At 43.5% G+C, this 144,179-nt stretch overlaps 2 protein-coding genes and 1 non-coding gene across 5 annotated transcripts in view; all 3 read left to right on the top strand.

Annotated features, from left to right (window-relative positions):
- The first annotated feature begins 2,713 nt into the window (after positions 1–2,713).
- jakmip2 (janus kinase and microtubule interacting protein 2) lies at positions 2,714–65,258 on the top strand. The gene is made up of 24 exons (XM_072445681.1): positions 2,714–2,787; positions 27,696–27,944; positions 29,128–29,382; positions 31,697–31,939; positions 32,883–33,092; positions 33,862–33,960; positions 35,672–35,818; positions 35,888–36,028; positions 47,486–47,542; positions 47,610–47,732; positions 48,747–48,875; positions 50,550–50,633; positions 51,198–51,260; positions 54,095–54,193; positions 55,232–55,333; positions 56,230–56,283; positions 56,365–56,430; positions 56,514–56,582; positions 58,649–58,726; positions 58,915–58,965; positions 61,690–61,842; positions 61,955–62,020; positions 63,563–63,633; positions 65,088–65,258. The coding sequence occupies exons 2-23, from the start codon at positions 27,813–27,815 to the stop codon at positions 63,611–63,613; spliced, it is 2,472 nt and encodes an 823-aa protein (XP_072301782.1). The 5' UTR covers positions 2,714–2,787; positions 27,696–27,812; the 3' UTR covers positions 63,614–63,633; positions 65,088–65,258.
- On the top strand, positions 55,415–55,523 carry LOC140361293 (U6 spliceosomal RNA). Its single transcript, XR_011926972.1, has one exon. It is a non-coding gene; the product is annotated as a U6 spliceosomal RNA (small nuclear RNA).
- A 19,885-nt stretch (positions 65,259–85,143) lies between the features above and the next one.
- dpysl3 (dihydropyrimidinase like 3) overlaps positions 85,144–144,179 on the top strand; it is an 82,924-nt gene continuing 23,888 nt past the window's right edge. Inside the window, exons 1-11 of one of the 3 annotated variants that reach the window (XM_072445682.1) lie at positions 85,144–85,556; positions 118,469–118,557; positions 122,394–122,578; positions 125,257–125,421; positions 126,960–127,021; positions 131,312–131,392; positions 133,055–133,123; positions 135,910–136,030; positions 139,464–139,620; positions 141,849–141,990; positions 143,173–143,343. In XM_072445682.1, the coding sequence (XP_072301783.1) occupies positions 85,170–85,556; positions 118,469–118,557; positions 122,394–122,578; positions 125,257–125,421; positions 126,960–127,021; positions 131,312–131,392; positions 133,055–133,123; positions 135,910–136,030; positions 139,464–139,620; positions 141,849–141,990; positions 143,173–143,343 (1,629 nt within the window). In that variant the 5' untranslated portion in view covers positions 85,144–85,169. Of the gene's footprint in view, positions 85,557–95,665; positions 95,763–95,987; positions 96,008–118,468; positions 118,558–122,393; positions 122,579–125,256; positions 125,422–126,959; positions 127,022–131,311; positions 131,393–133,054; positions 133,124–135,909; positions 136,031–139,463; positions 139,621–141,848; positions 141,991–143,172; positions 143,344–144,179 lie in introns of those variants that run through there. The other 2 variants (XM_072445683.1, XM_072445684.1) reach the window with 2 other exon arrangements.

Here is a 144,179-nt window from a genome sequence, read left to right on the forward strand (position 1 = left end):
TGGGTCTGATGGTATTGCACATGGGAATGACAGTATTGCACATGAATGTTACAGTAGTGCACATGGGTATGACAGTATTGCACATGGGTATGTCAGTATTGCACATGGGTATAACAGTATTGCACATGGGTATGACAGTATTGCACATGGGTATGACAGTATTGCACATGGGTATGACAGTATTGCACATGGGTCTGACGGTATTGCACATGGGTATGACAGTATTGCACATGAATGTTACAGTAGTGCACATGGGTATGACAGTATTGCACATGGGTATGTCAGTATTCCACATGGGTATAACAGTATTGCACATGGGTATGACAGTATTGCACATTGGTATGACAGTATTGCACATTGGTTTGTCAGTATTGCACATGGGTATGACAGTATTGCACATGGGCATGTCAGTATTGCACATGGGTATGACACTATTGCACATGTGTATGACAGTATTGCACATGGGTATGTCAGTATTGCACATGGGTGTGACAGTATTGTACATGGACATGTCAGTATTGCACATGGGTATGACAGTATTGCAATACTGACATACCCATGTGCAATACGGTCATACCCATGTGCAATACTGACATACCCATGTGTAATATGGTCATACCCATGTGCAATACTGATATGTCCATGTGCAATACTGACTTTAACCATGTGCAATACTGCCATACCCATTACAGTAGTGCACATGGGTATGACCATATTAGTGCACACAGTATTGCACATGGGTATGACCATATTACACATGGGTATGTCAGTATTGCACATGGGTATGACCGTATTGCACATGGGTATGTCAGTATTGCACATGGGTATGACAGTATTGCACATGGGTATGACAGTATTGCGCATGGGTATGACCGTATTGCACATGGGTATGTCAGTATTGCACATGGGTATGACCGTATTGCACATGGGTATGTCAGTATTGCACATGGGTATAACAGTATGGCAGAGTGGTCAGAGAACTTTTGCAGGACACAGCTGTCCGTGTCGTGTCTGTGGTCTGCGTGTAAAGGGAGAAAGGGCGCGAGGACTGTGCCCTGGGGCGCCCCTACACTGGAGGTCCCCACGCTGCAGGTCCCCACACTGCAGGTCCCACACTGCAGGTCCGAGTGTCAGACACACAGTCCCGGGCTCTCACAAACTGGGGTCGGTCTGTGAGGTCGTCCAGGATCCACTCTGCAGGTCGTACTCCACACCAGCCGTCTCCAGCTTGTCCCTCAGGAGCTGATGGTGTTGAAGGCGCTGGAGAGATGAAAGAACAGGATCCTCACAGAGCTGCCAGGCTTCTCCAGGTGAGAGAGAGAGCGGTGCAGCAGGAGATGACGGCGTCCTCCACTCCGATGTCAGGCCGATATGCAAACTGCAGCGGGTCCATGGCTGGGCTCACGGTGGAGCGGAGGTGGTCCAGGACCAGCTCCAGTGTCTTCATCAGGAGGTGAGACCCACCGGCCTGAAGCTGTTGAGGTCTTTGGCGTGCGGTGTCTTGGGCACAGGTACCAGACAAGAGGTCTTCAGACCTGTGGTACCACCCTCAGCTTCAGGCTCATGTTGAAGACATGCTCCATAACTCCACACAGTTCATCTGCAGGACTTAAGGAGCCTGGGGCTGATGCCGTTAGGTCCTGCTGACGGCATCAGCCATCATTTAAATTCAAATGTAAGAGTAACATTACTATCAAATAATATTACTCAAGAATAAGTAAAAAAGTAAATGATTCAAGGAAGACTAAAAGTATTTAAGTAAGAACTAACTTACTGAACTGGACGTAAAATCTGATTTGTCATTTGAAAATAAACAAATTGGAAGGACAAAACTAAATGCAAAAAAATTCACAAAATCTGGCATTTTCAGAGGAAATGGACACAAACATCACAAGCATTGGAAGGAGCAGTGCAAGTGACACAAATGCTCAAATAATTTAACATCGTCAAATGTTGCAGTAGTCAAAGAATGGCATCAGAACGACTCTAAAAGTACAATTTGGTGAAAACGTTACTCAAGTAAATGTACCGCAGAGAATGCAAATAAACACCCATCTTCTCATGTCACAATCAATCAGAAAAAACCCTTTATTGTCATTGTCAGTGAGCAACATTCACAAACATAGGAACTTTCTTTGGTTTTAAGCATCACCACATCTGTAAACTCAACTCTACATTATGTGGACACAGTAAGCCTATTTTTATTTTCATCCTGTAGTAGATTTAAATAGTTTCTCTTTAAAGCATGTCCTTTTTTGACTTTATATAGCTTTATTATGCTGTATATTTTTGCTTTATTATTTGTTCAGTGTTTTATGTTGCACCGAATCTCTAAAGCAAGTTTCTGATTCTGATTCTAACAATGAACAATAACAAAAGCAATTATATCAAATAAAACATGCATTAAAAAACTAAAAACACATTAAATTCACTATTAAGATCAAATTGACTTAAATGTACAGTTAAATCTTCACCAGCAAACAATTTTAACAATGAATTTAACGCATTTATGTGTCTTTATTCTCCCTTTACAGTCGCCGCGTGCGACTCTGGCGGCCGCCGGTACTGCCGCGCGCGGGCCTCAGCCGGTGCGCCTTTAACGGCTCCGCGGCGCGTGAGCTCACACGGGATGCGCGCGGAGTGAGGGCGGGGCCACCAGCCTTCATTGTACCGACCGCCGCTGATGCTGCTGCTGGCACCGCGAAGGAGCGACCCCCCGGCCCCGATCCGCGCGCGCGATGGACCGGACCCCGACCAGAACCGACCGCCGCGTGTGACATTCACGAGGTGAGCGTCGCGCGACAACCAAAAAAAACACAAGGCGTTTGTTTCCCGTGCAAACCGAGGGGGAGGGGGGCGCGGGGGGGATCCGGGGCCTAATGTCGGCGGCGGCGCGTCCGGATGTTGCTACAGCGTGACGCGTGACGGGCTGCAACGCATTGGGGCTAATTTGAGTCCCGGGCGATGATGTCTTCGGAGTCAGATCGCGATCGCTGCGTTTTTATTCTCAGTTTGCGGCATTTTGGATCAAACGTGGACGCGTCAAAGTGTCGCGTCTTGTCGGTGCCCGGCGCGCTTTGCTCATTGGCTGCGCGGGGAGTGATGCTCGGCCTATCTATCGATCCAATACGACGCGGGGGCTTATTATGTTGCGCTGGGATTTTCTCCTGTCTGGCCATTTTTTTTTAACGCGTGGATGCTCGTGTCGCGCGTGGCCACGGCCGTTGCCGCGTCCCGCGTGCGTCTGTCATTCGTTTCGTGTTGTTTTAACGGTACGATCGTGCGCTCCCGGGGACGTCACGCACTGAGCGATACGTTGTGAGGTTTTTTATTCGTCTTTGAGGAGGAGGAGGAGGAGGAGGAGGTGGAGGAGGAGGAGGAGGAGGAGGAGGAGGAGGATGCTGCGGCGGTGATGTAGCAGGAAGAAGGATGCGGGGAATAACCACGGATGATGGGGGTAGAGGCCTGTCTCTGAGGGCTGCACCATTGGGAAGTAAATCTTGGGTAATCGCGATTCTTTTGACCGGTATCACGATTTATATTGGATTTGCGGTTGGAGTTTAGGGATGTCACGGTTACAATTATTGCGAGACATCGTGATTTAACCGTTATTCACAATTATACTTCACATTTTTTACATTGTTTTGCCTTTTTTTTTTTTACTTGAATGGGAATCGGTTCGTTTTGCTTCTAGATTGATCAAAATGATTGCGTTCATATTGTGGTGATCGGTGATCATCTTGACCCTGTTTATGTTTTGATCCAAGGATTCGGTTCAAAGTTCACATTTGAAAGGGCATATGAACCTGATACAAACTAATACAGACTCAGAACTAAACTAGGGCTACAGCAATGAATCGACTAATTGTAAATTTAACAATATAATGGTATGTTTTTATTATTGCAATTGTTATTGGGACTCTACAGACTTTGAAACACGTGCGCAAAGGCCTTTTTATTACAAAGACAAGTGCATTTTTTAATCAAGAACACATATTCAACAATACACTTTTTGTTGGTTGCAAATATTTTGTATCTAGAAGCCTTCAGTTGCCATAGTTCAACATTTAACACGAAACACTGCTAGCCCTGAACATGTGCAATACCGACTTAACCATGTGCAATACCGTCATATTCATGTGCAATTACTGTCGTACTCACAAGCAATAAGGCCATATTCATGTGCATATGTGTAAATAAGAGTGTTTTATTTTGTTTACTATTATTTAGTCTTATGCTCGCTATTTTTACTTTACTTTATTTTATTATTATCTTTATTTTTATCTTTTTATTTTATTTATCTATTTAATGTTATTTCCCCCTCCATTCCGTATTAAGATATGAGAAGAGTTTTGTTAATAAGAGTTTTTTTATTTGTTTATACGAGTTCTTCTATTAAGAGTGTTTTTTGAAACTTCCTATAATAATAATCCTTTTCCCCCTGTATCTACTGCGTTGCAACAATGAAATTTCCCCTTGTGTGGACATTAAAGGATTATCTTATCTTATCTTATTTGGTTAAAAATGTATTACTCAGTCTCAATTTACAATAGAAATGATCGTTTGACTTGAATGGACAAGTCAACTACAGCAATAGTAACCATGACTACGCTAAACTACAGGTTAACACTTTTTACGCAGAATCAGCCACATATTTGTTGTCGTCGTGGAGGAACTTACAAGGTGCTTTGAACATCGCATCCTTCGTGATTGGCCACTTGCAGCCTCTCGAATTGTGCCGTCGATCCGAGTGCAATCGTCGGTCTCGTCCGGTGGCCCGAGGGCGGTGACGCCGGCCCGGTTTTCCCACAACGCACTGCTTCCCGGCCGGCGTTTGTCACGGCACAGCCCTTTATAACGGGGTCAGTGCAGATGTGTGTTAGTGGTGGCACTGGCTGTGGAGAATTGAGTGTGGATTTAACGGCGAGTGCGTTCACATCAGATGACTAAAACAGGCAGAGAAACGAGTACCGTAGTTTCCGGACTATAAGTCGCACTCGAGTATAAGTCGCACCAGCCAAAAAATGCGTAATAGAGAAGAAAAAAACATATGTAAGTGGCACTGGAGTATGAAATGCGGCTGTAAGTGGGAAAATAACAAATAATATCACATATAAGTTGCTCCCGAGTGTAAGTATAAGAATATAAGTATAAATATAAGTATAAGTTGCACCCCGGCCAAAACTATCAGAAAAGATGCGACTTATAGTCCAGAAAATACGGTAATTACATCTGATTTCCGGGGAGTGACTGAAAAAGAGTCGGTTGAAATTGACAATGAAATTGTTCATTTTCCTCAGTTCCCATTGTCTAACGTTACTATTCCTCAAGTTTGTGACCAGCGTCATGGAAACGAAGGACAAAATATAGTTAAGTTGACTAAACAGACTTTGCAAATTGCATTAAAAGTACTTCATTATGCTCCTGAAAGTGTCACGATGATTATCTTTAGTCCTTGCGATCCTGTTGTGACCTGAATAATCACAACTATCAACTCACTTCATGATCTTCCCTTTTCTCTGTTGTCGTGCGGCTCGAGTTGTTATTCGCTCCGGACGAGTCCCCGAAGAGTCTTGATCATAGGAAGAGGAGAAGTTGGCTTTACAAACACAGATACGATTCATCGGCCGACCGTGTATTTTTAGAAATGTAATTGTACGATCCACAAAACCTTCGATATATCACATTCTATTCATCTGCACTGGCCAAACGTTACGTGAAGGTGTCGATTGTGCCATAAAAAGCTTGATTTTAATAACGATAATGCACTTTACGTTTTAAATTGTGACGCTAACATTTGACATGGATAAAAAAACAGAAGAGTTTGCAGAGTTATTGCATGAATGAAAAGACGACATTTATCATATTTTACACAAATTATTATTGCGTGAATCATGTTTTCATGGATAGAGGCTCCAAAGTGCAACATTCGGCCGTTGTTATTTCACAAAATGGAGCTTAGTAGACCAGCCATTCTATCAGTCCTATGTGTCTTATTGTACACATTTAAATCTAGAAATCTAAAGAGATAATTTTGACCAAAGGCAGGGATGTCACGGTTATTCGGTTAATCGGGAAAAAATACTAATCGTGACCATTATAGAAGCAAAATTAAAGGTGGAATGGACGATTTTTTTCAGCAATTTTTTTTATCATATTTCCTCGTGGCGTGGATATGTTTCCGCGTGCCTAAGCGCACGGATCTATCATAATATAGTTCCCTCAGTGTACGGGGCAAAATGAAGACGGAGAAAGACAGTTCGAGCTGACGCAGAAGTGGACAGAAATCTACGGGAGACGAGAGATGTGATGCGCTCCGTTGCGTTAATAAACAAACGCACGTGTGTGTTGTATCGGTCCACACGGGGGAGTGGCATGCGCACGGGGGAGTGGCTTGTGCACGGGGGAGTGGCATGCGCACGGGGGAGTGGCATGCGCCCAAGGGAGTGGCATGCGCACGGGGGAGTGGCATGCGCACTTCCGCCTGCGTTCTCAAATCGCCGAAAAATCGTCCATTGCGCCTTTAAGTCTTTTTAGTTAAATCTATCGTCCAAAAAACAGACCTAAATGTAAATAACTTTTTTTACCTTGCCGTTTTTGTCACATTTAACTTCATTTTGTCTTTCAGAAAGTTCAGTTTAATAAAGCCAATCACAAACTGGAGGAAAAGTACCGTATTTTCCGCATTATAAGGCGCACTGTCAATGAATGGTCTATTTTTGATCATTTTTCATATATAAGGCGCACTGGACTACAAAGCGTTTTTAAAGTCCAGTTTATAGTATTGCTCCTTATAGTGCGGAGAATACGGGAAAAGTAAAAATGTCACTGTTGTTTGGTCACAGGCTCAATTATCGCGAATAAATCGTTTTTTCCTCACAATTATCCAAATTCTAAAATGTGTTATTGTGACATCCTTAAGCACAACGTCATTCAAAGTGATTGACAGAGCGAGAAAAGTGCCTCGAAAGCGCAAAAAAGTGAGAAAGTCAATGAAAACATGAATAAGACTTAAATGAAAAGAGTGCAAATTTAAACTTATCCAAACCAGAACTAATCCACGAAGTGACAAAACAAGTCCACAATGAAGACAGTGTATTAGACAAAAACTATAATCCAATAATTGTCGGCGTAAGTAAAGTATTGCACCCATTATTGTCCGTTTCATGACTCTTAAAACCAGAGCTCAGATGCTCTTTTCTTGTCCTTCGATATTTCTCCCTTTCTCTTCCCTCCTGTTCCGTTCATTTTGCCTTATTTGCCAGACGGATTTGAAATGATTTTGCCTCCAAACTGAAAAAAAAAGAAAGAAAAGAGAGCGCCATGTGTAATGATGTAATGATGTAATGACCGTAATCCAAGCGGCAGTGCGCGCCGATGCCGACACGGCGCGTGACCTTTAGACAAGAGTTGGCATCGCTCTGACTAACTTCATCGACTTTCTTATGCAACGAGGATTAACCGGATAAAAGAGATGCCACTGAAGAGTAATTGAAAGGAGCATCTCGAGAAAAAAATGAGGATCATCAGATTACGGAATAAATATCTCTGCGCTGGAGAGTTCGGGATCAAAGGCAGAGCAAATGTCCAAAAACAATATTAGAAAGTAACAGTAACAAACAGATGCATCATTATCGAGCTGGAGGACGAGTGTGAACAGCATGATATAATAATAATGATAATGATGATGATAATGATAATTATGATGATGATAATAATGATAATGATAATACTAATGATAATAATGACAATGATGATGATAATGAAGATAATAATGATAATAATGATAATGATGATAATAACGATAATGATGATGATGATAATAATAATAATGATAACGATGATAATAATGATTATGATGATAATAATGCTAACGATGATAATAATGATAATGATGATAATAATGATAATGATAATAATAATGATGATAATAATGATATGATAATGATGATAATGATGATAATAATGATAATAATAATGATAATGATGATAATAATGATAATGATGATAATAATGATATGATAATGATAACGATGATAATAATGATAATGATGATAATAATGATAATGATGATAATAATAATGATATGATAATGATGATAATAATGATAATAATAATGATAATGATGATAATAATGATAATGATGATAATAATAATGATATGATAATGATGATAATGATGATAATAATGATAATAATAATGATAATGATGATAATAATGATAATAATAATGATAATGATGATAATAATGATAATGATGATAATAATGATATGATAATGATAACGATGATAATAATGATAATGATGATAATAATGATAATGATGATAATAATAATGATGATAATGATGATAATAATGATAATAATAATGATAATGATGATAATAATGATAATGATGATAATAATGATATGATAATGATAACGATGATAATAATGATAATGACGATAATAATGATAAGGATGATAATAATGATATGATAATGATGATAATGGCAGAAACAGCAGTTGTAGTAGTAACGACTTATTGTATTTTTGTATTTATTTTTGCTATTTTTTTTTTATTCGAACATAGTACAACAACAAAAAACAACAGAGCAACAACACAACAATAACAACAACAGAAACAAATATAAAAACACAAAAAATACAAATAGTGAGCTGGCCCAGGGAGAACATAACGTTTTTAGATGGGATCTGAAAACACCCCGCCCAAATAGTTCTGTCCGGGGGTCCGGGGGCCGACGAGGCCAAAAAAACGAGTAGCTTCGGCATTCTCCGGACCACGGCTCGGCAGCCAATCAGAGCCAATCACACACATTTGCGCGGAGCATGCAAATTTTCACTTGTAAACAGTAAACTGTAATGGCGGACTATTGTCAAACGCTTACCGGCCCGATTTTATGATAATAATCCCCTTTTTTTCTAAGATTTATGAATAAAATGGCCGTCTCTGCACTCGAAAATGCCCGTCCATATTTTAAAATACCCCGTTCAAAATCCGGGAAGACGGGTCTCTATCTAAAAGCCTGACATAAGGTAAGTAAAGGAATAAAAATAGTAAATTAAGTTCAGAATAATTGTCAGTTATTTATTTTTTTTGTGTCTTCTTTCAGGTTGAGGTTATTTAGAACAGCATATTTTCAGTTTTGTCAGCATTATCTTGAAGGAACCATGATCTTTTCTTGGGGATTTGGTCAAGTCAGGTTCAAAAAAGGTTTGATTGGCTTCTCAATAGAATCATTTTGTTATTAGAGGTTCATTAATGTGAGAAACCTGTCTGAATGACATGTTTCAGCGGAAGAACAAATACTAAATTGTGGTGTATTGCTGTTTAGATGGTCATTTTTCAAGTATTGTAATTGCGATTGTTTTTGTGTGTCTTGTGATAATCCGTTTAAAAAGTGGGATTCTGTTCAAACAAGTCCAGGAGTATTAACATCCGAGAGAAGACTGAAGAAAGATGAACGGGTCAACTTGAAGAATAATATGTTTGTAGAGGTTTAAAACTGAAGTTGTTGCCGTTTTCCCATAAAAAGAGTACATTTTGTCATCATTTACGGTGGAGATTCAACGTAATTTCAGTCTTTTTGATCATTCCGCCGACTCAAATTGTGATTTTTGCTTGGATTGCGAAATACTGTGCCGCCGTGGTGTGGTCTGCATCTGTGTGACAAGGCGGATGAATGTTTAAGCTCCCATTTATATATCTAAATCCAAACCGCCCCTGCCCGTGACAAGTCTCTGGTCTCGGAAGCTTAAGTCTGTCTTCACTCGGAAGATTCGCTGGAGCGGGAACGCCGTGGAAACTGTAATGTTTGGCTTTAGACCGGCATGTCGCTTTGACTCTGAACTGAATCAATATTATTCTCCTCTTCTCCTTGGTAAGCAGTGTGCACGGTGCCCACTCATGTCTCATTTTAGCTGTTTCCTTTCCAAAATCAATACAAAATGGCCACTTAACGCACATATGGGCTGTCTGAGGCGACTGGTCAGAGAAAAGGCCTTTACCCATGTAATTTAGAGCAAAACGAACTGAATATGTACCGTACTTTTTGGGCTATATAGCGCTCCTGAATAAAGATAAGATAAGCCTTTATTTGTCCCACAAAGGGAACATTTCAGGGTTGCAACAGAGAGTAGGTATAGAAGTATAATATAATAAAAAACTGATAACTTATAAAAAACACTCTTGTAGAAAAACTCTTATAAAAAAACCTCTTATACTCTTTATAAAAATAACAATAACAACACTCTTATTTAAAAGCAGCGCACGCGAAATTTACGAAAAATGTGTTTATTGCATATCCGTGCACCGTGTGTTTTTGCGTTCAGCTGCGTCTAGATTCACTTCCTCATTAGACTTTCTGTTTCTCCGTGAATATGAGTCTGATTGTAATAAAACACAGCGTTTTGAAGCTTAATATATAGAAAACACGATGTGTCCACTGATGTCTTCTTCTACAGTGTGTCGCTTGTACTTCCTGCTTGAGTGCCCCCCGGTGGCCGTTAGCCAGTCAAATCTATGAATTAGACGCACCTTTGTAATGACCGCAGGGTTCAAAGCGTGGGAAAAAAGTAGCGGCTTAAAGTCCGAAATGTGCAGTATGTACATTTCAAATCTGTGTATTTTCTTAAATGAGACAAAATATGGACTGAATCAAGACTTATCTGTCTTAACCAATGCCACAGCCAAAACCAGGACCCGTTTGATGGTCTAAATGAGGACTATTTACTATTTTTGTCTATCATACAGTTGTTGCTTTATTTCATTAATCAATTTTCTCAGTTTTAACTCTTATTAAAACAAGGGAGTGTCTGCAGTGCCGCGGACGAAAAAGCCATGTTATTTTTGTGCCGGCCGCGCGCCGCGGCTCCTGAAACTGTGCCGCTATTTGACAGCGTTTTAGTGCCGTTTTAGACCGCGCCGGGTTATGGTTAGGGTTAGGGTTAGGGTTAGGGTTAGGGTTAGGGTTAGGGTTAGGGTTAGGGTTAGGGTTAGGGTTAAGGTTAGGGTTAAGGTTAGGGTTAGGGTTAGGGTTAGGGTTAGCCATGAGGCTATAACGGGCTATAAGGGAAATGCCGCGGTCCCTGAAACTGCGCGTCAATTTGACCGTGCTGCGGCTCTCCAGCCACGGCCTTAAAACAAAATGCTATCATGATTAATAGAGGTAGCATTTTATTTCCATGTAGTCACAAATTATGCATCAAAGAGAGGAATCCTTTTTGTGCCAAATTTCTCTCTCTGTTCTGAAAATGCAACTCTTATCTGAAGTCTGGAGTCAGAAGTAGGTCATGGTGCCAGTGGGCTCCAGTGGGCTCCAGTGTTGTGCCAATATTATGCACATAAGCTGCACATAGCAAGAAAACAGGCCGTTCACTTGACTCCACAGTCTCCGGATAGCTTCCCCAGTATTAGCTTCAAACCAAAACCGAGGCCAAAGATGTTCTTGCTTTATTGCGTGGCATTTGTCTGCCGTTTATTACATTTGTTTTTTATTGCCCAGAAATCCCTTGAAATACACACATTCTTGCCTGTCACCCAAGCTTCAACGCTGCCAGCAACAATCTGTCAGGAGGAAAAAACATGTTAAAGTTCACTTTATTTGATTTAGCTGAAACCCCAGTCAACCCCGTCCCACTGTTTTTGTTTTTTACTGTGAAACCTTTGAGGGTAAAATAATTATAGTTGTATTTTTGTTGATGGTCGTTATCATTGTCTTGACTAAACAGACACTAAAACACTTATGAATAGACTTTTTAATCACAAAGACAGTGGCATTATTAAATACAAATCTCCAAAAAGTATAAACAATTTCTCATTTTCATCAGTAATACACTTTATTTGTAAATAACATCTTTAGTGCACATATTTCAACTATATTTCAACTGTTATTTGGTTGATAGTGCATTTAAAAAGTGTTGAGGTCTGTTCAGATCGCGGCATCAAAGCGTCCAGTTTATGTTCGAATTCCATGTTAACTCGGGTCTTGGGCATCCAGCGTTTTTGTGGCGCATTTTGAGCGTTTTTGCTGAGCGAATCCTGCGTTTTGAGTATTGGACACGGCGCGTCGGGGGCATTTGAGCGTCAGACGCTTTGTGGGCGCGGCCAGAGCGGCCGATGCAGAAAAGTTGGATATATATATATATATATATATATATATATATATACATACATACATACATACATACATACATACATACACATATAGATATATATATATATATACACACATATAGATATATATTTATATATACAGCTAAACTGTACATTTTGTATTTGTGTGTGATGTGTGTGATGTGTGTGATGTGTGTGATGTGTGTGATGGAGAGCGTGAGGTGAGGAGAGAGCGTGAGGTGAGGAGAGCGTGAGGTGAGCGTGAGGAGAGCGTGAGGTGAGGAGAGCGTGAGGTGAGGAAAGCGTGAGGTGAGGAGAGAGCGTGAGGTGAGGAGAGCGTGAGGTGAGGAGAGCGTGAGGTGAGGAGAGAGCGTGAGGTGAGGAGAGCGTGAGGTGAGGAGAGCGTGAGGTGAAGAGAGCGTGAGGTGAAGAGAGCGTGAGGTGAAGAGAGCGCGTGAGGTGAGGAGAGCGTGAGGTGAGGAGAGCGTGAGGTGAGGAGAGAGCGTGAGGTGAGGAGAGCGTGAGGTGAGGAGAGCGTGAGGTGAAGAGAGCGTGAGGTGAAGAGAGCGTGAGGTGAGGAGAGCGTGAGGTGAGGAGAGAGCGTGAGGTGAAGAGAGCGTGAGGTGAGGAGAGCGTGAGGTGAGGAGAGCGTGAGGTGAGGAGAGAGCGTGAGGTGAAGAGAGCGTGAGGTGAGGAGAGCGTGAGGTGAGGAGAGAGCGTGAGGTGAAGAGAGCGTGAGGTGAGGAGAGCGTGAGGTGAGGAGAGAGAGTGAGGTGAGGAGGAGTGAGGTGAAGAGAGCGTGAGGTGAGGAGAGAGCGTGAGGTGAGGAGAGCGTGAGGTGAGGAGAGAGCGTGAGGTGAGGAGAGAGCGTGAGGTGAGGAGAGCGTGAGGTGAGGAGAGCGTGGCGTGAGGTGAGGAGAGCGTGAGGTGAGGAGAGCGTGAGGTGAGGAGAGAGCGTGAGGTGAGGAGAGAGCGTGAGGTGAGGAGAGCGTGAGGTGAGGAGAGAGCGTGAGGTGAGGAGAGCGTGAGGTGAGGAGAGAGCGTGAGGTGAGGAGAGCGTGAGGTGAGCGTGAGGAGAGCGTGAGGTGAAGAGAGAGCGTGAGGTGAGGAGAGAGCGTGAGGTGAGGAGAGCGTGAGGTGAGGAGAGAGCGTGAGGTGAGGAGAGCGTGAGGTGAGGAGAGCGTGAGGTGAGGAGAGCGTGAGGTGAGGAGAGCGTGAGGTGAGGAGAGAGATTGAGGTGAGGAGAGCGTGAGGTGAAGAGAGCGTGAGGTGAGGAGAGAGCGTGAGGTGAGGAGAGAGCGTGAGGTGAGGAGAGAGCGTGAGGTGAGGAGAGAGCGTGAGGTGAAGAGAGCGTGAGGTGAGGAGAGCGTGAGGTGAGGAGAGAGCGTGAGGTGAGGAGAGAGCGTGAGGTGAGGAGAGAGCGTGAGGTGAGGAGAGAGCGTGAGGTGAGGAGAGCGTGAGGTGAGGAGAGAGCGTGAGGTGAAGAGAGCGTGAGGTGAGGAGAGAGCGTGAGGTGAAGAGAGCGTGAGGTGAGGAGAGCGTGAGGTGAGGAGAGCGTGAGGTGAAGAGAGCGTGAGGTGAGGAGAGAGCGTGAGGAGAGGAGAGCGTGAGGTGAAGAGAGCGTGAGGTGAAGAGAGCGTGAGGTGAGGAGAGCGTGAGGTGAAGAGAGCGTGAGGTGAGGAGAGAGCGTGAGGTGAGGAGAGAGCGTGAGGTGAGAGCGTGAGGTGAGGAGAGCGTGAGGTGAAGAGAGCGTGAGGTGAGGAGAGCGTGAGGTGAGGAGAGCGTGAGGTGAGGAGAGAGCGTGAGGTGAAGAGAGCGTGAGGTGAGGAGAGCGTGAGGTGAGGAGAGCGTGAGGTGAGGAGAGCGTGAGGTGAGGAGAGCGTGAGGTGAGGAGAGAGCGTGAGGTGAGGAGAGCGTGAGGTGAAGAGAGAGCGTGAGGTGAGGAGAGAGCGTGAGGTGAGGAGAGCGTGAGGTGAGGAGAGAGCGTGAGGTGAGGAGAGCGTGAGGTGAGGAGAGCGTGAGGTGAGGAGAGCGTGAGGTGAGGAGAGCGTGAGGTGAGGAGAGAGATTGAGGTGAGGAGAGCGTGAGGTGAAGAGAGCGTGAGGTGAGGAGAGAGCGTGAGGTGAGGAGAGAGCGTGAGGTGAGGAGAGAGCGTGAGGTGAGGAGAGAGCGTGAGGTGAAGAGAGCGTGAGGTGAGGAGAGCGTGAGGTGAGGAGAGAGCGTGAGGTGAGGAGAGAGCGTGAGGTGAGGAGAGAGCGTGAGGTGAGGAGAGAGCGTGAGGTGAGGAGAGCGTGAGGTGAGGAGAGAGCGTGAGGTGAAGAGAGCGTGAGGTGAGGAGAGAGCGTGAGGTGAAGAGAGCGTGAGGTGAGGAGAGCGTGAGGTGAGGAGAGCGTGAGGTGAGGAGAGAGCGTGAGGAGAGGAGAGCGTGAGGTGAAGAGAGCGTGAGGTGAAGAGAGCGTGAGGTGAGGAGAGCGTGAGGTGAAGAGAGCGTGAGGTGAGGAGAGAGCGTGAGGTGAGGAGAGAGCGTGAGGTGAGAGCGTGAGGTGAGGAGAGCGTGAGGTGAAGAGAGCGTGAGGTGAGGAGAGCGTGAGGTGAGGAGAGCGTGAGGTGAGGAGAGAGCGTGAGGTGAAGAGAGCGTGAGGTGAGGAGAGCGTGAGGTGAGGAGAGCGTGAGGTGAAGAGAGCGTGAGGTGAGGAGAGCGTGAGGTGAGGAGAGCGTGAGGTGAGGAGAGCGTGAGGTGAAGAGAGCGTGAGGTGAGGAGAGCGTGAGGTGAGGAGAGAGAGTGAGGTGAGATACATAAAGCCGGTTTCACTCATGGATTTATTAAAATATGAGCTTCACCTTAAAGTTCGGCTCATGATCTGAAGCTGTTTTGCTGCTTCTTCATTTTTACATCAGAACATTGGCTCATTAATACAATTTTGTTTTTATACATCAATTTCATTTCATATATATATATATATATACATATAAATATATATTTATATATACAGCTAAACTGTACATTTTGTATTTGTGTGTGTGATGTGTGTGTGTGTGATGTGTGTGTGTGATGTGTGTGTGTGATGTGTGTGTGTGATGTGTGTGATGTGTGTGTGTGTGTGTGTGTGTGTGTGTGTGTGTGTGTGTGTGATGTGTGTGTGATGTGTGTGTGTGTGATGTGTGTGTGTGATGTGTGTGTGATGTGTGTGATGTGTGTGTGTGTGTATGTGTGTGATGTGTGTGTGTGTGTGATGTGTGTGTGTGTGATGTGTGTGTGATGTGTGTGTGTATGTGTGTGTGTGTGATGTGTGTGTGATGTGTGTGTGTGTGTGTGTGTGTGTGTGTGTGTGTGTGTGATGTGTGTGTGATGTGTGTGTGTGTGATGTGTGTGTGTGATGTGTGTGTGATGTGTGTGATGTGTGTGTGTGTGTATGTGTGTGATGTGTGTGTGTGTGTGTGTGATGTGTGTGTGTGATGTGTGTGTGTGATGTGTGTGTGATGTGTGTGATGTGTGTGTGTGATGTGTGTGTGTGTGATGTGTGTGTGTGATATGTGTGATGTGTGTGTGATGTGTGTGTGTGTGTGTATGTGTGTGATGTGTGTGTGTGATGTGTGTGTGTGATGTGTGTGTGATGTGTGTGATGTGTGTGTGTGATGTGTGTGTGTGTGATGTGTGTGTGATGTGTGTGTGTGATGTGTGTGTGTGATGTGTGTGATGTGTGTGTGTGTGTGATGTGTGTGATGTGTGTGTGTGTGATGTGTGTGTCTGTGATGTGTGTGTGATGTGTGTGATGTGTGTGTGTGATGTGTGTGTGTGTGATGTGTGTGTGTGATGTGTGTGATGTGTGTGATGTGTGTGTGTGTGTGTGTGTGATGTGTGTGTGTGATGTGTGTGTGTGTGATGTGTGTGTGATGTGTGTGTGATGTGTGTGTGTGTGATGTGTGTGTGTGATGTGTGTGATGTGTGTGTGATGTGTGTGATGTGTGTGATGTGTGTGTGATGTGTGTGTGTGTGTATGTGTGTGATGTGTGTGTGTGTGTGTGTGATGTGTGTGTGATGTGTGTGTGTGTGATGTGTGTGTGTGTGATGTGTGTGATGTGTGTGTGATGTGTGTGATGTGTGTGATGTGTGTGTGATGTGTGTGTGTGTGTATGTGTGTGATGTGTGTGTGTGTGTGATGTGTGTGTGATGTGTGTGTGTGATGTGTGTGATGTGTGTGATGTGTGTGATGTGTGTGTGATGTGTGTGTGTGTGTATGTGTGTGATGTGTGTGTGTGTGTGTGTGTGATGTGTGTGTGTGATGTGTGTGATGTGTGTGATGTGTGTGATGTGTGTGTGATGTGTGTGATGTGTGTGTGTGATGTGTGTGATGTGTGTGATGTGTGTGATGTGTGTGTGATGTGTGTGTGTGTATGTGTGTGATGTGTGTGATGTGTGTGTGTGTGATGTGTGTGATGTGTGTGATGTGTGTGTGTGATGTGTGTGATGTGTGTGTGTGTGTGTATGTGTGTGATGTGTGTGTGTGTGTGTGTGTGTGATGTGTGTGTGATGTGTGTGTGTGATGTGTGTGATGTGTGTGTGATGTGTGGGAGTCTGTTGACCCTGTTGTTGAGTCTGTTGTTTGTGTATTTTTGTTGTTGTTTTGGTCTTAAAATCCCGTTTCGTCGGGTCGAGCTCGGCACTAAGCTAAGTAGCGCTAGCGCGGAAGTGGCCGCGGCTAACGCTAAGCTAACAGGCGCTCAGCGGGGCCCTGTTGGATAGTTGTATTGTTTAACCGCTCGGTTTTATTGTTTAACCGTTGGGTTTATGTAGTGTAGAGTAGGGAAGATGTGTGTGATGCTGGTGTCAGGTTTGTGTCCGGTTTTGTGCCTCCGGTTCGGCTGTTGTGGCCTCGGGGTTGTGTTAGCTCCGGGGCTAAAATGGCGGTCTCGGGGCTAAGTTAGCTCCGGGGCTGCGTTGAATTTGTATAAAATAAAGGGGTGAAAGGAATGAAATCAATGAAAAATGAAATCAAATAGAATGGAAAAAGGAGGCGTGTAACAGTAGCAACGTTTGGAGCCAAAAGCTCTTCTTCAGGCCTGTGCACAGCTGCTGCACGGTGTGTGTCTGTACCGCCCTCTACAGGAGGGAGCTTCTAAACGGCCGCCCGAACAATTTGTAATAAATTAACGTTTTTGAAAGTATCGATACGGAGCCCGTGACGATATATCGCCGTATTGATATTTTGAACACAGCCCTAATAGGTTATGTGTTTGGTGCTTTGTGCAGCACAGGGAAAGAGCCCTACAGCGCTGACTGTGAGTGTGAGAAATGAAAATGGTGAATTTGAGGTGGAGTCAGACTGTCAGCCTCGTTAGATTTAATGTGAAAACCCTTAAATCTCTCGCGTGTCGTCGGCCGGTATTGCGCTTAAATAACTTCAAAGAGTTTCTCCCTCTCCCTCTAATGAGCAGTGATTTCAGCGGTGATTCAGCCGTGTCACGCTCAACTGTCCTGTCTAATAACGAATAACGCCTTTGGGCCAAAAAGTCCTTCAAGAAACGTGTATAATTTACCGGTAAGTCAATACCGTCTGGATTCATTTGTGTCTAGTTTTCACTCAGTTTTAGTCATTTTACTACGACACGGACAAAAACGATGAGAAAAACTTTGAGACAACAGCAGTGTAAGTCTCCAGGCGCTGCACTGAGCGGTCAGAGCGCAGAATCAACCTCAGAATCTCATCAGAACCTCACTCCTTCCAACACTAGAATTGGTACTTGCGGGCGTCGGCTGTGACATTCTGTTTCCCCGCCTCAGCGTGACCCCCGCGACCCTTACATCCTGCAGTGGTCGGTGAACAGACGTTGCCAGATCCGAACTTTAAACCTTCCCCCCGGCTTTAGCGGCGATGCAGTTACGTTTGAGGGGCCAGGGATTCGTGACGACGGTATAAAGCACCACTCTGTCACTTTCTGCCACTCGGGCTGGGTTTTTATGCTCCTTTTTATGCTCCTTTTCCACAGCGATAACGAGCTACCGTATTTTCCGGACACTTAAAAGCCTTTAATGTTCTCAAAAAACACCAGCGCGCCTGATAATCCAGGCTGCCTTATGAATGGATTCATTAATATCTCACAGCAGCTGCCAAAAGATTACGAAGAAAAGCTGGTCTGACCGACTTATCTGACCGTTTTGTTTGGCTTAATGCTTGGTCCGGTGCGCTTTATGTATGAAAAATTATCGAAAATAGACCATTCATCGACAGTGCGCCTTATAATCCATTGCGCCCTATAGTGTGGACAATACTGTACTGTTTTACGTGATATAATATGTAAATGTGTTAAGTAAACGTCGTATGTTGTAGTGGCAGAAGTGCAATAGTTTTACAACATCGGCAGATCTAACAAGTCGGTTTATTCTTGCTTTGGTTTTAGAGATCGTAAATATGGAAAAGCGGTTCATTGAATTCCTGTTTCTAAAGCAGGAATATCATTTATTTATTGCTAATGTCTTACTTCTAAATATTTTGTGTTGATGGAACGTATGTCCTCATTTGTTTCAGCAGAAAAGCAGTTCAGTTGCAGATTTTAGCCCAGTTTGTCTTGAACACAGACACATGGGCTGTTCATCCCATCGCAGTGAACACAGTGAAATGAACTTTGACCTAAAACCATTTCAGCTGCTGGGATCATCGCTGCACAAAAGAGGAGGATGTGTTGTGTCCTAAAACATGAATGGAAGTGAGGAGCAACTCAAAATAAATCGAAGGCTAAATAACAATTACAAATATATATATTTATACAAGGAAAGGGGAGAAACTTGAATTGAATTGAGTTCCTGTTTTGTCCCAGTTTTGCTGTGTTTGTGCGAGTGTCTGCGCGCCGTTTCCCAATTCAACCCTAAAAATAAACCGATTTATCTTTACATTATCCGCCGTTCTAACAAGCTGTGAGCAGGTTTACTCTTGCTTTTGTTTTAGAGCTAGTAAATATACAAAATACACATTCATTTTATTCCTGTTTCCAATGTCTGAAAATGTGGAAATGTCTATCGAATTTATGCTCCAAAAATGTAAAGCTAAATGTGAACTGTTAATGTCACGTTAATGTCACGTGTAATAATGTAAATCATCTGTTTGGGTGAAAATGAGACAACGTTGCTCTCTCTGTAGCTAAATATAAATGGTTTTATTCTACAAGAAGCAGGAAGTGCACCGTTAGCATGCTACAGTAGGTTAGCATGCTACTCTATGTTAGCATGCTACTGTATGTTAGCGTTACTCTGGGCTCAAAGACTCGTGAAACGTGCTTATAAACTCATCACGGTGAATATTTAGGATGTTGGGAATGCATTTGTTCAGTGAGCGACACATGTGGAACAGTAAAGAGTTTAAAATCAACTAGTTCTTTTTTTTAATGTATCAAAACAGTAACAAATCAGGTACAGCGCCTTTGAACTCAACACAGTTTCATTTAAAAGGTGTGTTTAGACTTTGATTACGCTGGTCACGTCACAGATCAAAGTATATCAATGGTTTCTCTGTCTCGGTTTCAATTATGGTAAATAATTGTTGTAAAACTGTGACACATTTGATACGGTCACATTGAGATTTTTATCCTCCATTAGTTTTCATCGTTGTTGAATAAAGGATTAAATGAACGAGTCCCCCCTGCCGTTTACCCACAATGCACTTTTCATCGTCTCCGTGTGTTTCCTGACTGTAGCTGGAGGATTATTAAATTGCCCGTAATAAGATTGACTCAGTGGATTCATATCTGACATTTGTAGTTCTCTTAACACTAACGCTGCAAGATAAATCTAAATCAAAAGAATAAAAGCTATTTGAATAGTTGTGCTAAGATTGTTATTGTGTTTAAGTAACTCTAATGAATATCCTGATGTATTCCAGCTGAATCCTGCAAACTAAACATGTTTTGAAGTACATTGTATTATTATTTCATGTTGACGCTCCTGGACAAGGTTTGAAAAGTGCTCTTTGAATAGAATCCTTTAAACATAAATTGGAAATATTATCACTGGCTGATAATTGTGTGTTTGACTGCGTGACTGGCGCTGGTCTTCTGAGGGGCCAAAGTGGGGACAGTGATTGGCAGCCAGGTTCCTGCAGGGCAGCTGTGGCTACAGTGGTTACAGAGTGTGGAGTGAATGAAAAATGCATGAGACTCTAAAGAGACTGAACTCTCTTGCAGTGTCATAGCGTAAGGAGGAAGTACGGCTGCACAATATGATGCAATATCATCGTTTTTTGTCTTTTTTTGTGTGTGTTTAGTCTTTATTTGTCACGGACCTTGTAAACAATCATTAATCTTCAAGAGAAAAGATGATCTGCACCAGATTTAGCCACTGCTACTTTCCATCTGCAGTCCTTTTGCTCACCGAGGAGGATTTCTTAAAGTAAAAGGGCTTATTTAACACAGCTTTGACAGAGCCACCCCACTGTTAGGTCTGTGTCTCCGGGACGAATTCAGCAAGAGGACACGTTTAGCCCTTTGGCCATAGTTTGGACACCCCTGGTTTAACACAATATCTGTATCACAAGAATCTAGATTTGCGTTCACACTTGTCCTGATTTAGTCTTGGTTTGTGCCCAGTGTCGTCCATCTAGACTTGGATTGGTCTAAGTCTAGTCCAAGTTTAGTCCCAGTGTCGTCCATCTAGACTTGGATTGGTCTAAGTCTAGTCCAAGTTTAGTCCCAGTGTTGTCCATCTAGACATGGATTGGTCTGAGTTTAGTCCAAGTTTAGTTCTGTCTCAAACTGAAGGTGCATTCACACCAGTTTAATTCTGATGTAGACTTGATATAATCCTGTTTTAGCTCAGTTTAACTGACATATGCCTTTTGGGAGTCTGTTTTAAACTAATAATTCATTGACAAACATGCCATGTGCATTGCTCTGTTGGTTTGACCCTGTGACTGCGGCAAAGTGCACCTTCACAAAACTCGACGTAATAATTTGCCACCGTAGTTCTCATTGCTGCCATTGTATATATTTTGTTGTACACACAGGTTTTACTTTCAATGTGTAATGGGGACGTGTACAGTTAGGTCATGTCTGGTGCTGTGGCCATTGTGTATCATTAGTGAAAGAAATAGTTAAAGGGACACTGGCCGTCGTCAAGGGTTTCCTCATGCGCGTCTTGAACTGGACCGATGCCTATGAGTGCGTCAAGAACATATGAGCATGCACTTTTCTAATTGTAATTGTTTGTCACGTTTGTGTTTCTTTGTTGCCAGAGAAAGCCTTGCCTGACCAGCCGTTCCCAACACGTTTTGGCAAACTACTTATCAAAACCGTGTGAGGGTCTGGGGCTCGACCGCTGCGTTTCAATTTCTAGGGCGGAGTTTAGAGCAGAGAGAGAACCAATCACATAAACCCAGAAGTGACGCAAAAATGCGACGCGCTTAACCGGATGTTACGTAGCCCATGTCAACAAGGAGTGTTCCGCGTTATCCGTCCCCGAACGCAGAAAATGTCTCCTGAATCGCGATGACGCCCTTCGTGTAACCGCATCTAACGCACGTTCAACACGGCGAGTAGAGCGGATCACTGGTCACGAGCCGGGTCACGAGCCGGGTCCGCCATCTTGAATGTTTTGGAACGGGGGTGGAAAGCGCTACTTCCGTATCTCAGTGTGACGCGTTAAAACCTCCGACTGGGATTGGTCGGTAAATGGATGACCGACGACTTCATTGGCTCTGACTCCGGTTCCAGACCCTTACGCATTCGAACAGAATGTGGGCGGGGCTGGCGGGTCAGGCAAAGAGAAGGCAGTGTATGGGATGTTTTCTGTAACAGTGGTTGGTTGTTAGATCCCAGCTCAAATTGGGAGATTTCTGACTCTGTTATTCAGCCCGAGTGTCCAAAACGTGCAATTTAAGACCAACGCATTGATATTAAAGGACACGTATCATGCTAAATGTACTTTTTTTTTAGCTTTACACTTTGTCCTAACACTGTCCCCTCATCAAAGACACACCTGGAGTTGTATTTAGCTTCATTCAAGCTTGTTTCATTAATCCTGTTAACGTGCGTGTCGCGTTATTAAAACCTGTTGTATACACAAATCCACTGATAAAAAACACATAAAACAAACCGTAACCGAATATCTAGCATAAAATGTCAATACATCAATCACTCAAACAAATATAGAAAAGACACGCACAACATGGAATAAAATAAGCATAACATCATTTAATTGAAAAAGTATTTGCTCTTTGTTTCATTGGCCGGGAGCAAAGTTCATGAAAGCCTTTTTCTCGAGCTTCGTATCGATTCGGGAAACTCTGAAATAAGAATGTCCTGTGATCTTTATGGACCAAGACTTGATGACTGATGTTCAACAAGCGTGTTAAATAATCAGGCAAAATCCTAATGAGTGCTTTATGAATAAAGAAAAGGCAGCGCTGTTCTCTTTTCTCCTTTAGAGTTCCGTACAATTGACAGTTCTGTCTCCTGCTCCTGTAATGAGAGCTGAGTGATAAACTGACTTCAGAGGTTTTAAGACTGTCTTTGTAGAATGCATCACCATAATCTAGAACGGAAAGAAATGTAGCCCAGAATCATTTTCTGCAATTAACAGGAATGCAGATGTGTCAGCTCCTGTAAGTGTTGAAGGAGAGGTTATCATGGCGGTGCGATCGTAGCTGTCTCAGGCCAATACTGCCGTTGTTTCCTTGGGCAAGGCACTTAACCCGACTCGCCCCCAGTGTCTGCGAACATCTGGTGTATGAATGTGTGTGAATGGGTGACTGGTTCATGGATGTAAAGTGTGTCTTGATGGTAGAAACGCGCTTTATAAATGTGACCACTTGTATTTGTAATAGAGTACTTCTTCAATCACATTACCATCAACCGTAAGAATAGATAAATTTTTTTGTCACCTTTTGGAGAACAACAGACATTAATATGTATTTGAATTCATTAAAAAAATGAAATTAACAATTTTGTTGGAGAGAGTGAAAATCCACTTTTTTATTTCTTAGGCCGCGTTTTTGTATTACTTGGTTTACGGATTTTTAAATGAAATATATTGAACAGGCGGATGAAATATAAAAATAATTTCAATTTCAAAAGATTTTTTCTTCCGGGTTTGCCCAAAACGCACCACGGGAGGAGGGGGGGGAGACGCGGCGCACAGGGGAGTGTAACAGTAGATGTAGCATGTTTTGCATTGGTAGAACTGACGCTTCTAAGTGTGCACTTAGTCACGGCAAAACGCGCTGGAGAAAATGTGGTAAACGGGTTTAAAATGTGTATTTGCGATATAAAGGAGTTAGAGCTGTGCGTAGCAGACACGGAAATGGGCGCGCGCGTTCTTGCAGGGACCGCGCACAGGACCGAGCAGCTCCGTCATGATTTTGACAAAAAATAGCTTTGCATGCTCTTATCTTTTGACTTAATACCGCTTTTTATATCTCATTGAATGCTATTTTGCATTGTCGGCGGTACTTTATACCTTTTTTTTAATAATAATTTATATTTTATTTATATTGTAGAAATCAATAATCTAAGTGCGGCGGAGCCGTAAACCAAGTAATAAAATAACCATAGCATATAGAATCACATCATCTTCATACAAGTGGATGCTGCTATGTCCAATTGAGTTTATGTACGTTGTAAATCACAGTGGTCCAGGGACAGAGCCTTGAGGAACACCTTTTATTGAGGTAAGAAAAGTCAGATTGAAAGCCATCAGCAGAAACGGCTTGAGTTCTATTTGTGACGTTTCTATAAACCACCTTTTGCATTTTGAATCAAACCCAGTTGCTCCAGACAATCAAAAGAGAATACAAACATCTACAGAACTAAAGTGCTGACAGATCAACAAAAACAGCAGCACAATCTTCATGATTATCCAATGCAATTGCAACTTTTGTAGCAGCTGTGATAGTTCTATATTCTGTTCAATTTGAAATAGTTATCAATCTGGTTTTAGACCAAAGACATAGAAACGCTTTGGGTGAAGACGGGGAAAAAACGTGTGCTTTTCTCTGACTGGATGTAACATCGGTTTGATTTATTTTGCTTGTTCCTGTTGTTGTGACGCTTTAACCAATCAGATTTAAATATTCGTCATGACGTTCCCCCTTTTCCCATCCGCTTTCCGAGCGAGGCTGTCCGGATTTAAATAGTGTAGAACTCAATTCAGAGTGATTTGGCGCCAAACCAAGCTTGTCCTTCCTTGAGCCTCCCAGAAATCAGATAAGATAATCCTTTATTGTCCCACATGGGGAAATTTCATTGTTGCAACGCAGGAAGATACAGAGGTAGATACAGAAGAAAAGAACAGATCACTTATAGGAAGTCTGAAAAACACTTGCAGTAGAAGATCTCCTATAAATAAAAAATCCCATAGACAAATAAATAAATACATAAATACCATTGCATGTGATGACAACAGTAATTGCACATGAATATGTGTCACGACAGCACATAGATTGCACATGAATTTCACAGTAATTGCACATATGACGGAATTGCACATGGTTAGGTCAGTATTGCACGTGTTCAGTACTAACAGTGTTTGTTATAAAGTCTGACAGCAGCAGAAGGAAAGACCTACGGAACCTTTCCTTCACACAGCGAGGGTGGATCAGTCTCTCACTGAAGCTGCTCTCCAGAGCGGACAGAGTGTCCTGCAGGGGGTGACACTCATGGTCCAGCATAGATGTGAATCTAGCCAGGACCCTTCTGTCCCCCACCTCCTGCACCAAGTCCAGAGCAAAGCCCAGGACGGAGCTGGACTTCTTGATGACTTTGTCCAGCCTCTTCCTCTCCCGCTCTGTGATGCTGCTGCTCCAGCAGACCACACCTACAGGAGCTGATGCCACCACAGAGTCAGAGAAGGTCTTCAGGAGTGGCCCTGTCAGGAGTGGCCCTGTCACTCCAAAAGACCTGAGTCTCCTCAGGAGGTAGAGCCCACTCTGGCTCTTCCTGTACAGTCTGTGTTATGAGTCCAGTCCAGTTTGTGGTTCAGATGAACACCAGGTCCTTGTATGAGTCACTCTCTCAATGTCCCGTCCCTGGATGTTCTCTGGTGAGGGGGGCGTGGCCTCTGTGGAAGTCCACCACCATCTCCTTGGTCTTCCCCGCGTTGATGAGGAGGTGGTTCCGCTGACACCAGTCCACAAAGCCCTGCTCCAGTCCTCTGTCCTCCACATCATCATCGTCCGTGATGAGTCCGATGATGGCAGAGTGGTCAGAGAACTTCTGCAGGACACAGCTGTCCGTGTCGTGTCTGAAGTCTGCAGTGTAGAGGGTGAAGAGAAAGGGTGGAGGACAGTGCCCTGGGGCGCCCCCACACTGCAGGTCCGAGTGTCAGACACATAGTCCCGGGTTCTCACAAACTGGGGTTGGTCCTTCTAATAAGTGTCCTTTTAAGATTCATAAGCAAAAAAAACAAGAATCAAAGTCAAAGGAAAGACCATAAAGACTAAATCATAACCATTGCTTGCCCAAATTGATCAAAAATAGTCTTAGTTCAAATATGATTTTAAGATAAACCTACATTGACGTGCGATGCAAAAAGGGATCAGATTAAACATGTTAACAAGCTGTAAATAATAACATTTTAAAATACTTAAATCAAATGGCTGATACATCCATTGGCTTTGCTAAAAACCTTGCAATCATGAGACTTTAAAAAAAGCAGCGGGAAATTAAGTGCTCCATTTGATAAGAGACAATCTAATCTCCTTTGGTTATGTCATGTGTGTCCAAGTCTTTCCCTCTGAACATTGGGTTGTCAGTGCAGAGTTCAACACGGGTTAGACAGTGTATATAATTGTGAATGATGGATGAATACAAATCAGTAACACCCTGTTTTGGAGACGTAAAGACACAGACAGCAACGCTCTGAAGTTAATCAGTTTGGAAGCTGTGAATGTTAAAGAGAACATGTCCTGGTCAAGAAAGACATGTCCCAAAAAGCTTTCTTTCCTCATCACGTAGAAAATATTGTACAGCTGCGAAAGACAAAGAAAGAAGCTTGTGAACACCTTTGACCTTCTCAGATTAGTTTAGCTGTTTTCATATTTCAGTCGTCTTTCAAATGCTAATGCTCATTCGCATTTTTAGATGTGCACTCTGAACTTAATCTTGATTGAGAGCATTGCAAGTCCAATCGCGTTGGCCATTGGATACTTTTATCAAAATTGGACATTGCTAAAACGTATTTTCTTTGGTGACACTCAAGGGGTCCTCAAACAATCAAGACCCTTGCTTTAATTAGTTTCTCTTTCATTGAGCGTTGTTGACTTCAGCGCAGTGGTCCAAAGGTTTAAGCGTTTGTCTGGGAATTTGGGGTTCGTGTGTGTCGAGTGTCGAATGACTGATTCTGACGAGAAGGAAACATACAAATCAGCCAAATCATTGTCCTTTTGTGGACTTGTGACGACGAAGAGAGCCGCTTAATGAATGTGTCTTTATCCTGCAAATGTGAGTTTTGTGAGCAACGATCAACAACTGCAGCTTGGATGGCCTTTAAATAAATGTATGACTTAATTGAGAAGTAACGAAGGTTTTCCAGCGACTTATCCAGAGTCAATAATGTATGCTGTGTATAATGGTATACTGAACGTGTGTCTGTCTATTGTGTGGTTGCAGTGATTTAACAAAGTTGCATTTGACAATTTTCCAAATGTTATATACTGTAAGCCTTTTGACCTGAAACAGTCAAGTTTGGTTCTTCTATTGTAATTTTTTATCAAAACTGACTAAACATAAGGCAAAGAAGGGCATGTTTTGGAAGTGCAAAACAACCATGAACATGCAAGATGCAACGTACTTAGATGAAGCTTATTATACAAAACATTTAGTATTTTTGAGACAACAAAGTTTCTGAAAAAAAACAAGGCATGGACTGGAAAAACAGAGGACTATGCCACTGTCCTGTTGTACACTGTTTTGGACGAATGAGGGATCACAGCAACTACTACTACTATACTACTAGTAGTACTACTGTACTACTATAACTATGTCACACTTTATGTCAATCCATCAAAAATGTGTTGAAACATGTCTTTAAACATAGTTTAATCATCAGACAAATGGGAAATGTCCTTAAAACTAATCACAAAATGCAGAAATATTGCCTTTATTTGAAAGTTTACCACTGAAAATGTTTCATTTTTATTTTGAATCCGCTCTTTTTGCACCATTTTGTCTGATAAACGATATACTCACGCTTCCAATTCAGCATATCTTCAAATACAGCTTTCAATATATGATCTAAAATGTGATATATTGTCCACCTTTAGTGTGATGGTGAGATTGGAGCTGCAGGAAACGGCAAGAGGAAAACCAAAAAAGCACATTAATGTCGAAGTGAAAGGACATGAACTTATTATGAGAGGATATTGAAGATGGAGTCAGCTGATGGCAGGCGATTTACCGTGGTGATCCCTGATAAATTAATGTTATACTATATACTTTATGCTTAATGGAAAGTTTGAAATGTTCTCCCAACTGTGAGAAGATGTTTTGTGCACTGGCCAAAGAACCGTGCACCACAAGTGTTCTTTTGTGGCCTCAACTTAAACACTCCACACACTACAGGTCTTTATGGCTAACCTTGTCCTTGCGTGTCCTCTGCAGTTCTTGGGTCTAAAGAAGAATGAAGAAGAGGAGGAACTGGAAAAACCCCGGACCCGTTTTGGAAAGTTCCAGTGAAGCCCCGATGAGCCTGTCCGAGCAGAACCACTAGTGTTTTCAATGGCCAAGAAAGCACGCAGCGCGAAGGGCGAGAAGCCTGAGGCGCTGATCTCAGCTCTGCAGGCCGCCAACGAGGATCTCAGGTCCAAACTCACCGACATCCAGATCGAGCTGCACCAGGAAAAATGCAAGGTATGACTAGTGTGTCCTTTACTGATATTCAGCGATCCGATATATCGTCTGTTCTGTCAACGCAGCGTGGAGTTACTGCTGCTACTGCGAATATTACTACCACTACTATACACTGGACAATTCTATCATCTTAAACAAGATAATGTGTTGAATTAAGTATTTTGTTTTAATCTTGTTTAGAGTTTATTGTTAATATCTTAAACAAAACGATTTACCAAAGGAACAAACATGAAATATATTACTTAACTTTCAAATCAAATCAAATCAAATCAATTTATTTTTGTAAGGCCCAAAATCACAACAACAGTTGCCTCTGAGGGCCACAGGGAGAAATGAATCAACAATGTCTGTGGTGGCGATGAAGTCAGACAATGTCTGTGGTGGCGAGGGACGATGTCCCAGGGTCCTCTGTCCTTAGACTCTCCTTCTCGGCCAGGAAAAACTACAAAAAAAACCTCTTTGGGAAAAAAGCGTAGAAACCTGGAGGAGTTCCAGTGAAGGAGAGATCCGACTCTCACAGACGGACAGACGGACACGAGGAGACTGGAGCTGGACCCACTCTACCACCTGTTCCATTGACAAATCTTATTTTAAGTAAAAATGATACTCAATTTAAGATACATTTTGAGCAGCAAGATTTGCAGGTCATCTTTTTTCTGACACGAGTCAAAAGTATCCGACCCAAAAAATGGACTTAAATTTTGAAAAATGAAGTTGTTTTGATTGATGCTATTCAAGGGACATTCTTACCTAATAAAAAGTCTCTCCACGATTTCTTATTTTAGCTTTTGCAAAAGTGCTGTTTGAAGGAGGTCATGGCACTGTGAGGCCACAATGAGGTTCTTTGTGTTCTGAGTTCAGCTGGAGGCGATTGTTGCTTATTCCAGACAGACAGCTGATTAAGGCGCTCAGTGTGTGGGAACTTAGAGGTCATAAATGAGCAGAACAATTGTAGGTCATCAGCAAACAGATGATAAGAGACGTCAATAAACTGTTGGATTATTTGGCCGAGAGGGAGGTCGTATTAAAAGAAATAGGAAGAGGCTGAGGACAGAGCCCTGAGGCACCCCACAGACTTTTTGCACACTTTTTTGAGAAACGCTTCGGTATAACTCAAAAATTTAAATGGTTTAAAAGACACGTGTACATTTCATATCATTCTCACTCACATTTTTTGTTTAAGGTGAACAAGTTGGAGCGCGACAAGGTGCAAGAGGTGAAGCGTGCGCGGGAGCAGGAGCAGCACCGCCACACGGCAGCGCTGACCGAGCAGAGGGCCAAATGGCACGAGGAGAAACAGAAGGAGCTGCAAATGCTGAGGGAGAACTTGACCCGGCAGCACGAGCAAGAGCTGGCACGACACGCCAAAATAAAGGACCAGGAAAACCAGAGACTCAAGGCCGCCATCAACTCCATGAGGGACGGCAGCGGGGAGAAGGTGAGGTGTCAGTGCTCGTGTCTTATGTCATGTTTTTGGAAAGATAAAATTGTCACAAGTAAATGATTGGATGAGATTAACGAGAAACTAGAAACTCCAGATGTCTACAACTGAATCTTTTTCCACAATGGGACACTCCTGGACCAAAGATGGATCAAAACCACATGATACGAATCAAAATATCAAAACTAGATACTCATTTGAACAAGTATCCATATTTTAAAAAAGCATAAACAGAACAAAATGTTTGAGAATGATCTTGAGCTTTATCAGAACTAGTACACAAAGTACTCTTATCTTGTGTTGAATGTTGAAATATCTTTTGTTTTAAAAATGGATCCAAAGCATTTTTAAACATTCTCATTGTAGTATCAAAGTTGGTTTCAAGAAGTGAGTATTTTCCTTGGTATCGCAATTTTTGTGTCGTGACAACACTACAATGACATCATAAATGTAGAAAAAAAAAAAAAGTATGTCCCACCCCCAGTCATCACACAGAATTTTCACTTTGCCTTAATTCACTTCGATGTTAAATTGGTGGAGATTAAAGATCCTAAATACATTTTGTGTTCATTCAAAATACATATATATAAAAATAACAAATATAATAAACATATTTGTCACTATTGTTTTTGCGTATGCGTCTCCATGAACGTCGTGCACTGCTGACAAAAAAAAAAACTGGTGGATTTTGTCAACAACGGTATATAATAATTTGAATAAAATACAGTAATCGATGTATAACAAATACTAATTGATATATAATTGAAATAGTATCGACACTAGCTGCTCAACTGAACGGGCGTCGATGCTGAAACATGTTTACCAGAATAAAACCATATGATGATCTGTATTATAATGATATAATCTTGGTGTCGGGATCTGTATCAAGTCTGTTCCTTATTGAAATTGAGTTATAATGATAAATAAAATGCATTATAAACCAAACCATAACTGTCTTACCCAGTGGCACGTCGCGGAAAATTACAATGTTCAGTGAAGTGTGGTATAGTAATTATTATGTTCTGCACTTTACGGTACGTGAGGGTGCAAAGTTATCCCTTGGGCATAATTTAATTAAAACGTCCACAGCCGCTATGTACAGTATGCGAAACAGCCTGTAGGGGAGCAATGGTGAGAAAAGCAACAAGTGTCACATCTTCCAGGCAAAGCTTTAGGACATAAACCACAAAAACAAAATGGTCTAAAATAACCGCTCCACAAAATCTGCACCATCACTCAATCTGAAAATCCCTTAGGACAAAACTTGATTCTGCCAAAGGGAAGAATCGGCCTTTTCCATCATCGTGAGTCACCGTCTTTATTGTAAACACATTATAAACTTCCCATCAGACCTGGAGTTATTCCTGTCCCAAATCGAGAGTGTTCAACATTCAAAAATAGTTTATTATTGAGGTGGAGAAAGGCTCAGAATTCCAAGGTCAAATTGGAGTTCAACAAGATATTTTGTCCTGGTTTTGTGCTTTATGTCGCTGTCATTACTGGGCGTATCTGTATTGAAAAGACCAGTTTATTTGTAGAGCACAATTCGTACACAAAGTACTTTAGTACAACAGGGAAATCACAATGCATACACGCTATAACTTGTGCTTTATTTACTGCTTATTTTTGCAAGCCTATTTTATCAATATATTGTCATTATTATTATTCATTGTTTTATGTTGCCATATCGCCAAGGCCAGTGTGTGAATGTTGTTCACTGACAAAGAAAATAAACGTATTCTAATTCAGATTAAAAAAGAAGAGTGCAGATAAAGTCCTTTTACAAAAATGTTGCCATCGCCAACGACAACGACAACAACGCTCTCTCCTGACATCTCGATATGCAGCATTTCATTATTTACCGCTGCGTGACGCCCGAGTTTAATTACAGAGCGTTTATTTTCATCTGTGAATCCGGCAGTATCGCGGACGCTCTGTTAGCATGCTAGCTGTTGTTAGCAAAACGCGGCTATATAGCTATGAGTCCGCTGGACCGCTGCAAACAGTAAAAACCAGGTACAGCAACTTTTAAATTATGAAATAGAATCTAAATTATTCCATTTACGGTATTTAAAAAAAGGTGTCAAGGTTCAAAACTGTTATTCATCTACAATCGTCACTTTGTTGTATTGATTAGAATCTCACATTTTCAATCCGTTGACAACCCTAATACACACAGTGGATTATGTTTTATGTCAGATTAAAAGTATTCCTTGTTTGTGTTCCCTAAACTGATATAAAACAACTGCCCCGCCCCAGAATGTGGTGAACGCAGCCTCATAATAATAATAATTCATATCTTCCCGCTCAGGTCCGCACGGCGCTAACGCTGGAGGCCCGCGACGAGGCGAGGCGGTTCTTCGACCACGAGCGGGTGAAGCTGCTGCAGGAGATCGCCGAGCTCAAGTCGGTGAAGAAGCAAACGGACGAGGCGCTGAGTCACATGATCCAGTCCGACAAGATGAAGGCGGGCGACCTGCGAGTGGAGCATCAGCAGCACCAGGAGCAGATTTCCAAGATCAAGTGGGACAGCGAGAAGGACATACGCCGACTGGTGCGCGCGCACTACATCCACTACACAGACGCAGTAACGGCCGCGATATTGTGATCGTGAAGCGTCGATTTCTCTATAACGCTGAGTATTGACCCATTGACCTGTATTTGACCCGTGGGGAGTCAGACTTGTTGCACCGTCACACTGGAATAACAGAGGGAACAACACAGACAATGGGCCTCATTCATGACTGTCTGTAACACTGTAGGACGACTCACCACGCCATTTACAGCTCCACAAATAAACCAGGGCGTTCATAGGCGTCTGGGAGATGACAGGGGGGCGGGGTCTTCTGGGGAGGCACTGGGGCTTAGTCTCCCGATATCCCTCCTGATCACAGTTTTAGGAGGAAATAATTAGTCAACACAGTTTATATATATAACTAACAATCTTTGTTTGATTTATAATTTGAATTTGATTTAATTGTATGAACAAAACCTTAAATAATAAAGTTATTTTTAAAGCATAGACACGAGCATTAGGAAAAGCGAATCATATCGATCACGGCGCGTTGCAAGAAACACAAATGTTTGAATGATTCAATATTGTCAACTACGGTTGTCAAAAGTATTGAACATTAAAAGAGCGTGAGCTTCATCTGAACTAGTATAAGACGATAGTACAAGAGTAGATTTACTCAGAGTCGAACGAGTAACCTAAACCTTTACTCAAGTAAGAGTACTATTACTTCAAAACTAAATGTCACTCTAAAGTAGGAGTAAAAGTATGCAGTCTGAAGTAAATGTAACTGAGTACCTGCGCAGTCCTCTATAGTATAACGGGTAGAACAAAACAATAAGGTCCTTCATCTTCTAATTTCACTGTCATTACTCAGAATAACACTTCCTTGTACTTGTACTTCAAAGCTCTCTCCTTGTTGCAGGTGGATACTCAGAGTAACACTTCCTTGTACTTGTACTTCAAAGCTCTCTCCTTGTTGCAGGTGGATGAGATCAAATCCAAGGACCGCACCATCTTTGCTCTGGAGAAGGAGCTGGAGTCCACCTCTGGTTTCCTCCAGAAGCTGCAGCTGCAGAAAGAGGCTCTGGACGAGCAGCTGTTCCTGGTGAAAGAGGCAGAGTGTGGCCTGGGCAGCCCCAAGCGGGAGATCCCCGGGAGAGTGGGCGACGGGGCGGAGCACTGTGGGAGTCCAGTGAGTCCCCTCGTGATGAACCCACACAGACTTTCATCTAGGGCACAAGAAACAGACCAAAAGATCAATATTTCCACTAACGTTTGTTTCATTTTTGCGGAAAGAAGAAATGAAAACAAAATATCCGATTTAGTTATTCTTTTTCATCTAGATTTACAGCTATTTTGATTTTTTTTTTTCAAATTTTAACCCACATAGAAAAATACACATGGGATCAACAAGAAAGAAAAATACATTCTTTTACAAATTTAAACACAATGCAAGTTGAAGACGTTTACGGTAGTTTCCTGACTCTAAGTTGCACCTTTTTTCATAGTTTTGGCCGGGGTGCGACTTATACTTATATTTATACTTATATACTTATACTCATGAGCGACTTATATGTGATATTATTTGTTATTTTCACACTTGCGACTGCATTTCATACTCCAGTGCGACTTATACATGTTTTTTTCTTCTTTATTATGCACTTTTTGGCTGGTGCGACTTATACTCCAGTGCGACTTATATTCCGGAAAAATATGGTAATTCTAATGAGAGTTAATTCTCAACCGGCTTGGATAAATAATACATAATAAGGTTAAATAAATAAAAGAAAGCCGTATGTAAATTGCAGTGAAGCTGGAACCATAAACATCAGAAACGTTGCACAATACAAACACGACAAAAAGGGCCGTTCTACATCATGTCTAATTCCATTGTCCTGGTTACCGACGCCAACCGTTACGTAATTCTGCCCCTTCTCACACACCGCTGCGTTTACTTCTAGGACTTGAGGAGAAACCAGAGGCGCATGGCGGAGCTCAACTCGTCGATACGCAAACTGGAAGATCGCAATTCTCTGCTGGTCGACGAACGGAATGAACTGGTGAGTCTAAAACGATGGTTTAAAATGTTGCTATCGCGCTTATTTACAATGGCGCTCTCTCCTGACATCTTGATATGCAGCGTTTCATTATTTAAAGGGCCAGTACCTGATTGTTTTCATGTAATAAAGTACAGATTTATTGTAAAAGGAGCTCTTGGGGTCAAACCGCCGTGTGACGCCTATGTGACGCAAGTAGGTACAGAAGAAAAATAATAACTTATATAAAAGCTTTTTAAAAACTGTACCTACTTGCGTTGCAACACCAAAATGTCCCCATTGTGTGGACAATTAAAGGCTTATCTTATCTTAATTAAGGAGCGTTTATTTTCATCTATGAACCAGGCAGGATACTCTGTTAGCATGCTAGCTGTTGTTAGCGAAACGCTGCTAATTGTGGTGAATAGATATGAGTCTGGACCGCTAGAAACAGTAAAAAACAGGTACAGCACCTTTAGATTTATGAAATAGAATCTAAATTATTCCATTTGTGGTGTTTAAGAAAAGATGTCAACGTTCAAAATTGTTTTTATCTACCGTATTTTCCAGACTCAAGTCTGACCTTTTTACATAGTTTTGGCCGGAGACTTATACTCCAGAGCGACTTATATGTGATATTATTCGTTATTTTCACACTGGCAACCGCAAGAGTTGTTTAGAAGTGACACAGAGGAAGAAGAATTCAGTGGATTTAGTGATTTGGGGTAAAACTGATGCTTTGGTAAACTTGTTAGCATGTTCTTTATGCTATAGTTATCTGAATAACTGTTCATATGTTACGTTAACATACCAGACACTTACCACAGTTCTGTCTGTGCCTCATGTAGCTGAAGGTGTTAGCGTTAGCATACGTCATGTAGCTGAAGGTGTTAGCATTAGCATACGTCATGTAGCTGAAGGTGTTAGCGTTAGCATACGTCATGTAGCTGAAGGTGTTAGCGTTAGCATACGTCATGTAGCTGAAGGTGTTAGCGTTAGCATACGTCATGTAGCTGAAGGTGTTAGCGTTAGCATACGTCATGTAGCTGAAGGTGTTAGCGTTAGCATACGTCATGTAGCTGAAGGTGTTAGCGTTAGCATACGTCATGTAGCTGAAGGTGTTAGTGTTAGCATACGTCATGTAGCTGAAGGTGTTAGCGTTAGTATACGTCAGGTAGCTGAAGGTGTTAGCGTTAGCATACGTCATGTAGCTGAAGGTGTTAGCGTTAGCATACGTCATGTAGCTGAAGGTGTTAGCGTTAGCATACATCATGTAGCTGAAGGTGTTAGCGTTAGCATACGTACACCTATTCACCATGTTCTCTAATCTGTTATTATTTTAAACTGCATTTACAGATGAAATGTCTGATCTTGGTCAAATAAATTTCCCCCAAAAAATGTATACTCCGTAAAATACGGTACAATAGTCACTTATGGGATGGATATAGTGAAATAACTGTAATTATTATTGTGGTTCTTTCTTCTGGCTATTACGTCTGAAAATTTAATCGGTATAACAAAAACTTATTTTGAATATGTTCACTTTTGCACACGGCGTAAATACTGTAAAACGGGACTCAACTGCGACTAATTCAGGACGAGAAACGGGTGCAAACCAAGTCTACATCCGGACTAATCAGACCACAAACATAAGAAATATACTTAGAGGCGCTGACGTGTTCTTGGTGTATTATAAATGTTAATAAAGTCCAATGCCGTGTGTTTTTGTGTGAAGGTGAAGCGCGTGCGAGAAGGAGAGAAGCAGTCCAGACCTTTACTGGACAAGAACAAGCTGCTCCACAAGCGAAACGACGACTTGAGTCAGACCATCCAAAAGCTGGAGGAGAAACTCAAGGCTCTGTCCAGGGAAAACTCCGAAATGGTGAGCGAAGCGTGGCGTGAGCGTCCGGCGAGCGGGTGTTTAACGAGCGTTTGTGCGTCGCCTCTGCAGAAAGACAAGATCAGCTCGCATCCGCCGCTGAAGAAACTCAAGTCGCTGAACGATCTGGACCAAGCGCACGACGACCAGGAGATCGCTTTCCTGAAGCTGCAGGTTCTGGAGCAGCAGAGCATGATCGACGAGCTCACCAGGGTACGCCGCCGTCATTAGGTCAAAGGTCACATTTATTCACATTTGATACACAGATGCTCCCCCCCTAGAGTGCTGCAAGTGCAATGACCCAATACAAGTGCAATTTCGAACAGGGCTGTGCCGAAATATTCATATATATTGCTATATCGTGATACTAAATTTGGTGATACAGTATCGATATCGTGGGCTGCTGTGTCGATATATCGCCATGAGTCATTTTTGGAATGATTTCCAGAATTATTATGTGACCGCGCGACAATTTTGTTGCTTGTTTTAAGAAAATAAACTTGTCTGCGCAAAACATTTGACATTTTGACCGTTTTGACCCATTAAAACGGGCGTATATTTCATTTGTTGAGTTTGTGCAGGTTTGAAAAAGAAAAGTGTTGTTGAAATGTGTTGGGTTCTTTGAAAAATTGTGATTTACCGTACAATATCTTGAGCAATATATCGATTATCGCGTGTATCGCAAAACCGTCATATTATCGCATGGTGAGGGACCCTGTGATTCCCAGCCCGGGCTCAGAATCAAAATAATAAGAACAGAACATATAAAAAAAGGGCATGCATCAAAATGTTGAATAAAAAAATTAATAAAATAATGATATTTATAACACAAGAAAGGAATACACGGTTTAATACAAGGGAATTGAAACACAAACGTAACTTTCAAATATTAAAATACACAAAATATTAAAATACACGGTAAATGTCATAAAAATGTCTAGCTCAGCCTCAATTTAAAGTTTTTAGCCAGAAGAAACCCAGAAGAGGCAGAAGTAGCAGCTCTTGTGTTCAGGGGGAAAGAGTTCCGACGTTCAGGAGCAAAAGCAGAAAAAGCTGCTCTTGTTTGTGATCAGGACCAAGGTCAGTCCTCAGCGCTCCGCCCGGAATGTGCACAACAAGCGGCTCATTTATTACTATTTTCTTACTTCTTCATGTGTTTCAGAATGATGGAACAAATAGTGCAGCTGCAGTAGCAAATAACAATAATAAAAAATATAGCCGCAAGCGGCAATGATCGGCCCTCGCCACGCCGCCGCCACACCGCCGCCACGCCGCAAGAGGAGGGGGCGCTAACGCGCCCCAATTGTCCTTTTATTACGCCTACTGCTGAATCTGTGACGCTGTCACATCTTCTCCCCTTTGTTTTACCATCAAAAAGCTATTTTATTTTGAATTCTTGGCAAAATGTGCGGCTTTGCCGCACAGACACCGTGACTCTTTGAATGAAAATGTGGATAACTTTTGATGGTCCTGAAGATGAGTCTCACCAAATTTCAGGTTAATATGTCTAACGCCCTGGGAGGAGTTTGTGAAAGTCTAAAGTGTAAACATGTTCTGGCGATTTCCCCATTGGAATAACATGAAAGGTTTCGGTCATCGTTACGGCAACGCCATAACAATTATGACATGGGTCTCATTGACTTTTTTGATGGGGATGCTAAAATTGAGTTGTGTGTCAAATTTCATATAATTTCGCAAAACTAAACATTTAACCTCCATATAAAATCTGTAGGGGGCGCTGTGGCGCCAAATGAATTTATTTCACTTCAAGTAGGTTTAGGGCAAAGAGTTTAACAACTGATTCTAATTTGACGCAATTCGGACTTTATCTGCGCAAACGGCAGAAATTTTAAATATGGGAGATTTCTGAAATTCTAGCTACAGTTTGCGGCTTCGCCGCACAGAGACCGTGAGAGGTATCAATGTAATTTGGATAACTTTTGATGTCCCACTCCTCAGTAGCATTTTCACCAAATTTCAGCTTTTTAGGGCCAACGCCCTGGGAGGAGTTCGTAAAAGTACGACGTTTGGAAAAACTCCGAAGTCATGTTTAGCCATTTTTGAAGCAATATGGCCGACATTTGGTTGGGCGGACGGCGTTGCAGTAATAATATTTTTTACTTCTCTTGTCACCATCTACCTCGGCGCCAAATTTCATGATTCTACGATCAGATTTTTTTTGGGTCATTTCCCATCTCTCAATGCATTTTTGGTACATTTGGGGGCGCTGACGCGCCAATTTTTTTGTTTTAGAAAAGGGAAATAGCCAGAATGTAGAGAGGCACGATTTTTAGAGGTGTGAACATTTTTGTGACTTTTCGTCAATGTTCACTGGGTGAAAAATAGGGGGGTTGGTCCCGAGAAGAAGAAAGAAGAAAGAAGAAAGAATTAAAGCCGCAAGCGGCATCCAACGGCCCTCGCGGGCCGCCGGCCTTCCGACTCTGCGCTTTTGACTTGATAAAGATGGCGCCCTTATTGTGTGTTGAATAAAAAAAGAACTTGACAGACGGCGACACATTGGACATGGCCAATCCAGTGCAAATCAACACAAGTGTCAGTCAAATTTGCTGCGCCGCCGCACAGAGACCGTAGCACTTGGAATAAAAATATGGATAACTTTTGATGCCGCGCTTGTGTAGATGATATTTCCCAAAGTAAAGCTTGATCGAGCTATTGCCCACGGAGGAGTTTGTTAAAGTGTGAAGCGTAAATGTGAACATTTCAAGGATTTGGCGTTTTTCCCATTTGTGACAGTATATTTGCAGCTCCACGGCTCAGAGACCGTACCACTTAATATCAAAATATGACTAACTTTTGATGCCCCGTTTGTGTAGATGATTTTCCCCAAATATGAGCTTGATCGGGCAATCGGCCTAGGAGGAGTTTGTAAAAGTGTGAAGCGTAAAAATGTGGTCATTTTAGAGATTTCGCTGTTTTCCCATTTCTGACATATATTTGCGGGTCCGCCACACAGAGACCGTAGCACTTAGAATCAAAATATGGGTAAGTTTTGATGGCCCGCTTGTGTAGATGATATTCTCCAAATATGAACTTGATCGGGCTATCGCCCTAGGAGGAGTTTGTTAAAGTGTGAAGTGTAAAAATGTGCTGATTTGAGCGATTCTACGATTTTCCCATAAGGATAACATGGGATGTTTCTGTCAACGCTACGGTTACGCCGTACAAAATATGACTTTGGCTCTCATACTTTTATGATCAGGATGGCAAATTAGAATTTTGTTCAAAATATCATGTCATTTGGAAAAACTCTATTGTTTATAGGCCACTCTGAAAGCCAAATAGTCAGAATTCTGGGAAACGTTTGCGGCTCTGTCGCACAGAGACCGTAAAAGTTATCCTTAAAATTTGGATAACTTTAGATGCCCCACTTGTCTAGAGGACGTACACCGATTTTGAGGTTCGTGGGCAAAACGCACTAGGAGGAGTTCGTTAAAGTGTGAAACATAAAAATGTGGATATTTGAGAGATTTTGCGGTTTTCCCATAGGGATAACATGGGAGGTTTATGTCATCGCTACGACTACGCCGTAAAAAATAAGGCATTTGTCTGATTGGCTTTTTTGATCGGGACGCCAAAATAGAATTTTGGGTAAAGTTTAGAACATTTTGGTAAAACTAATTTTTGACCTTCAATGTTAATTTAAAGGTCACTCTGTAGGGGGCGCTATCGCGCCCATTTCAATTTTGTCATCATAAACTGGTCCAAACTAGAAAGTTTAACAACTGATTCAAATTTGGTCCTAATCGGACTCGTTTTGATCAAATGGGAGCAGTTTTTAGATCTGCAATATTCCAAAATAAGTTGTCCAACTTTGCGGCTGCGCCGCACACAGACCGTGAAAGGTATCTCAAAAAATTGGATAACTTTAGATGCCCCACTTGTCCAGAGGACGTACGCCGATTTAGAAGTCGGTGGGCAAAACGCCCTAGGAGGAGTTCGTCAAAGTTTGACGTGAACAAAATGGCTAACACAGCGTGTTTTCATTTTCAAAGGAAGATGGCGGCCATAGGGTAAGTCTGGGGGCGTGGCCACAATGATTTTTTTTTTTGTCCTCACGAGAGGAATGCGTGTCCCGAATTTCGTAGCTTTACGACAAAGTTGACCTCGGGGCGTCTCCCATAGGCGCAATGTATTTTGACTTTTGTCGGTGGCGCTGTCGCGCCATTTTTTAACGAAAAACAAAATGGCCCAGAGAAAATCTAATTTTTCGCCGATTCTGAATTTTGGGCAAAGTTTGGTGAGTTTTTGAGCATGTTCAGGGGGTCAAATTAGAGATCAAAAAGCAGAAGAACAAGAAAAATTAAAGCCGCAAGCGGCATCCAACGGCCCTCGCGGGCCGCCGGCCTTCCGACTCTGCTCTCTGCATTTTACAGAGTTGGCGCTAACGCAATTGTCTAAGAACTAAGACAGTGACACATTGGACATGTTCAATGCTGTGCTTAACCAGTGCAAATTAACACAAATGTCGGTCAAATGTGCAGCTCCAGCGCACAGAGACCGTGACACTTGGAATAAAAATATGGATAACTTTTGATGCTCCGCTTGTGTAGATGATTCTCCCCAAATATGAACTTGATCGGGTAATTGCCCTAGGAGGAGTTTGTTAAAGTGTGAAGTGTAAAAATGTGGTCATTTTAGAGATTTTGCGGTTTCCCCATAGGGATAACATGGGATGTTTCTGTCATCGCTACGGCTACGCTTTACCAAATATGACTTTGGCTCCCATACTTTTAATTTGGGGATGGCAAATGAGAATTGTGTGCAAAATGTCATGTCATTTGGAAAAACTCTTGTTTATAGGCCACTCTGAAGGCCAAATAGTCCAAATTCTGCGAAAAGTTTGCGGCTCAGCTGCACAGAGACCGTAAATGTTATCTATAAAATTTGAATAACTTTAGATGCCCCACTTGTCTAGAGGAGGTACACCGATTTTGAGATTGGTGGGCAAACGCACTAGGAGGAGTTTGTTAAAGTGTGAAGCGTAAATGTAAACATTTCAAGGATTTGGCGTTTTTCCCATTTGTGACAGTATATTTGCAGCTCCACGGCACAGAGACCGTACCACTTAAAATCAAAATATGGATAACTTTTGATGCCCCGTTTGTGTAGATGATTTCCCCAAATATGAGTTTGATCTGACAATCGCCCTAGGAGGAGTTTGTTAAAGTGTGAAGCGTAAAAATGTGGTGATTTGAGCGATTTTCCCATAAGGATAACATGGGATGTTTCTGTCATCGCTACGGTTACGCCGTACAAAATATGACTTTGGCTCTCATACTTGTATGATCAGGATGACAAATTAGAATTTAGTGCAAAATGTCATGTCATTTGGAAAAACTATTGTTTATAGGCCACTCTGAAGGCCAAATAGTCAGAATTCTGGGAAACGTTTGCGGCTCCGTCGCACAGAGACCATAAAAGTTATCCTTAAAATTTGGATAACTTTAGATGCACCACTTGTCTAGAGGAGGTACACTGATTTTGAGGTTGGTGGGCAAAATGCACTAGGAGGACTTCGTTAAAGTGTAAAACATAAAAATGTGGTAATTTGAGAGATTTTGTGGTTTTCCCATAGGGATAACATGGGAGGTTTCTGTCATCGCTACGACTACGCCGTAAAAATTTAGGCATTTTTGTGATTGGCTTTTGTGATCGGGACGGCAAAATAGAATTTTGGGTAAAGTTTAGACAATTTTGGTAAAACTAATTTTTGACCTTCAATGTTAATTTAAAGGTCACTCTGTAGGGGGCGCTATCGCGGCCATTTCAATTTTGTCAGCCTTAACTGGTCCAAACTAGAAAGTTTAACAACTGATTCAAATTTGGTCCTAATCGGACAGGTTTTGATCAAATGGGAGCAATTTTTAGACCTGCAATATTCCAAAATAAGTTGCCCAACTTTGCGGCTGCGCCGCACACAGACCGTAAAAGGTATCTCAAAAATTGGATAACTTTAGATGCCCCACTTGTCCAGAGGACGTCCGCCGATTTTGAAGTCGGTGGGCAAAACGCCCTAGGAAGGAGTTCGTCAAAGTTTGACGTGAACAAAATGGCTAACACAGCGCGTTTTCATTTTCAAAGGAAGATGGCGGCCATAGTGTAAGTCTGGGGGCGTGGCCACAATATTTTTTTTTTTTTGTCCTCACGAGAGGAATCCGTGTCCCGAATTTTGTAGCTTTACGCCAAAGTTGACCTCGGGGCGTCTCCCATAGGCGCAATGTATTTTGACTTTTGTCGGTGGCGCTGTCGCGCCATTTTTTAACGGAAAAAAAATGGCCCAGAAAAAATAAAATTTTTCGCCGATTCTGAATTTTGGGCAAAGTTTGGTGAGTTTTTGAGCATGTTCAGGGGGTCGAATTAGAGATCAAAGCGCTGAAGAAGAACAAGAAAAATTAAAGCCGCAAGCGGCATCCAACGGCCCTCGCGGGCCGCCGGCCTTCCGACTCTGCTCTCTGCATTTTACAGAGATGGCGCTAACGCAATTGTCTAAGAACTAAGACAGCGACACATTGTACATGTACAATGCTGTGCTTAACCAGTGCAAATGAACACAAATGTCGGTCAAATGTGCAGCTCCAGCGCACAGAGACTGTGACACTTGGAATAAAAATATGGATAACTTTTGATGCTCCGCTTGTGTAGATTATTTTCCCAAAATATGAGCTTGATCGAGCTATTGCCCACAGAGGAGTTCATTAAAGTGTGAAGCGTAAATGTGAACATTTCACGGATTTGGCGTTTTTCCCATTTGTGACATATATTTGCGGCTCTACCGCACAGAGACCCTAGTACTTAAAATCAAAATATGGATAACTTTTGATGCCCCGCTTGTGTAGATGATTCTCCCCAAATATCAACTTGATCGGGCTTTCGCCCTAGGAGGAGTTTCTTAAAGTGTGAAGTGTAAAAATGTGGTCATTTTAGAGATTTTGCGGTTTCCCCATAGGGATAACATGGGATGTTTCTGTCATCGCTACGGCTACGCTGTACAAAATATGACTTTGGCTCTCATACTTTTATTTTGGGGATGGCAAAATGTCATGTCATTTGGAAAAACTCTATTGTTTATAGGCTACTCTGAAGGCCAAATAGTCAGAATTCTGGGAAACGTTTGCGGCTCCGTCGCACAGAGACCGTAAAAGTTATCCTTAAAATTTGGATAACTTTAGATGCCCCACTTGTCTAGAGGACGTACACCGATTTTGAGGTTGGTGGGCAAAACGCACTAGGAGGAGTTCGTTAAAGTGTGAAACATAAAAATGTGGTAATTTGAGAGATTTTGTGGTTTTCCCATAGGGATAACATGGTATGTTTCTGTCATCGTTACGACTACGCCGTAAAAATTAAGGCATTTGTCTGATTGGCTTTTGTGATCGGGACGGCAAAATAGAATTTTGGGTAAAGTTTAGACAATTTTGGTAAAACTAATTTTTGACCTTCAATGTTAATTTAAAGGTCACTCTGTAGGGGGCGCTATCGCGGCCATTTCAATTTTGTCAGCCTAAACTGGTCCAAACTAGATAGTTTAACAACTGATTCAAATTTGGTCCTAATCGGACTTGTTTTGATCAAATGGGAGCAATTTTTAGATCTACAATATTCCAAAATAAGTTGTCCAACTTTGCGGCTGCGCCTCACACAGACCGTAAAAGGTATCTCAAAAAATTGGATAACTTTAGATGCCCCACTTGTCCAGAGGACGTCCGCCGATTTTGAAGTTGGTGGGCAAAACGCCCTAGGAGGAGTTCGTCAAAGTTTGACGTGAACAAAATGGCTAACACAGCGTGTTTTCATTTTCAATGGAAGATGGCGGCCATAGGGTAAATCTGGGGGCGTGGCCACAATAATATTTTTTTTTTGTCCTCACGAGAGGAATGTGTGTTCCGAATTTCGTAGCTCTACGACAAAGTTGACCTCGGGGCGTCTCCCATAGGCGCAATGTATTTTGACTTTTGTCGGTGGCGCTGTCGCGCCATTTTTTAACGAAAAAAAAAATGGCCCAGAAAAAACAAAATTTTTCGCCGATTCTGAATTTTGGGCAAAGTTTGGTGAGTTTTTGAGCATGTTCAGGGGGTCAAATTAGAGTTCAAAGCAGAAGAACAAGAAAAATAATAATAAATATAGCCGCAAGCGGCAATGATCGGCCCTCGCCACGCCGCCGCCACACCGCCGCCACGCCGCAAGAGGAGGGGGCGCTAACGCGCCCCAATTGTTCTTTTATCACGCCTACTGCTGAATCTGTGACGCTGTCACATGTTCTCCCCTTTGTTTTACCATCAAAAAGCAATTTTATTTTGAATTCTTGGCAAAATGTGCGGCTTTGCCGCACAGACACCGTGACTCTTTGAATGAAAATGTGGATAACTTTTGATGGTCCTGAAGATGAGTCTCACCAAATTTCAGGTTAATAGGGCTGACGCCCTGGGAGGAGTTTGTGAAAGTCTAAAGTGTAAACATGTTCTGGCCCCATTGGAATAACATGGGAGGTTTCGGTCATCGTTACGGCAACGCCATAACAATTATGACATGGGTCTCATTGACTTTTTTGATGGGGATGCTAAAATTGAGTTATGTGTCAAATTTCATATAATTTCGCAAAACTAAACATTTAACCTCCATATAAAATCTGTAGGGGGCGCTGTGGCGCCAAATGAATTTATTTCACTTCAAGTAGGTTTAGGGCAAAGAGTTTAACAACTGATTCTAATTTGACGCAATTCGGACTTTATCTGCGCAAACGGCAGAAATTTTAAATATGGGAGATTTCTGAAATTTTAGTTACAGTTTGCGGCTTCGCCGCACAGAGACCGTGAGAGGTATCAATGTAATTTGGATAACTTTTGATGTCCCACTCCTCAGTAGCATTTTCACCAAATTTCAGCTTTTTAGGGCCAACGCCCTGGGAGGAGTTCGTAAAAGTACGACGTTTGGAAAGACTCCGAAGTCATGTTTAGCCATTTTTGAAGCAATATGGCCGACATTTGGTTCGGGGGACGGCGTTGCCGTAATAATATTTTTTACTTCTCTTGTCACCATCTACCTCTGCGCCAAATTTCATGATTCTACGATCAGATTTTTTTTGGGTCATTTCCCATCTCTCAATGCATTTTTGGTACATTTGGTGGCGCTGACGTGCCAATTTTTTTTATTTTAGAAAAGGGAAATAGCCAGAATGTAGAGAGGCACGATTTTTAGAGGTGTGCAAATTTTTGTGACTTTTCGTCAATGTTCACTGGGTGAAAAATAGGGGGGTTGGTCCCGAGAAGAAGAAGAAAGAAAGAAAGAAAGAAAGAAAGAATAATATTCCGATGCGAAAACAATGTTTCCCATTTTTCAAATATCATAAACTATACATTTTCGGAAAGCGCTCGCGCTTTCCTACCTCATGGTGTGGGTCCCTGGTCACTGACGGGTACTTTCGATAATTTTGAGTGGGCTCCGCCCACTTTGTGTTTTTGGCCCTCTATACAGTAATAATGTTCAATTTTTGCATTACATGCTTATATGCACGGAACATGCAAGAGATGGGGAACGTATTCGTGAGCTACTTAGCGCAAATGAGTGCTTTATATGGGGATGACGACCGCTTCGCGGTCGTCATCCCAATGTAAAGTGCTCGTTTAGTGCGAACTTTTGCACGGGCTTCGCCCGTTTACAACGGTAATGTTCCATTTTCCTACAACTAATTAGTATGCACGGGGCGTGCATGAGTGGAGGAGTGCGTTAGTGAGTGTTTGGAAGTGGGCGAGCGCTTCGCGCTCGATTTCGTGCGCACTACGTGCGCACTTTCGCAGCCGTGCTTCGCACGGCCTTACGAGATTAATAGGCCTCTCGCCAGCTTGTGGCGCTCGGGCCTAATAATAATATTTTTAGCAAAAACAATATAGCCGTTTCCACCATAACAACAAATTATACATCGTTTGAAAGCTCTAAGCCTTCCCGATGCCGCCATGGGGTGGAATCATCATTACGAGCGCTTACGCGCTCGTCACTCCCTATTCCGTCGGGATGCCCCGCCCACTCCCCATAGACTTCCATTGATTTGAGCAGACACAAGCATGGCCCATGCCTGCGGCATGGATTCTCGCGTACGGGACGATGCCAGGAGGGTTTTTGGAGGAATGCAGCGCTTCGCGCTGCTGTTGTCAACAATTAGTGAATGGGCTACGCCCATTCACTAATTGTTGACTATTTCTGTCATAGCAGGAGTAAGTATGCATGATCCATGCCTTCGGCATGGGCTAGTTCACTGTACTTGCCAGGGGCGACGGGGTACCAAACATGCGGGCACAGCCCGCATGTTTGGTCGAACAGTTGCAACGCTGCCTTCGGCAGCGTTGCGGGAGCAATAGGCCCTCCGCCCTGCTGGGGCTCGGGCCTAATAATAAAAAAAATAAGATAAGATAAGATAAGATAAGATAATCCTTTATTGTCCCACATAATAATATTTTTAGCAAAAACAATATAGCCGTTTCCACTATAACAACAAATTATACATTGTTTGAAAGCTCTAAGCCTTCCCGATGCCGCCATGGGGTGGAATCATCATTACGAGCGCTTACGCGCTCGTCACTCCCTATTCCGTCGGGATGCCCCGCCCACTCCCCATAGACTTCCATTGATTTGAGCAGATACAAGCATGGCCCATGCCTGCGGCATGGATTCTCGCGTACGGGACCATGCCAGGAGGGTTTTTGGAGGAATGCAGCGCTTCGCGCTGCTGTTGTCAACAATTAGTGAATGGGCTACGCCCATTCACTAATTGTTGACTATTTCTGTCATAGCAGGAGTAAGTATGCATGATCCATGCCTTCGGCATGGGCTAGTTCACTGTACTTGCCAGGGGCGACGGGGTACCAAACATGCGGGCTGCGCCCGCATGTTTGGTCGCTGCGTTCGGCAGCGTTGCGGGAGCAATAGGCCCTCCGCCCTGCTGGGGCTCGGGCCTAATAATATTCCGATGCGAAAACAATGTTTCCCATTTTACAAATATCATAAACTATACATTTTCGGAATATGTACCATTACCTCATGGTGTGGGTCCCTGGTCACTGACGGGTACTTTCGTTAATTTTGAGTGGGCTCCGCCCACTTTGTGTTTTTGGCCCTCTATACAGTAATAATGTTCAATTTTTGCATTACATGCTTATATGCACGGAACATGCAAGAGATGGGGAACGTATTCGTGAGCTACTTAGCGCAAATGAGTGCTTTATATGGGGATCTCAATGTAAAGTGCTCGTTTAGTGCGCACTTTTGATTTGATTTGATTTTGCACGGGCTTCGCCCGTTTACAACGGTAATGTTCCATTTTCCTACTACTAATTAGTATGCACGGGGCGTGCATGAGTGAAGGAATGCGTTAGTGAGTGTTTGGAAGTGGGCGAGCGCTTCGCGCTCGATTTCGTGCGCACTACGTGCGCACTTTCGCAGCCGTGCTTCGCACGGCCTTACGAGATTGATAGGCCTCTCACCAGTTTGTGGCGCTCGGGCCTAATTACCCACCTATCAACCCACTTGTAAAATGTTGGGTCGGGTTCCAGCAAATATACAATTTATTTGGTGCAACCTGGTAAAAAATCCTCAAAATGTTGCTTGTGACAGGTTTTAGTCGGAACAGGCTTCAATAAATGATCTTTTCTTTTCCAGGACAGAGAAAAGCTGCTCAGAAAGAAAAGGCATAAAAGAAGCTCCAGGCCGATCAAGGTAAACGTTTGTCCTCTTGTGTTTTTGTACAGATTATAACGACCTCTGTAATGACCTCTTCCCACAGAGACATATTGTCGTGGACACGTTCTTCGGCTACGACGAGGAGTCCATGGACTCCGAGACCTCGTCCGTGGCCTCGTTTCGGATGGACCGGACCCCAGCCACTCCGGACGAGGACATAGAAGACGTAAGTGACCAAACCCCCTTTGGCTTCATGTGTACACCGACTCTGTTCATGTATGTGAAAGTTAGACAATCAAACTAACAATAACTGATGCTTTTGTGCGTTTTACCTTATTTTTCCTGCTTGATTTTGAAGTATTATAAGAGACAAATCACTTTTCTTTACGTAATAATGTCTTCATGTCTACGTAAGTAAAAGAGGTTGAGAAAAATAAGTTATCTATTCGCTTCGTTTAGAATATTGGAGAAAAAAAAACCACAAGAATGACAATAATAATGATGTATTATTTGTTCAAGACCTGCTACTAATACTGTGGTAAACAGGCCATATTTTAGCAAAAGTTCAGTAACATAACATAAGAGGCAAAATGAAAGCCAGTAAGAGTTCATACACGTTCTTTTATATGAAAATACTCGACATTACGACTTATAAAACTTGATTCTTTGGTGTTTTTGGCCTTCGTTTTGTTCATAGAGCTGTCATTTCGCTCAAATTGCTAACTTTAAACGGCAAAATGTCTAAAAGTAGCTTCTCTGTTATTGTTCCGACTGGACAGAGCTTAGCTAGCTTGTGTGCTAACGGCAGGGGGAGATTAAGGACACTCCAACTCGCCGCTCAACGCTTATTTCCCCCAACAAATGGACTGGGAAACATCTTATTTAGGGAAAAAACGGGTATTCAGTTGGATTACGTTTGATCCCAAAGTCTGTATCAGTGATGAATGGGATGTAGCTCCGGCGTTCCTGTTGTTTACCTGGTTTACTTCTACAGTTAACTTGATTTTCTTTATTTAGATGTCGAGTATAAACTAAATATTGTCGCTGTAGACTTTTCTATTCGTGATTAGACCATTTCACATTTTAGTTTGGCGCTCCCACAGGAGAAAATGTCATCTCTCACCATCGTTTCTCATGCGACTTTGCCACTCTTCATGTTTCGATATGACGCATTAACCTCTGTGCGAGGCAAAAACAGCCCTGCACTAACCTTTGACCTCCTCGTTTGTCAATGACCCAGGCCGTGGCGAACGAGGAGTCGGAGCTGCGTTTCCGTCAGCTGACCCGCGAGTACCAGGCCCTGCAGCGCGCCTACGCTCTGCTGCAGGAGCAGAAGGGCGGCATGCTGGACGCCGAGATGGAGGCCAAGGCCAGTGCACCAACCATAACTTTGTTCTGTTCCAACTGTAGCGCTTTGAACCATATGAACCGCTACGTCATCGACTTTTGATTTTGATCCGCGCAAGTGAACGAAGACGAGCTAAAGAGGACATAAGCGTGAATAAAAACAATAATTACTGTACTTTCCGGACTGTAAATCGCTCCGGAGTAGAAGTCGCATCAGCCAAAAAAAAGCCAATAAATAAATAATAAAGTCCAATAAAAGACCAAGAACAGACATTTCATCTGTAAATGCAGTTTAAAACAATAACAGATGAGAGAACATGGTGAATAGGTGTACGTATGCTAACGCTAACACCTTCAGCTATATGACGTATGCTAACGCTAACACCTTCAGCTATATGACGTATGCTTACGCTAACACCTTCAGCTATATGACGTATGCTAACGCTAACACCTTCAGCTACATGACGTATGCTAACGCTAACACCTTCAGCTACATGACGTATGCTAACACGTTCAGCTACATGACGTATGCTAATGCTAACACCTTCAGCTATATGACGTATGCTAACGCTAACACCTTCAGCTATATAACGTATGCTAACGCTAACACCTTCAGCTACATGACGTATGCTAACGCTAACACCTTCAGCTACATGACGTATGCTAACGCTAACACCTTCAGCTACATGACGTATGCTAACGCTAACACCTTCAGCTACATGACGTATGCTAACGCTAACACCTTCAGCTACATGACGTATGCTAACGCTAACACCTTCAGCTACATGACGTATGCTAACGCTAACACCTTCAGCTACATGACGTATGCTAACGCTAACACCTTCAGCTACATGACGTGTGCTAATGCTAACACTTTCAGCTACATGACGTATGCTAACGCTAACACCTTCAGCTACATGACGTATGCTAATGCTAACACCTTCAGCTACATGAGGCACAGACAGAACTGTGGTAAGTGTCTGGTATGTTAGCGTAACATATGAACAGTTATTCAGATAACTATAGCATAAAGAACATGCTAACACGTTTACCAAAGCATCAGTTTGACCCCAAATCACTAAATCCACTGAATTCTTCTTCCTCTGTGTCACTTCTAAACAACTCCACAAACTCCAGAGGAAGATAAGATAAGATAATCCTTTATTGTCCCACATGGGGAAATTCCATTGATGCAACGCAGGTAGATACAGAGGTAGATACAGAAGAAAAGAACAAATAACTTATAGGAAGTTTGAAAAACAGAAGTGCAGCTTCTTCTTCTGTGTCGCTCAGAGCCTAGAGCGCCCTCTTGTGGTTGCCAGTGTGAAAATAACAAATAATATCGTATATAAGTCTCTCCGGCCAAAACTATGAAAAAGGGTGAGACTTAAAGTCCAGGAAGTACGGTACGTTTGAATATAGTCATACAACATGGTTATTTAAGGTCTTCCTACAAGAACAAAGACTGGGAAAAAGCGTTAATTCATTTGTAAATTTGATCTTGTTTTGAGTATATTTTGATTGTCTTAAAATAAGTTTTTCTTTTGTTGCCAAATCTTATTTTAAGAAAGTGAAAATATACTAAAATCAAGATAAATACTACTTGATTCAATCAAATAAAATGTTTTCCAGTTTGTACAATATTCATTTTTAGTTATGAGTTTGTGAAGTAATCATTTTCTATTGATGTTTTTAGGCTCAAGATCAAATCAAAGCGGAAGTTCTCAGGTACAAAGCCAAAATAGAGGATTTGGAAAAAGAGCTCGCTCACAAGGGACAGGTACGAAACAGCGTGATAAAACAAATACAAATACTCTGGACCACTCTTCTGTTTACATATTACCCATATTTATGTACTTTATGTATTAAAGTATCGTTATTTGAGACTGCGCAGAGATGGGTAGTACATTTACTTAGTCACTTTTACTGGGAACACTTTAAAATAAGATTCCTGTAAACAATTTCCGTGATTATAAGGCATTCACAAGTATTTATCACATTTATCTATCACTATTAATGCTCTTACAAATTATTAATTGACGCAAAAAAAAATTTGTGTATTATAAGTATCTACAAAATAGCAAAAGCTTATTAATGCCTTATAAATAGTTTACCAACGGAACTTTATTTGAATGCGTTGGGTAACTTTTCTTGCATTTTGTTTGAAGTAACAGTACTCTTACTTGCACCACTACTTTTAGTTGTGTCATATATTATTTTTCATAACTTGATATTGTCGGTGTAATCCCTCATTTGTCCAGGCGTGTGCAGAAGCTTTTTCTACTATAACTTGATATTGCATGTATTCAAACACTGACTTAAACTGTCTGTGTTTCGTTGGCAGGACTCCAAATGGGTGGAGGAGAGGCAGCGCTTTCTGCAGAGGAACCAGGAGATACTCGATAAGGTTTGGGATCAGCAGTCACACTTGTCCGTTTAAACGAGAGTTTCAAATACTCCGACCGGAGCATTGTGTCGCATCGTCGTCTCTTTGCTCTTCGAAAGTCGTTTATCACAACCGAGCGCGAGCAGCGAATGGTGAACGCGATGCAGGGAACGACAACGAAAAGGTCCGGGAGAGCGCTGCAACCGAAAGAATAAAGTCATGGAATCTGCATCGGCTCTTGTCCATTTGTCCGCGCTTCGGTTTTGAGTCATAAACTGAACAGACGTCGTTCCGAGCGCGTTTCGAAGTACGTTTTTGCACAATTTTGGCCCGTGATGTTTGCTCTCGCTCCACTCACGTGATCGTTCCTGAGGCTCGCCGTTCACAAAAAGCCACAGGGCCACGTTACACGCTGCCAGAGACGTTGCTTGGCGCAAAAAAATGCATAATAGAGAAGAAGAAAACATACATAAGTCGCATCCCGGGCAAAACTATGAAACAAGGTGCGACTTATAGTCTGGAAAATACGGTAATAGAGAAGAAAAAAACATATATAAGTTGCCCTGGAGTATGAAATGCAGTTGCAAGTGTGAAAATGACAAATAATATCACATATAAGTCGCTCCGGAGTATAAGTATAAGTATATAAGTATAAATATAAGTATAAGTCGCACCCCGGCCAAAGCTAAGAAAAAAGGTGCGACTTATAGTGTGGAAAATACGGTAATTGGTTCACTAGTCGACATTCCTTTGTGATTGATTATGCAATGTACATTAATTACGCCCTTGAAATAAGTTTTTGGCACAATTTTGGCCTTTAATGTACAAAAAAAAGGACCGTTCAGGAACCGGTATCGTAAAGCAGGTATCGTTAAAGTGCTAGTATCGAAAAGCTAACCTGCCCGGTCCAAATCTGATGTAAAGCGATTTGATTTAGGGCTCAACAACTTTTATTTTTACTTACCATATTTTCCGGACTATAAGTCGCACCAGCCCAAAAATTCATAATATAGAAGAAAAAAAACATACATAAGTTGCACTGGAGTATGAAATGCGGTTGCAAGTGTGAATATAACAAATAATATCACATATAAGTCGCTCCGGAGTACAAGTATATAAGTATAAATATAAGTATTTGTCGCACCCCGGCCAAAACTATGAAAAAAGGTGCAACTTATAGTCCGGAAAATACGGTACTTCTTTCAACAGAGCAGAGTTATAATGCAGAGTGAGTGAGTTTACAGAGCGATCACGGTTCAGCCCATGAAAGAGGCTATAAAGGCTCTAAAACTGAAATTAATTGCAAACTGCGCTAATGAAATGGAAACGGATAAAACTCAATTAACAAACTGTAAAAGATCCTGCGCTTGATTCTTTTACTGTCGGGAAAAACGTGAAAAGCGCAACTACCGTTGCCGTCCACAGATAACGTTCACTCTCCTAATGCTAAACATGCTAAAATCCAACATGCTAAAAAGAGTTTTTATTGGCGCTTTTATTTTCATTCTATTCATTTTCTTATTTTTTCCAAACACTTGGTCCAAAGACAAAGTCCAAAACGAACCCTTTTGGTCTAAAGTCGGTAACGTTCCAGAGGGAGCGAGTTTTGCCGTCACGTTAGCATTTCATTAGCTAACGGCGCACTTCCTGTTTCCCCGGACGATCAGACGTTTAGAATTAGACGCAGACAGCACACGTCGGTCTCATTTTGACCCCGAGAGCTGCTTTACAACATCTCTGTTCTGGGATTTTAATATAGTACACGAAAAAAAAACACTAAATTTGATTGTACACATCTATACATATGTAGATTATACTATACATATAGTCAATATATTTGGTCTATACTTGTATTTAGATGGTGGGATATGGGAATACAAATATTGAACAAATACTCCAAACTTTATTATTTATTTTCTTATTTATCTGGTCCTAAATTGAGCCCATTTTCAGTCCTGATGTGAATAATAATAATAATAATAATAATAACTTTTATTTATATAGCGCTTTTCAGTGACCCAAAGACGCTGAACATAATAAAAAAGGGGGGGGTATTTACAGACAGGGGGGACAACACGTACAGAACACATTAATATACAGATAAAATGAACAAGACAGAAGAAGTAGAGAGAAAAAGATGGGGATGTAACAGGGGGTAGAAGAGTAGGCAATGGGGTAGAGGAGGCTAGGGGTAGGGGAGGTCATAGGCTTGGGTGAAGAGGTATGTTTTTAGGCGGGATTTGAATGTTGTGAGTGAGGGAGAGTGGGACATGGGGGGAGGGAGTTCCAGAGTCGGGGTGCTGTTCGGGAGAATGCTCTGTCGCCAAAAGTTTTGAGTCGGGATGTTGGTGCAGTCAGGGTGAGAGAGGAGGAGGATCGGAGAGCTCGGGTGGGGCGGTGGGGGATGAGGAGGTCAGACAGGTAGGGGGGGGCAAGGTGGTGAAGAGCTTTGAAGGTGAGGAGGAGTATTTTAAAGTTGATGCGCTGCTTGATGGGGAGCCAGTGGAGAGAGCGGAGAACGGGAGTGATGTGATCACGGGACCGGGTGTGGGTGAGGAGGCGGGCAGCGGAGTTTTGGACCATTTGGAGTCTGTGGAGGGAATGGGAGGAGATGCCAGTGAGGAGGGAGTTGCAGTAGTCAAGGCGGCTTTGATCTAGTCCACTTTTAGTTCCTGGTTCAGTCCTGGTTCCGTCCCAATTTCGACGTGCGTAAAGTGTAACACGTTAAAAAAAAACATAATCGTGCCACCAAATCCAGCTTTTATATTGGGCCATGTCACCTTGGAGTGTCCTAAAAGTTGCCAGATAAATTGAAGGTATTGTTTGATTGTCATTCTTGTTGTTGTGGGTTTTAGCTGGACAAGATGGAGTCGGAGTCCAGTCGCGTTCAGCTGGAGCTTCAGGACTCCAGAGACCAGAACGAGCTGCTGGAGTTCAGGATCCTGGAGCTGGAGGTAAACGCAAAGAAAGAACACGTAAATGATCCAAACCTACGCAATACATACACCGTGTTATGCAATATAAGGCGTGCTTTTGTTCCTCTGTAGGCTCCAGAATCATTCTAAGGCCCAAAAATATCTGCGACACGAGCCCTTATGAATTCAGATTCACGTTAAACACGACTAGAAATGTACTTTTTTATTTTATTTGGCAAATTCTGTTCAAATGTCGGGCAGTTTTAGGTCAAATATGCAAGTTATAAATGACTTTAGCCATTGCCAGAACATTACACCAAAAAACGTTACACAGACATTTCAAGTAGGACTTTATGTTGGAGTAACTCTTTTTTACCGTATTCTCCGCACTATAAGGCGCACTGGATTATAAGGCGCACTGTCAATAAATGGTCTATATTTGATCATTTTTTCATATGTAAGGCGCATTAAGCGAAACAAAACGTGTACCACACACAATCGGAATAAACAACCAGAATAAATCCATATATAAGGCGCACTAAAGGCTTTTAGGTGTGCCTTATAGTACGGAAAATACGGTACATAGTAAGCCTATTTTTATTTGTATCCCATTGTAGATTTGTTTTTCTTTAACGCTTTTTGATTTTATATAGGTTGTTTTATCATTGTTTTATGTCGCAATGAATCGGCAATAAAACTTTTTCTGACTCTGATCGCGAGTAACGCCCTGAGCAGACGTTTATCGGGTTCATAACGCGCACACGTCATCTTCATATCGACCATCGTTTGCAGAGAACACGTCGTTCCCGGTGGCGGCTCGTCCGAGGGTTACTGTATAATGTATGTCCTTTGTGAGAGACTCTGGCGCACTGCAGAGGCTGAGAGAGACAGACGAGGCGCCCCCCAGTGAGCAGACGGAGGAAGTGCACTAAACTGTGAAATATGTAGGAAGGAGAGCGTTATATGTAGGAACCACCGCTGTATAAATGATCCAAGATCGCATCGACTTGCATTGAAAACACTCGAATGGAAGAGCCACACTCATCGGTCGTAACTCGTCTCTTTTTTTGTTTGCAGGAGCGTGAAAGGCGTTCTCCTCCCTTCAACCATTTTAAGATGCACCCGTTTTCTGAAGGAGTCAGCGCTCTCCAGATCTACTGCATGAAGGAAGGCGTCAAGGTAAAGTCCACGTCACCAAGGTGCATTTAGGGAGACGTCGTTTCCCCGCTGACGCTAAAGTGAAACGTCATTTTAGCACATATATTCATTTTAACTCATATACTGAAATTGGAACGATACAGAGAAGATTATTATGGCCCCTGTGCGAGGATGACACGCAAATGTGTGAGCAAAAAAACGCCAATATTTTACAACAATTCACCAAGTGTCATATTGAGACTTTTTAAATACATTATCAACCGAATAAATGCTGAAATATGGTCACTGAACGCGTCCAGAGAATAAAATGTAGTATTGATATTATGATTTCTGGCATTTTGATTGAATAATGCACCTGTATTTGTTATAAATGGTCTTTTCAAATGTGTTTTAGGGTCTGTATAATCCAGATAACTTCACAAATTAAACAGTTCGGTTCTTCTGCTTTTTAAAAATAAAGCCAGCGTTTTCAGTCGCTGAACACGTGACAGGACAAGCGTCAAAGGAATTGTGCTCAAAGTATAACATTGCAGTCAATAGAAAAGAACAGCGCGGAACGGGTACGAGAGTGGGGAAGGACATCGCATCAAACTGTCAGAGTCAAACTCCTGATGCTGTGGGACGCTCACAGGGAGTGCAGCGTAACGAGCCTCAGTACTGCCCTCTGGAGGCCCCTGCGGATCGAAGGGCCCCAAACGACTGCTTGTCTTTGCCTGTCGGGCAGCGCCGCCTCTGGTTGTGAAATCCTCCATTCACTTCACTCACAGTTGCACCATTTACTCTACTCCGTAATCAACTTCAGTATTTATAATTACTTCTATGCTAGTGCTATATTGTGACCTCAATAATCACAAGTGTCAAATAACCAAATCATCTTTTCTTTTGCGCTTGAATTGACCCTGTTTTCTTTCTTCCAGGACGTTTGCATACCAGACTTAATCAAGCTTCTGGACATACTCGGAGACAACGGGGTGAGACATCGGACACACGAAGGTTGTATTTTCTACTCGAGTATCTTATTCTTATTCTGTCTTTTTCTTTTCGTTTTGCAGAATTTAAGAAACGAGGAGCAGGTCGCCATCATCCAAGCGAGTACGGTGCTGTCGTTGGCAGAAAAGGTGCTCGTGCCCAGTTCGATCGCTCTTTCCAAAGCGTTTGTGGCGCGGTTAAAGTGAACAATGTGAAATGTGTCGCCCTCTAGTGGATCCAGCAGATCGAAGGGACGGAGGCTGCGCTTCACCAGAAAATGGTGGATCTAGAGATTGAAATGGTTGGTAATTCTTGTAGAGTTTTGCACGTTTGTGATGTAATAATCGCCTTTTTGTTGAATGCAACTGGAAACAACCTGTAACAAAAAAACATCTATTGATCGTTTCAGTGATTGAGACGTTCAGAAAACCTCTTTAGTGTGATATACTGATGTTTTAATTAAAGAATGTTCCACAGTATAGTAGAAATATCTGAAATATCTGAAAAGTAGAGAAATATGAAACGTTCCACTTGGGAGACTTTTTTGGCACAATTTACCGCAAAGACATTTTTCTGACCCTTTTGATGATAAGTCAACAAAATGTGTAAGTTTCATATAATAAATCTTGTGTATTCTGCTGCGTTCGTGATGTCCTCGGGAACTAACGCTGATTTGTCTGTTTGTCTTAATCATTTGAGCTATTTTGACTAAACATTACATTCAGGGGTTTTTTTTATTAGAGAAACAGATTTGTGCAAAAAGACAGTTTAATTCAACACGCTGAAGTGAAAATAGAAGGATATACAAGTTATTTCTAGTAAACATTGTTAAAGAGCATACTATTCTTTACTCAATAGAAACAAGTCTGTGTAATCCCTCGTTCCGCCACCAGAAGCGTTCCATTATATCATCTGGACCTTTTATTTTATTTCAATTGTTTAATTTTGTATTTATTTTTATTAAAACAAAAAACATATTTATTTTTCGCAAAAGGTTCGAGGCAGATTTAGAATCATCACAGAAATGGAAGCGAACATTCTGTAAGACTCGATGGGAACATGAAATATGGCCACAACATGAAAGCGATAAATCAGCCGGAGGTGACACTGTAAAAGGGAAGTTCAGTGGGAAAAAAGTGAAATCAATAACTCAAAGTGTATCTAAAATGTCCTTCACCTGCCAACGTTCTGTTTTGGGGCAACAAGTACGGAACAGACGTTTGTACATCCCTGAACGGCTGTGATATCTGCAGAGTTACAACGTGCACCAAACCCATTTCTAAAGAGAATAAAGTGATTCATGTTAATATTGAACCGTCTGTAAAGTTAAGTGAAGCTTTTACTTTAAGCATGAGTTTATTGCCAAAAATCCACCTTATTTTGAATTGAGTCGATCAGAAAAATGATTAAGGATGATAAGAAATGGCAAATGTATAATTATGTTACAGACGATGGGAAAACACAGAATTCAGGACGGCGGCAAAAAAAAGAGGCAAAAAGCTGAGAAACGAGAGAAACTCTGAAGAAGAAACAATGTCAAAAAGATTCAGCGCTGACATTGAGTTTTTCTTTACGATATATGATAATACAAATAATCAGAATAATAATAATAATCATCATAATAATAATAATAATACATGTTCATGAAAAATGTCCTTGTTAATGAACTTTTTTTTATTTCCCTTTAGGCCGCAGTTATTTTATTACTTGGTTTACGGATTTTTAAATGAAATATATTGCACAGGCGGGCGGAATATAAATATAAATTTGATTTCAATTTCAGTCTCTCACTTCCGCAGGAGTTTGGCGAGAGTTTTTGCTTGACGCGCTCTTATCTTTTGACTTAATACCGCGTTTTACATTTAATTTAATGCTATTTTGCTTTGTTGGCGGTACTTTATAAAACAAAAATTATAATCATTTATTTTATTTATATTGTATAAATCAATAATCTAAGTGCGGCGGATCCGTAAACCAAGTAATAAAATAACTAAGGCCTTATTATACTTTTTAATCCTTTATTGATAAAATGTATTTATTTATAGTCTTTTTCTTCTTCTTCCAGTATGTCTTTTTATTTAATTTATTATGTTCATGGGAGAAAAAGAGAAAACAAAAATAAAAGAAAGTACAGACTCTGGTCACGTCAAAATGCACGAACGCAAACACGTTGTAATCCCGAGTTCAGCACTGGACAGTTTCCTTGTGTGACGTCATCATATTCAACAAGAAAGTAAAAGGATAAACCACAGAAACGGCCAAAAATACAAGTATCTCTGCTGAGTGAATATATATTTCAAACTCAACAGTCCCGTATGTGCCGTCTTAACTTCAAACATTGAACCCAGCGTTGTGCGTGTTTTGCAGGAGCTGTTCTGTAAGCAGAAGGGTTACCTGGAGGAGGAGCTGGACTACAGGAAGCAGGCCCTGGACCAGGCCTACATGGTGCGTTGAGTCACATAAAAAAAATCACTCCTTAAATGTCAAGTTTGTTCTTCGGGAACACGCTTTGACTTGCACAGATTTTAATTTTTTTGCTCTCCCGGGTGTGAAAGTACTCGAAGATACGTGCAAAAACATCGGTCGTTCTGCGGGAAAGCATGGACTCTAATAATTCACTCTTATCTCAACAGCAAATCCAGGAGCTGGAGGCAACGCTGTACAACGCGCTGCAGCAGGATAAGGTGAGACGTGTGTTTCTGTGGGAAAACACTGACTTGACAGTTCCACTCGCTCACTATCGACGGCACTTTAAATCTGGGACAAGCGTTTGTTATATTTACTTTGCTTTTTTGTGGTTTCGGCTTGTGCAGTTTAATAATTCATGGTATTTCCGTCTGATTTCAATCTTCATCCCTTATGTCTCTGGACTGTCGGAAAAACTGCAGAGAATTTTTAAACAACATGAAGTCCCTGTTTATTTTAAACCAGGAAACACTTTAAGACAAAAACTGGTTCACCCTAAGGACAAGTTGCAGACCCAAAAACAGAGCAATGTAGTTTATTCGATCCAATGCAGTGAAGAAAGTTGTAAAGAACGTTACATAGGTGAGACGAAACAGCCTCTACACAAGAGGCTTTATCAGCACAGAAGAAATACTAGTTCAGGACCTCAGAGCGCCGTGCATCTCCATCTTGAAGCCTCTAATCACTCGTTTGAAGACGGTGAGGTGAAGATTTTAAGCAGGAGAAACGATGGTTTGAAAGAGGAGTTAAAGAGGCTATTTTTGTTAAAAAAGAAAGACCTTCTTTAAACAGAAATGGAGGACTAAGATTCAATCTGCCTGTAGTCTATACTGGAATTTTGAACCCCTGGAGAGGTAGAGGTCCAGGACATTCGGATGCTAATCAGGTCCTCGGGGCGAGTGAGCCAAGGACACAAAAACAAAGGGGAGACTAATAGGCCAAAAAGGGCTGATAGCAAACAAGGCTAACTCGTTAGAAACAAAGAGGGTAAGTTTCTTGCTTTTTCTACAATCTTCATCAAAGGTACATTGTGCTGGTCTCTATGGGGATGGCATTGCCAGGAATGTTCCACAGTTAGCATTAAACATATCTAGTGTATGTTGCATTTATTCAGTAACCGGTGTCTTTTTTTGGTGGGGGGTTTTGTTTGTTTTTTTGACTCGAAAAAACATCCGTTCTGACTGTGAGCGCGATCGCCTCTCCGCAGACCTGACTCGTACCGCGGCCTGGTTTAATGCCAGACTATGGGACATTGTCAGCAAAGCAATAGCATCTCCATTCGGCAGAAGAAAATGAGTAAGAGTAGAGTAATTCAAAATCTATAACGTATATTAAGTATTTATTAGAGGTACATCTGGTTTATCATTTGAAGTAGAAGTAGGCTCTGGCACCAGCAGGAGGCCGGTCCATGTTTAGTCCTGACTCTGGCACCAGCAGGAGGCCGGTCCATGTTTAGTCCTGACTCTGGCACCAGCAGGAGGCCGGTCCATGTTTAGTCCTGACTCTGGCACCAGCAGGAGGCCGGTCCATGTTTAGTCCTGACTCTGGCACCAGCAGGAGGCCGGCCCATGTTTAGTCCTGACTCTGGCACCAGCAGGAGGCCGGTCCATGTTTAGTCCTGACTCTGGCACCAGCAGGAGGCCTGTCCATGTTTAGTCCTGACTCTGGCACCAGCAGGAGGCCGGTCCATGTTTAGTCCTGACTCTGGCACCAGCAGGAGGCTGGTCCATGTTTATTCCTGACTCTGGCACCAGCAGGAGGCCGGTCCATGTTTAGTCCTGACTCTGGCACCAGCAGGAGGCCGGTCCATGTTTAGTCCTGACTCTGGCACCAGCAGGAGGCCGGTCCATGTTTAGTCCTGACTCTGGCACCAGCAGGAGGCCGGTCCATGTTTAGTCCTGACTCTGGCACCAGCAGGAGGCCGGCCCATGTTTAGTCCTGACTCTGGCACCAGCAGGAGGCCGGTCCATGTTTAGTCCTGACTCTGGCACCAGCAGGAGGCCTGTCCATGTTTAGTCCTGACTCTGGCACCAGCAGGAGGCCGGTCCATGTTTAGTCCTGACTCTGGCACCAGCAGGAGGCCGGTCCATGTTTATTCCTGACTCTGGCACCAGCAGGAGGCCGGTCCATGTTTAGTCCTGACTCTGGCACCAGCAGGAGGCCGGTCCATGTTTAGTCCTGACTCTGGCACCAGCAGGAGGCCGGTCCATGTTTAGTCCTGACTCTGGCACCAGCAGGAGGCCGGTCCATGTTTAGTCCTGACTCTGGCACCAGCAGGAGGCCGGTCCATGTTTAGTCCTGACTCTGGCACCAGCAGGAGTCCGGTCCATGTTTAGTCCTGACTCTGGCACCAGCAGGAGGCCGGTCCATGTTTAGTCCTGACTCTGGCACCAGCAGGAGGCCGGTCCATGTTTAGTCCTGACTCTGGCACCAGCAGGAGGCCGGTCCATGTTTAGTCCTGACTCTGGCACCAGCAGGAGGCCGGTCCATGTTTAGTCCTGACTCTGGCACCAGCAGGAGGCCGGTCCATGTTTAGTCCTGACTCTGGCACCAGCAGGAGGCCGGTCCACACACTGATCTGTTGGATGCAGTGACAGAGTGAATCCACTGGTCCAGATTCACCTGCGACAGTGAAACATAGATCTGACTCGTCTGCATCATTGTGTGTGTGTGACACATTTTCACTGCGTGTCATGTGACCTAACGGCAGCATGTAGAGGTTGAACTTGCACCTCGCAGGTTGGTAATCAAGCAAAACATGAGGTATTTTCAAAGGATGAACAAAAATGGGTGCAAGGAACGCCAAATGTTCTGCGTCTGAGTAAGTCCAGAAATGAAAAACTTTACATCATTGAAACCAACCTTTTTAAAACCACTCAAATAATGATAATTGCTGCGCTTATTTAATCACGACCAATCATACGTGTTTTGCGATCTTTCAGGTGATCAAATACGGCGAGCCTTTGAACGAGCTGCAGAAGGACGAGCTGCGCACGGCCGTGGAGAAGCTGAGGCGGCAGATGCTGAGGAAGAGCCGAGAGTACGACTGTCAGATCCTGCAGGAGCGAATGGAGCTGCTGCACCAGGCGCACCAGGTACAAGACCAGAGCCCCCGTCGGGCCCTTCCTTTCAGTCGTCTATTCATTACGCCTTTTTTTTAAGCGCGACGCCGTTTTAAGTCACTTCTGTGTGTGTGACTGTTTGCAGAGAATCCGTGATCTCGAGGACAAGACGGAGATCCAGAGGAGGCAGATTAAAGACCTAGAGGAAAAGGTAACGACTGAAAAAGACCTTTGTTCCTTTATAAAATGATATGAAATGTATTTATATGATACGTTTTTCCTAATAATGATCAACAAAAGCCGTACATGGCCCATTTCAAGGACACATTATTAGTGTCCTTCATCAAAAACATTCCTGGAGTTGTGTTTCGGTTCATTCGTCCGGCTCATTTATGACGTCACAGTTAGAGATGTCGCGATATCACATTTTAGAGTTACGATTATTGTGAGGAAAAACATCGCAGTTTAAAGATTATTCGCGATGATTGAGACCGTGACCAAACAACGGTGAAATCGCTCATTTTCTTTCATTTTCGTGGTCTGATATTTATTAAATTGAACTTTCTGAAAGACGAATTAAAGTTAAATGTGACAAAAACAGCGACTCATTGAACTAAAATGCAGTTAAGATCAATATAGTTTGAATTTTGCTAAAAAGAAATTATACAAATGTTAGCACAGAATAGCACTTTTAGCAGGTTTATAATTTCACTTCCTGTTTGTAATTGATGACATCACGCTAGGAAATTACCCAGCAAACACTGGGCAACAACTCATCTAATGTCACTTTTTTTTTTATTTGACAAATAAAAATACATGAGAGCAACTTTAGTTTGTTGAATTCATGTTTAGAGAGTCAAATAAGTTGTTTCTTTGTGTAATTTCTGCATAAACATCGACTGGAACGTGAGTCTCTAGTGTGATGTCACTTCCTGTCATTTTGTACAGCTATAATTAATATGTACAGTATGTAACAGGTATTAATACACTAAGTGATGTCAAAATTACGAAATCATACAAACCTGTCGTACGCAGTCTTTTTTTTGCTCTTTTACATGTGAGCTCTGTAACATTTCAGTGCTCATCTCCATGGAAATGTTAAAGCTTTACCTGGAATGTACGGCATTACGCGGCGGTAGAAAGTAACGCAGTACAAAAGTAAAACTGCACAGGATTCTTCTTACTTTCACTTCACTGCATCTCGACTTTCTACTCAAGTACTTTTCAGGTAGCAATTCACATTTCTACATTTGACTCTTCGATACGTTTCAAAATCCGTGGGTGGGAAATACTTTCACTTTTTGCTCTAAAAGTACTTTTTTTTTTTTTTAGTACTTTTTGCTCCTGTATCTGTACTTTTACTGAAGTACTTCTACTGTATCTAAAAGTCAATGCCATACTGCGGTACATTCCAAACAAAGCAATACTATCTCCATGGAGACAAGCAGGTGGAAGGGGGAAAAAAATAAGTTTCATTGTGTATTTTTAAGAAATTACTTGCTCCGATTGATAGATATTTTCACTTTTACTTAGTGTTGTTGACCAAAAATAGTAGTAAAACTTCAGATTTCACCGTGTTTTTCCTGTGATACTTTCCTAGTTTGCGTGGTTACCGTTGCTAACAGTCTGAGCGTGGCACTAACTGTCTTCCTCTTCTCGCCTCCTCTTCTCGCATCCTCTTCCTTCTCCTCTTCCTCCTGCTCCTCCTCCTCCTCCTCTTCCTCCCGTTCTCCTCCTGTCGTTTCTTCTACAGTTTTTGTTTCTTTTCTTGTTCTTTTCTCTCGCTTTTATCCTTTGGCCTTGAAGTCGTTTGCCGTGGCAGAGGTGAGTTTCCGACACTCTCCTTTCCTTTTTTTTATGTTTCTAAATCGCTCACGTCTACATTGTGCCGTTGAAAATATAGGTTATTTTAGTTTCAAACCATTATTTCTGTTGAGACTTTTGAAAATGTAGAAAGATTTTGTGTGTTATTTCATGTTTCGTCCTTTGGATCACGTTCGCATCAAAGCGTTAAGTTTGTGGGACACTAAAGGTTCTCTTCTCTTAAAAAACATTGTGCTGCCCCCTACTGGAGGCATGAACAATTACAGAGAATAAAAGTCCTCATAACAGAATTTAAGTTTCTATATTTTGTGGACATATTTTTTTAATACACCACAAATTTAAAATGTCAGACAGAAAACTCTTCAATGAAGTGTATTTTGTGACACACGACGTGATTAAGCGCATACATTTAAATTAGCTTTAAATACATTTGACAAAACATTAACCGACTATTTTCATTTCATTTATTTTTTGAAGCATGTGCGTTTTTCCATTAAACTTCAAATTGTGTTTAGGCTGCGTTCACATGTGCACACCTCACATCAACACTGGGACTAAACACAGAACGAGTCCTAGACTGGAACAGGACCTAGATTAGAACAGGTCCTAGACTAGAACAGGGCCTAGACTGGAACAGGACCTAGACTAGAACAGGGCCTAGACTGGAACAGGACCTAGACTAGAACAGGTCCTAGACTAGAACAGGACCTAGACTAGAACAGGGCCTAGACTGGAACAGGACCTAGAATAGAACAGGTCCTAGACTGGAACAGGACCTAGACTAGAACTGGGCCTAGACTAGAACAGGTCCTAGACTAGAAAAGGGCCTAGACTAGAACAGGACCTAGACTAGAACAGGACCTAGACTAGAACAGGACCTAGACTAGAACTGGGCCTTGACTAGAACAGGACCTAGACTAGAAAAGGGCCTAGACTGGAACAGGGCCTAGACTAGAACTGGGCCTAGATTAGAACAGGACCTAGACTAGAACAGGGCCTGGACTAGAACAGGACCTAGACTAGAACAGGGCCTGGACTAGAACAGGACCTAGACTAGAACAGGGCCTAGACTAGAACAGGGCCTGGACTAGAACAGGACCTAGACTAGAACAGGACCTAGACTAGAACTGGGCCTAGACTAGAACAGGGCCTAGACTAGAACAGGCCCTAGACTAGAACTGGGCCTAGACTAGAACAGGACCTAGACTAGAACTGGGCCTAGACTAGAACAGGACCTAGACTAGAACTGGGCCTAGACTAGAACAGGGCCTAGACTAGAACTAAATAGTGAACGCAGCTTTGGTGGTTGGGTTTAGGGTCATTCCTTTTCACTAGGTGTATACATATATGGCAGTATATATGTATATATATATATATATATATATATATATATATATATATATATATTGCAGTGTATTGAGTATTTGACTGTCCTGTCTCTCTCTCTGTTTTAGGTCTGTCCAATCAGAGTCCTTGTTCTTGGCTGCAGTGATGTCGTCTCCAGAACACTCTGGATTATAATGTGTCACAAAGTGTTGCTGTTTTTGGTGCATGTCAAGTGCAAGTCTTTTGGTTCTTCTTTCACTCTTTATGGTTTGAGGATGGTTTTCTCAGGACACTGCCAGAACATGGACATCACACATCTGAGGAAACCTGCCAATCCAAACCTTACTCACAATAGGTTGTGTTCACGTTCTTTCATTTGGTGATGTGATCGTTTCAGATGCAGAGCAGGGGCCGTCTCTATGGGACATTTACAGCCACGTTATCAAATCTGATTATAAAATATTGTATCTTTCACCAACCCAAATGTAAGTTTAGACAGTTTCACATCACTGCTGTTCTAAAGCCGTGCAGGCGCCAAGAACCCATGCATATGATAACGACATGACAGAATGTTTGTGAGGGGAGGAGTTATTGAAATACTTCCTTGTGAAGTTTGAAAAGTACACCAGCTTTAAAGTCCTTTCAACTAGAACTTAGATCCGGCCCAAACAATCAAATTCAGATCAGCCGAATTCGGCCCGAGCTCATAGAACCACAGTTACGTTCTGTGTTTAAATTGCAGATCGTGCACATTCTGAGAGGGCTTCACGTGTTTACGTGGGTCAGTCTTCTACAAGTGCATCATTATCTCTCCCTCACGTCTTTGTGGGACGGCCTCTCGGCTCACTCCATGTATGATTCGCACACTTTCACTTTCGTTCTCCTTCTCCTCTCACCTCGCATATTCAACCACTTCATTGACTTGAGAGTTAAATATTTTGTCTTGAGAGGAAAAGGGAACAGCTCTGCTTCCTGGACCTGGGCCCGGTCCAAACAGAGTGGGGCAAATGTGGGCCCAGGCCAAGAATCTCAACTCTACTTTCAGTTGATCTTTGTGTTCGAGCAACGACACCACTTTCTGAAGCCATCGTGGGAATACAATCTCACTTTTGTGTATTTATGCTCACAGAGAAGATGTTTAACTGTGTGAATGTTGTGATGTCACGTGAACACAACCTATAAATGTACCAGTTTGCCGACTGGACACACACATATTTATGAACGCTTTGACACATCCAAACCAAAGCCTGGGAAGGTTACTCTCTGCCGTGCAGGGAAACGTCCGTTCAGGCAGAGCCACAGACACTGGGGCTGTTCACACTGGAGGGAAAAGTCCTACATGAGGTCGTCTACAGGCTCTGCATGTGTTTTTGTCTAATATCGATCATTATCGTGTCGCCTACTCTGTGCTCAAAGCCATCAAAATCAGAAAAAATCAAATAAACTAGTGTCATGATACTACGTTTTTCTATTTTGATTTCGATATCACTTTCATGATAAAATAAAACAAAGCAAAACTTTTCTTTAAGGCAATGTAATGTCCTTTTCAACATAGAATTGTAGTAGTAGTTTCTTTATTATTACCAAGATTCTTTGTAAAGATCTGCAGAAGTGTTCTTAGGTCAAATGTAGAGGACTCAAATCAGACAATGACGTTCCCTTTAGAACCGTGTCTGAGTTTGAACGCGTATTTATAAGTAAAATGGAAAATTTAAGTGGTTAAATCAGGCAAACACTGGACAAACTAGTCACTTATCTTATGCGAGGTTTGCCACAAAACAATAGGCTCGTGGATAGGTTTGTTAATTTGGGGAAAATGATCAAAATCAGTCCAAAAATATCGGCAGAGCAAACAAAACAGTCATAAACACGTCGTCCAGAATATTCAGTCCATATTTTGGCTCCAAAGTCTGTAAAACGTGTCCAAATTTAATCCAAAGGTAATTCTGAATGTCAATTATAAACTCCAGTGTCTCATTGTCGGTTCAGTTCGTGTCATCCATCGTCTTGTGTTGGCCTTAAAGCCTTCTTCAGCACGACTTTTGAGGAGTCCAAAGACACTTCTCCAGATCTCGAGCCAGGATCCTAGTCAGACGTACCTAACTGGAGGTAGAGCAGTCTTTTATGAACGCTAGCTTGGCCTCCTGCAGCATTACTTCTACTTCTCGATCTTTCCCATGCCCCGCGAGCCGTGTCCGTTTCACTTTTGCATCGTCTTACGTCCCGTCGTTATTCACCGCCGACACTGGAACTTTAGACGCTCGACACTTTTCTCTCTGGTGTGAACAAACCCGTCGACACGCGCAGACACGACAACAGTACAGCAGCTTCTCTTCTTCTCCCAAAACGTCCAAACCAATCGGAGGTTCTCGGCAATCGCGTGGACGGCGTGGGTGAAACCGCAGCGATCCACCTCAGGGCCGTTGTGACGAGCTGGTCTCAGGTCGGACACCGGATTCCTCGACTTTTAAAAACGAGCCTGGCCGCCGCGAACCGCTCGGACAGAAGGGGGCGCTCTTTGCAATCGGCGCAGCGTCGACGGGCTTTTTAAACACTGCATTGCGACTCTCAGGTTGCCTTCGTGGTGAAACGCAAGGACGGTAACAACCGAAGAGGAGAAGTTGACAAACACTTGGGTCCGGGTCGCTCAGGCAACCCTCCATCTCTGTAAAAACTCTATTTCCAGATTGTGAAATGACGTCCTAACTTTATTTCTCGACACCAGCGGACTGAGCAAGCTTTACTGGTGATATATTTTTGACTTTTTTTAAACTCCCGACTATACAGATCAAGGCCCTGATACCCGCCCCGTCTTTATTTATGGAATGTAATATATTTGTTGATATGTACATGTCATTGTCGACCATAGTTTCCTGTGAATTCGTCGCACTTTTTTCTTTGAGACGTTCTTCGACGTTCTTCGACGCAGCTGGAGCAGTTGACGCCCGACGCGAACGACGCATCGTGACCGCCGTTCGGGTGGGGGGCGGGGCCGACGCAATGGAGTGATGTCACTGCTTTGCCGGGAAAGTTCCACAGTATGGCATTAAACGTACGAGTCCAGCATTTGTTTGAGTACGGGTCAAGGCAAGAACCTCTGTCAGCGAAAGGATTCAGATGCTGGAGGAAGAAATGTGACTATTTTGATGTCGCGTGGTAATTATTCAAAGTCTGTCAAGTTCATGTTCATAAAATCGATAAAGAAAGCGACTTTTATTGGGTTTTGAAAATAAAAATGTAAATCAATACAAAGGGGGATACATATATGTTTTGCCATATCGTCCAATGTTTTGTTGCTCAAAGACACCAAGAAACGTATTAATGGCAGTTGTTTCCATGGAGATGAGAAGTATAATGCTATACTGTGGAACATTCAACGCCGTGGGTTTCAGAATGATGGAAAATTGGAATTGACACTTTACAATACCTACACGTTGTTCAAGCTTTATTAAGGCCAAGGAAAGACGTAATTCATAATGAACAAATCGTTTATTAAGAATGTCGGGCCTCTTAATTAATATTTTAACCTTAATTAAGTATTAACTAAGCCTGAATCATGCTTAATAGATTGTTTGTTCATAAGTTTTTTTGACCGGGCAAAAGTCCTCAAAACGTCGCACATACCAGGAAGTTGATTCCTGTGAATAACGTCTCCATGGCGATGAGCAAGGGGCGGACCCTCCACCAGGAAAGTGGCGCGATGTACCTTCAATTTGCCGTTTAATTGTAGTGAAAGCTGCAGAGATTATTCCGTTACTGTCACTGGATTATGAATGTGGGACTGCTCGATCTTCTCTCCCTCCGTCTCCAGTCCCAGTGTGATTCCACGATCTGACCTGCAGGTGGTGCTGGTTCCACCTGAGAGACCATCAAACTTGCCCTTTAAACGTTTCACAAAGTCCATGTAAATACTGTCATTCACTTTGATTGGTGGAGGTTCTTGGGCGCAGAGATTTGTGCAATGTTTGCGTTCAATGGAAAGACATATAAACTTTACTGACAAGTTTCTCAACGAAGAGTGTTTTTATTTTAATAACTTTGATACTAACGTTCCCGTCCGAGCAGGCATACTAGCTAATTTAGCCAAAATAAAACCTACAATCAATTAGATATTATCAATCAAGTGTACTTTTTTGCCATCAAACTTGACCATAACTAAAGGATCATTTCTCACTGGCTTTTCAAGCTTTTACCAACAAGAATTAAGGATTTATATAGCAAACATTACGGTAGTTTGAATCTTCTGGTGCATAATTTGTAGTAAAAACATGAACATTTCTGGTTTTAAGATGTGAAGTTATTAGATTAGAATAACTATGCATAACTGACTGTAAAGAGAAGAAACTCTAGAAACATTTGGCTTGTTTAATGTCAATGCAAACTTTACTCTCACTAAAATGAACTCAGTGTTAAAAGATAAGGTTTTCATGCAAAGTCACTGACAGTTGCCTTAAATGCACTTTCCTCACGTCTGTTTGTGTGGGTCATGTTGTCGAACAATGTACACTTTTATTATTCTTTTGTTTTCTTCTTACTTTACCCGTGTCTGTCTCCCAATGGAACCCCCACTCTATTTAAAATGAGTTATGCTGGTATATAAATAAAGATTCAGAACCTTTTAGCATATGACTGCATTCTGTTGGGATAGAACCATTAATTAAAGAACCATTATTACACGTTTAATCACCACAACGCACAAAACGCTGGTTAACATTGTGCCTATTTAGTGTTTGACTGAAATTCTTTAATTGATAAATATAATCTGCAAAAATTCAAACTCTCAAATAAGCTGGGTGGAACTCACTTGTATCTACTTAACTAAAGTAACATTTTACAATATAAAATGATTTGAACTTTTCTTGGGTTCTGTACCTCATGATGCAGTATGTATCCCGATACTCTGAGCGGGAAAAAATACAATGATGTTTTGCTCAAGTATAACAAAATGCCTTGGAGTTCTATTCAATCTGAAACTCATAGAACCGTGGTTACATTTGTACCGTTTGGTTCATGTTCACAGTGGTCTTTAGTGACAGCGTTACCATGCCAAACATCAGCAAACAGCCCCAGACCTGCGGCGCTGGTTACAACAGATTACACTCCTTCTTTGAATACGTCGCTTCTGCAGATCCAGTCTTGATGCAGCGTAAATATATAAGATAATCCTTTATTGTCCACACATGGGGAAATTTCATTGTTGCAACGCAGGTAGATACAGAGGAAAAGAACAGATCACTTATAGGAAGTTTGAAAAACACTCTCAGTAGAAGATCTCCTATAAACAAAAACTCCCATAGACAAAACCTCTCATTACCCAACAAGGGTACCTTGAACCGACACCTTAACGTGGTGGAGGGGTTTGAGTGCCCGAATGATCCCGAGAGCTATGTTGTCGGGGGCTTCATGCCCCTGGTAGGGTCTCCCAAGGCAAACAGGTCCTAGGTGACGGGTCAGACAAAGATCGGTTCAGAAGCCTCTTATGACGACGACACGAACAAGGCCGTTTACGTCGCCCGGATCGGCGTCACCGGGGCCCCATCCTGGAGCCAGGCCTGGGATGGGTGCTCCATGGCGAGCGCCTGGTGGCCGGGTCTTACCCCACGGGGCCCGGCCGGGCACAGCCCGAAAGAGCGACGTGGGGCCGCCCTCCCGTGGGCCCACCACCCGCAGGAGGATCCATAAGGGGCAGAGAGATCTGGGCGGCAGTCGACGGCAGGGGCCTCGGCGACCAGATCTCCGGACACAGAGACTAACTCTGGGGACATGGAATGTCACCTCGCTGGGGGGGAAAGAGCCTGAGCTTGTGCGGGAGGTTGAGCGATACCGACTAGATATAGTCGGCCTCACCTCCACGCACAGTTTGGGCTCTGGAACCCATCTCCTCGAGAGGGGCTGGACGCTCCACTTCTCTGGTGTTGCCCGCGGGGAGAGGCGGCGGGCTGGTGTGGGCTTGCTGATAGCCCCTCAGCTCAGCCGCCACGTGTTGGAGTTTACCCCGGTGAACGAGAGGGTCGCGTCCCTCCGCCTTCGGGTGGGGGACAGGTCTCTCACTGTTGTGGCGGCCTACGGGCCGAACAGCAGTGCAGAGTACCCGGCCTTCTTGGAGTCCTTGGGAGGGGTACTGGACAGTGCACCGACCGGGGACTCCGTTGTTCTACTGGGGGACTTCAACGCCCACGTGGGCAATGACAGTGACACCTGGAGAGGGGTGATCGGGAAGAACGGCTTCCCCGATCTGAACCCGAGCGGTGTTCAGTTATTGGACTTCTGTGCTAGCCACGGATTGTCCATAACGAACACCATGTTCAAGCACAAGGGTGTCCATCAGTGCACATGGCACCAGGACACCCTAGGCCGGAGGTCAATGATCGACTTTGTTGTCGTGTCATCAGACCTCCGGCCGCGTGTCTTGGACACTCGGGTGAAGAGAGGGGCAGAGTTGTCAACCGATCACCACCTGGTGGTGAGTTGGATCCGCTGGCGGAGGAGGAAGCCGGACAGACTTGGCAGACCCAAGCGCATTGTGAGGGTCTGTTGGGAACGTCTAGTGGAGCCCTCTGTCAGTAGGGTATTCAACTCGCACCTCCGGGAGAGCTTCTCCCATGTCCCGGGGGAGGCTGGGGACATTGAGTCCGAGTGGACCATGTTCTCCGCCTCCATTGTTGATGCGGCTGCTCGGAGCTGTGGTCGCAAGGTCTCCGGTGCCTGTCGTGGCGGCAAACCCCGAACCCGGTGGTGGACACCGGAAGTAAGGGATGCCGTCAGACTGAAGAAGGAGGCCTATCAGGCCACTCTGGCTTGTGGGTCTCCGGAGGTCACCGACGGGTATCGGCAGGCCAAGCGAGCCGCGGCTCGTGCTATCGCAGAGGCAAAAACCCGGGCCTGGGAGGAGTTCGGGGAGGCCATGGAGGAGGACTATCGGTCAGCACCAAAGAAATTCTGGCAAACCGTCCGGCGCCTCAGGAGGGGGAAGCAGTGTCTCACCAACACCGTTTACGGTGCGGGTGGAGGCCTGCTGACCTCGACTGGGGATGTCGTCGGACGGTGGAAGGAATACTTTGAGGATCTCCTTAATCCCTCAGTCACGTCTTCCGAAGAGGAAGTAGAGACCGGGGACTCGGAGGCTGGCTCATCCATCACCCAAGCTGAAGTCACTGGGGTTGTTCGCAAACTCCTCGGTGGCAGGGCTCCGGGGGTGGATGAGATCCGCCCTGAGTACCTAAAGTATCTGGATGTTGTAGGACTGTCTTGGTTGACACGTCTCTGCAACATCGCGTGGCGGTCGGGGACCGTGCCTCTGGACTGGCAGACCGGGGTGGTGGTCCCTCTGTTCAAGAAGGGGGACCGGAGGGTGTGTTCCAACTACAGAGGGATCACACTCCTCAGCCTCCCGGGTAAGGTCTATTCCAAGGTACTGGAGAGGAGAATCCGACCGATAGTCGAACCTCGGATTCAGGAGGAGCAGAGCGGTTTTCGTCCCGGTCGTGGAACACTGGACCAGCTCTATACCCTCCATCGGGTGCTTGAGGGTTCATGGGAGTTTGCCCAACCAGTCCACATGTGCTTTGTGGATCTGGAGAAGGCTTTCGACCGTGTCCCTCGGGGTGTCCTTTGGGGGTGCTCCGAGAGTACGGGGTCCGGGGCCCTTTGCTGAGGGCTGTCCGGTCCCTGTATGACCGGAGCAGGAGCTGTGTTCGCATTGCCGGCAGTAAGTCAGACCTGTTCCCAGTGCATGTTGGACTCCGCCAGGGCTGCCCTTTGTCACCGGTTCTGTTCATAATTTTTATGGACAGAATTTCTAGGCGCAGTCAGGGGTCGGAGGGTGTCCGGTTTGGGGACCACAGGATCTCATCTCTGCTGTTTGCAGACGATGTTGTCCTGATGGCTCCATCAAACCCGGACCTGCAACATGCACTGGGACGGTTTGCAGCCGAGTGTGAAGCGGCTGGGATGAGAATCAGCACCTCCAAATCCGAGGCCATCTCAACCGGAAAAAGGTGGCTTGCCCTCTCCAGGTGGGTGGGGTGTCCTTGCCCCAAGTGGAGGAGTTCAAGTATCTCGGGGTCTTGTTCACGAGTGAGGGAAGGATGGAGCGTGAGATCGACAGGCGGATCAGTGCAGCGGCTGCAGTGATGCAGTCGCTGCATCGACTGTTGTGGTGAAGAGGGAGCTGAGCCGAAAGGCAAAGCTCTCTATTTACCGGTCGGTCTACGTTCCTACCCTCACCTATGGTCATGAGCTTTGGGTAGTGACCGAAAGAACAAGATCGCGGATACAAGTGGTCGAAATGAGTTTCCTCCGCCGTGTGGCTGGGCGCTCCCTTAGAGATAAGGTGAGGAGCTCAGCCACACGGGGGGAGCTTGGAGTAGAGCCGCTGCTCCTCCACGTCGAGAGGAGCCAGCTGAGGTGGCTCGGGCATCTGTTCTGGATGCCTCCTGGGCTCCTGTTTCAGGCATGTCCCACCGGGAAGAGGCCCCTGGGAAGACCCAGGACACGCTGGAGAGACTATGTCTCTCGGCTGGCCTGGGAACGCCTTCGGGATCCCCCCGGAGGAGTTAGAGGAAGTGTCTGGGGAGTAGGAAGTCTGGGAGTCCCTGCTCAGACTGCTGCCCCCGCGACCCGGCCCCGGATAAAGCGGCAGAAGATGGATGGATGGATGGAGGGGGAAAATAATAAAGATATAAATAAATAAATAAATTGCATTGCATGTGATAGCGACAGTAATTGCAATATATATTATACTTTTAGAAACATAGAGCCAAGTACAGTCCCACTGCTCCTTCACATATGATCCTGGTTTCTTCATTTCTGAAGTCTATATTTAAAAATACCAGGTTTTAGTTCATGTTTTGTCCTTACATTTAAATTAACTTTATAAATCCTTTAAATCCGACGTTGCGTGCAGACAGTTACCCGTACACTGCCCATCATTTGAGACCATTTTAGGGCTCAATATGTGTTAAACCGGGTCTAAAGTAGCAATACACCACCACACTATTATAAATCTCAAGCGTGTAACACTTTAGAAGACTTTTTAGGTCCTCTCGTTCTCAGAGTCTCTTTTCTGCTTTTCTGAACAACATGGCGGTCAAGGGTCTTCACCGACCAATCAGGGTCAAAAATGCTTTTCTTTGGTTTATTGTCGGGCTTATTCCCAACCAAACGTACAGACACCGAGTGAAGCAAATACAAGTAAAAGTAAGAAGTGCTGGCCAATCAGAGCTGGCGATGCAGTGGCACCGAGTGTTCATTGGTGTGGAAATTACAAGTTGGGTTAAATGTCTATTTTTTTCTTCTCTAATTTTTATAACTATTCTGAATTGATCGAGTTCAATAATAAAGAATGCGCCTCGTAACTCTTGCCATTGGGTTTATTCAGTTTACTCTGATGCTGCCGACAAAAGGGTCAAAAACTATAAAGTACACATGAAAAATACTCAACTTTATGAGCATTTTAATCAATATTTTGTACTAAATATTTACTTTACAAAATAGTTTGGACTGAATGCTCTGAGAATGCTGGGCCAGTCGGTCCTGATTTTTGCTCTGACTTTAAGAGTGGCAGGATAAAGTATTATCTTGCTTTAGAGTCATGACTGAGTTATATTAATATTAGCGTTTAGAGATATCTTGCATTTTTTGTCATGTGTTTTATTGTTAAAAATAGACAAATAAACACAAACATACATTATTCCTTTCCTCTTTATCTCTTTATACTGTACAAAACCTCCAACAAAACAGTACGATCTCCATGGAGACAAGCAGGTGGCGGACACTCGGACATAAAGTAACCACTTGTTTTAATATGGAGCTGGTTTTACAGTGGTTTCACGGGCTGGTTTTACGGTGGTTTTAGCTGTGGTTTTACGGGCTGGTTTTACAGGCTGGTTTTAGTAGTGGTTTTGCGGGCTGGTTTTAGCGGTGGTTTTACGGGCTGGTTTTAGTGGTGGTTTTACGGGCTGGTTTTAGCGGTGGTTTTACGGGCTGGTTTTAGTGGTGGTTTTACGGGCTGGTTTTAGCGGTGGTTTTACGGGCTGTTTTAGCGGTGGTTTTACGGGCTGGTTTTAGTGGTGGTTTTGCGGGCTGGTTTTAGTGGTGGTTTTACGGGCTGGTTTTAGCGGTGGTTTTACGGGCTGGTTTTAGTGGTGGTTTTACGGGCTGGTTTTAGCGGTGGTTTTACGGGCTGTTTTAGCGGTGGTTTTACGGGCTGGTTTTAGTGGTGGTTTTGCGGGCTGGTTTTAGTGGTGGTTTTGCGGGCTGGTTTTAGCGGTGGTTTTATGGGCTGGTTTTAGTGGTGGTTTTGCGGGCTGGTTTTAGTGGTGGTTTTGCGGGCTGGTTTTAGCGGTGGTTTTACGGGCTGGTTTTAGTGGTGGTTTTGCGGGCTGGTTTTAGCGGTGGTTTTGCGGGCTGGTTTTAGCGGTGGTTTTGCGGGCTGGTTTTAGCGGTGGTTTTGCGGGCTGGTTTTAGCGGTGGTTTTGCGGGCTGGTTTTAGCGGTGGTCTGGCTGTTCTCTTCAGCCGTCGGGTTCTGTCACTGTCAAACCTCAAACCGGAGTCGAGCGCTGCTGGGTTTTGCTGCGCTCCAAATGCCAAACCCTGTCCGTCAAAAGTGTGGCATTGACGTGTTCTCTTTTCAGCGCTCTTCAGAGGTCAGACCGACCGCCCAGACCGACCGCTTTGCTCTTTATCTAACACCAGTGTGAGTGTGAAATGCTGATTCCTCTGCCCGTTTTAGTCTGGTGCAGCATTTTTTAATAAAGCACAATCCTTTTTTTCTTGATGAACAGTCAAAAAAAAAAAAAAAAAAAAAAATTTTTTTTTATTTTAGGAATCTTTTTCAGGATGTTTTTATTGCGTAAACATATGAACAAATATAGGTTAAATGTAAACATCTTTATTGTTTCCATTGATAATATTTAACAGATTATTATTTTTTTGTTTTTTATTGTTCTAATTAATAATATGAATAATAATGTAATAGTGACGGTAAAAACAATAACAACAATAACAGTAACGCTGCAACGCTGTGGTTGTTGTCATTATTGTTACTGTGTTTGTGTGTGTCTGTGTGTGTCTGTGTGTGTGTGTGTGTGTGTGTGTGTGTTTGTGTGTGTATGTGTCTGTGTGTGTGTGTGTATGTGTGTGTGTGTGTATGTGTGTGTGTGTGTGTGTGTGTTTGTGTGTGTCTGTGTCTGTGTGTGTGTGTGTGTATGTGTGTGTGTGTGTATGTGTGTGTGTGTGTGTGTGTGTGTGTTTGTGTGTGTCTGTGTCTGTGTGTGTGTGTGTGTATGTGTGTGTATGTGTATGTGTATGTGTTTGTGTGTGTCTGTGTCTGTGTGTCTGTGTGTGTGTGTCTGTGTGTTTGTGCGTGTGTGTGTGTGTGTGTGTCTGTGTCTGTGTGTGTGTGTATGTGTGTGTGTGTGTGTTTGTGTGTGTCTGTGTGTGTGTGTGTGTGTGTGTGTCTGTGTCTGTGTGTCTGTGTGTGTGTGTATGTGTGTGTGTGTGTGTGTGTGTGTGTGTGTTTGTGTGTGTCTGTGTCTGTGTGTGTGTGTGTGTGTGTCTGTGTCTGTGTGTGTGTGTGTGTGTGTGTGTTTGTGCGTGTGTGTGTGTGTCTGTGTCTGTGTGTCTGTGTGTGTGTGTATGTGTGTGTGTGTGTGTGTGTGTGTGTTTGTGTGTGTCTGTGTCTGTGTGTGTGTGTGTGTGTGTCTGTGTCTGTGTGTGTGTGTGTGTGTGTGTCTGTGTCTGTGTGTGTGTGTGTGTGTGTGTGTGTGTGTTTGTGCGTGTGTGTGTGTGAGTGTGTGTAATGTAATATGCTCTACAATTGATAACAGGATTACATAAAATGAGGTGAACGCTCCACTGTAACGACCAATGAGCTTTCAACAAGATGAGATGACTCCTGCCATAACTGTAATAATAATAATATAACTTTAACATTTTGCATTTGTCTGACCTCATCTCCTATTTTCAACTGTGGAAGTTACAAACGTTGCACGGATAGATTTAGATTAAGATATATTTAGAAAATGTATTAAAATGAATTGTTCCTTAAGTAATGTCAATACAACATTTATCCTCCACTAAAAGAACTTTGACACTTTCACACAAAACAAAGGGCGAGTTTGCCACTTGGACTCAGCAGAAACACCACATGGATAAAGCCTGATGCATTTGGACGTGCGGCCGCGGCGTTGGTGGAGCTGACGTCGCTGAAGGGAAAAGCACAGGAAGCGGTGACGCGGCTCCCGCAGGATCATCTCATCTGAACAGCAGCTGGTCTGGAGCGGATACAGCTGCAGCAAAGACAAAAAGACTAACTCGAGACATAAACACCAGCGATGGACGTTATTATGCTGCGTTTATGCTCATTTATTATAACCGCACACACATAATAACACAATAAAAACATAACGTATGAGAGAAGATGCAATTACCTATTTAAGATTTATGTCATGATACATTTAAAAGCAAGTCATTACAAATACTAAATACTACTATAATACTTCGGTCAGTGTTGAGGATAATTGTAATTTTGGATTTTAAAATTTTAGCATGTAATTGTAATGGGTTATATTTAAAGTATGTCCAGCATCTCAGTCCCACAGTCGTGTCTGGGACTTTCTAAACCTGCAAACTCACTAAACATGACCTCATCGTCTGCACTGATTGGCCAGAGCTCAGGAAATATGCAGATTGTTGTTTACAGCTTTTGATCGATTATTTGAGCTGGTTTTGTGTAAAAGGAAGTACTCTGAATAGTGTACTTTTTACTTTGAAGTGCAAATAAGGCAGCTGTACTTGTACTTGTACTTGTACTTGTAATTGGGCTGTGACTTCAAGAGAATTTACACCGCTCACAGTAAGAATGCATTTTTGAAGGTAGTTTTTGATTTTCTTTTAGCAATAAACACACATGTAATTGAACAGATTGCACGAAGTAAGATGGCCCTGCATCAGAAAAGTGACACAGTGCACCTTTAAGAAGATCACTGTAACCTCATTGGTTTTTGACCGACAAAAATGAGATGCACACATCCTTCTTTTGCCTCTTGTGCACATATTCAAGTATACAGACGATCAGAAACGAGGACTTCCACTACTGCGGTACATGAACTACACACACAGTTCTAGTGCAAAGGCCTGTCCAATCCAATCGAACCATCCGCTCCTCTGCTTCCCTCTCGGCCTAAATGAAGCCCGACTGTTTCCAGTGGCCCATTTACCTACTTCTTCAGGCTTCTATTCGCTACAAGGTTTTTTTCTAGCGTAGACCACTGGGATGAGCTCCCTGCAGCCCCCTTTGTCCCAGCAGCGCGCCTTAGCGACAGTAACCGGCAGCATAGAACCAGATCACTCTTTCCATGAAGAAGTGATCTTAAATAAAGATGTGTTGTGTGAAATGGCTTTTCATTTTGAAATGATCAAAAATGTGCTTTGTAACTAAGCAAACAACATCATAGACCACCATATTTTTTGTGATTTTTGGGAAACAAACACACCTATAATTGAATAAATGGAAGGTTTATGTCATACTGTGGAATATTCCTTACTAATCCACTCAAGGTTAAGGTTCCCTCAGCTTGGTGTTTATCTGTCATGTTTTGGGCTGACAGGGGAAACCGGAGCCTGGAGGAAACCCAGACACAGAAGAAACATGGAAACTCCACACAGAAAGGCCCGGAAGTCGAACCAGCGACCGTCTTGCTGTGAGGCAAGAGTGCTGGGCACCTTACATCAAGACATGACATCAAGCAAGTGGCAGACCCTCGACCAGAAAAGTAATTAGTGAATTAGTTACGTTTAAAATGCCCTTGTAGTTGTGGTTGTGAAATGTGAAGCTCGTGCAAAGACTCTAGACAAATATGTAGTTTGGCATTAAAAATACCATATTTGTCTAATTCAAATGCCAATTATTATTTGACTGTTGGTTCGTTCTGTGTTATAATGGTTGTTTGTTGTTTGTTTGTATTTGCTGTTGCCAAAAGTACTGTACGTTCCAAAGATATCCATCTATTGTTTCCTTTGCTGGAGTTTTATGTCCCAGATACATTTATAATCAGGGAATGTCATTTGCATTGCTTTAGTCCAATATTTATGAGCAGGACAATCCCAGAACACATCATACTGGGCGTCCTCGTGGCCTTTCTGAAGCCACCGCATCAAAACACGGCCAAAGCTGTTTTATCTGTCAACGTGTCACTCTGTGGTTCTTGTGGAGCCAAAAACCTGCAGCAGTGTCACAGAAATAGAGCTTCTCACCGTATCATTTTGGCGCGGATTAACTTTTTGGCAAATCCTCTTCTTCAGAATAAAATCCCTCATCATTTTTTAGCTCAGAGCTTTAGAGACGGTGTCAGTGAGTCTGCAGGCAGCAGCGATAACGCCTGCCAGTGGAGAGCCTCAGAGGACCCACGGGTTTAGAATAGCTGCACATCGACATTAACATTTCATCTCATCTCATCACTTTTGATGTGTGTGGGCTGTCTAGGTAAAGGATTGTTCTTTTTATCGTTGTCTCCGATGCGTTTTAAAGTTAGCGTTAGCCACCAAACATCGCAAACTGTCTCAAACCAGGGCTGTTTTGACCACTTACAACCACTCGACCGCACGAGAGTAACACCAGAGCCTCGGCAGAAAGACACAGGTTTATTCTATGGGTTATTGACGTATGGAATTAGCACTGAAATAACTTAAACTGACGACAAATCTGATGGACAAATTGCAGCTCCTGGAAGGGTCTACAGATTTATATTATGGCTAATTTAGAACAAAAGTAATCATAAAACAAACATATGCAACCTTGAAATAACATTTTTTTTTAATTTTTGCAATGTTTGCGCAAAGGATTATTACATTTACCAGCAGCAAAAAATCATATTCAATTCAACAACCAAGCAAACTAACTAAGCAAAGTATTTAGACTCACTGTGTAAAAAAATACACAAGTCACAAGTCAGTGGGACAGGAACAAATACATTTAAGATATTCCTTTATTGTCCCACATGGGGAAATTTCATTGTTGCAACGCAGGTAGATACAGAGGAAAAGAACAGATCACTTATAGGAAGTTTGAAAAACACTCTCAGTAGAAGATCTCTTATAAATAAAAACTCCCATAGACAAAACCTCCCATTTCCCAACAAGGGATGAAGGGGAAAACAATACAGATAAAATAAATACATAAATACCATTGCATGTGATCAAGACAGTAATTGCACATGAATATGTGTCACAACAGTAATTGCACATGAATTTCACAGTAATTGCACATATGATGGAATTGCACATGGTTAGGTCAGTATTGCGAGTGTTCAGGACTAACAGTGTTTGTTATAAAGTCTGACAGCAGCAGAAGGAAAGACCTGCGAAACCTTTCCTTCCCACAGCGAGTGTGGATCAGTCTCTCACTGAAGCTGCTCTCCAGAGCGGACAGAGTGTCCTGCAGGGGACAGAGTGTCCTGCAGGGGGTGAGACTCATGTTCCAGCATAGATGTGAATCTAGCCAGGACCCTCCTGTCCCCCACCTCCTGCACCGAGTCCAGAGCACAGCCCAGGACGGAGCTGGACTTCTTGATGACTTTGTCCAGCCTCTTCCTCTCCCTCTCTGTGATGCTGCTGCTCCAGCAGGCCACACCTACAGGAGCTGATGCCACCACAGAGTCGTAGAAGGTCTTCAGGAGTGGCCCTGTCAGGAGCAGCCCTGTCAGGAGTGGCCCTGTCACTCCAAAAGACCTGAGTCTCCTCAGGAGGTGGAGCCGACTCTGGCTCTTCCTGTACAGTCTGTGTTATGAGTCCAGTTTGTGGTTCAGATGAACACCAGGTCCTTGTATGAGTCACTCTCTCAATGTCCCGTCCCTGGATGTTCACTGGTGAGGGGGTAGTGGGGTGGCCTCTGTGGAAGTCCACCACTATCTCCTTGGTCTTCCCGTGTTGATGAGGAGGTGGTTCCGCTGACACCAGTCCACAAAGTCCTGCTCCAGTCCTCTGTCCTCCACATCATCATCGTCCGTGATGAGTCCGATGATGGCAGAGTGGTCAGAGAACTTCTGCAGGACACAGCTGTCCGTGTCGTGTCTGAAGTCTGCAGTGTAGAGGGTGAAGAGAAAGGGCGCGAGGACAGTGCCCTGGGGTGCCACTACACTGCAGGTCCGAGTGTCAGACACACAGTCCCGTGCTCTCACAAACTGTAAATTTAATGTATTTGTTCCTGTCCCACTGACTCAGCAGCGCCCTCTGTCTTTGAAGTGATGAAGTTACGATTGTCTAATTTTGATTTTATTTGCTGTGTTTATTTCTGTTCTAAATTTAGTTTTACACCAATCGAGCAGGTATTTGTAGAGAAAACTTTGAAAAATCTGTTGAAAGTTACAGGAAATTACATCACACTAGGGACATTCATTCCAGTCCAAGTTTGTGCAGAATTTGAACAAATAAACAACTTTTTGACCCTCTAAACATGAATTAAACTAAGTAAGATCACTCTCATATATTTTAATTTGTTAAAATTCATTTAAAAAGTGGTTGCAGGGTAATTTCCTAGTGTGATGTCATCAATTACAAACAGGAAGTAAAATTATAAACTGGAATAAACTACAAAGGGAGAGGGGATCGTGTTAATGACTTGACTTTTTATTTGCTTTTTGTTTTATTGTATAATTTTGTGTTTGTTTTTTTTAATTCAAATTATTTATTCATACAGCAAATCAATCTGGTTTAACATTCTAGTTCACCTGGGTAATGTAACTCGTCTAAAACTGTAGCAATAACATACTTTATTCTGCCTTTGGACATTAATAGCATTCGTTCAACATTTAAGTCTCCTTTAAGTCGGCTCTAAGTATTTTTAGGTCAATGTTGCAGTGGAAAATTACAAAAGTTCAGTCAATCCAATGGTTTCTCGTTTCTGTACCAGTGCACTCCTGTGGTGCTGAAAGGACAGCTCCATTCTCACGTACCCTTCACTTAAACCAGGGGTGTCCAAACTTTTTTCACCAAGGGCTGCATTTTGAAACTTAAACGGGGCAGAGGGCCACACACGACTTGACAATATCGAATTTGTTGAATGTCAAAGTGAATCATTTGAAATTTTGCATTTGACGTATTTGTGATGAGCCTCCACACCTTTAATTAGACCTGGAACATTAATAATAGGTTGGTATAACATCAATATGCCTGAATTTTCCCAATTTCACAGTAAAAAGTACTACTTTTTTGTTGTTTGGGCCGACATAGCAGGCAGCTGGAGGGCCAACAAAAATTGGTTTGAGGGCCGCATTTGGCCCCCGGGCCCTAGTTTGGACATGCCTGACTTAAACAATCCTTATTTTTGTTTGTTTGTTTGTTTGTTTGTTTGTTTCCATACCTCAAAACTTTGTCAATAAAGTGGTATTTCACTTACTTCATTCATGGTGCAGTCTCTACTCTGGGCTCAAAACTGTTCTGTTGCACTCTTCTCTTGGAAATGGTTTAATTATTTATGTTTCTGTTTTACTGTGATCTCACTGCACATTGTCTTGTTCTCTAAAACACTTTGCATTTCTTTATGTAGAATTGTGTTACAAAAGAACGTTCCTTGTCCTTCAACACTTTTTTAAGCAGAAGGTGTTGGTCTTCAGTGTTGATCTTCAGTGTTGGTCTTCAGTGTTGATCTTCAGTGTTGATCTTCAGTGTTGATCTTCAGTGTTGGTCTTCAGTGTTGGTCTTCAGTGTTGGTCTTCAGTGTTGATCTTCAGTGTTGGTGTTCAGCGTTGGTCTTCAGCGTTGGTCTTCAGCGTTGGTCTTCAGTGTTGGTCTTCAGTGTTGGTCTTCAGTGTTGGTCTTCAGTGTTGGTCTTCAGGGTTGGTCTTCAGTGTTGGTCTTCAGTGTTGGTCTTCAGTGTTGGTCTTCAGTGTTGGTCTTCAGTGTTGGTCCTCAGTGTTGGTCTTCAGTGTTGGTCCTCAATGTTGGTCTTCAGTGTTGATCTTCAGTGTTGGTCTTCAGTGTTGGTCTTCAGTGTGGGTCTTCAGGGTTGGTCTTCAGTGTTGGTCTTCAGTGTTGATCTTCAGTGTTGGTCTTCAGTGTTGATCTTCAGTGTTGGTCTTCAGTGTTGATCTTCAGTGTTGATCTTCAGTGTTGGTGTTCAGCGTTGGTCTTCAGTGTTGGTCTTCAGTGTTGGTCTTCAGTGTTGATCTTCAGTGTTGGTGTTCAGCGTTGGTCTTCAGCGTTGGTCTTCAGCGTTGGTCTTCAGTGTTGGTCTTCAGTGTTGGCCTTCAGTGTTGGTCTTCAGTGTTGATCTTCAGTGTTGGTCTTCAGTGTTGGTCTTCAGTGGTCTTCAGTGTTGGTCTTCAGTGTTGGTCTTCAGTGTTGGTCTTCAGTGTTGGTCTTCAGTGTTGGTCTTCAGTGTTGGTCTTCAGGGTTGGTCTTCAGTGTTGGTCTTCAGTGTTGATCTTCAGTGTTGGTCTTCAGTGTTGATCTTCAGTGTTGGTCTTCAGTGTTGATCTTCAGTGTTGATCTTCAGTGTTGGTGTTCAGCGTTGGTCTTCAGTGTTGGTCTTCAGTGTTGGTCTTCAGTGTTGATCTTCAGTGTTGGTGTTCAGCGTTGGTCTTCAGCGTTGGTCTTCAGTGTTGGTCTTCAGTGTTGGTCTTCAGTGTTGGCCTTAAGTGTTGGTCTTCAGTGTTGATCTTCAGTGTTGGTCTTCAGTGTTGGTCTTCAGTGGTCTTCAGTGTTGATCTTCAGTGTTGGTCTTCAGTGGTCTTCAGTGTTGGTCTTCAGTGTTGGTCTTCAGTGTTGGTCTTCAGTGTTGGTCTTCAGTGTCGGTCCTCAGTGTAGGTCTTCAGTGTTGGTCCTCAATGTTGGTCTTCAATGTTGATCTTCAGTGTTGATCTTCAGTGTTGGTCTTCAGTGGTCTTCAGTGTTGGTCTTCAGTGTTGGTCTTCAGTGTTGGTCTTCAGTGTTGGTCTTCAGTGTTGGTCCTCAGTGTTGGTCTTCAGTGTTGGTCCTCAATGTTGGTCTTCAGTGTTGATCTTCAGTGTTGGTCTTCAGTGTTGGTCTTCAGTGTTGGTCTTCAGTGTTGGTCTTAAGGGTTGGTCTTCAGTGTTGGTCTTCAGTGTTGGTCTTCAGTGTTGATCTTCAGTGTTGGTGTTCAGCGTTGGTCTTCAGTGTTGGTCTTCAGTGTTGGTCTTCAGTGTTGATCTTCAGTGTTGGTGTTCAGCGTTGATCTTCAGTGTTGGTCTTCAGTGTTGATCTTCAGTGTTGGTCTTCAGTGTTGATCTTCAGTGTTGGTCTTCAGTGTTGATCTTCAGTGTTGATCTTCAGTGTTGGTGTTCAGCGTTGGTCTTCAGTGTTGGTCTTCAGTGTTGGTCTTCAGTGTTGATCTTCAGTGTTGGTGTTCAGCGTTGGTCTTCAGCGTTGGTCTTCAGTGTTGGTCTTCAGTGTTGGTCTTCAGTGTTGGCCTTCAGTGTTGGTCTTCAGTGTTGATCTTCAGTGTTGGTCTTCAGTGTTGGTCTTCAGTGGTCTTCAGTGTTGATCTTCAGTGTTGGTCTTCAGTGGTCTTCAGTGTTGGTCTTCAGTGTTGGTCTTCAGTGTTGGTCTTCAGTGTCGGTCCTCAGTGTAGGTCTTCAGTGTTGGTCCTCAATGTTGGTCTTCAATGTTGATCTTCAGTGTTGATCTTCAGTGTTGGTCTTCAGTGGTCTTCAGTGTTGGTCTTCAGTGTTGGTCTTCAGTGTTGGTCTTCAGTGTTGGTCTTCAGTGTTGGTCCTCAGTGTTGGTCTTCAGTGTTGGTCCTCAATGTTGGTCTTCAGTGTTGATCTTCAGTGTTGGTCTTCAGTGTTGGTCTTCAGTGTTGGTCTTCAGTGTTGGTCTTAAGGGTTGGTCTTCAGGGTTGGTCTTCAGTGTTGGTCTTCAGTGTTGGTCCTCAATGTTGGTCTTCAGTGTTGGTCTTCAGTGTTGATCTTCAGTGTTGGTCTTCAGTGTTGGTCTTCAGTGTTGGTCTCCAGTGTTGATCTTCAGTGTTGGTCTTCAGTGTTGGTCTTCAGTGTTGGTCTTCAGTGTTGATCTTCAGTGTTGGTCTCCAGTGTTGATCTTCAGTGTTGGTCTTCAGTGTTGGTCTTCAGTGTTGATCTTCAGTGTTGGTCTTCAGGGTTGGTCTTCAGTGTTCAGTCACGCGCGCACAGTCTCCACGCAGCCCCCGCGCGCTGCCCCGTCTCCAGTCGCGTTGGGAGCAGCAGGGCGCGCGATGGCGGAGCGCCAGACAAACCGGGACATCGCAGACGAACACGACCTGCCCGTGTACCTCGCCCGACCGGGCACCGCGGACCAGGTCCCCAGACAGAAGTACGGCGGCTTGTTCTGCAGCGTCCAGGACGCGTTTGATGGGAAGAGCATTGACTTTGACGCGCTGAGTGTTGGCCAAAGCACGCCGGGGTCCGTGAGGAGGGAGACCGGGCAGAGGGCGCGGGGCCCGGGCAGTGACGGCTGGAACTCACTCGGTCAGGGGAGGAGAGCGGAGAAACGCGCGGAGAGGAGTCTGGAACGGGCTCTGGAGCGGAGCATCGAGACCCGGAGCGTCGAGACCCGGAGCAGGCGCGACAAAGAGCTGCTGCAGAACCTGGGAGAACAGAAGGTCAGGACTTACTTTGGACCTTATCAGGCTGTTCCAGCCCGTTTGCTCTTTCCTGCATTTAGAGTATTTGTATTTAACTATTTTCATTTCCCATTAACAGTATAATTATTGCTAATTGGCTGCGTAATTACAAAGGAGCTACAATAAAGCATCAATAAACTTCAGATCTAACTTATGCATTTTGATCTATGCTTTATACTTTATTACTTTTATTATTTACTTAACACGTGATGAAGTTCTTGTGCCTTAACCAACTGAAGCATGAGCACAGGATCCTACCAGACTAATACAAATATACACAAATATGTTAAATATGTGTTTTGCCTGCATACATAATATGCTTTAGATGGAATTACCGAAGAGCAAGTAGCAAGTGACAGAGCAGAACTAAACCCGTCACTTAAACATTCCGACCATTCGATGTTTTTGGGGCTCAGTTTGCAAATGTGGGTCAAATTCATATATATATATATATATATATATATATATATATATATATATATATATATATATATATATATATATATATATATATATATATATATAACCTGCTTGGATAAATAAACTAAAGCCTTTTCACTACTTCCGCATGAATTGCAGAATAGATTAAACATGGAACGGCCACAATCACGAAACACATGTATCTATTTGAAATGGACTTACATTGGACGGTGTATTCAATAAATGTTCAAATTGCCGTCTCTGGGAGGCTTTTGGTGCTGACGTTTGACACCAATTTATCTTGAATGCCAAAAGAGAAGTGTATCACATTTATTCATTTTAGTGTCGATACAGATACACATTAATCAGGCCTCGCCCACTTCAAAACAGGTTCCTTCTCCACCAACTGAAGCGACAACCTTCTGAACGAGACGAGCACAAACACAAGTCGGGTTTTCGGTGACGAGTGAAGCTGCTTTGGTCAAAAACAACCTTAAAAACGAGCTCTGAAGCTGCTCGTCTTCAAACAGAGGAGCGCGTCAGTCCATTTTTATTTGATCTGGAAGTAAAACCTGACCTTTCTACAGTTTTCAGATGTCAGACCCTGCCAGGATGTTGTAAAGTCCGGTTTCAGCACCAGAGATGAGGGACCAGACAGTACAAGAGGGTGGAGAGGACCTGTGCAGCCAGATAGTACTTATATTGTATTTAAGTCATTATTCAGACCTCAAACACACTCTTCTGCTAAATATAGATTATTTTATTACTTCCTGGACTTTAAAATAAGCTGATATTACGTTGACATTGTACTAGCTTCAAATAGAAAAGGCTTCCGCATGAATTGCAGAATAGATTAAACATGGAACGGCCACAATCACGAAACACATGTATCTATTTGAAATGGACTTACATTGGACGGTGTATTCAATAAATGTTCAAATTGCCGTCTCTGGGAGGCTTTTGGTGCTGACGTTTGACACCAATTTATCTTGAATGCCAAAAGAGAAGTGTATCACATTTATTCATTTTAGTGTCGATACAGATACACATTAATCAGGCCTCGCCCACTTCAAAACAGGTTCCTTCTCCACCAACTGAAGCGACAACCTTCTGAACGAGACGAGCACAAACACAAGTCGGGTTTTCGGTGACGAGTGAAGCTGCTTTGGTCAAAAACAACCTTAAAAACGAGCTCTGAAGCTGCTCGTCTTCAAACAGAGGAGCGCGTCAGTCCATTTTTATTTGATCTGGAAGTAAAACCTGACCTTTCTACAGTTTTCAGATGTCAGACCCTGCCAGGATGTTGTAAAGTCCGGTTTCAGCACCAGAGATGAGGGACCAGACAGTACAAGAGGGTGGAGAGGACCTGTGCAGCCAGATAGTACTTATATTGTATTTAAGTCATTATTCAGACCTCAAACACACTCTTCTGCTAAATATAGATTATTTTATTACTTCCTGGACTTTAAAATAAGCTGATATTACGTTGACATTGTACTAGCTTCAAATAGAAAAGGCTTCAGTCATACTTTTTATGGGAAACATCTGCAGCGATGAAAAAAAACGATACTTTTAGTGAGTAAGTCATTTTTATTTGTAAAGCACATTTAAAAGTGCTTCACAATGAAAAAGACAGTGTCCAGGGGTACGGGGTGTGTCCAGGGGTACGGGGTGTGTCCAGGGGTGTGTCTAGGGGTGTGTCCAGGGGTACGGGGTGTGTCCAGGGGTACAGGGTGTGTCCAGGGGTGTGTCTAGGGGTGTGTCCAGGGGTACGGAGTGTGTCCAGGGGTACGGGGTGTGTCCAGGGGTACGGGGTGTGTCCAGGGGTGTGTCTAGGGGTGTGTCCAGGGGTACGGGGTGTGTCCAGGGGTACGGGGTGTGTCCAGGGGTGTGTCTAGGGGTGTGTCCAGGGGTACGGGGTGTGTCCAGGGGTACGGGGTGTGTTCAGGTTTGTGTCCAGGGGTACGGAGTGTGTCAATGCCACTTTATACTTGATTGTAAATTTGACAGAAGCCATTGTAAGGCCGGCAGTGCTGGAGTGATGTGATCATATTTCTTTGTCCCGGTCAGAAGTCTAGCGGCTGCTGTACTAGCTGTAGTCTTGAAAAGAGATGATTCCTTTATTCCAGTACAAAGGACATTGCAATAGTCCAATCTTGAAGTAATAAAAGCATGTGTGACTTTCTCAATGTCCACTGCAGTTCAAAATTATGTTAATTTTGCTACAGTTTTTAGCTGATAGAAACTGCCCTTGACAACAGCATTGACCTGTTTATCAAATTCTAATTCTGGATCCAAAATCACTCCAAGATTTCTGACCTGTGGTTTCAGAAATGGGGTCAGGGAGCTCAGGATTCCTCTCAGGCCTTTGGTTTGTTTAGTCGGACCAAACAGAATAACCTAAGTTTTGGTGTCATTTAACTGTAGGAAACTGAGCCATCCAAGTGTTTATGTCCATGATACAGTCACTGAGCCTTTCAATAGAGCTCTGGTTCCCAAGGGACAGAGGTAGATATAATTGCAGATCATCAGCGGTGAAAAGAGACATTATGTTTGCATGTATAAGGAGAAAAGAAGAGGGCCCAAAATAGATCCCTGCGGAGGCCCAGAGGTCAGAGGAGCATGACCCAACGTTGACTGTGTAGGTTCTGTGCTTTATGTATGAAATAAACCAGTGAAGAGCCAAACCCCTCATCCCTACACAGTTCTCCAGATGCTCAATGAGTACATCATGGTCCACTGTATGAAAAGCCGCACTCAAATCCAGCAGTTGTCACTCAGCAACAAGTCATTGGTCACCTAGAGCAGGCTCAGTGCTGTGAAATGCCCTAAAACCTGATTGAAAAACCTCATAAATACTGTTCTCCTTTTAAAAGGCCGATCGTCGTCTCGTTTGGTGTTTTGACGTCTACAAACGTGGGATTCCTGAAGCCGTCTTTCCTGAACTGTTGTTGCTCTTCGGGAAACTGAGTGTGAACTGAACCCTGACTCCTTTTTATGCCATTGAACATCGGTCACAGGTTGTGCCCGGTGACGTGGTCCACCTCCGGGCGTTGCCCCTTGTGGTTTGATGCTGAATTGAAACATTGCGCCTCCTGAGAAACGAGGAGGTGATTTAAACTTTGTCATGAAGAATTACAACTCAGTCTCATTACAGCGTTGGCCATTTATTAAGGTCATTATACAGAGAATGATGACCTTAATTACTACTTGTTTGTGTGGCCCGAAATAGATTTTTTTTGACAATACCGTATTTTCCGGATTATAAGTCACAGCAGCCAAAACGTGCATCATAGAGAAGAAAAAAACATATATAAGTCTCACTTGGGGAAATGTATTTGATAAAATCCAAGACCAAGATCAGACATTTCATCTTGAAATGCAGTTTAAAATAATTACAGATTAGATCACATGTTGAAAAGGTGTACGTATGCTAACATCTGCTGTCTGGTATGTTAACGTAACATATGAACAGTTATTCAGATAACTATAGCATAAAGAACATGCTAACACGTTTACCAAAGCATCAGTTTTACCCCAAATCACTAAATCCACTGAATTCTTCTTCCTCTGTGTCACTTCTAAACAACTCCACAAACTCCAGAGGAAGAGGAAGTGCAGATTCTTCTTCTGCGTCGCTTAGAGCCTAGAGCGCCCTCTTGTGGTTGTCAGTGTGAAAATATTTAACATGTGAAATGCAGTTGCCAGTGCAAAAATAATAAATAATATCACATATAAGTCGCACCCCGGCCAAACTATGAAAAAAGGTGCGACTTAAAATCCAGTGTCCAGTATTTGTCTTGCTGTTGTTCTGGTGCAGTGGACCAAACATAAAAGGCTATGACAGCAGCTTTAAAAAATAAAGCTAATTTAATTAAGGTTCAACATTATTTAAATTGTACAAACTCGGGCCCAACTAAATCATAAATGAACAGAAACAGAACTGACGGTCACCAAACGAAATCACACACACACTCTCTCTCACACACACACAGACACACACACACACACACACACACACACACTCTCTCTCACACACACACAGACACACACACACACACACACACACACTCTCTCTCTCACACACACAGACACACACACACACACACTCTCTCTCTCACACACACACACACACACACACACACACACAGACACACTCTCTCTCACATACACACACACACACACACACACACACAGAGACACACTCTCTCTCACATACACACTATCTCTCTCACACACACACACACACACACACACACACACACTCTCTCTCTCACACACACTATCTCTCTCACACACACACACACACACACACACACAGAGACACACTCTCTCTCACATACACACACACACACACACACACACACACAGAGACACACTCTCTCTCACATACACACACACACACTCTCTCTCTCTCTCACACACACTATCTCTCTCACACACACACAAACACACACACAGAGACACACTCTCTCTCTCACACACACACACACACACACACACACACACACACACACTCTCTCACACACACACACACACACACTCTATCTCTCTCTCACACACACACACACACACACACACACTCTCTCTCACACACACACACACACACACAGAGACACACTCTCTCACACACACACACACACACACACTCTATCTCTCTCTCACACACACACACACACACACACTCTCACACACACACACACACACACACACAGACACACTCTCTCTCACACACACACAGACACACACACACTCTATCTCTCTCTCACACACACACACACACACACACACACACACACACACTCTCACACACACACACACACACACACACACACACTCTCTCTCACACACACACAGACACACACACACACACACACACACACACTCTATCTCTCTCTCACACACACACACACACACACACACACTCTCACACACACACACACACACACACACACACACACACACACACACTCTCTCTCACACACACACAGACACACACACACACACACACACACACACACACACACACACACACACACAGACACACTCTCACACACACACACACACACACTGTCCTCGACTGTCCATAAAAGATAAAACAAAACACGAACCCAACACAATAAAAGGACAGACACGGGACTTTACTTTTGGACCTTTTGTGCCTTCATTTTATTCGTAAATATTTGTCATGATTTATTTTTCTATTATTATTAGGCCCGAGCGCCACAAGCTGGTGAGAGGCCTATTAATCTCGTAAGGCCGTGCGAAGCACGGCTGCGAAAGTGCGCACGTAGTGCGCACGAAATCGAGCGCAAAGCGCTCGCCCACTTCCAAACACTCACTAACGCACTCCTTCACTCATGCACGCCCCGTGCAGACTAATTAGTAGTAGGAAAATGGAACATTTCCGTTGTAAACGGGCGAAGCCCGTGCAAAAGTGCGCACTAAACGAGCTCTTCGCGGTCGTCATCCCAATGTAAAGCACTCATTTGCGCTAAGTAGCTCACGAATACGTTCCCCATCTCTTGCATGTTCCGTGCATATAAGCATGTAATGCAAAAATTTAACATTATTACTGTATAGAGGGCCAAAAACACAAAGTGGGCGAAGCCCACTCAATAGTAACGAAAGTACCCGTCAGTGACCAGGGACCCACACCATGAGGTAGGAAAGCGCGAGCGCTTTCCGAAAATGTATAGTTTATGATATTTGAAAAATGGGAAACATTGTTTTCGCATCGGAATATTCTTCTTCTTCTTCTTCTTCTTCTTCTTCTTCTTCTTCTTCTTCTTCTTCTTCTTCTTCTTCTTCTTCTTCTTCTTCTTCTTCTTCTTCTTCTTCTTCTTCTTCTTCTTCTTCTTCTTCTTCTTCTTCTTCTTCTTCTTCTTCTCGGGACAAACCCCCCTATTTTTCACCCAGTGAACATTGACGAAAAGTCACAAAAATGTTCACACCTCTAAAAATCGTGCCTCTCTACATTCTGGCTATTTCCCTTTTCTAAAATAAAAAGAATTGGCGCGTCAGCGCCCCCAAATGTACCAAAAATGCATTGAGAGATGGGAAATGACCCAAAAAAAATCTGATCGTAGAATCATGAAATTTGGCGCAGAGGTAGATGGTGACAAGAGAAATAAAAAATATTATCACGGCAACGCCGTCCGCCCAACCAAATGTCGGCCATATTGGTTCAAAAATGGCTAAGCATGACTAGGGAGTTTTTCCAAACGTCGTACTTTTACGAACTCCTCCCAGGGCGTTGGCTCTAAAAAGCTGAAATTTGGTGAAAATAGTACTGAGGAGTGGGACATCAAAAGTTATTCAAATTACATTGACCCTGTCACAGTCTCTGTGGGTTTGGGCGAAGCCGCAAACTGTAGCAAAAATTTCAGAAATCTCCCAAATTTAACATTTCTGCCGTTTGCGCAGATAAAGTCCGAATAGCGTCAAATTAGAATCAGTTGTTAAACTCTTTGCCCTAAACCTACTTGAAGTGAAATAAATTAATTTGGCGCCACAGCGCCCCCTACAGATTTTATATAGAGGTTAAATGTTTAGTTTTGCGAAATTATATGAAATTTGACACAAAACTCAATTTTAAGATAAGAGGAGATAAGATATTCCTTTATTGTCCCACATGGGGAAATCTCATTGGTGCAACGCAGGTAGATACAGAGGTAGATACAGAAGAACAGAACAGATCACTTATAGGAAGTCTGAAAAACACTTTCAGTAGAAGATCTCCTATGAATAAATAAAAACTCCCATAAACAAATAAATAAATATTTGTCCATGGAATCCCCATCAAAAAAGTCAATGAGACCCATGTCATAATTGTTATGGCGTTGCCGTAGCGATGACCAAATCCTCCCACTTTATTCCAATGGGGAAATTGCCAGAACATGTTTACACTTTATACTTTCACAAACTCCTCTTAGGGCGTCAGCCCTATTAACCTGAAATTTGGTGAGACTCATCTTCAGGGGTGGACCATCAAAAGTTATCCACATTTTTATTCAAAAAGTCACGGTGTCTGTGCGGCAAAGCCGCACATTTTGCCAAGAATTCAAAATAAAATTGCTTTTTGATGGTAAAACAAAGGGGAGAAGATGTGACAGCGTCACAGATTCAGCAGTAGATGTAATAAAAGGACAATTGGGGCGCGTTAGCGCCCCCTCCTTGTGCGGCGTGTCGGCGGCGTGTCGGCGGCGTAGCGGCGGCTGCGTGGCGAGGGCCGATCATTGCTGCTTGCGGCTTTAATTATTATTATTATTACTATTGTTTATTCTTATTATTATATATTTTGTTTTTATTTTCAAAAAATTGAAAAAAAAAGTTTAATGAAAAATAAAGGACAGACACAATACAATACAATGTGATGCAAACATTATTAGTAGTATTTGTAGTATTTTTCTCTACAGGTCACATTTGTGGTAAAACTGTAGTGCGTGTTATTGCCGGACACGCCCTGGTTATAATTAACAATCAGAGTTGGTCATTATTAGAGAGAGAAGGAGGAGGAGTCTGAAGAGGGGGCGGGGGCGGGGCAGCTCTGAGTGGCCGTCCGGACAAAGAGACACATGTCCAAGCTCTGGGGGGGGCGGTCCGAGGGTCTGGAGCCCTGGACAGCTGCTCTCTAAAAGACCCCTCTCTGTCCGCGAATCAAACACGTCCATTAAAGAGGCTGTAGCACGGCCCTCGTTAGTGTGAGTGATGAATGCGGCTGTTTCTTACTGTGAGTCGACTTATGAATGATACGTTTATTTGGTTGTCCATAGTAAACAAAGTAAACAGAGGAAACAAAGAAAACATCATAAACATAGTAAATAGAACAGTTCAGACATGAAAGTATCCACTGCATTTTATCAGAATCCTAAACCTAATTCTACCCTTTCTTATATTTCAAATTCATATGTATTAATTATTATACAAAATACAATTATTTTTTATTTTATTTATTTTAATTATATTTATTACTTATCAAAAGAAAGACTGAACGCCTAAGGTCCTTTTCTCAACAATTCTCAACAATCTTAACTTTGTCCATAGAGTTTGTATATTTGATTTTATATAAAAGTTCATTAGTAGAAACACGGAATCAGACTCTAAAACACGTACAAAATACGGTTTATCACAAAAAATAGTGCAATTTTTAAATCAAAATGTTACAAAATTAGCTATTTCTAATTTTCTTCAATAATACTCTTTATTTGTAAGCATTTTGGTTAAAAATGTATAAAAAAGTCTAAATGTGCAGTAGTCAAAATCGCTAAAAGTTATAGTCTAAGTTATTCGTTTTTATTATTCATAAATAGCAGAAATGTAAACTTTACTGCTGGGGTGTCATGCACGTTTGGTAATTTTACTCATTTATTCTTATCATTGTAACTTCTAGAAATATTGTGATGTAAAATCAGGGTGTGTTGGAGTAAGAGTGACGTTACTTCAAGATAACATTACTTATTCAATTTCAACTCAATTTATAGTAGAAGTAAAAAGTAGTCCAATCAATGGATGGAGCAATATTGTCAAGTAACACAGAGTTTTTTCCACTCAAGTGAGAGTACTTTTACTCTGTTAGTGTCAAATATATCTCAAGTGAAGTACAGGAGTGAAAAGTAGACTATGGCGTCTGAAAACGACTCTGAGAAGTACAATTACTCGAGTAAATGTAACTGAGTGAATTTAACTGTGCAACAAATATGACCGAGTCTGGACCAAATCTGACGTTTATTTTGGACGTAATGATTTTTTTTTTGTGACTGTTTTATTTATTTTTTTCATCTACCTGAGCTGCGTTCACTCTTGGTCTTGTGTTTTTATGTATGCTGTTTTATAATATTAATAATATATATGTTATATGTTATGTGTTTTATAATATGAATAAATATAAATACATAAATATAGCATACATAAATAAATACACAAACAAACAATCAAACAAACACATAAATAAATACACAAAGCAAGAAATAAATGTTTAAATAAATACATGCAAACATAAATAAATGAATACATACATTAATACACAAACAAATACATAAATAAATACTTGGATACATAAATACAACATCAATAAATAAATAAATAAATAAATACACAAATAAACAAATACATACATAGATTAATTAATAAATACATGTATACTAAATACATAAATAAATGCACAAACAAATTCCTAAATAAATAAATACATGCATCCTAAACACATAAATAAATACACAAAACAAATACATACACGTATAAATAAATAAATGTACAAAAGCAAAAAATAAATGTATACTTAAACAAATACACACATAAATAAATAAATAATAAAAACTAATAATAAATCATTGGAGCAGATTCTTTACAGATTCCCATAGATAACGTGCGTCACTTTGACAGAGCAGTTACCGCTGCGTGCGCCGCGCCCTCTAGCGGACACTCTCGCACACTGCCTTTGTTCCACGGAGCCTGCGCCCGGAGGGAGGGGCCGGTGCGCTCTTCTTGCCTTGGCCGTTCCCACACTCCCATCTCCGCAGCAGCAGCAGCAGCAGCGGCACAGACGGCGCAGCTTTCATCCTCTGCAGCATCACCGGACCATCACCGGACCATCACCGGACACGCGGGGACCATCACCGGACACGCGGGGACCATCACCGGACACGCGGGGACAATACACACGCGCGAATCAAACACACGCACCCGGTACCACGAGCTCCTGAGCCCGGCACCGGCCCCGACACCATGTATAACCAAGGAAAAAAGAACATCCCGAAGATCACGGTGAGTGCGCGGGTTTATTGCCGATGCCGCGCGCGGCCGCGTGAAAAGAGGCGAGCCGCGCGTGCAGGCTGCGGGGCGGCGCGGTGCACTAACGGGCCGACACCGGGGCGGGACGGGGTGTAATTCGCGTCGCATTGTGTGTGTGTGTGTGTGTGTGTGGGCGCGCCTCGCTGCCATGGTGACAGCCAGTGCAGAGGAATAAGGCGTTTTCTTAAAGGCGTCCCGCATCTTTCTTTGTTGGAGCGGTGCGTATTTTTTTTTTTTTTTTTGCCTGCGCACACGTGACGAACCGGCTCGCCCTTGTCAACCGTAACAACGATTTAGGCTTTGTTTTTCTATTTATTTTTAAGCTATGTCAGCATTTATGAAGCCTTTTTGTGTTTTCTTCTGCTCTATGTCTGCGATAGATGATGGTCTGGTTAATTCCTCTTGGGTGAATTTAAGTAAAAGAAGGGAACGAGTTAACAAAAAAACATTGTAGACATTGGATTAATCATCATCAATGACTTGTACAATTACATTTCTTTCATTTTGTTCTACCATTTTAGCACAAACAGCTGAACAACAAGCCCTCAACAACAATTCTTCAAACCTTCTTTTATACTTAACACATGCATCTTTCGCCTTATTTCTAAATTTCCTCATCTTAAACAGCTTTGCAATTGTGTACTATATTGTCTCTCCGCCTAATGTCAACGGCAACAGCTAAAGTCTAAGCGTGCCTTTTTATGTTTGAATTCACTCCTAAAAACACCACTTTCACCACAAAATGGAGCTAGTTTCAGTACATCAGAGTCTGTTGTGCAGGGGCTTGTGTTGCTGGTGCATTGACTGAGAGGGGGAGGACAGGGAGGCAGGGGGAGGACAGGGAGGCAGGGGGAGGACAGGGAGGCAGGGGGAGGACAGGGAGGCAGGGGGAGGACAGGGAGGCAGGGGGAGGACAGGGAGGCAGGGGGAGGACAGGGGGGCAGGGGGAGGACAGGGAGGAAGGGGGAGGACAGGGGGGCAGGGGGAGGACAGGGAGGCAGGGGGAGGACAGGGAGGCAGGGGGAGGACAGGGGGGCAGGGGGAGGACAGGGAGGCAGGGGGAGGACAGGGAGGCAGGGGGAGGACAGGGAGGAAGGGGGAGGACAGGGAGGCAGGGGGAGGACAGGGGGGCAGGGGGAGGACAGGGAGGCAGGGGGAGGACAGGGAGGCAGGGGGAGGACAGGGGGGCAGGGGGAGGACAGGGAGGCAGGGGGAGGACAGGGAGGAAGGGGGAGGACAGGGGGGCAGGGGGAGGACAGGGAGGCAGGGGGAGGACAGGGAGGCAGGGGGAGGACAGGGAGGAAGGGGAGGACAGGGAGGAAGGGGGAGGACAGGGAGGCAGGGGGAGGACAGGGAGGCAGGGGGAGGACAGGGAGGCAGGGGGAGGAGAGGGAGGCAGGGGGAGGACAGGGGGGCAGGGGGAGGACAGGGAGGCAGGGGGAGGACAGGGAGGCAGGGGGAGGACAGGGAGGAAGGGGAGGACAGGGGGGCAGGGGGAGGACAGGGGGGCAGGGGGAGGACAGGGAGGAAGGGGGAGGACAGGGGGGCAGGGGGAGGACAGGGAGGCAGGGGGAGGACAGGGGGGCAGGGGGAGGACAGGGAGGCAGGGGGAGGACAGGGAGGAAGGGGGAGGACAGGGGGGCAGGGGGAGGACAGGGAGGCAGGGGGAGGACAGGGAGGCAGGGGGAGGACAGGGAGGAAGGGGGAGGACAGGGAGGCAGGGGGAGGACAGGGAGGCAGGGGGAGGACAGGGGGGCAGGGGGAGGACAGGGGGGCAGGGGGAGGACAGGGAGGCAGGGGGAGGACAGGGAGGAAGGGGGAGGGCAGGGGGAGGACAGGGAGGCAGGGGGAGGACAGGGAGGCAGGGGGAGGACAGGGGGGCAGGGGGAGGACAGGGAGGCAGGGGGAGGACAGGGAGGAAGGGGGAGGACAGGGGGGCAGGGGGAGGACAGGGAGGCAGGGGGAGGACAGGGGGGCAGGGGGAGGACAGGGAGGCAGGGGGAGGACAGGGAGGCAGGGGGAGGACAGGGAGGCAGGGGGAGGACAGGGGGGCAGGGGGAGGACAGGGAGGCAGGGGGAGGACAGGGAGGCAGGGGGAGGACAGGGGGGCAGGGGGAGGACAGGGAGGCAGGGGGAGGACAGGGAGGAAGGGGGAGGACAGGGGGGCAGGGGGAGGACAGGGAGGCAGGGGGAGGACAGGGAGGCAGGGGGAGGACAGGGAGGAAGGGGAGGACAGGGAGGAAGGGGGAGGACAGGGAGGCAGGGGGAGGACAGGGAGGCAGGGGGAGGACAGGGAGGCAGGGGGAGGAGAGGGGGGCAGGGGGAGGACAGGGAGGCAGGGGGAGGACAGGGAGGAAGGGGGAGGACAGGGGGGCAGGGGGAGGACAGGGAGGAAGGGGAGGACAGGGGGGCAGGGGGAGGACAGGGGGGCAGGGGGAGGACAGGGAGGAAGGGGGAGGACAGGGGGGCAGGGGGAGGACAGGGGGGCAGGGGGAGGACAGGGAGGCAGGGGGAGGACAGGGAGGAAGGGGGAGGACAGGGGGGCAGGGGGAGGACAGGGAGGCAGGGGGAGGACAGGGAGGCAGGGGGAGGACAGGGAGGAAGGGGGAGGACAGGGAGGCAGGGGGAGGACAGGGAGGCAGGGGGAGGACAGGGAGGCAGGGGGAGGACAGGGAGGAAGGGGAGGACAGGGAGGAAGGGGAGGACAGGGAGGCAGGGGGAGGACAGGGAGGCAGGGGGAGGACAGGGGGGCAGGGGGAGGACAGGGAGGCAGGGGGAGGACAGGGAGGAAGGGGGAGGACAGGGGGGCAGGGGGAGGACAGGGAGGCAGGGGGAGGACAGGGAGGCAGGGGGAGGACAGGGTGGAAGGGGAGGACAGGGAGGAAGGGGGAGGACAGGGAGGCAGGGGGAGGACAGGGGGGCAGGGGGAGGACAGGGAGGCAGGGGGAGGACAGGGAGGAAGGGGGAGGACAGGGGGGCAGGGGGAGGACAGGGAGGCAGGGGGAGGACCGGGAGGCAGGGGGAGGACAGGGAGGAAGGGGAGGACAGGGAGGAAGGGGGAGGACAGGGAGGCAGGGGGAGGACAGGGAGGCAGGGGGAGGACAGGGAGGCAGGGGGAGGAGAGGGGGGCAGGGGGAGGACAGGGAGGCAGGGGGAGGACAGGGAGGAAGGGGGAGGACAGGGGGGCAGGGGGAGGACAGGGAGGAAGGGGAGGACAGGGGGGCAGGGGGAGGACAGGGAGGAAGGGGGAGGACAGGGAGGCAGGGGGAGGACAGGGAGGAAGGGGAGGACAGGGAGGAAGGGGAGGACAGGGAGGCAGGGGGAGGACAGGGAGGCAGGGGGAGGACAGGGAGGCAGGGGGAGGACAGGGAGGCAGGGGGAGGACAGGGAGGAAGGGGGAGGACAGGGGGGCAGGGGGAGGACAGGGAGGCAGGGGGAGGACAGGGAGGCAGGGGGAGGACAGGGAGGAAGGGGAGGACAGGGAGGAAGGGGGAGGACAGGGAGGCAGGGGGAGGACAGGGGGGCAGGGGGAGGACAGGGAGGCAGGGGGAGGACAGGGAGGAAGGGGGAGGACAGGGGGGCAGGGGGAGGACAGGGAGGCAGGGGGAGGACAGGGAGGAAGGGGGAGGACAGGGGGGCAGGGGGAGGACAGGGAGGCAGGGGGAGGACAGGGAGGCAGGGGGAGGACAGGGAGGAAGGGGAGGACAGGGAGGAAGGGGGAGGACAGGGAGGAAGGGGAGGACAGGGAGGAAGGGGGAGGACAGGGAGGCAGGGGGAGGACAGGGGGGCAGGGGGAGGACAGGGAGGCAGGGGGAGGACAGGGGGGCAGGGGGAGGACAGGGAGGCAGGGGGAGGACAGGGAGGCAGGGGGAGGACAGGGGGGCAGGGGGAGGACAGGGAGGCAGGGGGAGGACAGGGAGGCAGGGGGAGGACAGGGAGGAAGGGGAGGACAGGGAGGAAGGGGGAGGACAGGGGGGCAGGGGGAGGACAGGGAGGCAGGGGGAGGACAGGGAGGCAGGGGGAGGACAGGGAGGCAGGGGGAGGACAGGGTGGAAAGGGGGAGGACAGGGAGGAAGGGGGGGACAGGGAGGAAGGGGGGAGGAGAGGGAGGAAGGGGGGAGGAGAGGGAGGAAGGGGGGAGGACAGGGAGGAAGGGGGGAGGAGAGGGAGGAAGGGGGGAGAAGGGGGAGGACAGGGAGGAAGGGGGAGGACAGACAGGAAGGGGGGAGGACAGACAGGAAGGGGGGAGGAGAGGGAGGAAGGGGGAGGAGAGGGAGGAAGGGGGGAGGAGAGGGAGGAAGGGGGGAGAAGGGGGAGGACAGGGAGGAAGGGGGGAGGAGAGGGAGGAAGGGGGAGGACAGACAGGAAGGGGGGGAGAGGGAGGAAGGGGGAGGACAGGGAGGAGCAGCCGGACACGCCCATTTAATATCGACTCCATGGCAGAGACACTGTGCCTGGCAACGGGTCGCTGCTGCCGCCTGTGTGTGGGTGAGGTCAGGGGAAGTCTGCGTTGCCCTCGGTGACGCCCGGGCGTGTTGCACTGCAGATGAGGGAGACGGGCGGAGTCTGGGGTCCCGTGTGGTCGAGCAGAAGAGATCGGTCACCGGGCGATTTGAGTGAGCGGTCGCAGTAAATGTTTCTGACGACGCATCTGCAAACGCTGCAAAGAGCTCGGACAGACATTAAGCACAATGGAGAAGAATAACCTCAGGACTCATCCTAAAAAGAGACAAAACACAAAACAAAACAATGGACAAATTGGGACAATTATTCAGATTGTAATATGCTTTTTTTTCTTTCTTTTTTCTGGTGCCACTCCCTGATTTTTTACTTTGACTCCTTGACTTGCCTCATGTTCTCCCTGGTCCAACTCGCTCTTTGTGACTTTTTTTGTGGGTTTTGTGTGTTTTTTGTGAAGGTTTTTAGTGTTGTTTTTTTCTGTTTTCTGGGGATTTTTTGCGTGTTTTGTGTTTTTTTGTAGGGGTATTTTAGCATTTTTGTATGTGGATTTTGTCTATTGTTGTTGTTGTTGTGTTGTTGATTTATTTTTGCTGATCTATGATATATAAAAAAAAATATTTAAAAAAATAAATAAATTAGATACGCATTAGTATCAATTAAGGATGTAACGATGTCAAGTTTTAGTGTTGCGATTATTGTGAGAAAAAACGTCCTGGTTTAACGATTGTTTTATTGTTTGTGAGCGGCTTTACAACACTGAACTTTCTGAAAGAGAAAATAAAGTTAAATATAATAATAACAGCCAGATCAAAAAAACGTTATTTAATATTTGGGATTTTAAAAAGACTTACTTTTGCTTCTAAAATGTCACAATTATATATCTTTTTTACTTTTTAGGATTATATTGTGACCTGAATTGTCACAATTATCGATAATCCTAATAATCTGGACACAATACACATAAACATGACGAAATGTGACCTTTCCTGGAGAGTTTTAAAGTTTATCAGAGCTAGTTTAAAGGCGTAATGGACGATTTTTTGGCGCCAAATCTGAGTCTCGTTTCCATGTGGCGTGGACGGAGATGAGAGATGCGATGCGATCCGTTGCGCTCATAAACAAACGCACGTGTCGCCGTGAAGCTTTTCTCTGCTTCCGCATGCGCACTTCCGCTTGAGTTCTCAAATCTGCGAAAAATCGTCCATTATTCCTTTAAGACCAGACGGAAACATGGCAAAAGTGCTTTTATTTCATGTTGAAAAATCAGTCTGACATGGAAACAGACAAATGGAAAATGAAAAAAAAACAAAAACATTTGGACTTGATTTGGAAATGGACAACTGTACCAGACTTTGGACTAGATGGTGTTTTCTTCTTCTGTGCTACTTGTGTGTCCTTTTGTATTTTATATATGTTTTCTGTCCTTTATATGTTCTAAAAAAAAAACAAAATGATCACTCAATGTCCGTGGTATTGACGTCAGCATCGAGTATTGTTCTTATTCCTTAGTGTGGAAATTGAGTTTGACATTTTAGTCTGGTGACGACACTAGTCCACGTAGTTTTATTGCGGTTTAGACTTCTCGTATTAGTTCAGCAGTTCATATTTCAGTCTCAAACGTTCCTGTTCCTGGACATGTTTGAAATCCTCCACGTCGATGTGAAACTTCGGAAAATTCGAATGGCAAACTTGCAATAGTGTTTTCTCGAATCGCCCGCGGTCCCGTTTGTATTCAAGGCTTCGTAAAGTGCCCGCCGTCGCTGCTCTAATCTCGGGCGGGCGAATGAGCGAGGGGCGCCCGGGCGACCACGTGATACCAGAGGGGCGACGGCGGGTCTCTCTGCGCAGTCCGTACGGCCCCGTTACGAGTGGCATGTGTAGAAAGTGGGTCCGGGCAGGATTTGGGGAAAAAGAAGATCGGGTTTTCAGCGAGATGAAGCCGAACAATGTCTACTTTCACAGTGTGCCTCAAATTTCGCTACTATTGTCTTGTATATGTATCCGAAAACAATGTTATTTCACTTTTCGCCACCAGATGGAGTTGTGAGTCACAGGCGTCCACAGTTTTGTCATGATTTGTGATGATCGCAAGTAATTTGAGCAGCATTTCACGTCATTAATACTCATTTTTATGAATAATTAGGTCAGTTGACGATGTATAGGTCCATCATATTTAGTAAGCGCACTTTTGTATCCAAGCCATTGACCGCATCCGAAAGTGCGTCTGGCGTTATATATCAATGAAAATGTTGAGAGCTGCAACGACGAATCACCTAATCGTGATGAGTAATCGTGTTTTAATAATCATAATTGTCGTTATCTGGACTTTACGTGCTCTAAAACACATACGGAAAGACCTCTTATAACAAAGACAGTGGCATTATTAAATCAAAATGTCAATCAAGAATAAACTACTTCTAATTTTAATCACTAATACACTTTAGTTATAAATATTCTCCATCTTGAAACCCTCAGTCACCATATTGCAACTTTAAATTGGTTGATTAAGTAATAAAAAAAGTCTCAGTGATCATTTTTCCTATTTATTGGGCCCTTGTTCATGTTTTATTCTGCATAACCTCATTTTGCTGCTAATTAGACATTTATTTTATTTAATTTATTTAATTTATTTATTTTATTAATTTTATTTTATTATTATTCATTTTATTTTTTTAACGTTCGATGTTCTTGATTGTTGAAATCTGGCAGTTATTAAGATTAATTAGTTAGAGATTAGTTTAGAGCACAAATATCCAGTGAATATGAGATTTTTAACTCAATTTGACCGACAGACGCTGCTTGTACATCGTCATAGAGACTTTATAATCTTTTTTCAAACATTTTTTAGTTGGGTTAATTACCGCTCTCCCAATGCACAATAATATAATAATAATTGTTTGACCAGTCGACCACTGTAATAAAGAAGAAGTTGATGGATATTGCTTACTCTATGAATGTCCATTGATGACTATTACTTCATTATTGACACTCGTTGTCTGGTCATCGTCAGAAAATGTTGCTGTGACAAACAAATAAATCCTCCCGGGACTAAAATGCGTGGAAAAAGTCGATTTAGGTCAAACAGGATGAAAAACCTAATCCTCCTCCGCCGGGCGAAGACGCGACCGCAAACCAAACAGACCGAGTCGTGATCAACCGCCCGAAACCTGGCTCGCCACATAATAACACAACACTTACATACATGACATCATCGGCAGTCGGATCATTAACGAGTGCACGGTCAGTAGAGCCGCGCGCACATTTAAAGGCGCGGTACCCATTTTTTCACCGTCTCAAAAATGTGAAAAACAGAAGTACCGTATTTTCCAGACTATAAGTCGCACCTTTTTTCATTGTTTTGGCCGAGGTGCGACTTATACTTATATTTAGACTTATACTTACACTTATCCTCCGGAGCGACTTATATGTGATATTATTTGTTATTTTCACACCGTGTTTCATACTCCAGTACAACTTATATATATTTTTTTCTTCTTCTCTATTCGCCTTTTTTGGCTGGTGCGCCTTATAGTCCGGAAAATACGGTAGCCTGGATAGTTTGAGCGCAGTTTGCGTCCAAACTTAGCACCGCGATGAGTTTACAAACGACTTTCGCTACTTTCGGAAGAACAGCAGCGCTACTTCCTGGTTCTCGAGCGATAAAAACGTTTCATGATTAGAAACAGACAATTTGACAATTTATCTGCATGTACTAGGTATATTTCAGAGTGTGTTTGTACAGACCTGAACTAAGGGACGTGAAAAGCTGGAGAATATTATTGTTTGTGGAAGAAATTATGTTTTTTTGTGGCTACTTCAATGTGCTAATTGCGTTCGTTCAAATAATAATGGATGGACAGAATTATCTCGCCGCATTTGTGAGATCGGCCTCAGCACAACATAATCCTGCACATTTCACCCTGTTCCTTCCAGGCTACGAATGACGTGAGAGGTTCACACTGACAACCACAAGAGGGCGCTCTAGGCTCTAAGCGACGCAGAAGAAGAATCTGCACTTCCTCTTCCTCTGGAGTTTGTGGAGTTCATATGTTACGTTAACATACCAGACACTTACCACAGTTCTGTCTGTGCCTCATGTAGCTGAAGGTGTTAGCGTTAGCATACGTCATGTAGCTGAAGGTGTTAGCGTTAGCATACGTCATGTAGCTGAAGGTGTTAGCGTTAGCATACGTCATGTAGCTGAAGGTGTTAGCGTTAGCATACGTCATGTAGCTGAAGGTGTTAGTGTTAGCATACGTCATGTAGCTGAAGGTGTTAGCGTTAGCATACGTCATGTAGCTGAAGGTGTTAGCATTAGCATACGTCATGTAGCTGAAGGTGTTAGCGTTAGCATACATCATGTAGCTGAAGGTGTTAGCATTAGCATATGTCATGTAGCTGAAGGTGTTAGTGTTAGCATACGTCATGTAGCTGAAGGTGTTAGCATTAGCATACGTCATGTAGCTGAAGGTGTTAGCGTTAGCATACGTCATGTAGCTGAAGGTGTTAGCGTTAGCATACGTCATGTAGCTGAAGGTGTTAGCGTTAACATACGTCATGTAGCTGAAGGTGTTAGCGTTAGCATACGTCATGTAGCTGAAGGTGTTAGCGTTAACATACGTCATGTAGCTGAAGGTGTTAGCGTTAGCATACGTCATGTAGCTGAAGGTGTTAGCGTTAGCATACGTTATGTAGCTGAAGGTGTTAGCATTAGCATACGTCATGTAGCTGAAGGTGTTAGCGTTAGCATACGTCATGTAGCTGAAGGTGTTAGCGTTAGCATACGTCATGTAGCTGAAGGTGTTAGCGTTAGCATACGTACACCTATTCACCATGTTCTCTAATGTTATTATTTTAAACTGCATTTACCGATGAAATGTTCTTGGATTTTTATCAAATAAATTTCCCAAAACAAAGCGACTTATATATGATTTTTTCTTCTCTATTATGCATTTTTGGCTGGAGAAAAATACGATAGTAAAAGTATTATCATTGGTAGTAGTAATAGTAGTGGTAGTAAAAGCTCTGTACGTTTTATCGTGCCGGCCACTGTCTGTCTGTCGTAGTAAGTGGCATTTTTTACATTTGTCCTATTTTCCTGAAGACGCAGACATCTTTGCACAGAAACAACAGACTATTCTGAATGAAAATGTGCTCTTCACTTGTGGCCAGTCTGAGGTGAAGATGTGCCAGTTCCTCCATCCGTCGGCAGAAATGCTGGGAAAAAAGGTGGTCGAGTCACACATAAAGCAAAGATGATGTCGTTGTCACAGAGACGAATGTTTGGATCGGACAGTTCAACTCAGATCCCCAAGTTCAAATTCAAAATCTCAAAATGGTTGCGAGTTTCTTACAATTTTCACTAGTAAAACACAAGCGTCAAAGTAGATGTTTTTGTTCTTGTTTTGGGCGACATTAACAACAACAAAAATCTCAATATTTTAGTATCATGAGAGCGATTTTCACAATTATGTCGGTCCAACAGAAACGTGTCTTCAAACGTTGAGGTTAGCTGACGTTTGATCATCAGACAAACGTGAAATACCTGTTCGATTAATCACACACGTTAAAAAATATCAACTTATACCTTTAATCGACGGTTTTCCCTTTTTTAATCCGCGCTTTTTGTAGCGTTTTTTGAATTCTACACTCCTTTTTTCATGAAATTATGATCCAAAGCAGGTCATCTGGATTTTAAGATGATTTTCATTCAACATAGTGCGGCGTAAAAGACTGAAATGGGGCCAACATTTCTCTATTTTCATCCCCAAACTGTGCCAAACGGCGTTCACCTTATTTTTAACCCAGTGTTTACATAGCAACCCTTAGTCTTACTCATAAAAACACATTAAAAGCTCATTATACCTGCGCCCGTGCCCCATCCCGCTTGCACTCCGCTGGCAGTGGCCCCTCTCACGCAGCTGTTTCCTCCCGTCTCCCTCCGAGCTGGACCGACTGTCAGCTTTTTAGGGCGTGGCTCTTCCCCTTTCGCTCTGGCGGCCAAAACACTCATAGTGCAAGTCATATATTGCTGTTTTAGGCTGCTCCCTGTCAACGTTAAGCCCGTCCAGCTGGAAAAGAGCATCGCTGGGCGCAAATTCAGGGGTAAATGCTGCCCTCCCACCTCTCTCTCTCTCTCTCTCTCTCTAGTCGAACTGAACCAACGGACAATGCCGCGGGCCACCCAGACGCGCCATGGCAACCAAAATACTGGTGATTTATTTGTTTTCGAGTGAGTAGACGTCGGCCTGAGCTGGTTTTAAAGGAGAAGAGGCGGGAAAATATAGACATGCAGATCACGAATGCTGTTTTGAAGATGTGCAAAAGGAAAATAAAATAAAAGAATGCTGCAAAAAGAATAGATTAAGTGATATTTCTGCTTTTTTGTGATTCATTTTCATAGTTGTTTGATAATGAAACTAATACGGCGATAGTGATCTGAAAAGGCTTAGTGACAGAAACGGGTCCATTGAATTCCCGATCAAAACTGCAGGACCTCACAGTGATAAGTACCGCCTCTTCACAGTGACAAGCCCCGCCTCTTCGCCGTGACAAGCCCCGCCTCTTCGCAGTTATAAGCCCCGCCTCTTCGCAGTGACCTCTCCCCGTAACAAGCAGCAGATTGTCACGTTTTTATTCCTAAAAAAAGTGTCTACGTGACCTTTTTTCCCCCACTCAACACGTGTATTCATCTTTGAAATAGTCACAGCAAAGTACAGGGATGTGGGCGGGGACGGGGGGTAGGTGAAAATAGGTATTTTTGGCGCACTCGAGCCTCAGTTGGAGGACAACACAGCACACAATGCCAACGTACGTGAATCGACCAAAATACAACTTTGCGTAAACGACTGATGAGGAAACACTGTTGTAACAAAGTTGAACGTTCATTAATGTTGAGTTTGCGTCATATGTCTCCTTTAAACTACATTAAGTGACACAGAATGCGTAGAATGTTCCGCAGTATGGCATTCAAGTTTCTACGCAGCATTTACTTCATTACGGATGATTTTGTGGCTCCAAAACCCAATTACTGAGAGCACGTCGCCTCTCCACGGATCTGACCTGTAACTGGACCTGCTTGTCTCCATGGAGAAAGATACGTTTAATGCCTCAGTGTGGGACATTCCAAGTATAGCAGTGACATCTCTTTTAGGGCTCGGCGATATGACAAAAAAATGCTTGTTTTTTCTCAGACTAAATTCATTTCAACATTTGATTCTATTTCATGTGGTCTCTATGGAAACAAAAACAATTGTATTTTATTTCATGAACATGATGTCATTTCACACACCAAATAGACACGTTTGTTCCTCTAAAGTCTGAACGCCGCTCCAAAAACACTAACAGACGATCGGCTCCGGTAAAAAGACCCAAGCGCATCATTAACCACTAGAAATGGTTGGATACAGCCCCGATCTCCATGGAGACAAGCAATTCCACCAGAAAAGTGACATTGTGTACCTTTAAAATGTCGTGCGTACTGTACCGGCTAAAGTTTGAGTTTGTTTTTCTGTTTCGTGGCGTAAAAATGTTCTCTGAAATCATCATTTATTCAAGTTTCTTATATTTCAATAAAAAAAAATTCTGTTCATGAGCGTTAATCGGACGGGAATCTCGAAGCCAGTGTTTAAAATGTAGTTACAAGGACACAATATGATAACTGGTAATATGATTCGGGTATTTTATGATGCTTAGCAAAAACAACACATTTTGTTACTAAAAAAACATGTTAATATGCTAATCTTTGCTGTGCGGAGATTGGGAAGATCAAGCTCAGTTATCAAGTACTTTCATTACACCGCATGGATGGATTTAAATAGATTTTGAGCTATTCTTGGCTCTTTACAGCGTTTGTGCCACAATAGGTGTGTTTAAAGTCTTTAAAGCCGTGAGAAGTGCTGCTTTTCCCTCGTAAAATCACGTTTCTTGCACAAACGTGACCTCAAACGACATCGCTTTGACCCCTTTCCAAAGACTCGTCGAGCTGGTTGTTTTTTTTTACGGCGATTCGCGTGGACAGATGCAGATCATTGTCCGTTTCCCAGAAAGAGCAGGAGAAAAAGAAAAAAACCCTGCGCCGTTTTTTGGTCGAGGTAAATATTTGGGTTCCCGCAGCAACAAGCTCGAAGCACATTTGGGATGACTCCTTCCCCTCTCCCACTGCTTCCTGTCAAACTGGCCCCGTCCACACAGTTCAGAGCGGCCCCCCGGGTGCCGTCTGTTGGATGGGTGTTTAGGGCTTTGGGTTTGCCAGTTTTCCCCCCTTGAATTTATTCATTTGACGCCGCGTCATCCTTTTACGGAGCTTTTAGACACGTCCTCATCAACAGCCCTGGAGACAAACGCAGCTAATGTTGTGTGTGTTTTTAGCCTCATTTGAACTTCTTCAGTTCTCACATCAAGCTACGTTTACGCCTTTGCGCCGCGTCAACAAGAACACAATTAACATTAAAGGAGTTCTGTCCAAGTCATTTCTCTTCCATTTGACGACAGAACAGCTTTGGATTAAAACAAATAAAAGTCTTATCAAGTTTGATCCAGCATTTTTTTTGGGGTTGATTTAATTAAATAGTTTTATTTAAATGTTCAAAACACGACCAGAGAGAGAGAAAGAGAGAAAAAGACCTATCCATTTTCTACCGCTTGTTCCCTTTCGGGGTCGCGGGTGACTGGAGCCTATCCCAGTGACTTCGGGCCTTAGGCGGGGTACATCCTGGACAGTGGCCAACTTGTCGCAGGGAGAGAAAAAGACGTTCAATGAAAATAAAGGCAGATAAAATGATCCAACACAAACGTCATATGTGTCCTTTTTTAAATGAATCATCCATCGTCAATTAAAATGTCAGTCCAGTCGGAAACCGTAGCATTTTTTTTGTAATAAATATTAAATATATATATAATAAAATAAATAAATAGTGAGGTTTGTGTCATTCATTTCTTCATGACGGCCTTTTTCCCCTGCTAATAAAGTGTCCTTAGAGGAGTCGGCTCATGCTAAGGTCGATAATGCTAATTTAAAGCGTTTCCATGGTTACTGACTATAATAGACTTGCCGTGTTTGCGATCGGCGTCGTAAAAAAACAAACTGTAAACCGATCACTTGCTGGTGGGTCGTCGGTAAATGTGGATATTTCAAACTTAAACCTTTCCAATTGCATAATTAGCCGATTACGCTGCGGCTAATGGCTAATGGCCAATGGCTAACGGCTAATGGCTATTGGCTAATGGCCAATGGCTAACGGCTAACGGCTAACGGCTAATGGCTAATGGCTAATGGCTAACGGCGGCTCGAGTGGAAAGTGGCCGTCACGGGAAACGGAGCGGTAGCGGCGTCTGGCAGAACTTGAGACGAGGGCGGGAAAGAACGCGGCGAGGGAAATAGTAAAAAACAACGGTTAAAACAACTCTCCGGGCGTCATTAAGTTTCCGAACGTGGCGCAGCAGGCCCGGCCGCAATCTGACGAGCTCACGGGGCAAATTAACCGTCAATCAAATGAAACCGCCGCGAGAGTAATTCAATATTGCCGTATTTCAAGGAGATTTTTTGGCGATTTTACTTAAATTCCAGCTGGAAAAATCAAACTTTTCTCGTCAAGGAGCGGATATCCGTCCATAAATAATGCTTGGATGAGTTGGGCAATGTTTTAAATGATTGATAAGACCGTTAGTGTTGTTTTTCAGAAATACAAACTTTGAAAAATGGTTATATTGTTTATGAGACAAACAAATGTAAATCTGGAAACGCTGAAAAACATTTTGTACAGTATTTGTACAGCACTTAAACCTCAACAAACACCTTTCTGTTGCCAAAAACATTTCTAAATTGTGTTATCTGGGGGTAAAAACAGAGTAAAATATTACATTCACCGACTTTGCCATGTTTTTTTGATTAAAGTATGTGTTAGTTTAAAAGACATAAGTTCATATCCTGTACTACTGGTCATGATTGACCGGCGAGGACATGCCAACTGACCCGGCGCCACCAGAAAAGTCAATAAAGTCACTGTTTTTACCACCGTGGAATACGTAACGGGAGAAGCGGGTTTCACTGACACAATTTCGTGAGAATAATAAACATTTTGATTTGACGATTGTTCGCGATTATTAACGTCACGACCAAAGCAACCAATAAAATCCTAAAAAAAATAAAGATAGATCTGAACACGCTCCTCAATATGTGACGCGCTTTATGAAATCAAACTTTCTGAAAGATCAATTTGACACACGGTTGACTTTCTTGAGGAAAGGTTGAGCAGAAAGAACTTATCGGTAATTTTGCTTATAAAATCGTCACATTTCTTTAAATTGAACAAAAAAAAAAAAGACCTAATTTAGTACAAAAATGACAAAAAAAGTAACGATTATGATTTGTTTCAGTCTTTACGATCGTACTGCGACCTAAAATGATTATGGATGAATAAGAGACAGTATTTCTGTGACACAAACGATACAACATTTGAAGACGATCGTCATTTGAATGTTTAGTTTGGCTCCATTTTTAAATAATTCATAAAACTGTAATTACATCGTTTTCGCAAAGAAGATTAAACAACTTTGCCGGGAATGTTCCCCAGTGTGGCATTTTACATTGATATATATGGCATTTCTTCTACTCCTTTCTTACCACGAGTGTTCTCGCCTCGCCGCGGATCCGACCTGTAACTTCACCCGCCTGTGTCCACGGAGAAAGATACATTTAAAGCTTTACCGTGGAACCTTCCGAGTAAAGCATTGACATCTCGACGATATCGCTGTGACTTCCCCCCGATGGCGCTCTCTGCTCGTCTCCATGGAGATCAGAGGAAACGTTTCATAGTTCATTCGATACTAAGGTCAATACTCGATACAATTTTCGATACCACGATGATGATTACAAATTTAGACTCTAGACTCGACACTAAATAATAATCCTTTCTTTATTTAACGCTGTGGTCTTACGCTAGCTCTGACAAAGCTCAAAATCATTCTAAAATGTACTTTTTTATTTATTTTGATACTTTCTCGATGCGATACTAGTTTGAGTATCGAGTCGTATCTGACATTCGATACTTTTGACGACGCTTCACTCACGATATAACATTTTAACATGTTTATCATACCGCAAGGAATTATACATCAGTACGTTTCATGAAGATGTGGATCATTTTCTGTCTAAAAGTAGTACCGTATTTTCCGGACTATAAGTGGCACCTTTTTTCATAGTTTTGGCCGGGGTGCGACTTATACTTATAGTCATACTTATATATTTATACTTATACGCCGGAGCGACTTATATGTTATATTATTTGTTATTTTCACACTTGCAACCGCATTTCATACTCCAGTGCGACTTATATACGTTTTTTTCTTCTCTATTATACATTTGTTGGCTGGTGCGACTTATACTCCAGTGCGACTTATATATGTTTTTTTCTTCTCTATTATACATTTTTTGGCTGGTGCGACTTATACTCCAGTGCGACTTATATATGTTTTTTTCTTCTCTATTATACATTTTTTGGCTGGTGCGACTTATACTCCAGTGCGACTTATATATGCTTTTTTCTTCTCTATTATGCATTTTTTGGCTGGTGCGACTTTATACTCCGGTGTGACTTATAGTCCGGAAAATACGGTAATCGATTATTATTGTTTTAAGCTTAACACAGACTGGTTTACTGCGGCGTTTACAGTCGATGTCGAGCGTTCCCGTGCGTTTCGCTGCGTCTTATTGTCGCCATTTTGTCCTCAGATGCAGTAGAAAAGAAAAAACACCTGAAATGTTTCGTTTCTCTGATGGATTTGTGAAAACGTGTGTCGTATAAAGCTCGTGCGCCGCAGAACGTCGCGCCGCACATGCCATTGTTTCAGTTCAAATTGTCCGTGACGCCGACGCTGTTGTTGACGTTCGGGTTTTCCACTCTGGAAATATTCAGATTTGAACATTGTACGGGGGGAAAAGCCTTGAGTGTTTAATGCGTTTTACTGCTTGGTTTTAGAGGAAATGTGACGGTCAGCAGCTGGACAGAAGCACGTAAAAGCAGAGTGATGATAAATGTGTTGTGGTCTCGTAACTTAGCGATGCAGGGATTCATGCGCAGAGCGAGGAAGCACAGAAATAACCATCGTTTTATTGGAACAACTTGAGCAAGACTGCGGCAGAACCATTTACATGAACGAGTTTTGGATTACTGCTGGAGAGTGTCCCGATAACGCCGTGTGCTAAAATGTGTCTTTAAATATATCGGACAAATGTGACAAAACTGTAAAATGATCCACAAAAATATCACTTTACGCCTGTGTTTGAGTAAAGCATAAGTTTGTCCATCTTTTTGGGTACATTTATTTGATAAAAATCCAAGACCAAGAACAGACATTTCAACTTGAAATGCAATTTAAAATAATAACAGATGAGAGAACATGGTGAATAGGTGCACGTATGCTAACGCTAACACCTTCAGCTACATGACGTATGCTAACGCTAACACCTTCAGCTACATGACGTATGCTAACTCTAACACCTTCAGCTACATGACGTATGCTAACTCTAACACCTTCAGCTACATGACGTATGCTAACGCTAACACCTTCAGCTACATGACGTACGCTAACGCTAACACCTTCAGCTACATGACGTACGCTAACGCTAACATCTTCAGCTACATGACGTACGCTAACGCTAACACCTTCAGCTGCATGACGTATGCTAACGCTTACACCTTCAGCTACATGACGTACGCTAACGCTAACACCTTCAGCTACATGGCGTATGTTAACGCTAACACCTTCAGCTACATGACGTATGCTAACGCTAACACCTTCAGCTACATGACGTATGCTAACGCTAACACCTTCAGCTACATGAGACACAGACAGAACTGTGGTAAGTGTCTGGTATGTTAACGTAACATATGAACAGTTATTCAGATAACTATAGCATAAAGAACATGCTAACAAGTTTACCAAAGCATCAGTTTTACCCCAAATCACTAAATCCATTGAATTCTTCTTCCTCTGTGTCACTTCTAAACAACTCCACAAACTCCAGAGGAAGAGGAAGTGCAGATTCTTCTTCTGCGTCGCTCAGAGCCTAAAGCGCCCTCTTGTGGCTGTCAGTGTGAAAATAACAAACAAAGTTATATGATAGTGTGTTCATAATATCACATGTCGCACCCCGTCCAAACTATAGCCCGGATAATACGGTACACAGCATTATGGATAATACGGTACACAGCATTATGGATAATACGGTACACAGCATTATGGATAATACGGTACACAGCATTAAGGATAATACGGTACACAGTATTATGGATAATACGGTACACAGCATTAAGGATAATACGGTACACAGTATTATGGATAATACGGTACACAGCATTATGGATAATACGGTACACAGCATTATGGATAATACGGTACACAGCATTATGGATAATACGGTACACAGCATTATGGATAATACGGTACACAGCATTATGGATAATACGGTACACAGCATTATGGATAATACGGTACACAGCATTATGGATAATACGGTACACAGCATTAAGGATAATACGGTACACAGTATTATGGATAATACGGTACACAGCATTATGGATAATACGGTACACAGCATTATGGATAATACGGTACACAGCATTATAGATAATACGGTACACAGCATTATGGATAACTCGACATACTCTACTGTTGTAGCACATGCAGACGGGCGTGTCCCTTGCCCACGTTGAGGAATGCTTTGAGTGGCTGCTGTCTTGAGCGGCTGTTGCTCGGTTTGTTGAGACATTTGTCCTCCAGCGTCACTCGCCTCGTGCGCACAAAGGCGATGAACAAAGAGGTGTGGCTTTGCTCCCAAACTGAAGATAACGAGGCTCATCTTTGTTATAGCTCGACTGTGGTTGGTTGGTTGGTGGTGGAAGGAGCTGTCAGTGCCCAATCGCAGCCTTTGTTCTGTCGTCTGTCCCAGGGCAGCTGTGGCTAACAGTCCAAACATTACCACTTTCCACCTGGGTCCAAAATAGTGTTACAAAACAACAGTGAAAATGAAAACTGTTTTTTTTGTGCACAATATAATCTATATTTTGACACAGAATTTTTTTTTTCCAATAAAACATGTTGTTTTTAACTAAAACTATTCAGGAAAAGTCAAGCTTTCTTTTCACTATTGATATTTGTTCAAATTCTAATCATTTCAGGTTTACATTTACTACTACCAATCACGACAAGACATCCACACTTACACTCCAAATTCACCACAATGTCAATGTATAAACTGTTTTAGATCATGGAATCGTGAGGTCAAACACATGAATAATAATCTGAATTACTAAAAAACATTTAAAAAGTATCATTTAACTTATTTGGCATCACTTTTCAGACGTCATACTGCTGTTACTTTCACAATTAGAGTAATTATTTTGCTTAATTATTCTGGTGATGAACCACGTGGCCAGTAACTCCAGCTTGATCTCTACATCAGTTGACGATCGTCTAAACACAGATTGGTTGCGATTAATCAAAGTGCAGTTTGGGTCAAGTACATTCAGATACTTCACGGTTTTGAGAGTCTTTTTTTTGCAGCAGAACACGTTTAGTTTTCTTGTCTTTGGTCGACCACCGCCCTCACAAACTCACAAACTCAAATAAAATACTCTTGGGTCGTATGTCTTTAGTCGATTAATCGGTCGACCAGTGAATGTATTTAGACGATCAAGATTTAGATTTAGACAAAAGCAAAAAAGTGAAGACAAGGAAAGGGTTAGCTGCATATTTGAGTTTAAACTTCCTTTGTGCGTATAAATACACAGTTTCCTTGTGCGTTTCTGTATAAATAGTTGACTTTGCTGAACTCCTGTATCCCGTCTTAGTCTTGTAAGTGCAGTTTGGGTTAATAGTTTTTTTTTCCGGTTTTCTGATCGATCGGTTGCATGTGTTCCGTCGACGACAGCCCTAAAACACTGTTCAGACGTTCCCATGACATGCGTCTGACTCACTACATTCTCCTTTTGTTCTTGGAGAGACAGTTTGAGGTCAGTGCTCTCGCTCTGTAATGATGATGTAAGGTGGGGGGGCGTGGTCTTTCTTTGCAACCTTTCTGCGGGACGACTGCGGAGGAAGGCGTGATCGGCGTTTACCATTTTAGTGAGCGCGCGAGGAACGGGCAGCGCCGATGACGAAACATGGTGGTGGATCCAGGGGTCTGGATCCAGGGGTCTGGAGCCAGGGGTCTGGAGCCAGGGGTCTGGAGCCAGGGGTCTGGAGCCAGGGGGCTGGATCGCGCGCTCGAACTGGGACATGGCCGGCTGCGTTTTGTGAATCAAACTGTGAGGTCATTCACATTTTTTAGCGACACGAGGTTTCTCTCTGTGATTTCAGTCTGAGGTGAGCTGAGCTGAGCTGAGCTGAGCTGCTGTTTGATGCTTTGGACAGGGTTTTTGTTATTTGCATTTGACCCGTAGTCAGGGGTGATATATTTTAGACGAACAGACATGTTTCTATTTTTGCAATTTTTTCACAACATTTTTACTGTATTTGTATTCTATTTTTTTTTACAACATTTTACTGTTTTTTAAAATAAATTTTTACTTAATTTTATACAAAAAATGACTCTATTTTTAATCTGTTTACTCTATTTTTTATAATTTTTTTACTAAATTTTTATTCTATTTTTACTTTATTTTTTACAAAATGTTTGCACATTTTTTACTGTATTTGTATTCTTTTTTTTTTACAAAATGGTACTGTTTTTTGAATCAATTTTTACTACATTTTACTACATTTTCATACATTTTACTACATTTTACTCATAATTGCTCATTCATCCCGAAGTTGGTGGTCCAATTCTAGCTCCAAATAAAAACATATAAAAGAAAAAACGCAATAGACCAAAGACAAACATAAGTATTTACAGAGATAATTTACAGAAACAAAATCACAATTAGTTCTTCACGTTTCATCGGTTGCCTCGTAAGAAATCAGACATATATTGTAACATTCTGATATATTTAAGCGAATATCTCATCAAATTACTTATTTCCCTATACGTCTTTTTGTTTCTATTGTATTTTTTTGTCATTTTCTAATACAAAACCTGGAAAAGGAAGCGCTTGTGAGGCCAAGCGTCGTGTTAATGTACGATCCCGCCTGCTCGGCCCCGTTACAGGCGCGTTCAAATGATTTTCCTCCGCCCCGCTGTCCTCCTCTGTCTCCATGGGAACCCGCGGATTGTGGCGTCATGGCAACACTCAGGCCACATCACCTGATCGAGCTGGGCTTTCACAATGGCTTTGTTTTGGATCGACTGACACATTTTCCTTAAATTCTGCGGCTATAACACCTTGTAACTGAATGACTCCAGAGGTTTACAGTAAAATCATGTCGTTCGGAGAAATAAACATGACACATTTGTTCTGTTCTGATTTGTTTTTGTTCGTCAAATTCATATTAAACTCCTCACTTAGATATGTAAAAAGACAACAGCAGCAACAAAAGCGCACACATCAAATGGAAAATACTGCAGATTATGATAAATACGTGGGAAAAGTTCTTTGTTTTCTTGCCTTGTCACCCAGCCTTATATTTTAGATACTTTTTATGTTTTTCTCAAGCTATTCAACTAAACAAAACAGTCTTGTCACTCGTTTTGGTCCCGATTCCCTTCATCCCTCCCAAACCGATGGAGAGTCCAACATTATTACGGTTGAAGTCCAATGTTACGATCACAAAATGGTTCTGATCTGGTTATGCATCAGTGACAGACGTTTTAAAATCTCATTGTACATTTAAATCCTTGTAAAAACATGTCTGTTTGCACCGCTTAAAAGGACTGAACCGGATAAACACAGAAGAGTCCACAGTCGTGTCACAGAATCGACATAAACAAGTTTTATCTTGAACCTGGATCAGTTCCTTTAAATCAGATTTAGCGTCGCTTCCTCTGAACTTTTCCCGACCTGATGCTGTTGACTCATGTTTATGGAGCGTCCGCAGTGTTGGACAGAAAGCGTGTTTTGGACTGAGACTATTTCTGAACTTCATAAAATTGCAAAATTTATTCTGAATTGAAAATGTTTTTCTTTTTTTTTTTCTAATTTATTAATTTATTTATCAGAATCAGAAAAGGTTTATTGCCATTGTCTATGAACAGAATTCACAAACATAGGAACTTGCTTTAGTGATTTGGTGCAACATAAAACGATGAACAATGATAAAACAACCTATAAAAAGTCAAAAAGAAAAACAATTTAAATCTGCTATAGGATAAAAATAAAAAAGGCTTACTATGCACCAAAAAATACTCAAGTAAGAGTTACTGACTGGACATAACATCAGAGTTATAATTTTACGTTAATGTCATTGGGAGGACAAAAAAATAATGATAATTAAAGCTCAAAATCACAACAAATTGAAAAAATAAATATATATATATATATATGTATCCGAAAGAAAATCATTTTTTCAAATCATGTATTACTTTCAAGGAATAAGAGTACTGTTACTTCAGACAAAATATCACTCAAGTGGCAGTAAAAGCCACCTGTCACTCGGAGGCGGACCAATAGGAAAAGTGGGTGGGGAAAAGTGCTGTCATTTTAACACACGTCAAATGAGTGGCGTTGCTCAGTGACACAAAGGCCGACAGAGCCAGAGGGAGCGCCATGTGTGAAATGTGTTTTATCAAAGAGAATAACCCGGGTCAAAACAGCTGAGACATTTCAATAACACAACGAAGGACTTAAAGGGCCTATGGCAGGTTTTCACAATTGTCTAATTTTGACTTTATCTGGTGTATTTATACCTGTGGTACATATACATTATCATTTTACACCGATCGAGCAGGTATTTGTGGAGAAAATGACAGGAAGTGACATCGTACTAGGTTTCACTTAATGCCAGACAAAGTTTTATGCATAATCTACACAAAGAAACAACTTTTTTGACTCTCTAAACACGAATTCAACAAAATAAAGTCGCTCTCATATATTTTTATTTGTCAATAAAAATAAAAAAATGGTGACCCCCAGTGTTTTCAGTGTAATTTCCTAGTGTGATGTCATCAAATACAAACAGGAAGTGAAATGATCTATTCTGGGAATTTTTTTTTAATAACTTTTAGCAACATTTTAATCATACCAAACTGCATTTTAGTTCAATGAGTCGTCCGACCTGCAGGGGGCGCTTTAAGGATGTTGATTTATGTTGCAGGAAGTGAATGTTTCCCTTGTTTTCCGCAGAGTGAGCGTCTCCTGATCAAAGGAGGGAGGATCGTAAACGATGACCAGTCTTTCCACGCCGACATCTACATGGAGGATGGGGTCATCAAGTAAGTCATTTATCCACATTTTTGACAAATAACGATATCGATAAGTCAATTATTTATTAAGATGTTCTGACAGTATTCAAACAACGCGTCACAAATACTCAAATGTATCGCAAAAAACGTGTACGAACAATAAAATGAACCACAAAAGAGCCGAAAAATCGACTTTATTTCCTTGTTTGGAAGATTACGCAAACATTTCTGTCCTTTTTATTTTCAATCAGCTGTTTTTGCTGTCATTTTTAATGGCCTTGTGTTAATTATTGACTACCGTATTTTCCGGACTATAAGACTTTTTTCATAGTTTTGGCCCGGGGTGCGACTTAAACTTATATACTTACCGGTATACTTATTCTCCAGTGCGACTTATATATGTTTTTTTCTTCTCTATCATGCATTTTTTGGCTGGTGCGACTTATACTCCAGTGCGACTTATATATGTTTTTTTCTTCTCTATTATGCATTTTTTGGCTGGTGCGACTTATACTCCAGTGCGACTTATATATGTTTTTTTCTTATCTATTATGCATTTTTTGGCTGGTGCGACTTATACTCCAGTGCGACTTATATATGTTTTTTTTCTTCTCTATTATGCATTTTTTGGCTGGTGCGACTTATACTCCAGTGCGACTTATATATGTTTTTTTTTTCTTCTCTATTATGCATTTTTTGGCTGGTGCAACTTATACTCGACTTATAGTCCGGAAAATAACAATTGCGATATTGTACATTTTCGGATACATCCCCCATGTAAATGATTTATATTTAAAAAACAACAACAGCTTATACGATTTAGACAGATTGCAACAGATGAATTGGTTATTTTAGTATTTAAAGAGCAGTTCTGGACATTCTTAATATTTTCCTCTTGTCGTGCCTTTTGTAAACGTCTCATTCGAGCGTCTCTCGGTGTCGGTCCAGTCTCTCTCTCTCTCTGTGTCTTTGTCCCGCTCTGAGCTGACGAGCGACAGTCGTGGTGTTGCATAACAATCAGTCTGATTTCTATTGGACCAGAGCAGAGCTGGTGGCATCCATTCAAATATTCAGACCCCCCCCCCCACCCCCCATCCCCGCCCTCTCCGTCTCTCTGTCTGCGAGCTTTAGGAATGTGAGCGACTCCCAGTGTGTCGACGGGAGAACACTGTGGCACGTCTGAGTTATGATGTCGTCTTTAATCCTCACACTCATTAGAAAAAGAAATAAAATACGTTGAGATCGTGAGTCTTAAATATCGACACGTTTGACTTTAAAACGACGTTTCTCGGACGTAAAACTCCAGCGATGGACGCGATAGATGGATACCTGTGGATAGTACTTTCAGCTGCAGCGATGAAAATCAATAACAAGGAGATGGATCTTAATTTTACACAGTTTTAAGAATAATCTAAAATATAGCCGCAAGCGGCAATGATCGGCCCTCGCCACGCCGCCGCCACGCCGCCGCCACGCCGCCGCCACACCGCCGCCACGCCGCAAGAGGAGGGGGCGCTAACGCGCCCCAATTGTCCTTTTATTACGCCTACTGCTGAATCTGTGACGCTGTCACATCTTCTCCCCTTTGTTTTACCATCAAAAAGCAATTTTATTTTGAATTCTTGGCAAAATGTGCGGCTTTGCCGCACAGACACCGTGACTCTTTGAATGAAAATGTGGATAACTTTTGATGGTCTTGAAGATGAGTCTCACCAAATTTCAGGTTAATAGGGCTGACGCCCTGGGAGGAGTTTGTGAAAGTCTAAAGTGTAAACATGTTCTGGCGATTTCCCCATTGGAATAACATGAAAGGTTTCGGTCATCGTTACGGCAACGCCATAACAATTATGACATGGGTCTCATTGACTTTTTTGATGGGGATGCTAAAATTGAGTTGTGTGTCAAATTTCATATAATTTCGCAAAACTAAACATTTAACCTCCATATAAAATCTGTAGGGGGCGCTGTGGCGCCAAATGAATTTATTTCACTTCAAGTAGGTTTAGGGCAAAGAGTTTAACAACTGATTCTAATTTGACGCAATTCGGACTTTATCTGCGCAAACGGCAGAAATTTTAAATATGGGAGATTTCTGAAATTCTAGCTACAGTTTGCGGCTTCGCCGCACAGAGACCGTGAGAGGTATCAATGTAATTTGGATAACTTTTGATGTCCCACTCCTCAGTAGCATTTTCACCAAATTTCAGCTTTTTAGGGCCAACGCCCTGGGAGGAGTTCGTAAAAGTACGACGTTTGGAAAAACTCCGAAGTCATGTTTAGCCATTTTTGAAGCAATATGGCCGACATTTGGTTGGGCGGACGGCGTTGCCGTAATAATATTTTTTACTTCTCTTGTCACCATCTACCTCTGCGCCAAATTTCATGATTCTACGATCAGATTTTTTTTGGGTCATTTCCCATCTCTCAATGCATTTTTGGTACATTTGGGGGCGCTGACGCGCCAATTTTTTTAATTTTAGAAAAGGGAAATAGCCAGAATGTAGAGAGGCACGATTTTTAGAGGCGTGCAAATTTTTGTGACTTTTCGTCAATGTTCACTGGGTGAAAAATAGGGGGGTTGGTCCCGAGAAGAAGAAGAAGAAGAAGAAAGAAAGAAAGAAAGAATAATATTCCGATGCGAAAACAATGTTTCCCATTTTTCAAATATCATAAACTATACATTTTCGGAAAGCGCTCGCGCTTTCCTACCTCATGGTGTGGGTCCCTGGTCACTGACGGGTACTTTCGATAATTTTGAGTGGGCTCCGCCCACTTTGTGTTTTTGGCCCTCTATACAGTAATAATGTTCAATTTTTGCCTTACATGCTTATATGCACGGAACATGCAAGAGATGGGGAACGTATTCGTGAGCTACTTAGCGCAAATGAGTGCTTTATATGGGGATGACGACCGCGAAGCGGTCGTCATCCCAATGTAAAGTGCTCGTTTAGTGCGAACTTTTGCACGGGCTTCGCCCGTTTACAACAGTAATGTTCCATTTTCCTACAACTAATTAGTATGCACGGGGCGTGCATGAGTGGAGGAGTGCGTTAGTGAGTGTTTGGAAGTGGGCGAGCGCTTCGCGCTCGATTTTGTGCGCACTACGTGCGCACTTTCGCAGCCGTGCTTCGCACGGCCTTACGAGATTAATAGGCCTCTCGCCAGCTTGTGGCGCTCGGGCCTAATAAATAATAAAGGGAAGAAAATGCATTATATTATTATACATAAAAATACACAATAATTATTAATACTGTATTTTCGGTAGCCAAAAAATGCATAATAGGATAGAAAAAAACATATATAAGTTGCACTGGAGTATGACGAGAGGTTGCAACTCTGAAAATAACAAATAATATCACATATAAGTCCGGTGAATAAGTATATAAGTATAAATATAAGTATAAGTCGCATTCCGGCCAAAACTATGAAAAAAGGTGCGATTTATAGTCCAGAAAATACTACTTGATTTGCAGCTGTTCACATTTATTAGAGAAAGTGATTATTATATTATCTTATATTCTATTATGAGATGAACAAATCATTTTTATGGAATATTTTCTGGAATAAAATCAATTTTGACGTTTTCTGTGAAATGTAACTAATGGTACTTTTTTCCAGTGGTCTTACTATAGTCATAAAAGAGCTCAAAATCATTCTAAAACTGTTCTTTAAATGTCAAATTTTGTCCTGTTAATGTCAGTTTTCTTGTGTTTGTTTTGACACTAGCTTCAGTATAAAGTAGTGTCTGATCATCGATACTTTTTACAACCCGACTGTAAATGTTCTGCTTCAGTCACGTAAATAACCTCAATAAAAGACACAAACATTGCGGCGTAAACGTGAGCGTCTGTGCGTGCGGTCGTCAGGCAGATCGGAGACAACCTGATCGTCCCGGGAGGCGTGAAGACCGTGGAGGCCAACGGGAAGATGGTGATCCCCGGAGGCATCGACATCCACACACACCTCCAGATGCCCTACCGCGGCACCACCACGGTCGACGACTTCGCCCAGGGAACCAAGGCTGCCCTGGCCGGGGGGACCACGATGATCGGTGAGGGGCTTTTGAGGAAGAAGGGCGGGGCAAAGGGGCGTTTCAGATGCTATTTCAGATGGAATTTTTATGTTTAGTGTTAAAATAAAGATAGAAAAAATGCCCTTTGCCCGATGCAGTCAAACATACAACCAATCACAAAACACACTCCTGTCTTTTTAATTCAGCTGGAAAAATATTGTATTCACTCTCACAACTCTTAAAATGATCTGTTTTCATTGTCACTTTAATCAAACACCATTACCGTATTTTCCGGACTATAAGTCGCACCTTTTTTCATAGTTTTGGCCAGTGTGCGACTTATTCTTATATCTATATTTACATATTCATACTTATACTCCGGAGAAACTTATATGTGATATTATTTGTTATTTTCACACTTGCAACCGCATTTCATACTCCAGTGCAACTTATAGTCCGGAAAATACGGTATACACTTAAGGCACTTTACTCTCTTAACTTATGGCTTTTTATTGGAAGCAACAACACTGTCCACTCTGCTCCTAATTTGTATTTATTATTTCATTTAATCCACGTCATTCATAGATTTTTCTGAGACGTTTCAAATGCGGTGGATTTTCTCACAGGGACATAAAGATCTGCACTTAAACCAGCACCAAACGTTACAATATAAATCCAACGTGTCAACGGAACGTGCAGAAGGATTCGTTGATATCTAAGTTCAAGCCCGATTTTTTCAAGTTTTATCTGAAGCTTAAAAAAATTAGGCAAAATTTGAATTTTTACAGCAATTTTCAGATCTAATTTGACTGAGCTATTTTACTCAAAAACAAAGTAAAATATCCCAAATCCTCTCTGTAATAGTTTCTTTTTTTGTGTCTAATATGTCGACAAACTGATAAATTTAAATTTAAACCTGGCTCTGTCCATTTTTCAGATTTAATGTACCAAATATGTGCCATTTGGGCAATTTTTACATACATTATTTTTTTTATTATAAAATATATTACAAAATGAAAAACTTTTAATATATATCTTTTGTTTCTTTTACATTTATTCAAGTAAACAAGCTGTAAACATGATGTGTCGCATTAAAAAGCCCATCTCACATCGACGTGTTCAAACAAACTCCCGTCACATGCGCCCGAAATGCACCCGCCTCCCGACCGACAGCTGCAGAACACCCCGTCCCACAATGCTTTTCACTTCCATAGAGCTGGCCGGTGCATGTACGACTGCATTATTCCCCGTGGTTCACATTAAGCCGATGAGAAAGCGACGGGAGTAATGGCTTCCTCTGTCTCCAAACAACTTTCCCACCGTTTCCCGTGTCATTCTGTTGCTACATTAATCCAGTGAAAGACGGAAGTGTAGCAAGTGTTGAATTATTAGGATATAAATTAGATTGTATTATTATTGAATTATAATACTTTGAGCTGTGAATTTCCATGTATTATAATATATACTTATGGCTTTAAGCTTCCTGATACAGACAACATTTTGAGGACCATTCAAACGATATTTTGCATTATTATGACTAGAGTGAGAGCGGTGGCAACAGGGAAAGTAGCAAAACCCTGATAATGTATAACCAAGTCTTATTAGATGTGTAATTGCCTCATAAAGATGCAAAGTATGAGCAGATTGTGTCTCTTTGATTAGTAAGAGCTGTCGGATGGAGGCAGGACGGGGGTCGAGAGGAGGAAGGATACTGGTCTGAGCAGTTTGAAATGAAATACACGGCTATAAAAGACTGTTACAAAATACAAAATGTACTCAACTTTAAAATTAATACCTGCTACTTATCATGAGCTGCACTGCACACGGCCATGGCCACTTACTCTACATTAAGTTCAGTTTATTTTCTACCATCCCAGTGCATTAGAGCTACAATAAGTCTATTTTAAAAGTGATTTATCTTGTTTTTATTGTCTCTATTCTCCTGCTGTTCTTGAATCTTATCTAATCTTTAACTAAAAGCCTTTTTAAGAAGCAGAGAAGCTTTATAGCCAGTGTCACTAACTGCTAGGATGTAGAAGGATGTAGAGTTTAGAGCAAATGTTTAACAGGAACAAAAAGGTAGTATAAAAACATAACGGAATAAAGTTAAAGGAGCCGTACGTGGCTCTGAAGTTCACTGTAAACAATTTGCATAGTTATTTCCTTTCTCGTGTATTCTGAGCATCCTAAATGAGTTTTTCCATCACGATGAAGCAACAACAGCAAATACACAGTGCTTACAATGCACTTCCTGGTTTTCGGCGAATAGAACGCTCCATAATTATAAATAAAAGTCACTCATTTTAAAAGTACAAGCTGTTTAAGAAATAAAAATAAATACAACATTGACAATTTTTAAAAAAAATAAATACAAATACAGCTGTTTAATAAATACAGATAAATTCAACATTAATACAAAATAAAAATAAACACAAATGCAGCTGTCTAATACATAAAGATAAATACAAAATTGATTAAAAAAATAAATAAATAAATGAAAACAAACGCAGCTGTTTAATAAATAAAAATAAATACAAAATTGATATCAATAAATAAATAAATACAAATACAGCTGTTTCACTGTTTTATTAATTACAAAGAATATGTTGCATTGGAATATGGAGGGGTTCATATTACTGTATGGATATGGTAGAATAAGACCTTTCCATCATTACATTTGTTTGTGTTTGTGTTGACCTCTTGTTTGTGTCCGTCAGTGGACCACGTGATCCCGGAGCCCGGCTGCAGTCTGGTGCAGGCCTTCGACCAGTGGAGGCAGTGGGCCGATGAGAAGTCCTGCTGTGACTACTCGCTCCACGTGGACATCACGCACTGGAACGACGGCGTCAGGGACGAGGTGGACGCGCTCATCAAGGACAAAGGTTTGAGTTCAAAACGCAACACGGTGCCACATTTGGACTTTTTAAAGCGCCCGCGGTTGTGCCAGCGTGATACATTCACGTCACACTGAAAATACTGTATGTATGAAATATTTTAAAACAATTCAACCCCAATTTTACTGCACAATACAAAAAGTAATCTGTAACAAAGCTTCGATGGTACGTATGATGAAGCAAAGTACAATTCCAGGTTTATACTGGGGGAACAACATGTTTTCATGCTTAAAACTTAAAGTGCCTATGACAGGTTTTTACATTTTCAAATGTTGACTTTACTTGGTGTATTTACCTGTTGTACATTTAAGTTATAGTTTTGTTTTTTGTGGTATTTGTGGAGAAAATGTTGACAAATCTGGGGGAAATCTCAGGAAGTGACATCACACTAGAAACAACTTTTTTCACCCGCTAAACATTAATTCAACAAAATAAAGTCACTCTCATAAATTTGTCAAAAAAATAAAATAAAGTGACATTAGATGAGTTTTTTCCCCAGTGGTTGCTGGGTAATTTCCTAGTGTGAAGTCATCAATTACAAACAGGAAGTGAAATTATGAACCTAAAAAAAATGCCATTCTGTGAAAACATTGTTATCAATTTTAGCAAAATTAAAAATATAGTATTGTTGACTGTATTTTAGTGTAATGAGTCATCCAACCTGTAGGGGGCACTTTAAGTAAACCAATTAATATTAATGGATATTTTGACAAATTTGGCTGGGAAATGGTAAATACATTCTAATGGGGCAGAACAAAATAATATGTCTGTTTGCCGTAACCCGACCGAGCCGTCAAAAGCCGTTTTTTTCAAAAAAGCGCCGTGTTGAATAATTTTGTGTCACTGGAACTTGCTAAAAATATTACGAAGCCGAAAAAGAAATGAAAATGAAACTTAACACGAGCGGAGAACGTTCAACTCATTGTCTGTTGAAGCCTGACTCCTGGCGGTCACTGCGTGTCACATGGCAGAATAAAAAAAAAATGGCAACGGCAACATGTGTGCTCAGTGCATGGATCTTTTAGGTTCAGTGTGTCAGTGTCAGACCGCACGAAGCGAGCGAAAAGAGGACGTCGACAATTCTACGACATGAAAATGGCCAAAAAATAAAATCATTTGTCCTGTACAAAAATAGTTTATTGGCTGGACTTATCTTTTTTTTTTTTTTGTACATTTATGGTAGCATCTCTTTTGATAGATTATAATATTAACTTAATTTCATAGTTTTCACTTAATTCTTAATTCAATTCTATATACAAATTTGGATTTATTTTTATGCTTTAAAGTAAAAAAAAAAAAAAAGGAATTTACCTTCCTACCTACCCACTTGAAAACATTTGGTAGGGTTACACCAACATACAATTAATTTTGGATCTTTTTATTGCCTGCAAAGTTAAAAATAATAATAATTTACCTACCCACCCACTTGAAAAAATGGTGGGTCGGGTTACAGCAGCCTGGGGTTGAAGTGTTTTATAAGAAGCAAACTTTTACCATAATTTATGATTCTTTGTGTCTATTTTCAGGCGTCAACTCGTTCCAGGTTTACATGGCCTACAAGGACTACTACCAGATGAGCAACAGTGAGGTACGGGCTTCCTCCGTGTCACTCAAACTCGCCGCTTTCCAAATGTCCAAATGTCCTTTTTAACGACATTAGCGACGTCTCTGAGGATCTTGAAAATCCCTCTGGACTCAGCCAATCCACAGCCAATCAGTGACATCCTGTGGTCTGGAGCCGCGCTCGGACTGGAAAGGAAGAAATGACAATCCAAACGGCAAAGAATAAGTCTGTTTATGTCACAAAATCCAATCCAATCGAAATGCAGAATGGTCAATATGAGTTCAAAAAACAACTCACAGCCCAGTGCGTTTCCTGTATTAGTTTTACTTGCGCTTTACATCAATATTTGTGACTTTTCCGTTAACTCGCGAGCAGGACTCTTGACCCGCGGGACTCTTAACCCGCGGGACTCTTAACCCGGGACTCTTAACCCGGGACTCTTAACCCGGGACTCTTGACCCGCAGGACTCTTAACCCGCGGGACTCTTGACCCGCGGGACTCTTAACCCGGGACTCTTAACCCGGGACTCTTAACCCGGGACTCTTGACCCGCAGGACTCTTAACCCGCGGGACTCTTAACCCGGGACTCTTAACCCGGGACTCTTAACCCGGGACTCTTGACCCGCGGGACTCTTGACCCGCGGGACTCTTGACCCGCGGGACTCTTAACCCGCGGGACTCTTAACCCGGGACTCTTAACCCGGGACTCTTAACCCGGGACTCTTGACCCGCAGGACTCTTAACCCGCGGGACTCTTGACCCGCGGGACTCTTAACCCGGGACTCTTAACCCGGGACTCTTAACCCGGGACTCTTGACCCGCAGGACTCTTAACCCGCGGGACTCTTAACCCGCAGGACTCTTAATCCGCGGGACTCTTGACCCGCAGGACTCTTAACCCGCGGGACTCTTAACCCGCGGGACTCTTAACCCGCGGGACTCTTAACCCGCAGGACTCTTTTTTACATTTATGAAAGTAAACAAGCTCTAGATTTAAGATATTTCCTGTTCACGTACGAAGTAAATGGCATCTTGATTACCGTATTTTCCGCACTATAAGGCACACTGGATTATAAGGTCGTTTTTGGAGAAAATTAAAGGCGTTTAAGTGCGCCTTATAGTGCAGAAACTACGGTAGTCAAAAGGAAAATCCACATTAACTTGGCCATTTATATCAGCTCCATTATTCATCTATTTGTTTCCAACCACACACAAAATATATGAAACTAATATCAATAAAACATAACTTATCACAGTCTGCACGGCGTCAGAAACTAAATATACTAACTATAATTAAATAACTAAAGTAGAGTAACTAAATAGAACTGAAACGTCTCGTCCTGGTGTAACTCTGGAGCTGTGGTGGAAAAGCAGAGTAAAGGTGGAAGGAGTGGTTCAGAAAGAGCACGCGAGGACATTCAAGTCCGGCGCTGTGAGTCTGACGTCACGCTCCGGGTCCCGGGGCCAAACAGACCCAAGCGTGGAGTGGCACAGCTGGTTCCTATAACCCACGTGAGAACTGCGGTCCCCGGGGCCACACGGGCCGTTGTACTGGCAGAGCGCTCGTGTTGCTTCATCTAAACTGTGGCTGAAGGTGGAGCTGAGGGATAAAAACGGGTGTTCAAATTATACGTGCTCAACAACGGGGAGTGAAACGTCTCCATTACACGTGCGCTGATGGAAAGAGTCTTCAAGAGCCGTTTGACCACAAAGGACGGGTTCAACGTAGATGAAGAAAGAAGAGTTCATCTGAAGAGTTCATCTGAAGAGTTCATCTGAAGAGTTCATCTGAAGAGTTCATCTGAAGAGTTCATCTGAAGAGTTCACCAGAAGAGTTCATTGAGAATCAAAATCAGAAAAAGTTTTATTGCATTGCCATTAAACATAGGAAGGTTTTGGCGTTATAGTGCAACATAAATCAATAATAATAATAGTAATAATGATATTAATATTAATAATAATAATAGCAAAGTCTATTAAATCAAATAAGGCATGCATAAATTAAGAATTTACTCATAAAATTAATAAAAAGTCTCTCTTCGTCTCAGTACGTACACAAAAGATTTACAGATGGTCAGAAATAGTGCAGAAAGTGAGCAGTGCTTGAATAGAACTGGTTGAATAAATGGTGTTAAATGTTCATGAGGGAAAGAAACTGTTCTTGTGGCGGGAGGTTCTGGTCCGGATGGACCGTAGCCTCCTGCCTGAGGGGAGTGGCCTCCTGCCTGAGGGGAGTGGCCTCCTGCCTGAGGGGAGTGGCCTCCTGCCTGAGGGGAGTGGCCTCCTGCCTGAGGGGAGTGGCCTCCTGCCTGAGGGGAGTGGCTCAAATAGTCCGTGTTCAGGGTGAGAGGGGTCGGCTGTGATCCGACCTGCTCGTCCCAGAGCCCTGGAAACGTAAAGGTCCTGCAGAGATGGATGTCTGCAGCCGATCAGCTTCTCAGCAGAGGGCGCTGTAGTCTCTGTTTGTCCCTGGCTGTGGCTCCAGTGTTTCACACGGTGATGGAGGAGGTGATGGAGAAGGTGATGGAGGAGGTGATGGAGGAGGTGATGGAGGAGGTGATGGAGGAGGTGATGGAGAAGGTGATGGAGGAGGTGATGGAGGAGGTGATGGAGGAGGTGATAGAGGAGGTGATGGAGAAGGTGATGGAGGAGGTGATGGAGGAGGTGATGGAGGAGGTGATGGAGGAGGTGATGGAGGAGGTGATGGAGAAGGTGATGGAGGAGGTGATGGAGGAGGTGATGGAGGAGGTGATGGAGGAGGTGTTGGAGGAGGTGATGGAGAAGGTGATGGAGGAGGTGATGGAGAAGGTGATGGAGGAGGTGATGGAGGAGGTGATGGAGAAGGTGATGGAGAAGGTGATGGAGAAGGTGATGGAGGAGGTGATGGAGGAGGTGATGGAGGAGGTGATGGAGGAGGTGATGGAGGAGGTGATGGAGGAGGTGATGGAGAAGGTGATGGAGGAGGTGATGGAGGAGGTGATGGAGGAGGTGATGGAGGAGGTGATGGAGGAGGTGATGGAGAAGGTGATGGAGGAGGTGATGGAGGAGGTGATGGAGGAGGTGATGGAGGAGGTGATGGAGGAGGTGATGGAGAAGGTGATGGAGGAGGTGATGGAGAAGGTGATGGAGGAGGTGATGGAGGAGGTGATGGAGAAGGTGATGGAGAAGGTGATGGAGAAGGTGATGGAGGAGGTGATGGAGGAGGTGATGGAGGAGGTGATGGAGGAGGTGATGGAGAAGGTGATGGAGAAGGTGATGGAGGAGGTGATGGAGAAGGTGATGGAGGAGGTGATGGAGAAGGTGATGGAGGAGGTGATGGAGGAGGTGATGGAGGAGGTGATGGAGGAGGTGATGGAGAAGGTGATGGAGGAGGTGATGGAGGAGGTGATGGAGAAGGTGATGGAGGAGGTGATGGAGGAGGTGATGGAGGAGGTGATGGAGGAGGTGATGGAGGAGGTGATGGAGAAGGTGATGGACGAGGTGATGGAGGAGGTGATGGAGGAGGTGATGGAGGAGGTGATGGAGGAGGTGATGGAGGAGGTGATGGAGGAGGTGATGGAGAAGGTGATGGAGGAGGTGATGGAGGAGGTGATGGAGAAGGTGATGGAGGAGGTGATGGAGAAGGTGATGGAGGAGGTGATGGAGGAGGTGATGGAGGAGGTGATGGAGGAGGTGATGGAGGAGGTGATGGAGAAGGTGATGGAGGAGGTGATGGAGGAGGTGATGGAGGAGGTGATGGAGGAGGTGATGGAGGAGGTGATGGAGGAGGTGATGGAGAAGGTGATGGACGAGGTGATGGAGGAGGTGATGGAGGAGGTGATGGAGGAGGTGATGGAGGAGGTGATGGAGGAGGTGATGGAGGAGGTGATGGAGAAGGTGATGGAGGAGGTGATGGAGGAGGTGATGGAGAAGGTGATGGAGGAGGTGATGGAGAAGGTGATGGAGGAGGTGATGGAGGAGGTGATGGAGGAGGTGATGGAGGAGGTGATGGAGGAGGTGAGGATGGACTCAATGATGGCCGTGTAGAACTGCACCATCATCTGCGCTGAGTTCATTTAAAGAGTTAAATTGCCCTTTAAAATAACTACAAACCATCCATTCTTGTACTTTTTACAGAAACATTTATTGATATCTCATTCTAATCCCGGTTTATGAAAGTTTTGACTCCAAAAAAACAGGCAAAATCTGAACCGTTGGATGAGTTTTAAGTCAAATTGGACTCAGGACTGTGTCAGTGCGGCCGCTGCTCTCTCACCTTCACTTCTGAAAGTCAAACGATGATCCTGACGGTGTTTCCCTGCGTCTCTTGTTCAGCTGTACGAAGTCTTCACCTTCTTGGGCGAAAGAGGAGCCATCGTTCAAGTCCACGCTGAGAACGGAGAGATCATCGCAGAGGTAAAATGAAATGAAACCTTTTTGGTATCGGCCTGTTTAGAATGCAAACTCGTACGCGAATGTTCCGTCTCCTGCCAAAGACGACCTTTAATAAGTCTAAGAATCTCAAACACACGCGGCCGCAGAAGGTGAAGGAAAGTACTCCGTGGAGATAGTCTTACCGGTCAACAAACATTTCCATTTATTTGACCGAGTGCATTTGCTCCGCCGTCACTTCCATCTCATCATATTTGTGTTTCCGCGGCTTCTCTCGTCCAGCCTCAGACTAAACACTGTCACAAACGAGAGCGGCGAGCGCATTTCTCGCAGCTCGATCAGTCCGTCTGGTTTATACAACGCATGATTTGGGGTTTTGTGGGCGGACGTGAAGTGAGTTCCTTTCAATTGTTGGTGATTTGTGAGACTTCGTCAGCGACCTGGACTCTGTCGTGGTGGTTTTCTATTGTCTACGAAGTACCTGGGGAGTGAGGTTTCTTGGACGGAAGGTGAAGAGAACGTAAACGGCGTCGGAGTCCGCGCCAAGGTCAGTGCGCGTCGCTTTTTCAGACGGACGATTGGAAAAACAGGCGGTCGAGGAGCGTCGCGCCCGGTTCGTTGGAGCTGATCTTGTCGAAATCGCTCAGCGTCTAGAAGCGCTTCACGTCACGGCAAAAAATGCAGAACTTTTCACGCGCTTTATTGCACGCGCTCAGGTTCAGTCGGCCGGTTTAACGTTTCTTCACCGGATTTTCAACAATAAGCGGTGAGCTCATGTTGGAACGAGGGCAATAGGCTGTAATTCAGATTGAAATGAGAATATCGGTTATATTGCTCATAGTTAAAACGCTTCAAAAACGGCAGAAAAATGAAAGAAGTCAAGTTATAAACTTTCAAATAAGGATAAAGTGAGTCATTTGACGGACGAATCACGTTTTTCTGATCATTAAATGTCTATTAACATGTTTGACACTTTTCTGTTTGACATAATATCGTCTGAATATCGATATCGAGACACTCAAGACGTGATTTATGTCCCGTCGTGAGACCCACTTTTATTCCCTGGGTGTGAGTCCGATTGTGCCGTTTGTTTGTTTTTGCTTGAGTTTATTTTTTTATTTGTTCTGATTGATTGTATTTTGGCCTCGTTCCATTTGTTCCAAGTGTTTTTTCGTTTCCGTCGTGTTTACAGACCGTGTGGTACAAATAAAGTTGGATTTTGACTGAATATTACACTATATTATCACTAATTCATTGAACACTTAACGTGACCGTTTTTGGCAGTATTTGAAAAATGATTAGTTAATTGGCCTGTTTCTGAAAGTAATTATTCTCAAACTTTGAGAATGCTGCTAAAGACTCATAAGTCATCGTTAGACTGATTCTCTAATCAAATCACACCCTTGATCAATTTCTGCCGACAAGTTGATTAACCGATCCAATTATGCGGAAAACACAATTAGCTACAGGGAACTTGAAGCGCGCATGACTGTTTCTCTCGTGTTTTTCTACTTCGTTCGGTGGAATGTGAACGCCTGAATGGTCCAACATGCTGTAGTCTCTGTTTGTCCCTGGCTGTGGCTCCAGCGTTCTGATTTGGAAGTTTTCCCGTGTCGATCATCACGTTTGTCGCGCATTGACCTCCGGAAAACGCACATTTTCACGTGGCGTCTTTGTGGTTTCCAGGAGCAGGCTCGGATGCTGCAGATGGGAATCACCGGACCAGAGGGACACGTGCTGAGCCGGCCAGAGGAGGTGACTAAACTCATCTAAACACTATGTGACGTTTCTGCTGAAGGGTTGCGCCGCGCCCGCTTGTCTCCGCGGAGTTACGGGTCAAATCTGTGGAGTGGCGGCCCTGCTCTGTGTAAGACTGCGGGTTTTTTTTCCGAGTGCAATGAAACAAATCCAAGATAAATGTGAGAAATGCCAAACTGTGGAGGATTTCGGGAGGAAACGTTGCGTAGTGCACCTTTAACTATATTTTAAAGTGACTAAATACTGAAACACACAATTAAAGGACACGTATTGTGCTAAATTTACGGTTTAAGGTTTTAACTGTGTTCTAACATTGTTCCCTCGTCAGAAACATACCTGGTGTTGTTTTAAGCTTCATGCACTTAGTTTAATCTCCTTAATCTACCTCTAAAGCCTCACAAAAACACTCGGTTTCAAATTTCCCAGCTTTTTTCATGTCATACGTTGAGCTCCGGAACCCTCTTGTGTTGTTTTTAAGTCCACGGATCCACGTTAGCCTCAAGCAAGCTAGCTTTTGGTCATTTACGCGCGGCAATTCCCTCTGCTGCACAGTAGATGGAGCGCTAACGCAACATTCTGGTGAGAGAACGCCCGACCCACTCAACCTTTATATCATTTTAAGCTCTAAAGCAAAGGTCAAAGCAAAGGTTCCCAGGAGCACGTTTGGAGACCAATATCAACACAAGTAATGCACAATACGGGCCCTTTAAACACGTCTAAATCCATGTTTGACGCCGGCCTCGCGTTTCCGTTCACACGCTCACGACTCCTTTATCGGGCCCCTGAGCCAGTTGTGGTTGAAATCATTTACATTTTCAAACTTCCCCACACGTTTTCATTGTCCGTTTTCGACACATTTTTCCCGTTACGCGCACATGTTTTCGACACTCTAAATTCTCATGTTTCCATAATCCTTTTTTTTTTTTTTTTTTTATTTTGCCGCACGTTTCTTCAGTAAACTCCAAAAATGAAAGGCATATTTTGTGGACTCGGCAGCTCGCTCGTGCGGGACTTTCCACTTTGCGCTCTGAGAGGTTTGTTACCGAAGTGGAGGCTCGAGGATCAAACGTCTGCGTCGTGTAAGTCGCTGAGAGACGTCCAGCTCGAGCTAATTCCGTCTGATCCGAGTCTGGCTTTGTTTAATGGAGACGTGAAGAAGAAGAAGAAGAAGAAGAAGAAGAAGAAGAAGAAGAAGAAGAAGAAGAAGAAGAAGAAGAAGAAGAAGAAGAAGAAGAAGAAGAAGAAGAAGAAGAAGAAGAAGAAGAAGAAGAAGAAGAAGAAGAAGAAGAAGAAGAAGAAGAAGAAGAAGAAGAAGAAGAAGAACAATTGACTTCTGTGTCAAACAGCAAAGACTTTTTCTACAGTTTTTGTTCGCCTTTGTTTGGCATAAAAGAAAAAAACATGGACCTTACACGACAGAACAACTCATTTCCAGGCACAGAAATATTCCCAGTATCAATTAAGCAATCATTCTAGCTTTAATGGTTCGGTTATTTTGTTGTATATTTGGATTTTCCGGACTATAAGCTGCACCTTTTTTCAGAGTTTTTGCTAGTTTAGTTTTGGGTACAACTTATATTTATACTTATATACTTAATCTCCGGAGCGACTTATATGTGATATTGTTTGTTATTTTCACACTTGCAACTGCATTTCATCCTCCAGTGCGACTTATATATGTTCTTTCTTCTCTATTATGTATTTCTTTGGCTGGTGCGACTTTATTCTCGGCTGCAACTTATAGTCCGGAAAATACGGTATTTGTTTTTGAAGTTGTCCGGAGCACTTTGTGACATTATGTCTGTGAAAAGTCTCAACAACTAAATCATAAATAATGATAACTTTGCTCTGACTTTCAAGTAAAACAGATCGATTTTCAACATTTTCTGCCGGATCGATACAAACTTGTGCTGGTCATTTTTACTTGTAATACGAAATAAAAATAAGCCCTTGCCTACTTTATTATGAGCCATTTTCCAGGAATACAGTGTGTATTTCAGGAAGTGTAATGTCGAGGTCAGTTTAGGTAAAGGCCAGTTTTCTCTTTCAACATCATAAGTTTATTTCATAATGTTATTTCACTCTGCACTTCCATTGAGACATAAAAATCAGCCCTGCACATACCCAACTTGTATTGAACACGATTTTGAGAGATATTATCAAGTCTTTGTTGATATCTAACTCAAAGCTTCAATTATTAAGGTTTGAACTTTTTTTAAATGGGCGAAATTCAAATCTTTCCCCCACAATTTTTATACTAAACTGAACTAAATAAGTTCCTCTGTAGTTTGTATCTAATATTTTAACCACATGAAGCCAAGAATTTTACGCCTCTGACCATTTTCAGATTTAGATGTCCCAATTATATTACATTTTTGACCATTTTTACACATAAAATGCCCTATTTACATATAAAAGTGAAAAATTGTCCTGCCCTAAAGCAATACATGGTTTAGCTGCAAAAGTGCTGCTCTTTTTAAGCTCCTAAATACAGATTACAAATAAATATAGTGTTTCAGAAGTGCATCTAATGATGATGAACATGTAAAAAGTATCTCTTTACACATCTGACAGTAACTTGCTGCACTAATGTGGAAACTGCGTGTCATCGTGAGACCGGAGTCCCGCGCTAACTCAATAGTACTGAAGATATCTTTCAAATCATCGCATATTCATAACCTACAATTAGACGCTCATGTCATTCCGACCCGATTCGTCTTCATTGCACGATTCATCAGAGCGTTTTGGCCGATGTTTTCACCACATGTTCCCGTCTGGTGCAGCTGGAGGCGGAGGCCGTGTTCCGGGCCGTGACCATCGCCAGCCAGACCAACTGCCCGCTGTACGTCACCCGCGTCATGAGCAAGAGCGCCGCCGACATCATCTCCATGGCGCGCAAGAAGGGTGAGGACGCAAAGACGAGACGCACACGCCCGACGCAAACGCCCCACTCACACGCCCCACGCACACGCCCCACGCACACGCCCGACGCAAACCCCCCACTCACACGCCCGAGGCAAACGCCCCACGCACACGCCCCACGCACACGCCCCACGCACACGCCCCACGCAAACGCCCCACGCACACGCCCGAGGCAAATGCCCCACGCACACGCCCCACGCACACGCCCCACGCAAACGCCCCACGCACACGCCCCACGCAAACGCCCCACGCACACGCCCCACGCAAACGCCCCACGCACACGCCCCACGCAAACGCCCCACGCACACGCCCCACGCAAACGCCCCACGCACACGCCCCACGCAAACGCCCCACGCACACGCCCCACGCAAACGCCCCACGCAAACGCCCCACGCCCGACGCAAACGCCCCACGCACACGCCCCACGCACACGGCCGACGCACACGCCCGACGCACACGCCCCACGCAAACGCCCCACGCAAACGCCCCACGCACACGCCCTACGCAAACGCCCCACGCACACGCCCCACGCACACGCCCGACGCACACGCCCCACGCAAACGCCCCACGCACACGCCCCACGCACACGCCCGAGGCAAACGCCCCACGCACACGCCCCACGCAAACGCCCCACGCACACGCCCGACGCACACGCCCCACGCACACGACCCACGCACACGGCCGACGCAAACGCCCCACGCAAACGCCCCACGCACACGCCCCACGCAAACGCCCCACGCACACGCCCGACGCACAAGCCCGAGGCAAACGCCCTACGCACACGCCCCACGCACACGCCCGACGCACACGCCCCACGCACACGCCCGAGGCAAACGCCCCACGCACACGCCCCACGCACACGCCCCACGCAAACGCCCCACGCACACGCCCGAGGCAAATGCCCCACGCACACGCCCCACGCACACGCCCCACGCACACGCCCCACGCAAACGCCCCACGCACACGCCCCACGCAAACGCCCCACGCACACGCCCCACGCAAACGCCCCACGCACACGCCCCACGCACACGCCCCACGCAAACGCCCCACGCACACGCCCCACGCAAACGCCCCACGCACACGCCCCACGCAAACGCCCCACGCAAACGCCCCACGCCCGACGCAAACGCCCCACGCACACGCCCCACGCACACGCCCGAGGCAAACGCCCCACGCAAACGCCCCACGCACACGCCCGGGGCAAACGCCCCACGCACACGCCCCACGCACACGCCCCACGCACACGCCCGAGGCACACGCCCCACGCACACGCCCCACGCACACGCCCCACGCACACGCCCCACGCACACGCCCCACGCAAACGCCCCACGCACACGCCCCACGCAAACGCCCCACGCACACGCCCCACGCAAACGCCCCACGCACACGCCCCACGCACACGCCCCACGCAAACGCCCCACGCACACGCCCCACGCAAACGCCCCACGCACACGCCCCACGCAAACGCCCCACGCAAACGCCCCACGCCCGACGCAAACGCCCCACGCACACGCCCCACGCACACGCCCGAGGCAAACGCCCCACGCAAACGCCCCACGCACACGCCCGGGGCAAACGCCCCACGCACACGCCCCACGCACACGCCCCACGCACACGCCCGAGGCACACGCCCCACGCACACGCCCCATGCAAACGCCCCACGCACACGCCCCACGCACACGCCCCACGCAAACGCCCCACGCACACGCCCCACGCAAACGCCCCACGCACACGCCCCACGCACACGCCCGAGGCAAACGCCCCACGCAAACGCCCCACGCACACGCCCCACGCACACGCCCGACGCACACGCCCCATGCACACGCCCGAGGCACACGCCCCACGCACACGCCCCACGCACACGCCCCACGCAAACGCCCAACGCACACGCCCCACGCACACGCCCCACGCACACGCCCCACGCACACGCCCCACGCAAACGCCCAACGCAAACGCCCCACGCATCGCTCGCCCGTTTGTTTTGGCTCACTTAGCAACAGGTTTTGATGACTTTCAATGACTTCTTGAATTACTTTTCACACTCTTTTATTACGACTAAAGGACATTTTCTTTATTTATTCTGTTTTGTCCACCATCTTATAAAAGGGAATTCTGTGTCCTTTGCTGCACATAAAAAAACAACGCTGTAAATCACTTATTTCCAGGCAAAATAATCATTCTGGGAAGCATCAGGGTCAGTTTGAATCCCACAGGTAAAAACTGACCCTAAAATAAAATTACCGTATTTCCCGGACTATAAGTCTTATACTTATACTTACATTTATACTTATATACTTATCCTCCAGAGCGACTTATATGTGATATTATTTGTTATTTTCACACTTGCAACCGCATTTCATACTCCAGTGCGACTTATATATGTTTTGTTCTTCTCTATTATGCATTTTTTGGGCGACTTATACTCCAGAAATTACGGTAATAGGACTTTCATATGGATTCCGCCTGGACATTTTTGCTTTTTTCTCATTTTGTAGTGAATTTACCTTCCAATTCTGTCCAAGAGTAAAACATTTTCATTGGCTGTTGTTTGGAATAGAGTTGAAAAGAAAAGAGGTGTAAAGTGTAAAGTGTTTTTGCTCTTTTACACTTCAACATCTTTCAGTAGCTGCATTATTATGTTCACACGACACAGGCCAAAAGACTCTGAAGTAATGAAATTATTTGAAATGCCATGTAAACAGTTAGATCTGATGAGAGTAATCTGATTTCCCGTGTTGATCGCTCACATCTGCGCGGGTTCTTCTGCGCAGTGTAAAGAGAAAATGGCTGAAATATTGAAACTGTTATTTTAAAATTACTTGCACATTGTCTTCAATACGCGACAGTCACTCACAAAAATACATGAATTAACTGTCAAACACGTGCTTATGATTATCGGATTTGTTCTCCTACAACTCAAACACCAAAACCCAGATCTAATATTCTTATCTCATTATTACCGTATTTTCCGGACTATAAATCGCACCAGCCAAAAAATGCATTATACAGAAGAGAAAAAACATATATAAGTCGAGTATGAAATGCAGTTGCAAGTGTGAAAATAAAACATAATATCACATATAAGTCGCTCCGAAGTATAAGTAAAAACATAAGTATAAGTCGCACCTCGGCCAAAAGAATGAAAAAAGGTGCGATTTATCGTCCGGAAAATACGGTATCTGATTTACCGGCCATGGAAATGCACCGCTGTTTGTGCCGTCTCTTGAAGGTTGAAAACATTCCAAGTTGGAGTAGAATGAATCCTTAGTTTGCCGAGATTGGGACCGAGCCAAAAGTGAACTGCAAGTTTTTGGAAATGCTCCGTCGGACTCTAACACAAACCGACAGAAACAACTGACTAACTGACGGCGTCGTCCCTCATTCGTTTCTCTTTTTCCTTGTTATTCCTGTGCAGGGAATGTGGTTTTCGGGGAGCCGATCGCGGCGAGCCTGGGCACCGACGGGACGCACTACTGGAGCAAGAACTGGGCCAAGGCCGCGTCTTTCGTGACTTCTCCTCCGCTGAGTCCGGACCCCACCACTCCGGACTATCTCCACACTCTGTTGTCCAGGTAACGGCGGGATCAGGAACAGCGCAGAGTCGTGAACACGAGCGTGACAGCGATGGCGTAAAACATGCCGGGTTATAGCTAAAAACGCTGACGAGAGAGAATAGGAAAGCATTAGACATTTAGAGTTATCACTTTGAATCATCTTCCTGCAGTTTACCTATATAAATGTACAAAAAACATTTACCGTATTTTCCGGACTATAAGTCACACTGGAGTATAAGTCGCACCAGCCAAAAAATGCATAATAGAGAAGAAAAAAACATATATAAGTCGCTTTGGAGTATGAAATGCGGTTGCAAGTGTGAAAATAACAAATAATATCACATATAAGTCGCTCGGGAGTATAAGTATATAAGTATAAATATTAGCACCCCGGCCAAAACTATGAAAAAAGGTGCGACTTATAGTCCGGAAAATACGGTAATACACTTTTTAAAATATATAAATAAGGCATTTTATGAGTAAAGAAATATCAAAATTGCACATAATTTGTATTATAATTATTTTATTAGAGCAAAAAAACACAGAACAACAGCACAACATAAATATTAATAATAACAACAAAAAAACACTAAGAACGTGAACATGAGGTAAGTAAAAGAATAAAAGTAAATAAAAGAGAGCATATTAAGTTCAACCTAATTGTCAAAATGGCATTTGTATTAGTATTATTTTTTAATAGAGCAACAAATATATATAATAATTGTCAAAATGGCACATATTTGTAATGTATAAATATTGATAGAGCCAGATTTAACTTTTTGAGACAAGATAATGTTGTTTCCGGGTGAACGCTGAGCAAACTGACCAAAATCACATGGAGATTGCCTCAGATAATGTTTATTCTGCTCGTTTGCACACGTTTGGGTGAGTTTGCTTCTCATTTTAGACCGCAGTAATGAATAATAAACCCATTCTAGTGAAAAAGGCCCAGTTATTTGCTATTTCAGTGCTAGTTACAATCAACTGCAGAGTTCAAAAAGAAAAGAAAAGCAGGAAGCTGGTTTGTTGTTGCTAAGACTCAGAAACAGTGTCCATTTTTAGCCTGTAATAACATTTCATTACTCCATAGCAACGGTTTAGCACAAAATCAACAAGTACGGCACAATTTCCCTTTTTTTTGTACTCGCTTAATTGTGCTCTTATGAAAGATGATTTCCACTCATCAAGGTCATTACGACAAATGATGAGTATCCAGGAAGTCTCTTTATAGCACATTTGGTCTGTGATTGAATTTATCTTAAACGGCTGCTGTAAATGAGAGACGGCAAGAAACGGCAATGACAAAACAGTGGGAAATGAGAGCAGATTTTGGACAAAACCTAAACCTTTCCAGTCTGATTCACTGGCCAATATCTACCTTTTTTTTTTTTTTTTTTCCTAGCCCAAATTAATTAAGTCCATCGTTGAATTTGCATTTGTGATTGGTATTCAGTTATATCCGAGTGTGCAGCTGATATATTTAATGCATTAATTGGACTAAAATCAGTTTGTAATGAACTTAAAGGGGCTCACTGTCAGATGATGTGTCCTCCGTGTATAAATACAGTCTGCAAATTGTCATAAAAGGGGGGGTAGTCTGGCAAAAACACAATATTTTCCCTTTTTTAGATACTATTTATGTGTATTTTTGATCATGGCTAATCCAAAATGAGTCATAACTGAGTCGTAATGGTGTTTTTTTGACATGGCGTTACTCTAAATGATCTCATTGTTCTGTAGATGTTAAAGCAGAACTCGATAGAGCGCCCCCTGCAGCCACTTTGTGGTTTCTCAGGAGAGTTGTCTTCGGGTCGATGTCGGCAAATGTTGCAAGACTGGTTTTCCTCCCAGAGACAGCAGGGGGCGAGAACGGGCACTTAAAACGCCCCGAAAATACACATTTAACCATCACAGGGACTTAAAAAGACATTCAATAAGGTGAAAATGTACCTTAGTTCTGCTTTAAGGTATAACAAGCTACGCTAGCATCACAGTAGCATTTAGCCCGTAGTTACCGTTAGCATTCTTGGAAATGTACACAAATTTGGATCTTGGGATGACTTTATTCTTCTCCATATCTTTGTGTCTGTATTCGGTGCATTTGCTCTTGTAGTTGTTGAACAGTAGCACACGTTGCAGCTATTTTAATGTTCAAATCACAGATCGTAATAAAGCAAAGCGTGAAACAGTCACGGCTCGTTCGTTCATTTTTAACTCTGTATACTTTGTGGGGTTTTTTCGCCCAGCGGGGACCTGAGCGTGACGGGCAGCGCTCACTGCACCTTCAGCGTGGCTCAGAAGGCCATCGGCAAAGACGACTTCACGCAGATCCCAGAAGGAGTGAACGGCTTGGAGGAGCGCATGTCCCTCGTCTGGGACAAGGCCGTGGTGAGCTGCTCCTGTGACGTTTACACCGTTTACAATGTTGAAACCAGGAAATGGAACGTGCACGTGCCGCTCGTGGTGGATAGCTCTTGACAAAATGTACTGCGTGTCCTTCTCCAGACTTGTCTCCATTTCACGTGTCACTGACCGGTCCAAAGAAGAAAACACAAACACATGAAACAGCCACTTAGGGATCATCTCAAAATAGGTTGAAGCTGAAAAGACGTAATATTTTTCGTCGGGTCAGCTTCAGTACATCGTTGTGGCAGTAATTGTTTTGAAATGCTAAAAAACCTCTCTGAGCAACGAGCATTAGGCCAACATCCATGACACCAGACACTCAGGACTTTGCTTGTTGGGCGGCGGGTGCCGGGAGGAGCGCGGCAGGTGCGGGGAGCGCGGCAGGTGCGGGCGGGTGCGTGGCCAAAGTCAATTTTTCATTATTAGAGGGAATTGCTCAAATATTATCAGACCAAACTTGGACTGAATCTCTGCTTTTCCTTCTTGTTAATGATGTCATACTTCTCTCTCTCGTTATCTCTCTCGCTCGCGATCAGACTATTTCGATGATATGATATTTATTAGTATTTATTTGTATTTATATCATTTTTATTATTTATTTTAGGACACAGATGTGGACACGTGGTGCATAACTGAGACAATAGAAGTAAAATGTGAAGAATAAGTGACAACAACAACATTTACGGCACATTAAAAGATAAAGATAAAAATCAAAGTCTGTACAGTAACATTCGATTGTGTCATAATTCTACACATGTATTTAGAGTGATATTGGCGCAGAGCAGCAACTAAACAGTGAATAAAGCCAAAAAAATAAACAAAAAACATCCAAATATATAAATCTGTGGCGTTTTAATCGATTACAGTTTAATTTGCATTTGCAGGAAAAATACCTTTATGTTTTGAGGGAGGTTTTTGCCGATTTTCACAGATCCGACCTGCACATTTGGGATGGTGTCGTCAACTGCTTGTTTCCATGGAGAGTTTAATGCCATGCTGTGGGACATTCCAACCTTTCTCCACGAGCTGAAGTGCACCTTTAAACACTCAAAGGCTAATCAACCAATTTTGGACCGTCCAGAACCAATAAAAAATCCACAAATAACGACATGACTTCAGATGCAATACTAAAAAGATCATTCGTTATCGTTCTCATCTTTGCAGACGACGGGAAAGATGGACGAGAACATGTTTGTGGCGGTGACCAGCACGAACGCCGCCAAGATCCTGAACCTTTACCCGCGGAAAGGCCGGATCGCCGTGGGCTCCGACGCCGACCTGGTGATCTGGGACACCGACGCCGTCCGCACCATCAGCGCCAAGACGCACCAGTCGGTATGACGCTCGCCGCACTCATCTGGACGGGACTGTTGAATGTTGTGTCTGATTACATGTCCGTCACGCACTGGGAGACTTTCAGCTGATCTGGGGCAATAACAGCCGTTTAACTCTTACACTGTGGTTCCAAACTGTCTTATTGTGAAAAATATGATGGTTTTATGGTAAATAGGAAGCACTCGATGTACAATTTCTTCATAGTAATCCAAGCAGTCTAGTTTGGACCTCTTCTTAGGACCCCTGGGACCCTCAGCCAGGCTTTTAGATGGGACTTGAAAACTCACCGTCCGGGTGTACGGGGGCCGACTAGGCAAAAAAAACTAGTAGCTTCGGCATTCTCCGGACCACGGCTTGGCAGCCAATCAGAGCCAAGCACACAAATTTCGTCGACCGATCAGCGAGCAGCATGCAAATTTTCACTCATCATAAACTGTAATGGCGGACTATTGTCAAATGCTTCCCGGCCCGATTTAATGATAATAATTCCCTTTTTTTTCTAAGATTTATGAATAAAATGGCCGTCCTTGCACTCGAAAATGCCCGTCCACATTTTAAAATACCCGTCTCTATCTAAAAGCTGGCCCTCAGCTAATTATGGGTATCACTGCTCCAAAACATGACCATAAAACAGCCGGTTACCTCTGTTTCCTATTATATATAGATATTACAAACACTGTAATTAGATCTCTTCAAAATATTCTAGCAAAGCACGTGGTTCTTTATGTTTAGCAGGTTTTGTTTTTAGACGCTTTTGAAACAAAATCTCGGCTGAAATGCAGTAACAAATCTATTTCTAATCACACGGTACTTTCACAGATTGTACATGTTTGATG

This window comes from Eucyclogobius newberryi, unplaced genomic scaffold, assembly GCF_026437365.1.
Source record: "Eucyclogobius newberryi isolate DKJ021-1_F unplaced genomic scaffold, fEucNew1.0.hap1 SCAF_15, whole genome shotgun sequence".
NCBI classification, from domain to species: domain Eukaryota; kingdom Metazoa; phylum Chordata; class Actinopteri; order Gobiiformes; family Gobiidae; genus Eucyclogobius; species Eucyclogobius newberryi.

Excerpts from the sequence above, each read along its gene's own strand:
- jakmip2 (XM_072445681.1), top strand. The coding sequence starts at position 27,813 with ATGGCCAAGAAAGCACGCAGCGCGAAGGGCGAGAAGCCTGAGGCGCTG. Across the intron at positions 29,383-31,696 it reads GGGACGGCAGCGGGGAGAAG|GTCCGCACGGCGCTAACGCT; the intron begins GTGAGGTGTCAG and ends CTTCCCGCTCAG. Across the intron at positions 31,940-32,882 it reads AGAAGGACATACGCCGACTG|GTGGATGAGATCAAATCCAA; the intron begins GTGCGCGCGCAC and ends TCCTTGTTGCAG.